Source organism: Dromiciops gliroides, chromosome 6 (assembly GCF_019393635.1).
Source record: "Dromiciops gliroides isolate mDroGli1 chromosome 6, mDroGli1.pri, whole genome shotgun sequence".
In the NCBI taxonomy this organism is placed as follows: Eukaryota; Metazoa; Chordata; class Mammalia; order Microbiotheria; family Microbiotheriidae; genus Dromiciops; species Dromiciops gliroides.
In genome coordinates, this window is record NC_057866.1 from 23154167 (window position 1) to 23277321 (window position 123155).

General features: G+C 51.7%; 4 protein-coding genes across 49 annotated transcripts; 2 read left to right on the plus strand and 2 right to left on the minus strand.

Annotated features, from left to right (window-relative positions):
* Positions 1–12676: 12676 nt before the first annotated feature.
* On the plus strand, positions 12677–38282 carry SPI1 (Spi-1 proto-oncogene). 3 transcript variants are annotated; one of them, XM_043969761.1, is made up of 5 exons: positions 12677–12900; positions 16060–16153; positions 28674–28861; positions 29565–29754; positions 36618–38282. In XM_043969761.1, exons 1-5 carry the CDS (start codon positions 12790–12792, stop codon positions 36935–36937), a joined length of 903 nt encoding a protein of 300 aa, XP_043825696.1. In that variant the 5' UTR covers positions 12677–12789; the 3' UTR covers positions 36938–38282. The 3 variants fall into 3 exon arrangements, with proteins under 3 accessions (XP_043825696.1, XP_043825698.1, XP_043825697.1); XM_043969763.1 differs by having other exon boundaries at positions 29646–29754; XM_043969762.1 differs by having other exon boundaries at positions 12680–12900; positions 29598–29754.
* Positions 38283–42460: 4178 nt separating this feature from the next.
* On the plus strand, positions 42461–67142 carry MYBPC3 (myosin binding protein C3). The gene is made up of 33 exons (XM_043971702.1): positions 42461–42485; positions 44486–44752; positions 45204–45332; positions 45423–45497; positions 46913–47061; positions 48269–48386; positions 49705–49753; positions 50484–50513; positions 50752–50808; positions 52238–52440; positions 52810–52942; positions 53176–53178; positions 53524–53648; positions 54241–54346; positions 54654–54820; positions 55717–55882; positions 56096–56202; positions 56398–56427; positions 57186–57322; positions 57539–57613; positions 58853–59012; positions 59123–59227; positions 59937–60125; positions 60832–60966; positions 61182–61349; positions 62474–62562; positions 62889–63084; positions 63455–63594; positions 64610–64769; positions 64903–65039; positions 65438–65624; positions 66922–66967; positions 67105–67142. The coding sequence occupies exons 1-32, from the start codon at positions 42461–42463 to the stop codon at positions 66930–66932; spliced, it is 3828 nt and encodes a 1275-aa protein (XP_043827637.1). The 3' UTR covers positions 66933–66967; positions 67105–67142.
* Positions 67143–68638: 1496 nt separating this feature from the next.
* On the minus strand, positions 68639–110076 carry MADD (MAP kinase activating death domain). 43 transcript variants are annotated; one of them, XM_043970823.1, is made up of 37 exons: positions 109949–110062; positions 106203–106307; positions 103940–104536; positions 103089–103392; positions 102403–102534; positions 102120–102233; positions 100767–100847; positions 99139–99317; positions 94318–94553; positions 94063–94219; positions 93715–93815; positions 93428–93621; positions 92572–92840; positions 92253–92392; positions 89770–89871; positions 88239–88298; positions 87771–87873; positions 87361–87547; positions 87111–87261; positions 86251–86457; positions 84685–84738; positions 83620–83720; positions 83376–83447; positions 82907–83065; positions 79351–79459; positions 78956–79018; positions 78626–78746; positions 77568–77673; positions 77013–77123; positions 76347–76454; positions 73981–74145; positions 73722–73794; positions 73514–73620; positions 71988–71996; positions 71741–71810; positions 69961–70007; positions 68639–69661 (listed from the first exon to the last, which is right to left on the minus strand). In XM_043970823.1, the coding sequence occupies exons 2-37, from the start codon at positions 106259–106261 to the stop codon at positions 69554–69556; spliced, it is 4956 nt and encodes a 1651-aa protein (XP_043826758.1). In that variant the 5' UTR covers positions 106262–106307; positions 109949–110062; the 3' UTR covers positions 68639–69553. The 43 variants fall into 43 exon arrangements, with proteins under 43 accessions (XP_043826758.1, XP_043826755.1, XP_043826764.1 ...); XM_043970820.1 differs by having other exon boundaries at positions 83364–83447; XM_043970829.1 differs by lacking the exon at positions 88239–88298.
* Positions 110077–110337: 261 nt separating this feature from the next.
* Positions 110338–121541, minus strand: NR1H3 (nuclear receptor subfamily 1 group H member 3). 2 transcript variants are annotated; one of them, XM_043970854.1, is made up of 11 exons: positions 121454–121541; positions 121033–121170; positions 120299–120379; positions 119134–119358; positions 117484–117750; positions 116847–117055; positions 116567–116746; positions 115777–115876; positions 112500–112613; positions 112230–112324; positions 110338–111642 (listed from the first exon to the last, which is right to left on the minus strand). In XM_043970854.1, the coding sequence occupies exons 3-11, from the start codon at positions 120339–120341 to the stop codon at positions 111496–111498; spliced, it is 1380 nt and encodes a 459-aa protein (XP_043826789.1). In that variant the 5' UTR covers positions 120342–120379; positions 121033–121170; positions 121454–121541; the 3' UTR covers positions 110338–111495. The 2 variants fall into 2 exon arrangements, with proteins under 2 accessions (XP_043826789.1, XP_043826788.1); XM_043970853.1 differs by lacking the exon at positions 121454–121541 and having other exon boundaries at positions 120299–120426; positions 121033–121332.
* Positions 121542–123155: the final 1614 nt, after the last annotated feature.

Consider the following 123155-nt stretch of genomic DNA (forward strand, 5'->3'; position numbering starts at 1 on the left):
ACCCATTTCCTGACTCGGAGGCCCAAGCCGGCCTCCTAGTATCTCCCCCTCTGAACCGTCCCCCTTCAGAGGCCTGCTCCTTCTCACACCCACCTCTTCTCCTCTCCAGTGAAGCTCCTCCTGGGACCCAGTTCAAAGCATCGGCCAAACAAAGACAAAAACAAAGTGATTCCTCCCCTCAGGGAGCTTAACGTTCCACTGGGGAGAAACAAAATGTACACAGATAATGAATCAAATTGTCAGATAAGGTAATATAGGTAAAATGCTTTGTAAACCTTAACGTGCTAGCTATTATTGTAGTTATTGGGGGTAGTTTGGTGTAATGGTTAGGGCACTGGATTTGTAGTCCTCAACACCTGAGTTCAAATCCTGCCTCAGACACAGTGGGAACCTGGCCAAGACCTTTAGTTTCTTCTTCTCTTGTAAAATGGGGCTCGCTAGAAATGTCAGCTCTACAAAATAATGGGGTTTGGGGAGGCAGAGTGGAGGGGACTAGGAGCTGAGCCTTGAGGGGAGGCGGAGGTGAAGAGGGTGAGCGTCCTGGGGAAGAGAGAGCCAGCTTGTGTGAAGGCAGGGGCAGGAGATGGGATGTCAGGAACAGAGGCAAGTCAGTCATTTGTCTGGGATGGAGAGCCGGTGAAGAGAGTCCGGAAAGAGAGGCTGGGCCAGGTTATGAAGGATTTTAAATGACCGACAAAGGAGGCTGTATTTTGTTCCAGAGACAGTAGGATTCTTGAGCAGGGCAGTGGCATGGGCAGGTCTGTGCGTAAAGAATGCGGAGAGAGTGACGGGGCAGCTGGGATCTGATGCTGAGGGCCCTGGGAAAGGACCTAGAACCCATCTCTTGGGGCATCTAGGTGGCGCAGTGGATAGAGCACCAGCTCTGGATTCAGGAAGACCTGAGTTCAAATCCGGCTTCAGACCCTTGACACTTACTAGCTGTGTGATCCTGGGCAAGTCACTTAACCCCAATTGCCTCACCAACCCTCCCCCCCCAAAACCAAAAAAACGCCTGCCCCTGCCCCATAGCCCAGTCTCTTGGCAGGGACCTGAACTTACTTCATCTTAAAGAGGAGGTAATTGGACCCAGAGAGGGAGAGTGACTTTGGTGAGATCCCGTAGGAAAGAGCAGAGCTGGGACCCAGATCCCGGGTTTTTTCTGCTATGCCCACTGCCTCTCTTCATTCCCTTTCTTTTTTCCAGCCCCCTTTGTCCTCCAGCTGCCATAACTAAGTCTCAGGACGTTTCTTCGTGCCTCCGTTTCCCACCTGTTAAAGGCAGGCTTGGCTGTCTCTGATCCAAGACCCTCTAAGTGGGGTGGGAGATCGGAACAAGTCCTGGGCCCTCCCAAAGCTCTACTGTGAAGTGTACCAGCTTTTCTTCCCTGCCTCCCCATTGTCCTGCCTGCCCATCTCGGCACCGTGAGCAGCATCCTTGTAAAACGTTTTCTGACTCCAAACTGTGACCTCTTTCCACCACCTCTTGAGCTGTCAAGTTTCCAAGGGAAGTGTTATTGCGTTGTGACAGGGACACAGCTCTAGCAGAAAGGAGGTTGGATCTGGGGGTTAGAGGACCTTTGTTCAAATCTCACTTCTATCCATGTGACCTTGACCAAAGCATCTCACCTGTAAAATTAAAGCTTAGAGGGGCAGCTAGATGGCACAGTGGATAGAGCACGGGCCCTGGATTCAGGAGTACCTGAGTTCAAATCCGGCCTCAGACACTTAACACTTACTAGCTGTGTGACCCTGGGCAAGTCACTTAACCTGTTTGCCTCACACACACACACAAAAATTAAAGCTTGGGCTGAGGTTCTAAAGTCCCTCCCAGCTCCATGTCCGATGAGTCTATGATTCAAAGTCTCATTCTAGAGGGGCAAAACTCCAACCACAGAATTTTGGGCATCAGACATAGAGGGAAGAGACCATCTCAGTACAGCTGAAGACATAGCCCCTATTCTAACTGATCAGGAGTGGAAAGAAGGGAGTGGTGCAGTAAAAATAGAGGTCCCCAAAGAGGAAAGGTCTTAGTTGTGGTGAGACCTTTGCAGAATCATTTGGAGGGGATGGATCAAGGTCACAGGGGAACTGTTCTATCCCACCCTGGGCTAGGTCTGGCCAATAGGTCTTCAAAGACTATTCCCCCCTCCCCTGGTTCCCCCTTGAGGTTTTTCCCTCTCCCTCAACTCTACCCCCACCTCCTCAGGCTGTGGCCTGACCATCAGGCCCTTGGGTGCCGGCCGGCCTCCTTGGGATAGAGCCAGAAGCTTATAAATAAGCTGCTGCAAGACCCAAGCAGGCGTCTGCTCCGCTCCGGCCCCCGCTGTCCCCCACTCCGAAAAGCACCGTTTCCCTTTTCTGGGTGACCACATGCCATGCATAGGGAATTTCCAGTACTGAGTGGAGCCTCTGATTCACTCTGGCCCCAAAGACAATTAACTCCTTCTGGGAACCAGGCTAAGCTGAGGCTCACACTCACCACTGGCCTCAACTTGTGTTGACCTCCATTCCCTTCCCATCTTCACCCCCAACTCACTCGTGCATTTATGGCCTCCCACATAGCCGGCTCCCCATCTTCTCCCCATGAGATAGCTCTCAGAACGAACCTGTCGCCATGACAGGAACCCGCCCATACCCACCCCCTTCCTGGGCGAGTAGAGAGAGATGGAAGAAAGCTAGAAGAAGTGGAGGAATCCAGGGCGGAGAGAGGCCTGGATCACACTGGAAGGGGAAAATGTTTTCTCCATTCTCCATTCTCCTCTTTGTCCCATGGAGGGCGTCTGGTTACTCTTAGGAGGGGAATTCAGCCCATTCCTCATTCCTTGTCCCGCCTCCCAGGCAGGCAGAAGGAAAAATCCCTGAGAGGACAAAGGAGGTAGAGGCCAATCGGAAGAAAGGTGGGGGTTGCTTAACGTCAGTGAGGATTTTGGAGCTGGAAGGGGGCCTTAGAGGTCATCTAGAACACCCCTGTCCTCTTAGAGACAAGGAAAGCAAGGCCCAGAGAAGAGACTTGTCCAAGGTCGCACAGACAGTGGCAGAATCAGGTTTCGAACTCAGGTTTTCTGCTTCTAAATCTATCATTCTCTCCCCTGGCTCAAGTGTCCAGGGGGCTGGAGCCCCTAGATGGAATGGAAGCTTCTTGAGAGGAGGGAGCAAGGAATTTTTCGATGTATTTCTTTGTTTTGGCATTCCTCCGTCACCTAGCACAGTGCCTGGCATATGCCTGGTGCTTAATAAATGCTCATTGCTGGATTGACTGGGCATATGGGGATAAGGTGGTTGTGATAGAGGAATCAATAGATCCCTAGAGGGGTACGTGGGGGTAAAGGGAGTGGGCTTGGAAATGTTTTGTTGTATGGGATGGTTATTTGGGTTGGGAGAAGGATGGATAAAGGCAGAAATGTAGGTGATGTAAAACTAGAGCCGATCAATAAAAGTTTACTTTAAAGAAGGATGAGATGTTGGAGGGATGAAGAGGGAGAAAAGGGGGAGTTTGGGCTTTGAGATGGGGGACGGGTGGAGGGAGGGGTGAGAGTTAAGCAACAGAGCCTCGGAACAGGTGAGAGACGCGGGGGTTGGGGGGGGCACTTCTTGGCAAGCCCAGGCCTTGCCCCTTTCCCCCTCCCCAAGGTGATGCCGGCCCAGCCGCGGTGAGCGGGAGGAAGTCACCACAGGCCTAGGGTGGGTTTGAGGTACAAGAAGCTGAGTGATGTGGCCAGGAGGTGAGCTCCCTGGCTGAAGAAGGCTGTGGTCAAGAGGAAAGAAAGCTCAGTGGAGAGGGAGGACAGAGGGAAGGCAGAAAGGGTTTGGAACACTGGACAGAGGTCAGGGATGTCGGGGAGGGGCTCAGGGGCTGGCACTCTCAAGTGCAGGCTCAGGGACGGGAATGGGGGTGACCGGAAGTGGGGAGAGATGACGTGTCCCAGGGTCTTGGAGATGGAGGCTTTGCAGGGCACGGCTTGGCCCAGGCAAGGGCCCAGGGAGCCTCTAGAAATGTCTCAACAGCTAGAGGAAGTTGCGAGAGGATCGCTCTGAAGCAGCCTATGGTCAAGTTTTCCAGCCTGAAGCACGAGTTGCTTCCACTGTCCCCTCCCTTGGCTACAGGTCCTGGGGGAGGGGAGCTCCAGTCTTGTCTCCCCTTCTTTCCCCAGACCCCTGGTGGGTCCGACGCTCCCCGAGGTGGGGGCAGGCAATGAGAGCCCTGCCTCCTGCCCTCAAGCCGGGCTGCAAGAGCACCCACCCCACGCTTCCTGTTACCGTACAGGCCCAGGATTGCATTAGAGGCTCTGCGGGCTCCCCCCACCCTCCTCCGAATAGATAGCTCAGACACCACGGAGAGGTGGGGCAGAAGGAACAACAGAGCAGATGAGGGGCCAGAGAATAGCTAAGGCCTCCAGAAGCCTAGGCCACGTCTGTCCCATGGGGTCCCCTCTCCTCCAGACGGGCCTGTGCCCAGAGCTGGGCAGCCCTCCTCAGTCCTTAGACACCCCCCTCACTTGTAATTTGCCCCTGCCAGGCAGAGGGCCAACGGGATCCTTCTGGCTAGGGGCTGGGCCCAGGACCAAGGGCTGCCTCCTACAAGAAACCTTTCCTGATTTCCCAATTCCTTAGGGCCTCATTCCCCACCTGCTACTTTCTACATCTTTTCATTGACGTCTGTGGACGGGTTGCTTTGCCCCAGTAGAATACAAGCTCCTTGGGGGCAGGGACTGTTTGGTTTCACGTTGTCCTCATATGCCCAGAACCTCACACAGTGCCTAGCATAGAAGGCAATTAGTAAATGTTTGTGGAATCGATCTGTGTGACCCAGACATAATCACTGCCCTTCTCTGGCCCTCAGTGTCTTCATCTATCCAAATGAGAAGGTTGAACTTGATGCAGGGGTTCTTACCTTTTTTGTGTCATGGACACCCACAGCAGATCGGTGACCCTATCTCAGAATAATGTTTTTTAAAGGCATAAACTAAGACACAGAAGATTATGAGGAAAACCAGTTATCCAGACACAGAAATCCATTATCCAGAAAACCAGTTATCCAAGTATGGGGTGTCCCAAAAGTCTCAGTGCCATTGGAAGCTATTAACAACTTGTATTTTAAAAAAACACGTTCAGAAACACCGTGGTTAAGATGCCCTGGCCTGCATGGTCCATCTCAAAGATTCTTCGAGTCTTGGTCTCTGCTCAGCGTGTACTCAGTCTGGGTTCCATCCATCGCCTCTGGGTAGGTGGTGAGTTTCAGCCATGTCCTGGGCTTGAGCAATGCCTGTTCAGAGAGGATGGGGAGCAGTTACTTCCTTGGGGAACCTCTGCCCCTGCTGGCTTTGGCCCTGGGAAGAGAGAGCACTTGTTCTCTTGGAGCCTGACCCTTGCCCTCCCCAGAACCCCAGAAAGGGCCAGGTCCCCACCCCCACCCCCAGTGCCTGCCCTCTGACAATATTTCCAATTTATCCTGTCTTTAGCCTCTTTGCAAATAGTGATTTGCATGTTGTCTCCCCCGTTACACTGTGATCTCCTTGAGGGCCAGAACTATGTTTTTGCTTTTGTCTGTACCCCCAGCGACCATTAGCTCAGAGTCTAGCCCATAGTAGGTGCTTTTCATGCACTTCTTTACTGATTATCAGCAGTTGACTGCCTCATGCAGCATTCCTAGCCTTTCCTTCTCTCTAGGAGGTCCATAGAACCACAGGAGTTAAGTTGGGATGGACATTCGGGGTCATCTAGACCAATTCCCTCAGCTTATAGATGAGTAAACTGAGGCCCACGTCAATAAAGTGACTTGCCTGTGTCACACAGCTTACAAGCAGCAGAGGTGGAATTGGAACCCAGATTCTCCACTCCACTGTTCCCACTGTGCCAAATGATCTTTGACTTAAGTGGCTTAATTCTGTTAGGCCCTACCTTAGGACCTAAGAAACAGGAGTTACATGGTGTTTTTTCTGAAGCCACACAGACAGCAAGTGTCAGCCCTGGCATTTGAACCTGGAATTCTAACTTCATCTAGAGTTCTTTAGTATCCATCCCAAGGAACAGCCCTCCAGCTAGGCCTTAATGGAGGCTTCTCCAATCAATTAACTCTGAAATGCTTCCAAGGCCAATGGAATAGAACCCACTGAGGCCTGAATCTGCCAGTCAGTCAACTAGCAATTAGTGAGCACCAACAATGTTACAGGCCCTTCCATCCATTAGCACTCCCTCCTTCACAGCTGCACATCTCTTCTCATTTCCTTCACTTTTCTTCTCTTTCCCATCTCAGCTCTTCTTTCTTGATTTTATTTTGTTCTCCTTCCTTCTCCCCTTCTTTTGTCACCTTAGGTTCTTTCCTTCCCCTCTCTTCTTCTGTTTCTTCCTCTTTCCCTTCTTTTTTCTTCTTTTCTCTCTTTTCTTCCTCTCCTCTTCCTCTCCCCTTCCCTTCTCTCTTCTCTTCCTTTCCATTCCTCTTTCCTTTCCCCCTCTATTCTTCCCTTAGCTCTCTTTCACACCCTCCCTCTTTTCCCTCCACTCCACATCCTTCTCTCTTTCTCCAGCTTTCTCCTCTGTCCCATCTCCCCCACCCAGTTCTTTCCATTCTACCTCTTTCCTGTCATCTCCATTTCCCCTGTTCACCGCTCTAGTTCTTGTCACCATCAAGCTGGGCTGTTGAAGTAAGCTTCTAGTAGATATCCTTTTGCTTGCTTTCTCTCCCCCTTCAGCCCATCCTTCATTTTACTGCCAAGCTAATCATGCATTCTTTCTTTCTTTCTTTCTTTCTTTCTTTCTTTCTTTCTTTCTTTCTTTTTTTTTTTTTTGGTGAGGCAATTGGGGTTAAGTGACTTGCCCAGGGTCACACAGCTAGTAAGTGTTAAGTGTCTGAGGCCGGATTTGAACTCAGGTCCTCCTGACTCCAGGGCCGGTGCTCTATCCACTGTGCCACCTAGCTGCCCCTGACTTCTTTCTTTAAAAATTTTAAAATTAAATTTTATGTTCTTTTCCTAATCTTTCATACAAATAGAGCTAGTCTTGGCGTTCCTCTGCTCAAAAGTCTTCCTTATTGCCTGCCCAGTGAAGTTCCAACTTTCATGCTCTCCATAACACGGGCCTGATTTATCGTTTCTGGCCTTAATTAACCCTGCACTAGATGACCTTGATTCTCAGTCTAGCCCAGTTCATATCTCATGCTTTGCCACCTCCACGTGTTTGCCTATGATGTTCTCTGTCCCTCTCCCTGCCTACTAAATCCCTGCCCATCCTTTAGAACACAGCTCAGAAGCAAGCTCTTCAAAAACCTTCCTCTGGGCAGCTAGGTGGCTCAGTGGATAGAGCACTGGCCCAGGAGTCAGGAAGACCTGAGTTCAAATCCGGCCTCAGACACTTAACACTTACTAGCTGTGTGACCCTGGGCAAGTCACTTAACCCCAATTGCCTCGGTAAAAAAAACCCAAAAAAACCTTCCTCAATGTCCCTCCCCACAACTGCACCCCCATGATCTCTCCCCACCCAGGGCTCACATAACCCTTGCTTGCATCTCTCATAAAATTGTAGGATCATGGACTCAGATCTGAAGCTGCCAACTCCCTCATTTTACAAATGAAGAAAATGAAGGCCCAGGAAGATCATACAGACTTTTATAAGCCCCAGAAGTGGGATTTGACCCCTGATTCCCTGACTCTGAACTCAGGGAACTTTCTGTGTCATCCCGGGGACCTTAGGAATCATCTGGTCCAACGCTCTTAATTTCCAGCTAAGGAAACATGTTCCAGTAGATGAAGCAGCTTGCCCAAGGTTACACTGAATGTGATCAGAGGGAGAGCTGGACAAGATCTTGGTCACCTGACAACTCTTCATCAAATATTTCCTGGGGGGAATCCGATGACTTCTCTGACCGTGAAAGCCCAAGAAAGGTTTTGTGTTTTCTTTGTGTGCAATATGGCGCATCATTGTTATTTTAGCACTTTGCATCTGACTAGAAGCTTCAAGGGGACAGGCATCACTCTGTCCTCTCCTCGAGCCCAGCACAATGCTTTAAAAATTTTGTTGGGACAGCTGGGTGGCACAGTAGCCAAAGCACTGGCCCTGGATTCAGGAGGACCTGAATTCAAATCCAGCCTCAGACACTTAACACTTACTAGCTATGTGAACCTGGACAAGTCACTTAACCCTCATTGACCCCCACACAAAAAAATTAAATAAAAAATAAAAATATTGTCACCTGTGGCAAAAACAGTTAGGATGCAGGTTGGTTACAGCTGAGAAGTGGGGCAGCTCTTGGGTCCAGCTGTCCCAGGGGATTAGGTCTGGCCCTTGACCCCAAGGGCACTGGAGGTGAAGACAGACCTGGGAGACAGTGCCACAGTGCTAGAACCCTGGGAGTGGCAGCTGTCCCAGCTGTATTGGGCCAGTGAGAGTACCCACTGCCATCCTCTTCCCCCCTTCCCTTTGCAGGGAAACACCATATGCCCTGTTCCCATTACTCTGACTCTAGAGATTTACCGAGCTGAATTATGCAGTAGTCCCCAGGACCCACCTCCTCAATAGCCCTGCCTCCTAGGCCTGCTCTTCTCTGTATTTTGGGAAGTCCCTAGCCTGGGGGGCTGGTTTCCAGAAGGGCCCCAGTCTTCAGAAAAGCTCCAGATAAGAGAAGGGAGAGAGGTTTCTGATCTAGGGTCAGGCTCATTGAGCTGTGGTGGGGTGCGTGGGAAGAGGAGTTCTAAGGCTCTTTTCTGATGTTCCACCTAGGCAGTCTGGCAGGGTGTCTAGGAGAGACTTGGGGTCGGGAAGGGTTTCCTGCCTCGACACTTAACAGCTATGTAACTATGGGCAAAGCATTATCACCTTGTTGAGCCTCAGTTTCCTTATCTCTAAAATGGGCCACTTGGACTAAAGGGACAAGCTCTAAATCCTTCTTTTTGGATCTCTTCTCTGTGTATGTGTCCCATCCCTCACCACCCACCCCCACTAGACGTTAGGCTCCTTGAGGCCAGGGGCTGTGCCCTTTACCTTTGAACCCCCAGCATCAAGCAGAAAAGTCTTGCCCCTGGTAGGTGCTTTAAAAACAATGACAATAGGGGGCAGCTAGATGGCCAAGTAGTAAAGCACCGGCCCTGGATTCAGGAGGACCTGAGTTCAAATCCGGCCTCAGACACTTGACACTTACTAGCTGTGTGACCCTGGGCAAGTCACTTAACCCCCATTGCCTCACCAAAAAAACAAAACAAACAAACAAACCAATGACAATAAATCACCTTTCTTTAGAACTTTAGGGTTTATAAGATACTTGATTCAGGGCAAACTAAGGAAGTATTATTGTGCCCATTTTGCAGATAAGGAAACTGAGGCTCTGAGAGATTCAATGATTGCCCATGATCAAAGATCAACAGAATTTGGGAGTTGGAAGGTGCCTCAGCAGCAATCTAGTTTGACCCGTACAAGAAATGAATAACCACTAGAACATATCTGACAAGTGGTCATTCACCCTCAGCTTGAAGATCCTCTAAGGAGGGAAAATCCCTCACCTCCCAGGGCAACCCATCTGGCTCTGGAACTGCTCTAATTGTCAAGAAGTTTTCTCCAGACGTATCACCCAACTAACAAGTGTCTAAGAGGGGATTCGAGCCCAAGTCTGTAGGCTCCAAGTCCTGTTCTCTCTCCACTGAGGTCGGCTGCCTTTCATAAATGCTGGGTGCAGTCTTGAGGTGCAAACAGGTGTTTAATAAAAGCTTCCTGATGATGAGAAAGGAGTTTTCTTTCTTTCCCCTTGTCTGACTACATAGTCCACAAGAGAAAACCACTGCTACTTCAGAGAGGCCCACACTACCCATGGAACACGCACGCACACACACACACAGAGTTCCTCCCATTCACGTACAGCTCTTACTTTGGGGGCTCCACCTCCATGACAGAGATGAACAACAGAGACCACACCAAGATGCAAGGCTCATTGCAGATTTTTAGACCTAGAAGGGACCAGCACCCTGTATGGGTGAGGAATCTGAGAACTATTGGATAGAGATTTGCCTAAGGTTATCCAGAAGGGTGGAGACAAAAGCAGGATTAGAACCCATGTCTTTTGATTCTTGGGCTCTCCTATGTCGAGCTAAATTTCCTCCCTCACTAAGTCCCTGCACTTAACCTTCTCCTCCTTTGGATAGACATTGGTCTGGGTTCTGTGGCCCTAGAAAGAATACTGACACTGGAGTCAAAGGTCCTGGGTTCAAATCTCACCTCTGACACCACATGTATGACCTTAAGGAAATCAAATTACCTGAACCTCAGTTTACTCATCTGTAAAATGAGGAAGTTGTTCTAGATGTCTTCTAAGGTCCCGCCCCTCCCCACCATGATCCTATGATCTTAAGTGTGAGCCTGACTCAGGTGCCAAGGGAGCCAGGAGGGAGACACAGCCCGTCTGCCCAAAGGCTCAAAGAGAAGGGGAGCTTAGAATGGGGTCCCTGGAGAAGGAGAACAGTGGCTGATCTATTTCCAGCACAGATGTACTGTCACTAAATGATGTGGAATACAACAGAACAGAGGATTTAGAAATGGAAAAGACCTTAGAGCAGAGAACAGAGAATATTAGAACTGGAGGGGACCTTAGAACATAGAATGTCAGAACTGGTAAGAACTTGAGAACATAGAATGTCAGAACTGGGAAGGACCTTAGAACATGGAATGTCAGAACTGGTAGGAACTTGAGAACACAGAATGTCAGAACTGGGAAGGACCTTAGAAAATGGAATATCAGAGCTGGGAAGGACCTTAGAACATGGAATGTCAGAACTGGGAAGAACCTTAGAAAACGGAATATCAGAGCTGGGAAGGACCTTAGAACACAGAATGTCAGAGCTGGGAGGGACCTTAGAACACGGAATGTCAGAGCTGGGAGGGACCTTAGAACACGGAATGTCAGAGCTGGGAGGGACCTTAGAACACGGAATGTCAGAGCTGGGAGGGACCTTAGAACACGGAATGTCTGAGCTGGGAGGGACCTTAGAACACGGAATGTCAGAGCTGAGAGAGATTTTAGAGGTCTTCTAGTCTATACCCCTTGTCTTACAGGTAAAGAAACTGAGGCCTGGAGAGGGAGAACATCTACTTGGACTTCAGCTTGGAAGAGTTTTCAAGCCAACGGGATGGGTCACAGGAAAGCTGTTTTTCTGGGCACAGTGCTCCCCTCGCACGCACTGGTTTAAAGGCTGGCATGGAGTGGAGTTGGGGGGGGAGAGGGATGCTTCTTCATGGGACTGGTCTGGAAACAGGCCTTGGGGACTTTGACAGAGAGGATAGTATGTGATGCTCAGGTCCTCCGAGCGAAGGGAAAGGAAGTTGGTGTGAACGAGCTGAGGGGGGAAGCTGGCACGGATGCCTGTGATTCACCACCCACCTGTGACCTAGACTGGGGCCCCAGTTCCACAGAGAAGCTGCTGCCGCTTCCCTTAGGAAGGACCTGGGGGCCAAGGGCAGCATGCCCTGGAGCCCTCATCAAGGTGAGGTTCCTGCTTCCTCAGCATTCTTTCAGCCTCCTGAGATGCCCTCCCTGATCCTGTCCCCTGGAACCTTAGAACCCAGAATGTCAGTCTGGAATGGGGCTTAGAACCACTGGTCTCCCCGTTCCAAGTGTTTCCCCACACCAATCCACCCTCCACTCGGGTGCCAAGGTGACCTTTCTGAAGTGTAGGTTTGACCCCATCACCTTCCTGCTTAATGACCTTCAGGATCAAATAGAAATAAACTCTTCTCTCTTTGCTACTCAACACTGATCAACATCTGAACCTTTCTGACCTGTCCAGCCTTCTCACGCTCTGTTCCCCCACATGCCCCCCAGACACCAGGCAGCCTGCTACCCTTTTGGACTGGCTTGTCTCCCCACCTCCCCCCCACCCCAAATCTGGAATACTCTGTCTCCTCCCCTCTGCTTTTTATTTCTGTGGCTTCCTTCAAAACTCACATCAAAGCCCCCCTTTCCCATGTAGCCCAGCTGCTAACACTTTGATCTCTCAGATGACCTTTCTACCTACACAGCATATAGAAGATTGGAGCTGGAAGATACCTTAGAACCCAGAATATGAGCACACAGAACATAGGATGTCAGAGCTGGAAGGGGCCTTAGAACATAGGATAGCAGAGCTTAGAAGAGAAGCTTAGAACATAGAATGTCAGGGCCAGGGAAAGTCCTTAGAATATGGAACATGGAGTACAAAAAGTGGGAGGAACTTTAGAATACAGAAACAAATGAAAACAGTGTGAGCCACATGGGAATCAGGTTGGGGTCACCTCAAGGAGACCTCCCAATGGATCTGGGGGGAGCCATGGTGAGACCAGCCATTGCCACTGCCTGCCTGGGAGGCAACTAGGCCCCACCAGGCCTTTTGGGGAAAGGGCCAGGTCTCCTAGGCCTAGGCCTCAGCCCCCACCTCCCCCTCCCTCCTTAACCCAAGGCCCCCTTTCAGGCTTCCCCCTCATCCCCCCCAGAAGGCCGCCTGCTTCCTCTGGGCTGGGGACTCTGGCCTGGTGGCCTTCCCAGGCTGGTCTCCTGCTGCCACCTGCCTCGCGGGCCAGCCAGAGACTTCCTGTAGCGCAAGAGATTTATGCAAACAGGCTGGGGTGATGTCACCCTGGGGGGGACTATCTCCCAGCTACAGGCCCTTCGATAAAATCAGGAACTTGGGCTGCTTTGCAATGTCAAGGGAGGGGGCTCACCTCGGGATCAGCCAGGCCAAGGGGCAGGACTGAGGCTCCTTCGAAAGCCTCCCTGCCCGCCCCCACTGGGTGCCCGCCTCCCACCCCCAGCCCCACCAGACCGACCCTGTGGCTCCCAATGCCCAGGGGCTCCGGAGTGGGCCCTGCCGAGGCAGGGGAGCTGACGGGCCCTGAGATCGGTTGGATGTTACAGGCGTGCAAGATGGAAGGGTTCCCCCTCGTCTCCCCTGTGAGTATGGGGGCTCCCTCCCCCTTCTCTTCCAGCCCCCTCTGGTTTCTAATCAGTGGGAAGCTGGTGTTTCCTCCCGGGGCCCTGGATGAGAAGATTGGGAAGGCAGCTTTCCCCTGGTTTTACCCTAGAAGGCTAAGGACCAGCGGAAAGCTTAGTTAGGGGCTGAGGGTTGGACGGCAGTGGGGTCTATGAGCTAAGGACCCTGACTACTTATTTCTAGCCTGGAGCTGTGTGGCCTTGGCCCCAAGACTAGAGGGGACACTCAATGGAGAGGCAGAGACTCAAGGGTGGGGCATTGAGGGCCTGGGCTGGGGGATGCATGCACATGAGTAGAATAGGAGATCCCCTCAACTTTGAACCCAAAGAAGGGAATGGAAGAGAGAGTAAGACTAAAGTCTGGGAGAGGGGCAAGAGGGGCATAGGCCGTGGTGGGGTACAAATAGAAACAGGTGGCAAGTGCCCAGAGCTTTGGGGCATGGGACGGGCCAGTTGACCCTACTGTGGGTTCTATGGGCAGGGAGGTAAAAGGGCTAGAGATAGACTGGTCCCCCAAGACACCAGGCTGAAGTGGATATGGGCTCTCAGGGAAGCACAGGAACCTGGGGTGGGGGGTGAGTGGTAGAGGGGAGGAAGGAATAGGAAGACAGACCCTCACACTGTTCCTCTGCCCTCCCTTTGGGGCAGACTGTCGAGAAGGAGCACTCTCTAAAAGGGGCCCCATCTTCCAACCACTAGGATAACGAGGGAGGTAGCGGGGGTTGAGAAAAGACATTTTGCTGGGGTCAGCCCAGCCAGTCCTAGCCTGGTTAAAGCCCTACCAGGGGTGGAGCCCACGGCCAGGTCTTGGGTGTCTAAGCTCGCCTGAGCTGAGGCCAGGGTGGAAAGGGCCAAGCCAGAGCCATCCCGCAGGCTTCTCATCCGGCCTGAGCTGGGCAGGAATCCCAGACCCTCCTGGTCCCCTGTATCTGTTGGACCCTCCTTCCCTGTTTGAGATCTGGGCTCTGAGGTCTCCTCGGTCTGAGATGCGGTGGGAGGGGAAGATGAGATTGTCTTGGTTCCCAGCCTACCCCACCCCAAACACTGCCTCCGGCCTTAGGGACTCAGGCTCTGTCTCAGTAGCGACCCTCAGAGCGTCTGTTTCCCTAAGCTGTCGATTTCAGGGAGTCAATAGTCCCGTTGCTCCCCCGTCCCTTCAGCCCTCAGTCTCCGGATGCCTCAGTCCTGACCCCCCCTAGCTTCTCGGAACTCCTCATCTTTCTCCACAACCTAGAATTTGAGGGATTCTCAGGGAACTTCCCCCAGGCTTGGGAGGGTACTGAGCGAATATCTGGGACGCCTCCTCCAGACAAAACTGTTCCTAGGGCTTGCTTCAGAGCCCAAGCCTGGGTTTTTTGTGCTTCTCACCATTACACACCCCCGTGAATGAAGGGATAGGCCTGACTGCTCTTGCGGTAGATCTACCCGGGAGTAGGAGGGTGAGAGACACAGGAAGGGAGGGAGGGCCTGTCCAGCCTTCGGAGCCCGAGCCATATCAGGGAGCTGGAAAGGACCTTTGAGGTCACCTAGTCCAACTGCCTCATTTTACAGATCAGGAAACTGAGCCTCAGGGAAGGGGGGCGCTTAGCCCTCTGTATGCTATAAATGGACAAGTCAGCCAAAGCTGTGTGTTGGGAGCCAGCCCCCAGCACAGGTTCTGAGTGAGAGGATCGACTTGTGTCTGTGCGTGAGGAGTGGGATGGGGGTGCTGGGAACGTGAGGATGAGGCATGGATGGGGGGGCTAAGAGTGGTCAAGGAGCATGGGGGTAAGGGAGGTGGGCCGTGAGAGAGGGTGGATGGTCTACCTCAAATGCTTTTTTTGGAAGTGGGTGGGAATTGAAAACAAAGGGGTACCTGAAGGCAGAGTGAACTTAACTGTGTGTGAAGGGAAAGGACAGGTGAGTGAATATGAGACCTCATGAGAACCAGTGGGAATGGAGGAGAGGAGTGAGAGCTGGGGGGAAGGGGAAAAGAGGGGGGAAGAGAGGTAGGTGCAAATATAGATAGATGGATAGATAGGCAGACAGACAGACGGATGGATGGGTGGATAGATAGAAAGCTAGGTAGACAGGCAGGCAGACAGACAGACAGGTAGACAGATAGGTAGATAGACAGACAGGCAGGCAGGAAGTTAGACAGACAGACAGACAGACAGACAAGCAGGCAGATAAATAGACAAATAGATATATAGACAGACAGACAGACAGGCAGATAGATACACAGACACACATGTAGACAGACACACAGGCAGGCAGATAGACAGATAGGTAGATAGATAGGCAGGCAGGAAGTTAGACAGACAGACAGACAAGCAGGCAGATAAATAGACAAATAGGTAGGTAGGTAGGTAGATAGACAGGCAGGCTGATAAATAGACAGATAGGCAGGCAAGCAGATAGGTAGACAGACAGGTAGGTAGATAGATGACAGACAGGCAGGCAGGCAGGTAGACAGGTAAGTAGAAGATTAATTAAGCAGTTATATGTCAAGGCATTTTACCAAGCACTAGAGACAAATGCAAGCAAGCAAGGGTGTCCCTTCCCTCAAGTAGCTGACCTTCTAATGGGAGAAGACAATAAATAAAGGGGAGCCAGGATGTGGGAACAAGGTGGGGTTGGAAGGAAGGATCATGGGACCATAGATTTAGGGCTGGAAGGGACCTTGGAGGTATCAAATTTGGCCCTTCAGTTTCCAGAGGAGGAAAGTAAGACACAGAGAAGTGTCCCAGGGCTGCACAGCCAGTAAGGGTCTGAGGTGGGATTTGAACCCAAGGAGCAGATGCTCAGTAGAAGGGACCTCTGATATGTCTGCTTCAGTTCTGGAATATCTAGGCTCCATCAGGATGTCCCTAGGGCATGAGAGCTGGTGTCCTTACCCCATACCTCTTTGGATCTCTGACTCCACTTCACCCCTAGTCCCAGGCTTGCACACCCTTCATTTTCAGCTCTGTCTTGGGAGGGACCCTCATGTCATGGTTCCCACCCTGCAGATAGCTAGGGAGAGAGAACACAAGTTGGGGAGGGGGCTATGGATTGGGTGCTGGGGATCGGGTGATGTATAGGCCAAAGTGAAAGCCCCCAGACCTTTAAGCAGGACCTCATCCCTTCCCTTCTCTACAGCCATCAGAAGACATGGTGCCCTACGACACAGATCTGTACCGCCAGACCCACGAATATTACCCCTATATCAGCAGTGATGGAGAGAGCCACAGCGGTAAGTGGTTCCCACCTCTCCCCTGCCTCAAAGGCCCTGTGGCTAGGGTGGGGTGGGGGGAGAAGGTGCATCCTGTCCTCCAATGTACAATGTCACAGAGGAGGCAAAGACACAGGATGAAGCGATCCCTCCTCTTGGGTGGTTTGTTGTCCCCGTGTAAGTAGACAGGTGCGCCTAATGCCCTCTCTTCCCTCTGCTCCTCCTTGAGTCATGCGTCCAGTGGCTTTGAAAGCTTGCTTAGAATGTCTGTTATTTGGAAGAGATTATTGGGTGGGGGGAGTTATTATTGTCATGACCATCACGGACTTCCTTGTTACCTTGATCATGATCAAAAGCAGCATCAAACCCTGGATCTAGAACTGGAAGGGATCTAGAAGACATCAAGTCCAACCCCTGTGCTTTAAAGAGTCCAATGCTGGAACCCAGAGAGTCTGATCAACTTACCTGAGTTTACACAGGGAGTGAATGGCAGAGGGAGATTCGCATTCAGGTCCTCTTACTTAAAAAACAGCAAATCTTATTGACGTATCATTATAGCATAATGTCAGAGCCAGAAGGGCCCTTAGAATCTAGAATGTTGGAGTGGAAGGGACCTTAGAACCCATAATGTCAGATGTGTCAGGGTCCTCAGGACTCTGACTGTCAGGGAATTTAGAACACCAACGGTCAGAACGGTGTAGAACCTTAGAACTGTTAAAACTAGGAAGGAATTTATATTCCAGAATGCTAGAGCTGGGGGAACCTTTAGAACAAAGATTGTCAGAACTGGGGAGGGCCTTAGAATGTATAATGTCAGAGTGGGAGGGACTTTAGAAGATAGAATGTCAGAGATGGGAGGGACCTTAGAACACAAACTATTAGAACTGGGAGACACCTTAGAACACAGAGGGTCAGAACTGGGAGGGACCTTAGAACACAGAGGGTCAGAACAGGGAGGGACCTTAGAACACAGAAGGTCAGATTAAGACCCTTAGAATATGGAATGTTAGAGCTGGGAGGGTCCTTGCACAAACTGTCAGAACTGAGTAGGATCTTAGAATCTAAAATGTCACAGTGGGAGGGACCTTAGAATACAGGATGTCAGAGTGGGAGGAACTATGGAAATGATCTGGTACATCCCTCTTGTTCTGCTGATTTCACTGGAACTCAGAGAGGGATGCGATTGGAGTTAGGCTTGCCCCTTCCATTGGGCCCTATGCTGGGGAGTGATTCCTGAGGCTTGGCCCACCGTGGGGCGGCATCGTCTCTCCTAGCTGAGGGTGGGGCATGTAAGCAGAAGGGAATAATACAAGGTAGAGAGAGCATGATGGGGTGAAGAAGAGAGCTGGGCAGACCTAAGTGGGAGGGGTCGAGCTCGGGGCGGGGACGGGCAGTGAGGGATCAGAAAAGCATCAGTGGAGGAAGTGGCACCTTCTTTGAGGAGAGACTTGAAGGAAGGATTTGGAAAGGCCCCCGTCCCCAGCAATGGAAGGAGACACAGAAAGGAGTTTCAAGCCTCTAATGGAATTAGGGTTGTACATCCCCTGTGGGGGAGGGGTTTGGACCCTGTGCCTTGTCCCACAGTCTGACAGTGTCCCCTTCTAGCTGAGGTTGGGGCTCCTGGCCAGAGGCAGTGGGGGCTAGGGGTCTAATGAGTAGAGAAGGACAAGGTTGGTCAGTCATAGGAGGCCAGGAAAGTCCCAAGATTCCAAGGGGCACGGAGGCATCCAAGATGCTCCCTCCATGGATCATTTGGGAAGAAGATAGAAAACCTGCTCCCCAGCATTCCACCAAGATCTGAAGTCTGTCAGGGAAAAGAGACCCAGGGATCCTGGTTAGGGGGTTTGGGCAGAAGAGCTAGAATCCCTAGAGCACCCCTGAATCCTCCCCATCAGGTCTCGGACAGCTGTGTGTGTTGGGGGGAGCATGAAAGTTTCTTCAGGCTGAGCTGCGCAGATGTAGGGTGAACCCCCAGACTCCCAAGGAAGCTGGATTCAGAATCAGAAGCAACAGCATTACCTTCAAATCCAGGCAGAAGCCTGACAAGGTGGGCAGCGGGCGAATGCTAGATGCCCATATGAAGTAGACGTTCTTTGGAGCCACATGCGGAAGCCACACCTAGTCAATCCGATTCCATTTTTATTAAGTACCAACCATGTTGGCATCCACCTTGGGGGTGGGGCGGTGCAGGGGGCTACATGGAGTCAGCCCCTGAGAGACCCATCTGAGAGCCCTTAGGACCCCCAGGGACCCCCGTGCCCCAGGACCAGGAAGGCTTTTGAGATCCAGGAGATGACTCCCTATGACAAGGTGCCACGAGAGCGCTGTCCTTCTGGGAGGGGCTGCCTGAGAAACCACCACTGACTCATGCCCCCTCCCCCTGACTGTGCAGTTCTGGGGAGGAGCCCAAGGGAGGCATGGCAGGATTGCAGGCTGGGGTCCATCATGAGCTTTACCTCATAAGCACCGCGGTCTGGTCCCCACTGCCTTGCACACTCCCAGTCTTCACTCCAGTAGCGTCTAAAACTCTGCAGGCTCAAGGCAATGGGGTGGTGGGCAGGTAGCAGTGGACGTTGCGGACAGCCTGACAAAGAATCACAGAGTGATGGAGAACCGTTGGCTTTGCCCCTGGAGCCATGTAGAGCCTGGTTGAGGGAGCAGAGAGAGGAAAGGAACCAGAAAACCCTGGAACACCTGGCCCAGTGCTAGGACCCAGGACGATGCCAGAGCCAGGGCTAAAATTTGGGGCTACCCCAAGAGTGCACGGGAAGAGGGTGGGTTCAGTTGGCCTGGAATTTCCCCGGCCCCACACAAAACATCTCATGGCCCTGGAGTTGCTCAAGCTCCCTGGGGTTCCTAGGGCAAGCAGGAGGCTAGAGGTGGTAGCCTTGGCCTGGACTAGACCTCCGTTCTCTCCCCATATAGCTGGGGGCGGCAGGTCCCTAAATTCAAACACTAGTCACTTCCCTGTCCTAGGATCTATTTCACTGGGACCGAGGGTCTGGCAACCCCTGGTGGCCACAGGGAGCAGTGCAGGGCAGCTTCAGTCACCTGAGAGAGCCAAGGTTTCCCGGAGGTGGGGCATGACTCAGAACCTTTGGGCTGAGTTCCTTCCTCCGTCTTGGTCCCAAGACTCAGTTTTCCCATCTACAAACTGGAAACCAGCCGGTCTATACTCCTCACAAAATGTGGGATGGTAGAGAAATGCAACCAGGCAGAGGGGAGGAGACAGGCAGAAGCACTTCTGGCCGCCTCAGGGTTGGAGTTAATATCCCACTGCTGTTGGTGAGCTGGGTCTTGCGAAGAAATCCGATCTTGCTCTGATTTGCTGAGGTTCTAGGTCTAGGAACTAGATCCAAATAGGCAGTTTCTACTAAAACCCCCCTTCTTCCCTCCCAAAAAAGTGATTAGTGTTAGGGAGAGGGTTCAAGGTTCAATACGGATGTTGGGGAGTGGGATCAGAGGAGGGGGAGGTGATTCTAGGACCATCTGCCTCTCCCCACTCGTTCAAACACACTGAAAGTGAAAAGGGGGTCCACCCACTCACCCTGCAGGCCTTACCATCAGCATGTTCCCCACCCACTCAGACACACTGGGCTCCTTTCTCTGGTGCCACTCTCCCAGTGGCTCCCAATCATGATCAGAGAAGACCTGGGACTTTCCCAATCCCCCCTCCTTCCGAGGCACCAGGAGGAGGGAATTTCCCTTCCTGGGAGCAGGGGCCCCTCCCCCTTCCTCCCGCCAGCAACCCCTGGGGTTTAGCTGCATCCACACTGACTCCCTCATCTGCCCAGTTCAGGAGAGAAGTGATCCTTCCTCTCCACTTCCTTTCTCCCCTCTGTCTTCTCCTCCCCACAAACTGGAGGGAAGCGTCTGCCCCTCCCCAGCTTCCCGCTTCTGTGACCACCCTAGGCTCTCTGCTCTAAGGAGATAAGGCTAACTGATGGACGTTCAGGAGTTTCGGGAGTGGGGTTTCTTCTGAGAGTTGGTTTGATTGATTTGGGATTTAGAGGTTTGTCTGTGTGTGATTGAATATATTGTGATTGAATCTATGATCCCACATTCAGAATAGTCATTTGCCTACTTTGTCTGCTGAAAAGGCGGCATCACCCTTGGCTGGAGACTTTTACCGTGGGTGGGGACTGGCATAGAGACAGAAAACGGTCCCCATTAAGAACTGGTGTGCTTAATGATTTTTTTGAAGGTCTGCAAAGCACTCCATTTCAAATTATCTCACCTGGCCCTTCAAAAAAAACCCCAAAACCCTGGGGCAGACACTAGCAGTAGATTATTCCCATTTTTCAATTGAGGGAAATTGAGGCTAGGAGAGGCTGGATGTCTTGTGCGAGCTCACACAGCTAGTAAGTAGTGGAGGTGCGTTTCAAGTCCAGATATCTCCTCATTTCAAGTCCGATGTTCTTTCTTCTACAGAGCGCAGAAGAAAAAACCCATCTGGTTCCCTGTGGCTAGCATGGGACTCACTGAACATTTTTTATCAATTCATTCAACTACTTTTTATTGAGGGTCCTAAGTGCTTAGTATTCTGAGCATTGCTTTGATAATGCAGAGACAGGAGCAAGTGCTGAGAAGTCTGTCTAAGACCACATGTGGCACTGAGCTCTTCAGAGTATCAGAAAATCCCCTTGATGGGGAAAAGCGGCAGGAAGCTCTGGGGAGGGGCTGGGGCAGTGGGTAGAGAAGCAGCAGGTTCAGCGTTGGTGAGGAAAGAGTTGGTGCCAGTAGGAGGAAAAGAATCCACATTAGGGTCCTGAAGACTGTCCTGGGAAGTCACCAGGGCCAAAACAAAGCCCTCCTCCCCACACCCTCGGAGACGGGGCAGGTGTGGAGACAGAGAAGGCGCAGAGAAAAGACCTTTGATCAAGGAGATTGGGGAGAGGGAAAGGAGGGGAATCGACCGTCACAGAATATAGAACGTTGGGGTTGAAAAAACCTTAAAACATAAAATGTCAGAGCTGGAAGGAATTTTAAGACAATGTTAGGGATGAGAGGGACCTTAGAACCCAGAAGGTCAGAGCTAAGGTGGACCTTAGAACATAGGAGGGGGGGGCAGCTAGGTGGCGCAGTGGATAGAGCATCGGCCCTGGATTCAGGAGGACCTGAGTTCAAATCCGCCCTCAGACCCTTGACGCTTACTAGCTGTGTGACCCTGGGCAAGTCACTTAACCCCCGTTGCCCTGCAAAAAAAAAAAAAAAAAAAAGAACATAGGAGGTCAGAGCTGTGGGGGAGGGGGCTTAGAACACAGGAGGTTAGAGCTGGGAGAGACCTTAGAACCCAGAAGGTCAGAGCTAGGGGGCCCTTAGAACCCAGAACTATTCCTCATTTTACAGATGAGAAAGGTGAGGTGATCCCACTGTCCCAGAGCTATCAGGTGGGTGAGCCAGGAGCCTTCTAACCCAACTTTACTGATCTTTCAATGACATTGCCCCTCCCACCAGGGGTCTTAGAACATGGAGTGCTGGAGCTGGGAGGGACCCTAGGGAGGGGCAGCTGCTGGGGGGAGGTCTAGGTTCATTCACTCAGGAAGCCTTTCTAAAGCCCCTACCGTGGGCCAGACACTCAGCTGGAGATGGAGACAAAGCAGCCTCTGCCCTCAAAGAGCTTATGCTCTAAGCAGCACATACAGGGGTGATTGCATAGAAATGGACACAAAGTAATTTCAGGGGAGGGCACTAGCGGCTGGGGGTGGATCAGGGCAGGCTTCCTGTGCAGGGAGGCCCTTGAGATAAGCTGGGGGGAAGCCAGGGCTTCTCTAGGCAGAGGTGAAGAGCCAGTGCATTCCAGGCCTGGAGAATGGACCATTGCGGCCCAGATGAGAAACAGCAAGAAGGTCAGTGTGGTCAGATTGTAGTGTACAGAAGAGTAACATGCATAAGCTTGGGAAAGGTAGGCAGGAGACCCATTGTGGAGGGAACTGAGAGGCTTTTCCCCAGAGGCAAGAGGGAGCCACAGAAGCTTCTAGAGAGGGGGAGTGACCCGATCAGACCTATGTTCAGGATGGGATCCTGGACAGGCTGCTTTTCACTCTGTGACCTCTCTGGGCTTTAGTCTCCTCTTCTATAAAATGAGGAGGTTGAAGTAAATGATCTGAGGTCTCTTCTAGCTCAGAAATCTGTGACCTTAGGATAGAAGAACAGACTAAGATTATTGGATCACTTCGGTCTGAAAAGACAAAAGCTGAAACCCCATAACCCAAATTTATCATGTCATGTCAACTGGAGGTGCCAGACTTAGTCACCAAATTCCAGAGCATTAGACTTAGGAAGACAGAAAGAGAAAAGTTCAGGACACCCAAAAGGAAGCGCCTGCTTCCCACAGTGGGTAGAAAACTCCCGGGACCTGTTACACCATGACAGGCTGGAGGTAGAAGGCAGGCACTTTGAAGGTCCGGACTGTTTGTTGTGTTCTTACACATAATGGGCTTTTAATAAATGCTTGTCAACAAGAAGCACTTATTAAAAGCTTACTGTAGGGGCAGCTAGGTGGCGCAGTGGATGGAGCACCAGCCCTGGAGTCAGGAGGACCTGAGTTCAAATCCAACCTCAGACACTTAACACCTACTAGCTGTGTGACCCTGGGCAAGTCACTTAACCCCAATTGCCTCACTTTAAAAAAAAAACACAAAACAAAACCCATTCTGTATACCAGTCCCTGTGCTGAGCTGGGGGGGGGGGATATAGAAAATAGAAGAAAAGACCCCAAGAGGAATAAAAGAGGTCTGAGGGCCCTTCCTGAAAATGGAGGTTCCTGAAGGGAAGGGTCACAGGGTGGAGGGATCTTTCAGCATGGGAAGGTCAATGGAGCTGGGTGGAGAAAGTGTCAGGAAATCATTTCTGAGTGATGATGTTGTGTGTGTGGGGGGGTATTATGGACCACTGGAGATGCTGAGGATGTGGGCCCAGCCTTAGAAGTTGGCTTCCAAGATTAGGGGGTAGTCCTCCCCTGAACTACCTCAGGTGTCACTGTCAAGGGAAGAATCCTGGACTGGAGGGACCACGGCACTCACCTGAGGGTGGGGGGCGGGGAACAATTCTGATGTATGGGTGCGAGATGATCCCAAGGAGGCCCTTGGGAGTTGGTCCACTTCCTCCATCAAGATCAAATTGAATTTCCCCATAGAAACAAGATATTAACAAAGGGCCATATCCTGGACCAAGGGCATAATGTTTCGTGGGTCACTAGCTTCGAACCCGAGTCCTTGTCTCTCAATCTAGTGCTCCAGTACTGCACAGAGGAAGGCTTTGGGTGAAGAGAGCAGCTGTGTGTGTATGTGGTGTGGCGGCAGAGACACTGGGCTTGGAATCAGTACACCCGCATCCAAATCTTGGTCCTGAAATTCATTAGCTATGTAGTCATCTCTCTGCCACAACTGATATATTGGGGGGGAACACACTGGTTGGGGCTCAAGCTGATGGCTACTCCTTCAGGTAGCCCCAGAGCCCTCCAGAGATGTAGTAGTCACACTCTGGACACCTGACCTCATTTGTATAAATAGGAATTAAGATAAGAAGTTTCTCTGACCTACATAAGAAATGGGATGAGCCACACAGTGTTTGAAGTGGAAGGGACCTTAGGAAAGTGCTTTGTAAAGATTCACATCTAGTAAAGTGTGAGGAATTGAGCATCTCAGACCTAACTTCTTATAGAAAAGACCACAGACACCATAATTATTTTTAAATTTTTAATTTAAATTTTTTTTTTTTGCGGGACAGTGAGGGTTAAGTGACTTGCCCAGGGTCACACAGCTAGTAAGTGTTAAATGTCTGAGGCCGGATTTGAACTCAGGTCCCCCTGACTCCAGAGCCGGTGTGCTACCTAGCCGCCCCCATAATTATTTTTTAAAAGCCAAAACCAAAACCGTTGTAACCTGTGCACAGACAAGCACAACAGAATTCCCATGTTGGCCATGTCCAGAAATGTGTGCCATTCATCATTATGATTCCTTCACCTATCTGTCCAGAGGTGGGTAGCATGTTTGATTGGCCTGTGTGCTGATCAGAGTTGCTGAATCCTTCTGAGTTCATCTTTACAATATTGTTGTTACTGTAGACTTTGTTCCCCTGGTGCTGCTCACTTCACTCTGCGTCAGTCCGCACAAGTCTTCCAGGGATTCTCTAAAACGGCCCACTGTGCCTTACAACGAAGTAACATCCCATCACATTGTTCAGCCGTCCTGCTGGTGGGCGCCCTTTAAGTTTCCAGTTCTTTGCCTCCACAAAAAGAGCTGCTATAAATATCTTTGTATGTGTGTAAGGAGTGTGTAAATCAATTGATGGGAGCAACACAGAGAGAAAGGAGGGAGGAGAAGTCTTACATCAGGCTACCTCCTATAGGAAGTCTGGCTTCTCTGACCTCAGCACATTCTGCTCATGAACCACCCTCAAGTCCAGTGAGCCAATGGATTTGGGTGATGCTGGCCAATTAGCTTGGAGCAGTGTGTAGGGACCACCTCTCTTCCCAACCCGCAGGTAGCTTCTACTCTCACAGGCAAAGGAACTTTCTCTTTTTGGCCCGAGACTCCAAGGTGGTGCGGGCACGCCTTGTTCTAGGTTTGTAGGGCTTCTGAACTTTCTGAACTCCACATGTTCTCTCTTTACTAATATCTAATATACTTTAATAAATGCTTAATGCCCCCAAACTGGTGCTAAAGCTTCTAATTTATAAGTAAGAAATATATTAGAAACACCAGCTAATTTTCCCTAAACGTGGGACAGAAATAAGGCGACCACATATAGTTTTACTGCGCCACAGTACTTAATAAATGTTAGTTGGGTCGAATTAAATTGACCAAGCAAGCAACTATGTATTGCATAGCTACTATGTGTGTGGTGCATGGCAAGAGGCAACTGGCACAGTAGATAGACAATGGGAGTCAGGAAGATCTCAGTTCAAGTCCCACCTCTGATGAAGGTAGGCTGTGTGCTTCAGGGTAACAGCCTCTCTGTGCCCCCAGAAAGCTGGGAGGCTGTTAAGTGCTCTGCAGGTGCCAATCTACATGGTTGAGGTAGTTTCCTCTCCTGGGACATCCCTCTGCCAATTAAATCACAAATCTGGTCCAAATCTTCTTCTTTTTTTAAATGTGCGGGGCTCTAGGGAGACAGAGACAAAAATGAAATGCCCCCTGCTCTCCCAGAGTTCACATTCTCATGGGGCCAACATCAGGTATGGAGATAGGTATATATTAAAAGGGGTGGGGCAGGGAACAAGCATTGATTAGGTACCTACTGTGTGCCAGACATTGGGCTGAGCGATTCCCAAATATTGTCTCATCTGACCACATAAAACAAAGGCAAGGTAATTCTGAGAGGAGGCACCCAAAGCCAGAGGCGTCAGGAAAGACCTCACGTAGGAGAGATGGCCGTCGGGAGGAGGAGTGCATACCGGGCGTGCAAAAGCATGGAGGTGGGAGATGGGCCAGTTTGGCTAGAACGTAGAATTGGAAGAAGACTAGCGATATCACAGCCACCCACAGCTCCAGGCTCTGTGACTGTGTAGAAGGGTCAGTTTGGCCCCATACCACCCCACCAGGTGTGGGAAACGGGTGCTGGAAAGTTCCTGTGGCCAAAATCTCGCCCCTTGGAGCCAGCTGGACCTGGGCCTCCCTGAAATCAGCCTGCACAGTGCCTAGAGCACAGATGTCCAGCCCATCCTCAGGCCCTTGCGCTTTGCGGCTTGGCAGGGCCTTCCAGAGCCAAGCCTCCAGGCCACAGCTGGAGGGGACCACTTACAGAGAAATGACCAAAAGGGCTCCTTTTCCTGCAGCACTTAAAGCACTTCCTCCCACTGTGGACATTTATTTTGATTTGGGGACCCTACCTTTAGGCTGAGATTAGAAAGCCTGAGCGGAGGTATCTGAGAGATGTTGGGCTCTGGTGTGGCCTGTGCTGGGCGCATGAGGCTTGGGAGCACACACCAGCTGCAGCCCTGGCTGGCGGATTAGCTTGGTCTGTGGGGGCGCAGGAAGCCCCGAGATTTGAGTGGAGAGAAGAAAAGGTAGATATAGACCTGGGAGTTAGACTCAGGGGGGCGGACAAGAAAGGGGCTGAGGAGATTAGGGGGGTTCGGTTGGACAAGGACGGACTAGATAGAGAGACAAGACTGAAGGCAGGGCGGACAAGGACGGTTCGGAAAAGGAGAGACAGGGCTGAGAAGGAATGGGGGCTGCTGACGGAGGGCAGAGAAGAGGTCAAGAGGCGGCTGGCGAGATTAGAAAGGTTGGAGCGCGGCAAACTAGAGACGGGGCTCCAAGGACGCAGGAGAAGACGAGAAGGACTAGGAGCAGGGAAAAGAGAGGCCGAAGGGCAGACTGACGGAGCAGACAGACAGAAGGTCTATGAGAGAGAACCCCAGGGGTTCAGCGGTGCCAGTAGGGAGGAGAGAAAAGTTAGAAGCAGGGGATTTACAAAGTGAAAGGGGCTTGGAGTTAGAATAAAGTGTAGCGTGCCCTGAGGCCGGAGGAGGCCAAGGCCCTTATTGTATTAAAAAGGTTACAGGCCTTATTACAAACCAGGGAAAGTGTAACGTGCCCTGAGGCCGGAGGAGGCCAAGGCCCTTATTGTATTCAAAAAGTTTGAAGCGCAGCAGGTGGGAAAGAGACGCATTGGAGAGAGACCGCAGGAAAGCAGTCAGGTTGTACATTTTATTTCCCTGTATTGTTAATTTTCAATAGTATCTCATAAATAAACTCTGCTTTGATTATTTAGTTAAGAGGCTTCTTAATATTTTGTTTATCAATTTGGGACTGGAGCAGTGTGGTGGAACTTTATAAACGGCCCAACATTAAATTAACGAAGTCAGAGAGCCAAACAGTCAAAAGTCCCCAGATTAGTCCCCAATCAAATTAGTCCCCAATCAAATTAGTCCCCCCCAAAATTAGGCTAGTCATCAAAAATATTTCCACACCATAAAAGCCTTATTTGACAAATGAGGAAACTGAGGCTCAGGGAGGGGAGGGACTTGCTGAAGTCACACAGTCAGAAAGTAGAGATTTCTCCTGACTCCATTGGCCAGTTTAATCCTCAGGTTTCTGTAAGTGTGAGTAGCTCTCAGTCAAGAGCTTTCAAATTCTCCATCTGGACCCCAGTCCGACACACATAAACACAAGTGTATTCTCACACATACACAAATATGTTCACATACATATGTGTGTCTACACAATCCACAAGTGTGTACACATCCACAAGTGTTTACGTACATGTGTGCACACACAAGTGTGTTCCCACATACACAAGCATGGTCACAGACATTCACAAATGTATTCATACCCAAGTGTGTTCATAACACATATGCAAGTGTATTCTCACACATATACCGATATATTCATGTATATACGTGTCTACACAATTCACAGTTCTGTGTACATACACAAGTATATTTACCTCCAAGTGTGTACACACAAGTATATTTGCAATACACATGTGTGTTCACACACATTCACAAGTATATTCATGCACAAGTGTGTACACACATACACAAGTTCATGCACACGTATGCAAGTATATTCTCATGCATACACAATATGTTCACATATAAACATGTGTCTACATAATTCACAAGGGTGTATATTTACACAAGTGTATTTACCTCCAATTGTATACACACAAGTATATTCACACATACAAGCAAGTTTGCACACATTCATAGGTGTATTCATACAAAAGTGTACACATACAGATGTGCACACATACACAAGTTCATGTATACACATACACAAGTATGTTCACAAACAAGTACATTCACACATACACATGTTCACATAGACAAGTGTTCACACATAAGCGTATTCACGTGCGAGTATATTCACACAAAATGTGTCCACACATACACAAGCATGTTTATACACAAGTATGCACACACAGCCACATGTATACACGCACGCACACCTTATTCAGCAAGCTCCAAATGACTCTGGACTCTTTTTGAAACCTGAGCCCACATTGTCCTCTTCTGAGGTGATTCCAAAGAATGTGCCCCTGGCACAAACACTTGCCTAGAACACCTGAACTTTCCAGGGCAGGTCCTCTGGCATGTAGAGGCCGTGTGACCTTGGGCTAGTCCCTTCGCCCCTAGGAGTCCTGTCTCCTCATCTATAAAATGGTCTGATGACATCTGCGGCAGCCGCCTCCCAGAGCTGTTGGAGGAATGGTGTGAAAGGAAAGAAGCAAAGCATTTTGTAACTCTCAAAGCACTATATAGATAAACACCTGCTGTTATTATTGGGGGTGTCTTCTTGTTGTTGGGTATGTATGTCTATTGACAGGAGATGTAGAGTGCAGCTGGAGAAGGAAGAGGAGGAGCAAAGATGGGGTGGGGCCATGGGGCCTGGGTTCAAGAATCCCAACTTTTCCACTCATGTGCCCTTGGACAAGTCACCTCCCCAACGCCTGTCTCTGTTTCTTCCTCTATAAAACGAGTGCACTGGCCCCTGAGGCTCCTTCTTGCTCTAGGTCTGAGGTCCCTTGGATGCCTCGATTTCCCCAGGGGACCCTCATGCCTCTCTCACAACCTCTCTGCTCCCCACAGACCATTACTGGGACTTCCACCCCCACCACATGCACAACGAGTTTGACGGTTTTGCTGAGAACCATTTCACGGAGCTCCAGAGCGTCCAGCCCCCCCAGCTGCAGCAGCTTTACCGTCACATGGAGCTGGAGCAGATGCACGTCTTGGACACCCCCGTGGCCACTGCCCACGGCAACCTCGGCCACCAGGTAGGAGCCTATGGCCTCTGGGTCTTTCCCTCTCCCCTCGGCCCTGCCCTGGTCTCGTCCCCTGTTGTGTCCCCCCGGTCCCCATCCCTGTCTGTCCCAGGAGAGCCCTCCCAGGAGGCCTGTGGTGAGGCTGTCTGTCTGAGGTGGCTGCCACAGGAAGCTGACGTGGACTCTTACCCAACACAGCTTCCTGCCAACGGCCAGAGTGCCAACCGACGCCCCTGCTGACCCCCTGACTGACCTCCCACACCCGGGCCTGGCACAGTGGATTCAGAGGCAGAGGTCCTGGGTTCAAAACCCACTTCTGCCCCTTGCCACCTTCTCCTTACCCATCCGCTCCTTAACCATGCCCCATGAAATCCCCAATGTCTGAACTAGCCCTTCACTCATCCCTCTTCCCCCCATTGACCCTCAATTTATCCAACACCCTCCAAACCCCACACCACCCCCAATGCAAATGCCCCTCAGCATTCTCCCCTGACCACAGTGGCCCACCAAACTCAGCGCCCCGGTGACCGCCTCTACAGGCCCCTTTAAAACTCACTCCCAATGTCGCTGACCTGATCCTCTTGTGTGCTCATGCCAAGCATCTGGTCGCACCCAACTTGTCTGCTCATGGACTCCATGCCCCACCGTGTCACTGTGTTTCTGCCTCCTCTCCTTGGCTCACTGATCTCCTCCTCCCTGGTCCCTGTGTCCCCAGGTCCCCTCACTGGCCCCTCTGCATTCCTCCCAGGTCTCGTACCTGCCCTGCATGTGCCTTCAGTACACCTCCCCTCCCCAGCCCAGCTCCGACGAGGAAGAAGGTGAGCGGCAGAGCCCCCCACTGGAAGTGTCCGATGGGGAGACTGAGGTCCTGGAGCCTGGCCCGGGAATCCTACACGGAGAGACAGGTCAGTGGTTAAGCCTGGCCCTGCCTTTGCTCTCTGGGCCCAGGCATCTCATGAGAGACGAGTTGGAACAAAACTGTTTGGTCAGGTTGGGACATGAACCCAGGGGACCCTGTGCCTCCAAGGTGCCGAGTTCAAGTTACTCAAAGTGGGGTGGGATCTGTCAGTAGCACTCAGGAGCCTAGAGATGTGAACAAGTATCTTGGGACAGAGGAAGGGGGGATGTTCTTTGGGGGACACTTGAGCACAGCTACTGCTCACAGAATGAGAGAGTATGTGTATGTGCACACTCGCGCATGTGTGTGTTTTAGCCCTTCACAACGTGACCCCTTCTTACCTTTCCAGTCACAGACTTTATTATTTAAATTGGGGGGGGCGGTTTGGAGGTAATTGAGGTTAAGTGACTTGCCCAGGATCACACAGCTAGTAAGTATCTGAGGTTGGATTTGAACTCAGGTCCTCCTGATCCTATCCACTGTACCACCTAGCTGTCCCAGCCATTGGCTTTATGAAGCAGCTTCCCTGGCTTACTGGCAGGCCCTCACACAAGATATTCCATCTCCTGCCTCATCCCTCTATAGGACTGTCAATAACTAATATTACAAATATTTTACAAAGGGTTCTTAATTATGGGACTTAGGATGGTTAACAATGTGAAGGGGAATAAAAGAAAAAAAAATGAGCTACACATTGACACAGCTAAAGGGGCAATCCCCTTTAGTAAGTAGATCTTACAAATAGTGTATGCAACAGGGAAAAGGGAAATGTCCATTTAAGTCTCTGAAAGTCTCATCTCCTACAAACGATTCATGGGACGTCATCTTGGTGCAGCTCTGTATTCCGGGTGTGATCTCAGGTGTGATTGCAGAGAAGTCTTTCCTGGGTTCTTGATGTTCTTCCTCAGCTAGAAAATCTCCTACAAAACTGATCTTCACACAACTTTAAATAACTTTGTCAAAAACCAAATCAAATAATGAAAGTCAGCTCAAAAACATACGGCTTTAGTTTTGTTTGTTTTTTGCTGAGGCAGTTGGGGTTAAGTGACTTGCCCAAGGTCACAGCTAGTAAGTGTCAAGTGTCTGAGGTCGAATTTGTTTTGTTTTATTTTTTTAGTGAGGCAATTGGGGTTAAGTGACTTGCCCAGGGTCACATGGCTAGTAAGTGTTAAGTGTCTGAGGCCAGATTTGAACTCAGGTCCTCCTGACTCCAGGGCCGGTGCTCTATCCACTGTGCCACCTAGCTTCCCCTGAGGTCGAATTTGAACTCAGGTCCTCCTGAATCCAAGGCCGGTGCTTTATCCACTGCGCCACCTAGCTGCCCTAAAAGACATGTGTTTTGTTTTGTTTTGGTTTTTTGCGGGGCAATGGGGGTTAAGTGACTTGCCCAGGGTCACACCGCTAGTAAGTGCAAGTATCTGAGGCCAGATTTGAACTCAGGTCCTCCTGAATCCAAGGCCAGTGCTTTATCCACTGTGCCACCTAGCTGCCCTAAAACATATGTTTTTTGAAATTAGATTTTATCCAGTTGTTACATAAAACTCAGATATAAATAAAAAATTAGAACCCAATTTTTTTATGCTTAGCATTATTTTAGTCCCCCATCTGGAGGATGAGATTCCCACAAGAAACTTCAGACTCCTATTTATAAGATGCAGTCCAATACAAAAACAAAATCATATAAAAGTTGTAGGATTAACTTCAATTGTAACAACCTCTAACAAAAGTGGATATCTCCTTAAGGTATTTGTAAAAGAGTCCACAAGTTATGCTGATATACCCTTCTTTAATACAGGACTGAGACAATTGTGATATTAACTAAGAAAAGGACTCACATCCTGGTTTCATCACTCTTTGTATCATTTGTCTGATTATTCCCATGCCATCAGGAGAAATTAAAGAATCTAACTTGGCTGGTAAGAGATGCCAAAGCCGTGTGGAAATTTATTGCCAAATCCAATAATGGCATCTGAGATGATTATAGAAAGTTACCATAAAAGAATAGGAAAGTCAGGGGGCAGCTAAGTGGTGCAGTGGATAAAGCACTGGCCTTGGATTCAGGAGGACCTGAATTTGAATCTGGCCTCAGACACTTTACACTTACTAGCTGTGTGACCTTGGGCAAGTCACTTAACCTTCATTACCCCACCAAAAAAAGGGGGGACAGCTAGGTGGCACAGTGGGTAGAGCACCGGACCTGGATTCAGAAGGATCTGAATTCAAATCTGGTCTCAGAAACTTGACACTTACTAGCTGTGTGACCCTGGGCAAGTCACTTAACCCCACCGACCCCCCCCACCACCAAAAAAAAAAAAGAATAGGGAAGTCAACTATATAGTAAGGGAGGATAAATTGTTCCCAAACTTCACGACAGTTCCAGGCAAGAGTTCTGCAGACAGCCAGGTGTACTGAGTCAGGCTCAAAGTCAGCTAGGTGGGATATGTTTCTACTCCCATATACTCTTCATATTGGGGGAATAAAGTCAGGAGAATCCTACTTCAGTCCTTGCCAAAGTCATTCTCCCAGCCTTTCCCATGACAATCTACCACCTGTAATTCATGCACATAAAAACCCCCTCAGGGTTGCTGGCACATTGGCTCAGTAGTTAGTATTCCTCAATGATCATACCTGGTAGTCAAACTCAGAATAATGTCAATTAATAATGTCTCATAATGTCTTAAATAATAAATTCCAATAATCAAAGCCTCATACGGATTGAACTATTGAGGTTAAGCTGATAACAAAGAATGTGAATTTGCCTCTTGACTCAGGATGTAGTTACAATATACAATAATCCCAAATAATACTACAAATACATAATTATAATCACATATCAAGTAAATGACAAATGTGAATGATTAATAACATTCTGCATTACTATGCAATTTCCAACACTATATTAGTAATTTAAATTACATTACCTTGGGAATCAATATAATCTGTCCATGATTCCCTTATTTATAAGCTAAGTCTATACAATCATCAATATATTCTTTTTTTTTTTTTTAGTGAGGCAATTGGGGTTAAGTGACTTGCCCAGGGTCACACAGCTAGTAGGTGTTAAATGTCTGAGGCTGGATTTGAACTCAGGTCCTCCTGACTCCAGGACCGGTGCTCTATCCACTGCGCCACCTAGCTGTCCCTCATCGATATATTCTTTATCCTTAGTATGTACTTCCAAAAGTTTTTCCTTTGGTGAAAGATCAGAGCACATCCTAGTACAATAGCTAAACCACAATTTTAAAAGAATAACAATCCCCATGAAAAAAAAAAACCCAATTAATTCATTCCAAATGTGGATGCAATAGCCCAAAAGAACCTTTATGCAGCATTTGAGTTGGACATTCAGAGTCAGGTTTGCTCACTAGCATTATTCCTCTGAGGGAACCTAGAACTGTTTTGGTTCCGATCCCTCTGGGAGCCTCTAAAGGCACCAAATCTCATTCATCAAAGGTCTCCCTGCCTTGTTCTACACTCCTGCAAAATATACCCTTGCCTATTAAAGTAGCAATAAACCTGTGAAGGCTGATGGTGAGTCGCAGCCGCTTGAACCAGATTTCTAGATATTTCCTGTAGGAGAGCTAAAATACTTTGGATTGTGTTCGTTTCCTCAGGGGTCGTGGTGTTGAGCACCCATTCCTTGTTTTGTACCTCTTTATTCAGCTTAAGTTTCTCCTCTGTTTTCCTCTCTATAATCTCTCCTATATTTTCTTTCTCTTTTTCTTGAGTCTCTCTTGTACTTCCTTCTCTACTTTCTCTCTCTCTCTCTCTCTCTCTCTCTCTCTCTCTCTCTCTCTCTCTCCCCTTTCATTCCCTTCATATACATATGATGCTGTTTCTTTTATCCTTTCTGTGCTCAAACATTCCATGGACACTGCCTTTCAAAATACCTCCTTATTTCTGGTAGAGATTGATTAACAAAATGACTACAAATGCAATGTGCATCTCTAGGATTTCAGGGATCTAATCCAGGGTTGCTTGGCACTCTCACATAAAATCTATTAGGTCTTTCATTAGCTTCCTGAGTTGTATCTAGAAAATTTTGCCAGTTATCGGTTTTGCTAGCACGTGATTCCATTGCTTTTAACAATGTTCTTCTTGCCTCTTGTAAGTTATTAAAATGCTCAGGGATATTAGGTCCCAGTTAGGAAGGGAGGGCACTGCCTCTAGGTGCTCAGCAGGTAATCCTGAGCAGGGAGTTCTAGCCCAGAGAAGCAGGAGGAGGGGAAGGGGGAAAGGGGATCCAATTAGGTGGGAAGCCGAAAAAGGCAAGATGATCAAATGGCTGGAAATACATGGGGTAAGGGTTGGGAAAAGGTAGAGGAAGAAGAATGCTGGTCTGAGGAGATGCTGGAGGAGCTGAAGAATTCGTAGGAAGAGGAGTTGAGGCGGATAGGGAGGGTGAAAGGCCATCTGAGAAGGCAAAGATGGGGGAGGGGGAAGGGGAAGGGAGAAGCTGGGCGCATGGTCTCCCTGGCCAATCTGCTCCACAGATCCCAGTAAACTAAATCATTGGGAGCTTTATTCCCTAGGACTAATTTTCAATCCCTCAGTGTTTGATAATTAAAAGAACCATATTTAGGCCACAAAGGTTCCCTTGATAAATTAAACTAAGTTTTATACCAGGTGTAACAGAGTTTAACTAGTTCTGGTTTAACTGGTAAAGTGCCCTGATCCCATTCTAAGGAGGATCCTTGGAGAACATACTTCTTACTGTGTTTGGCCCCCATGAGATGTAATTTAAAATCACCCTTTCTACACAATAAACCCAACAGCATCTTATCAATTCAGTCCATAAAAGGATTAGGACAAAAGCCACCAAATTTCTCAGAAGGCTTTTTTTCCTTATCTCCTGGTCTGAGCTTAGAAGGCCAAATCAGACAATTTGAGTGAGAGTCCCCAAATATTTAAACAGAAACAGACCTAAAGAAGCATATGAAAACTTAAGAGACAGGCATGTAACAAAATACCAAAGATAGGGTTAGACAGACATACAAACACGGAATTTCTTACTCAGAAGATTGATTAGAAGTTTCAGGTTTTGAGGCTCAGTGGATAGAGCACTGGCCCTGGATTCAGGAGGTTCTGAGTTCAAATCCAGCCTCAGACACTTGATACTTACTAGCTGTGTGACCCTGGGCAAGTCACTTAACCTCAATTGACTCACAAAAAAAAAGAAAGAAAGAAAGAAAGAAATTTCCGGTTTTGGAGTCCTCTGAGTGGTTTGCCAAACTGTGCTTCTTAAATTATGGCCAATAAGCTGTTCTTTCTAAAATGATTGCTACTTATATATTAATTGCCTATGGCAGTATTTATTATTAATTAATATTACGTATTAGTAAAGTCTTGACCAAGTGTCTCCCTAACTTCCTCAGAGCCTCAGGCTTTCAAGCTTACATTCTGAGCCGGGGCAAGGGGGCCAGGAAGCCAGCTCGAGAGCAAAACCAGAGAGAGAGAGCAGGAAGAGGGCAAAAAAGAAGCTCTGGCCCTGCTGTGTCCAGGGGTTTTATCTGCCTTAGGTAGAGGTGGGTCACCGTCCATTGATCTAAGCTAATTGGTTATAGCATCATTCGGTTCCATTGATTGCCATGCCTGAGGGTGGTCTAGAGAGGGTAAATTCCTGCATTTCTTCCCCTGGGTAAACTAAAGAATCCATCTGCATTTCCTTCGTTCCCCTGGGCTCGTTCCAGGGACCGAACTTTCTGGGGTGAAGGGGAGAGAACAACTAAACTAATGTCTGGGTTTCTCTTACGAATCCATTACTAATAATTATTTTCTCACAAGGGTCAGCTCAAATCCCACTTCCCACTTTCCAGATCCGTCTACTGCCATCTCCTAACAATTAGCTCCTTCCCTTAGAGACGGTCTTCCATCCACTCTCTTTTGTTGTGGGGCAGTGAGGGTTAAGTGACTTGCCCAGGGTCACACAGCTAGTAAGTGTCAAGTGTCTGAGGCCACATTTGAATTCAGATCCTCCTGAATCCAGGGCCGGTGCTTTATCCACTGTGCCACCTAGCTGCCCCCTATCCACTCTTTCTATAATTTGTATGGACACAGTTATCTGCATGTTGTCTCCCAAATTAGACTGCAAGCTTTAGAGGCAGGGACCTAATGCCCACAGACCGCTGGATGTCACTGTCCCTTTCAGTGTGGAGTCCCTTCCCATAGGGGCTGATTCCTTCCCAGGCCCTGGATTTGGACTCACTGAATTTTAGAGTCACATGACATCTCAGCCACCATGGAGCCAAGTTCACACCCTGCACAGCCCCCCACCAGGTGGGCCTCTAGCCCCCCTCCTGAGGTGACCTGTTCCACTTTGGGGCAGCTGTAATTATTCATAAGTGTTCATAATAATAATATTAATAATAATGGCTAGTAATGTTTGTGAAGCACCTTACAAATATTTATCTTAGCCCTGGGAAGTAAGCACTGTTATCATCTCCATTTCACAGACAAGGAAACTGAGGCAGACAGGGGTTAAGTGACTTGACCAGGTCCACACAGCTAGTAAGCATTCGAGGCTGGATTCGAACCCTGGACCCCATTTTCCTCTCTACAGTTTTGACCTGCTCTTCCTGTTTCTACCTTCTGAGGCTGAGCAGGGCAAATGCAATCCCTCTTCCTCATGACTACCTTTCAGATGCTTTCAGATAGCAATCATGCCTGCCTGGGTCTTCCACCATCCAAAGTGGTCCTCGTATGACATAACATTAAGGGCCCTCTCCATCCTGGTTGTCCCTAGCAATGGGCAGCCAGAAGATGCTAGCAGAAAGGCATGAGGTGGGGGAGTCCCTGTAACCTTTGCCGTGGCTGGGGCTGGGAGATGGGATATCTGAGATACGCTGAACCCCCTCTCTCTCTTCCTTCTAGGCAGCAAAAAGAAGATCCGTCTCTACCAGTTTCTTCTGGACCTTCTCCGCAACGGGGACATGAAGGACAGCATCTGGTGGGTAGACAAGGACAAAGGCACTTTCCAGTTCTCCTCCAAGCACAAGGAGGCCCTGGCCCATCGTTGGGGCATCCAGAAGGGCAACCGTAAAAAGATGACCTACCAGAAGATGGCCCGAGCCCTACGGAACTACGGCAAGACGGGCGAGGTCAAGAAGGTGAAGAAGAAACTGACCTACCAGTTCAGTGGGGAAGTGCTGGGGCGGGTGACCCTGGTCGACCGGAGGCATCAGCCCCACTGAGTGCCCGCCAGCCCGCCCACACCCCCCAAAGCCGGGCCTTGGCACAACCCCACATTCTGTGGGACAGGAGGGGTGGGCTACCCAGTGGGCACAGTGCTATCCCTGAGGGTGGCACCAGTGCCAGGGTAGGAGGCTAGGCCCCACTCCTACCTGCTGCATTAGCTTCCCTGCTGCCCGTAGCATTAACCCCATGTCTGGGCCTCATGGACAAACAGGAAGATGGTTGAAGTGGGTGACAGACTAGGAGGTGTCTGTTTCCCTGTTCTTCCCCATCATCCTAATTCCAACTCCCCCTCCCTCTTCTGAGATTTCCAGGCACCTCCTGGCTTCTTTTCCTCCCTGGCTGCCAAGGACTCTAGCCCTTACCTCTCACTAAGGACTTTCCCTTTGAGTCAACCTTGGACTCGAATGGGATGCTCATCAACAGGTTGGCCTTGCTTCATGCAACTGGCTATGTTTCTCAGGAGTTTCTTATAAATCAAGTTACTGTAAATTGGCTCCTCTCTTAAATGTCACTAATTAAAGGGATATTCCAGTGAATCTTTTTTTTTTTTTTTTTTTTGCAAAGCCAAAAATCATCTCACAAAATGAATTAGTGCATGGTAACTCATCATTCTGAGGTGACTCTGGATTTCCAATGCCAGCTAATTTATATGGAAGTCACATATTCATCAACCTCAATCTGGAAAATGGCCAAAGACAAGGAAATATGTAATAAAAGTCTTGGGGTAAGCAAAATAGGTGCACTAAAGGCCTTGCACTTTAATAGAAGAGCCCCGCTGGCCTATTCAGAGCCTACTGACTCTTACTTTACACACAATTCTAATGTACTTGGTGATCCTGTTTTCTTCCCAGCCTACACAGAAGAGAAACAGCAAATTAGAAGTAGAACAGCCTGTGACAGACAGGCACACTGACAACAGAAAAATGAAGAGGGAGGAAACAAACTATTTTTAAAAGCAAATATGAGGATTCAAAATATCCAGGGCCACTTAGTGCCAGGGGAAGCCAGCCTTACTTACCTTTATAGGTTCAATGTATTATAATCCAAGAAAATTTTCTTTCCCATGATAACCCTGAGCCATCGAGAAAAATGTCCATTATGACTTGTCTCCTTGGTTTAAGAATGAGGGGACATGGGGCAGCTAGGTGGCGCGGTGTATAGAGTACCGGCCCTGGATTCAGGAGGACCTGAGTTCAAATCCAGCCTCAGATACTTGATACTAGCTGTGTGACCCTGGGCAAGTCACTTAACCTCAATTGCCTCCCCCCTCCCCCCCAAAAAGAACGAGGTGACGTGTAAGAAAGACATTTTAGAAATATTAAAATGGTTGAAATAAAAGGATTTTGGCCACTTAAATGAGTCTGATTCAGTTCTGTGAAATATGGTAACACTGCAAAATAGCTTACTCAGCTAATTTCACATTTCCCTAATTCCAATATTTCCCATGCCTACTATGCGCCAGATGGAAGGGAAGCTCCTCTAGGGCAAAGATGATTTCCTGTTTGTCTTCCTATCCCAAGTAACCCTAGTGTGATGCGCGTAGTAGGTGCTTGACAAATATTTGTTGATTAACCGATTTCCAGACACTTCACAAGGCACAGAGTATAAAAAGACAAAAATAAAAAAAACACAAAAAAACCCCAAACCGACCAAAAACAAAACCCTGCAAAACTCCATCCCAAATAGTCCCTGTCCTCCAAGCGTTTACATTCTACTGAAATGATTCTCTGCCGATGGATGGTGGATGTAAAGCAGGGTCCATCATCGACCTACATCCACAGAGCATTCAGATGAGGGTAGAATTTGCCCGGTCTTTCCTTTCTCCCCCGCACTGGGCCCAATGGTCTGCAGGAGTGACCAGATGTGCTTATGATGTATGATTTATGATGGGAAAGGGCCACCTGCCTCCCACCATTAGAAGCCCTGCTTTGAGTGAAGACTGGAGGCTCCTTTGAAGATGCATGAGATTGCTCAGAAGGACAGGTGGGAAAAGCAGCTTTTTATACCCCACTCTTGATGAGCTACTATCACATGAGCAGCTCATCTATTTGGAAAGAGTGATGGGGTGGTACAGGAGGTGAAAGACTGCAGTTGTTTGTCCTTTATTCTCTCTCACTCTTTTTGGAGGGGGGGGGGGGTCGGGGCAATGAGGGTTAAGTGACTTGCCCAGGGTCACACAGCTAGTGTCAAGTGTTTGAAGCCTGATTTGAACTCAGGTCCTTTTGAATTCAGGGCCGGTGCTTTATTCACTGAGCCACTTAGATGCCCCTTGTCCTTCATTCTCAAAGAGGACCATGACAGCAGGAAGCTGATGTCATGACTTGCACTGAATTGGATTTACTGAGGGAGGGCTGTGCAAAGTCACCAGCCTCATTCTCTCCTCAAGAGCCATCTGGGTCCAGTGGCAAGATATACATCAGGACAACTGGAGATGGCCCTGGATGTCGAGGCAATTGGGGTTAAGTGACCTGCCCAAGGTCACATAGTTAGGAAGTATTTGAGGTAGGATTTGAACTCAGGTCCTCCCAACTACAGGCCCAGTGCCCTATCCACCGTGCCACCTAGTTGCCCCTTAACAACAATGACAATGACAACAACAACAACAACAATAATTATCATTAATAGAATGCTTTGGGGCAGCTAGATGGCACAGTGGATAGAGCACTGGCCCTGGAATCAGGAGGACCTGAGTTCAAATCTGGCCTCAGATTCTTGACACTTACTAGCTGTGTGACCCTGGGCAAGTCACTTAACCCCAATTGCCTCACTTAAAAAAAAAAAAAAGATTTCCTTTAAAAAAAAATAGAATGCTTTAAGGTTTGCAAAGTACTTTATACTACCCAATTTCATCCTCACAACCACCCTGGGAGGTAGGTGCTATCATTATTATCCCCATTTTGTAGATGAGGAAACTGAGTTGATAGAAGTTAAGTGACTTACCCAGGTCACAGAGCTAGGCAGTGTTTGAGGCAGGATTTGAACGAAGGACTCCCTGACTCTATCCACTGAGCTCTCTCTAAGTGGGATGACTCTCCGATCTTTATTTCCTGGCCTGTCTCTCCCACACTCCAAACCTTCATTTCCAACTGTCCCAATGGGCACCTCACCTGGAGGGTTCAAAACTAAAATTATCATCTTCCCCCTAAACCTTCCTTTCCTCCTTGCTCTGGCCCGTGGTACCCCTCCCCCCATGTCCCCCATGCTCAGAAGCTTAGAGTCGTCTTTGAAACCTCCTTCCCTGTCAAGGTTCACGTGGCAAGTTGGTGGTAAACGTGAAAACAAAGAATAGGGTCTGGTCTCCAGGCTCAGCCTCTTCAGTGGATTTTATGGTTTGTTTTTTTTCTGGAATGTCCATGATGTGGCACCACTTCACCTTCCTAACCACGCTCCCAGACAGAGACAGAGGAGATGGAAGGTGATGTCAGAGGGAAGGTGCTAGAGTAGAGGATCCTGGGAAAGACCTTCTGCTGAAAGTAGGGTTTCAACGGAGTTAGTTAAGGAAGCCGAGAGGTCCAAGTGAGGACAGAGGGCATTCTAGGCGTGGTGTGGAGGCATGGAGTCAAAAGTGGGTTCATCCCTTCTTTTTAAAAAAATTTTTTTTGTTCAGTATTTTATTATTTTCCAGTTACATATAACGATAGTTTTCAACATTTGTTTTCATAGGATTTTCAGTTCCAAAATTTTCTCCTACCCTCCCTTCCCTCCCTCCTCCCCAGGACAGAAAGCAATCTAATATAGGTTATATATGTGCAAGCATATTAAACATATTTCTGCATTAGTCATATTGTGACAGAAGATCTTTCTCAGTATTAAGGCAGCTGAAAGGAATATACTTAGAGGGAACAGCTGTGAATTGAAGATGAAGGGATGATATCTGTAAAGCATTTATTTTTTTTTGTGGAGCTGGCAGGGTGGGGTGGCTTATGTCTGGGGACGAATGTGGGCTCAGGGCCTCCTGGGTCCAGGGCTGGTGCTTTGTCCACTGTGTCACCTAGCTGACCCATGATGACATCTTCAAAATAAAGTTAAGGGGTAAGAGGAATGCACTGGAAGAAAGGGAAAGGGAAAGGAGGATTGGGGGAAAGTAGCTCACATAAAAGATATAAGAAAAAGCTTATAGAGTAGAGGGGAAGGTAGGGAAGGAGCAGGGGAGTGAGTGAGCCTAACTCTCATCAGAATTGACCCAACCCTTCTAAGCTCACTCAAGCCTCGATGGACACCACCTCCCTGGGCTCCTTCTCCCCTCTGACTGGAGGGTGGAGCCCACAAGTCCTCTGGACTGGACTCAGCTCGCTCCACATTGCATCCACTGCACTGCCTGGTCTCAGCTCCATGGACCCAGATGCCCTGGGCCAGAGACCCCCTGGTGTCCCCTTCCCTCTTCCTGCTTCCTTTTGTGTGACTGCAAGGCCCCTGAGGGCAAGAACCACATCCAGCTTAGCCCAAGCCTGGCACGTGGGTGCTTAAACAACGGTCGATGATTGAATTGGATTGTATGAACCAATCCCTGCTTGCTTGCACTCTCCCTGGAGGAGGCAACAATAATATGATAATAGGATAATAATATATCTCACATTTCTGTCACAGTAACCCCACGAGGTGAGTTGTAAAATGCTTGTTAAGCTCATTTTCTAATTAAGGGAGCAGCAGTTCAGAGCTGACTTGTGGGCCCTTGGGTCAGGAAGCTGATAGTAGAACAGGCATCCTGTGTAGATGGAAGAGCAGGCAGGAAACCTCAGGGTCATCTCTTCCAATCTCCTCATGATCAAACAGCCCAGAGTGCTTATATTCATCAGAGGCAGGATTTGAACCCAGGTCCTTTGACTCCAGAGGTTAGTGTTTTCCCACTGGGAAGGGCCAGGGCACTTTCCTGCCATATGCAGCTGCCTTCACACCCTGGGCCTGTGACCCCCACCCCAGGGTTGTACCAGGGGTCCTCGGACTCTATAGTATGACCCTGATCTTAATGTCGAGGGCTGTGGGACCTCTGGGGGAGTCCCCCAGACTGGATCAGACAGACAGACAGATGGACAAGATGGAGGGCATGTATGGGGTGGGGCAATTGACACCAACCAGTTCAACAGAACCTCTCTGGGGGCTCAGCTAGGCCTAGGACTCATTAGGCTGGTGCTAGGGAAGGGGGAGATGCTCTGAGCTGGAGCAGGAGGGGGGACACTGACCGCAGAGAGGAGGCTCCCTCCCCTGAGGCCACTTGCCCTTTAGCTGGGCTTTGGCCACATTCCTTGACTGTCCCTGTCTCTATCTCCCCCCTACAGGGAGGGGGCTCTCTCTGCTCCCTGGAATTTGTCTATATTTAGTCCTTACCAGAGCCCACAGCTGATAAAGAGCCCTTGGCGATAAGGCTGGGGGAGGATGGGGAGTCGGGGCGGGGGGGGGGGGGGGGGGGGGGGGGGTTTTATAGGGCCAGAGGCACTGGTGATCTCACTCCCACTGTCTGCTCCCTGCTCCTTCGGTCGTTGTCGCTGGTGAGTGCCCAACTCCCAGGAGACCTCCTCAGGATGCCTGAGCTGGGGAAAAAAGCAGGTATAGATACCTGGGCATGGGAGGCTGAGCAGGGATGGGGCAGGAGGGAGCAGTGAATGTGGGGACGGGGTCAAAGGGGCTGGTCTGGGAGAGCAGTATTAGAATCTGCTGCCCTTGAGAAGGGACGGGGAATGGGCCTGGGGCCTCTCCCCCTTCTTCCATGCTGGCTGGCCCAAGGAGTGAGGAGTGAGGCCAGGGATGTGGCTGGATGCTGCCCAGCTTGGGGTGGTTCAAGTACTGGCTTTGGCCTGTGAGACTTTGGGCAAGTCAATTCCTTTCTCTAAGCCTCAATTTCCTCACCTGTTGAATCAGGGGAAGCTGACTTAGATGGTCTCCAAGGACCCCTTTAGCTCTATGACCATCACCCTAGGATCCAATGGATCCAGGCTCTGTCAGTTACTACCTGCGTGACCTTGGACGAGTCACTTAACTTCGGTGGGCCTCAGTTTTCTCATCTGTATAATAAGAAATTGGATTTGAAGGTCTTCATCGTCCTTTCCATTTGTAATGGTATATGACCTTCCTGGAGAGCACAGCCCCCAAGACAGGAAGGGGCTTTGCTCTGCCAAGTCTGGCCTCTTCCCCACTATAAAAAGACTCCCCAGTGCTATAGGTGGCTCTTGGAGTAGTGGATGGGGCCTGCGGACACCTGTTGGGGGGGGAGTATACCGTACTACCTGAGAGCCCTAACTGTGGGGCTCCCCTGGTCCCTAATCTCCTACCTCCAGGATGTGGAAGGGATCATTGGATTCTGTTACCAATCCAGGCTCATTTTCCTCTCAGTTTCCCCACTCCTTAAAGTCTCTCCTCTCCAAGGCCAACCAAATGCAGGTACCCGCCTCCTGGCACCTGTCTTTAACCACTTCCCCTCCCCAGCCCCCAAAGCCTTGTCACAGCTGTGCATTATCAGTCTGAGGCCCAGGGAGATAAATTTAGCCAAATTCCAGGCAGGGTCAGAATTCTCCTCATTTCCTCCTCCCCTCTTTCCTTCCCCCTTCCCCCAGCCTGGAGCCCAAGAAACAAAGAGACTGACTGATACTGGCATGATGAACAATAGGACTGTATTAAGATAATGGGCAGCAAGGTGGCCTAGTGGATAGAGCACTGGACTTGGAGTCAGGGAGACCTGAGTTCAAATGTGACCTCGGACATTTTCTAGCTATGTGACCCTGGGCAAGTCACTTAACTCTATTTGCCTGAGTTCCCCATCTGTAAAATGAGTTGGAGAGGGATGTGGCAAATCACTAGGTGTGTGACCCTGGGAAAGTCACTTAACCCTGTTTGCTTCAGTTTCCTCCTCTGTTAAATGAGCCTGAGAAGGAAACAGCAAACCCCTCCAGTATCTTGGCCAAGAAAACCCAAAATGGGGTCACAAAGAGTTGGATGAGACTAAAACGGCTGAATTATAACAAATTAGGAAGATAGGATGGCCCTCATTTCACAGATGAGGCACGTTGTACAGATGGGAAGTGCCAGAAGTAAACTTGGCTCTTCTGCCTCCACAGTCAGTTCTGTCCAGCTGCCTTGGGGAGGCACTGTGGCTATGACTCAGGAGGTGCCCACCATGGAATTCCTGGTGGGGGGGTGGAGGAAGGGAGGGGGGATAATCGCTAGGGTGCCTGAGAGGAGGCATCACTCAGAGGGATTCTGGGCCATGCTTGCCCTCAGAGCCTTGGAGGAAGGAGACTCTTAGGGCAGGTGGGGGCTGGAAAAGGAGCAGTCCAGCAATCCCTCCAGGGTGGGCTTCTATGGTCGGGGTGGGGGGAAGTCACTCTAGAATGGGAGAATCGCGGGACCCTCCCCGTCTGAATCTAACCCCTTCTCTCCTGGAGGGCTGAGAAGTGAGGGAAGTTCTATCTCTGCTGGAATCTGGCTAGATGCATCCTTCTCTGGGCCTCATACTGATAATGAGCCAGCAGAGGAAGGGTGGACAAGGTTGGAATTGCCCGAGGGGACTGGGCGTTTGTTGGAGGGGTATAAAGCTGAATGGCGAACCTCAGTTTCAGCATTTAGCAAGAAGCCCAAAACCACCGAGGCAGCAGTGGGCAGCTCTGCGGTATTCGAAGCTGAGACCGAGCGGGCGGGCCTCAAACTGCGCTGGCAGAGGGCTGGCGGTGACATAGCGGCCAGCGACAAGTATGTGCTGACATCCGAAGGCAACCGGCACACTCTGACGGTGCGGGATGTGGGCCTCGATGACCAGGGGCCGTATGCCGTCATCGCCGGCACTTCCAAGGTCAAGTTTGAGCTGAAGGTCAAAGCAGCAGGTGTGTGGCCTTCCTTTCCCTCCCTCCATGCCTCAGGGGTAAAGGTGGGCCTCCCCCCTCCACTTGGGCACCGGCCCCTCCTGAGTCACCAGCCTGGACCAAGGGGCCAAGGTGACCCCGGAGGCTTCCTGGAGCCCAGCCTGGGGCAACCTCTACAAACGCCCCTGGGAAAGAGATTTAACCTCTCCTGCCTGAGCCACTGTTTCTGATGCTGTTACACGTTGGTAGAGTTTTCTCATCCTGACGCATCATATGCTGGGAGGAGACTCATCTTTAGTTGAAATAGGGGAGTCAAGAAGGGGAGACAGGAGGACTTAAATGAGTCTGAAGGGCTCGTGAAATAGCCAAGTAGAAGTCGCCCCTGACTTCTGGGAATATGGGGCGGGATCACAGAGTAGCAGATGTTAAAATGAGCACCTCCCCAACTAAATATCTCCTCATTCGCACCCAGAAAAGCCAGATCTGGCTCCCGCCCCCAAGGAAGCCCCTGCCCCCCAGGAAGGACCTCTGCCCTGTGAGCCTGCTGCCCCGGGTGAGGCTCCCACCACGGGGTCCGAAGGAAGCCCTCCAAAGAGTGAAGGTGAGAAAGGACCTGGGACCGGGGCTGGGGTGGGAAGAGGCTTTTAAAGCTGAAAGCAAAGAGCGGCCAACTTGCTGGGGTCTCTTCTAGCCACCTCTGATGCTGCTTCCAGTGACCCCATTGGCCTCTTTGTGACCCGGCCCCAGGATGGCGAGGTGACTGTGGGTGAGTGCTTGACTCATTTACTTCCACTGACTTCTTAGTTAAATAACACACGGTCAGAACTCGAACCAGAAATTCTAGCATCAGAGACAGGTTTGGGTGCAGTGGGGCTGAGGGGCCAGGGGAAAGGTGGGCTGGCTCTGAGAAGACCGCCCCTAGGGAGGCAGAAGTCGTGAGAGGTGGGGAGGCAAAGGAACTGAGGTGTGGGGGCTAGGGTGGAGATGACGGTGAGACCAGTACTGAGGGAGAGTGACCCCAATAAATGAAAGCAACAAGGAGCTCGGCAGCATGGAGAAGGGGCTTCTGGGTAATGGTGGCAAGAGGGAGCAAGGAGAAAGACCACTCCTCCTCCAGCATGTCAGGGGGTGCAGCAGGAGCAGCTGGCCATGGAGAGGGGTGAAGAGGTTCAGCACCCTCAGGGGAAGGCTGACTTTCAGTGAGGGCCAGAAGGCTGGACAAGATCTCCAACGAAAGGATGGCGTGATACTCTAAATAGTGCTGGGCTTGGAGACAGGAAGACCCTGGTTCGAATCCTGAATCAGATTCTTACTTGTGTAATCCTGAGACAGTCAATTAACCTCTCTGAGTCTCAGTTTCCCTATCTGTAAAACAGACGTAACAACTGTTCCCACCTCCCAGGGATGTTGTGAGGAGCAAATGAGAGGTTAAGTGACTTGCTCAGAATCACACAGCCAGGAAAGAAGTAAAAATAATACCAATCAATCAATCAATCAATCTATTGAGTGTTTATCTGTTCCAGACACCGGGGCTATGAATACAAAGAATGAAACAACCCCTCCTGGTGCTGAGCTCTCACCCTCATGGGGGAGAGAGAACATTTTAACAATACATACAGTCCATATATGAAGTTAATAACTGCCTGGATGTTTATGCAACAGAGTTAGATACAAGGTGGTTTGGGAGGGAGAGCACTAGCAATTGGCTGGGGGGACCAAGACGGGATTCGTGTAGAAAATCATGCCCAGGGGCAGTGAGGTGATGCACTGGAAAAGCTTTGGATACAGGTCTGGCGATGGATTCTGTGCCTCTTGTCTGAAGGTCAGCCCGGCTAAGTCCAGAGGCTCTTCATCAGATTGGCTGCTCATGCAGAACTGACCCAGGGAAGTCTGTGATGGGAGCGCCCACAGCTCCTTCCCACGTTGGCATCAGCACCTTAGAATGCTTTAGAGTTTGCAAAGCGCCCTCCTCAAAATGATCCCCTGAGGAGCAATACAAGCATCATTTCCCCCTATTTTATATTTGGGGAAACCAAGGCACAAAGAAGTGACTTGTCTGTAGTCACTGCGAAGGGTCAGGGTTGGGATTCAGATCCAGTGTCCTCACCATTCCTCCATGAGGAAGATCGGGGATGAGAGCAGCTGGGGCCATCCCTCACCTGGCCCCTTCCTCCTTCCCAGGGGAGAGCATTACTTTCTCAGCCCAGGTGGCCGGGGCCAGCCTCCTGAAGCCCCCGGTGGTCAAGTGGTTCAAGGGGAAGTGGATGGACCTCAGCGGCAAAGTGGGGAAGAATTTACAGCTTCATGACAGCTATGACCGAGCCAGCAAGGTTGGGAGATGGCAGGGAGACCTTGGGCAGGGATGCCAAGTGGGCGGGACACTGACCATGAGGCACAGCATCCTGGAACAGTGGGTGGAGTGGCTAGAGAGCCATACTCAGGGTTAGGAAAATCTGGGGTCCAACCTCCCCTCTGATACATACTGGCTCCATACCTCCCCCATTCCCCTAGGCAAGCTCTCTATGATTCTAAATCACAGGGAAGGTACCAACCTCCATTGGTAGAGGAAGCTTCCTCATTCCGCAGTTCCCCTAGACCCATGAAACCATAGATCTAGCCCTATTCCTTTTTCTTTGGAAGCAATCAGGTGAAGTGACTTGCCCAGGGTCACACAGCTAGTAAGTGTCTGAGGTGACATTTTAACTCAGGTCCTTCTGACTCCAGGTCAGGTGTTCATCTAGCTTCCCCCCTCCCCGCCCTCCGCAATCCCCCCCCCCCATCCGACGGTCCTATTCCTAATGATCTAATGGAAGGAGACCTGAGTCCAAATTCTGTCTCTGCTATTCCTTGTGCGTTCTAAATGGATTGTGCTCTGATCCATGAGCCTGCGAATCCTCCCCTTTCCTCCCTCATTTGACAGACAAGGAAGTACAGCCCCAGAGAAGGGAACAGACTTGTCCAGGGTCACCCAGCTAGGTAGCAGTAGAGAGGGATTAGAACCCAGATCCCATGTCTCCTACAACTCCAGACGGCCGCAGGAAGGCATCTGATGGAGGCAGGATGGGGCGTGGAGTGGGCATAGGTAGCTGAGGGAGCAGTGGGGCTTAGGGTCAGGGGACATGACTAAAGTGGGCTCCCCCTTCATCAGCCTAGAGCCGTGGCTCCTCCTCTCTGTCCCAATCCCCCCTGGGGGGGATGCCCCAGAACCACCTCCCACCCCCCCTTCCCTGACCTCACAGAGACCCTCCTCACCTCGGTCCTCTCGGGGAGCTGTCCTACCACCCCTCACATGGTGGAAGAGATTGGAGAGTCTGGTCTTCAGGACCCTGGAAGAGGGAGAGGGGCTTCTTAATCTAGATTCTGGGTGGGAGTTCTTGCATCCTGGGACCGTTGTGAGGACAGGGCTGGGCACGGAAGGGGAGGCGCTCGAGCTTCTATGGGACCCCTCTATGCCCAAGCCTCCTTTGGGAGCTGTGAGGAACCCAAGTATCCCCTGGTTTCCCTCCAACTCCTCACCCACCGCTGTTCACCCTACAGGTCTATCTCTTCGAGCTACACATCTCTGAGGTCCAGGCAGCCTACGCCGGTGGGTACCGCTGTGAAGTTTCCACCAAGGATAAATTCGACAGCTGCAACTTCAATCTCACAGTCCACGGTGAGTATACAGGCAGTGCGGGGTAGTGGATAGTGCCCAAGACTTGGGGCGGGGGGGGGGTCAGAAGACCAGAGTTCAAGTACATACGCATGTGCTGTGTGACCCTCACCAAGTCAATTAGCCTCTCCGAGCCTGCTTTCTATTTGAAAAATGGGGGATGATATGACTTACTTCATAAGGTCGTTGGGAGAGTCAGGGGAGACAATTATGTTAAGAACGATTCAGCTGTGAACTGGTGTTATTATTACTACCAGGGCAAGGGAATGACCAGCTAATGCACTGGTGCACATAGTAGGCACTTAATAAATGCTTGTTAGCTTGAGTCCTGCCTACTCTGGTTTATCCACTGTGGGCACCTCCCCAACTAAATACTCACCTACTCTGGTTGCCCAGTCTGTCCAGCAGGGCTTCTCCCTTCCTTATCTCCTTAGAATATACCTGGGATATTTTCAGGTTTGACTTGGTCAGTCACACTGACCATATGCCCTCATAGCTAGGCACAGAGAGGGATGATAAGAAAAATGGGAGGCACAGCTCTGCCCCATTCACATACACGGGTACACCCTCCAGACCCATCGCTCCTGAAACTCAGCTCAGGTGCCTTCCCTTCCATGAAACCATCCCAGATCCCCCAGTTGTGGTCTATTCTCTCCCCGACCTGGGAAAAGGGCAGAAAATTAGGGGATGGACTAATGGACTGGTGAGGCAGTGTGGGGCATTGGCAAGAGCCCTGAATTTGGAGTCAGGAGCCCTGTGTTCTAATCCTGACTTATTAGCTACTCCCAGTGTCATCTCTCAAAAGTCCTGAGATCACAGAATTTAGTCTGAAGATCTTTAGAGATTGTTGAGTCCAACTCCCTCTTGTACAGACGAGGAAACCGAGGCCCATCGAGGTTAAGACACTAGCTTTGGGGGCAGCTAGGTGGTGCAGTGGATAGAACACCTGCCCTGGAGTCAGGAGGACCTGAGTTCAAATCTGATCTCAGGCACTTGACACTTACTAGCTGTGTGACCCTGGGCAAGTCACTTAACCCTCATTACCCTGACCAAAAAAAAAAAAAAAAGACACTAGCTTTGTCCTTGGCCAAGTCCCTCAGTTTCCTCATCTGTCCTTCCAATCCTGAGGTTCCATATTTAATTGATTCCTAAAGTCCTCTCTGACTTGAAATCCAATGAAATTTCCCCAGGGATGGGGAGGGGGGAGGAAGGGGAAGAGAGATCTCCCAGAGTCAGAGTCTCCACCCCAGCACCCCCTTCCTTGCCTCTTCCTCACACTGCCTGTTTTCTCTCTTCCTTCTCCCCTGCCTCTCCCCCAAAGAGGCCATCGGTCCTGCAGACCTTGACATTCGCTCAGCGTTCCGTCGCCCGTGAGTGAATACTGTTCTGTCCCCGGTGCCCCCTGCCCCCTGCCCCCTGCCCCCTGCCCCTAGCTGCACCCCAGGTGTCCCCAGCCAAGCCTGACTCCTGCCCCCCGGGAACCTCTCAGCCAATCTGAGGCTGAGGCTGGGGTTGGGTGGGCAGGAATGAAACCAACAGTTCTCTTCACCAAGGGGTCCTGGTGGGGGGGAGGGGAGGTATGTGGCACCCTCAATGAGGGAGGGATGGGGAGAAGGCTCTCTAAGTACCATCTCCCCCAGCTAGGGTGGGGAACTCAGGGTGGACCCCTGGGCTGGGGGGAGGGGCAAGGAAGGCAGTGGAAAGAGCCAAGTTCCTTTACCATTCTGGGCCTCAGTGTCCTCACCTATAAAATGAGGGGTTGCATTGGGCGTTTTCTAAAGTCCCTTCTAGGGGCAGCTAGGTGACACAGTGGATAAAGCACCGGCCCTGGATTCAGGAGGACCTGAGTTCAAATCCAGTCTCAGACACTTGACACTTACTAGCTGTGTGACCCTGGGCAAGTCACTTAACCCTCATTGCCCTGCCCCTTCCCCCCCAAAAAAGACCTTAAGATGCTAACTAGTCAGTTTTCTTACTAGCTGTGTGACCCTGGCCAAGTCACTTAAGCCTCATTGCCCCGCAAAAAAAAAAAAAAATTTAATTAAAAAATAAAGTCCCTTCTAGGTCCAAACTTCTGATCCTAATGTCTGGTCCTTGCAGGAGCCTGCCTGGGGGTGCTCGCCGGACCAGGTAACCCTGACCCAGCCCTTGTGCCCAGACCAGGAGCCCAGGGAAGGGGTGGGAGTGATGGAGCCCCAGCTGGAGTCCCCATGAGCCCCTCCTCTAAGGCACCGAAGGGAAGGGGTCCTGGGTGGGGGGGGGGTCGTCTCCCGCTCCGTTTCTGTAACTTTCCAGCCCCATCTCGGCCTGTCCTGCTCACACAGTCCCCTCACTCCTGGCTGGGGTCTGGTGGGGCTTCTCTCTGCAGTGGAGACGGTCACGACGATGGGGGGAGCCTGGATTTTTCCTCCTTGCTGAAAAAGAGGTGAGTCGGTATCAGGGGGATTATGGAAAGTTGGGCCTGATATGGGAGGACCTTATTCAGCCGCCCCCACCAGTCCCCCGCATTTCCCAGCTTTGTGAGCCCAGGAGGAGCCTCCCTGCCTTGCCCATCCATCCATCCATTCATCCATCCATCCATCCCACAGGCACCACCAGCCTCTGGCCAGGTGTGCAGGGAGGCGGGGCTTGGTGAACCTTAAAGCTGCAGGAACTGGGGTCTCCACCATAGCCTGAAAGTGCCCCCGCCCCCACACAGAGCAGGGATCAGCACTTCCGTGTCTATGGAGGGACCTCTAGGTGCCCAACACTGTGCTGGGAGACAGTTCCACACCCCTAGTGTTAGGCTATTTCCTCTTTCTCACCTGATACTCAGCCTGCCTGGGGTGGAGCTGGGGGCCTGATGAGGGCCTAGGGGTGTGGGAGAGGGGGTCTCCAAGCTATAGGACCTGACCCACTTTCTCTTTTTCTCCTCCATTTCTTCTCTCCACCCTCCCCTTTGCTGCCGCTGCTGCTCCTGCTATTGTCATCTCCACCACCCAGAGAGTGAGGAAAACATTGAGGGAGGAAGGTTTGGGTGAACAGGAAGGGAAGGGGTGTCCTTGGGGAGCATTCTCACTGGGGGACTTGGTTTATTCCTGGAAGCCACCCTGTCCCTTTTACCGAAAGGCACCATGTCCTAGGGACTCAGAGAGCCTTCAAGTGAGGAAGACACACACACTGGCTGTGTGACCCTGGGCAAGTCACTTAAGCCCTCGGTGCCCTTAGCCATTCCCTAAGATTCTAAGGGGCAGATCTGCATTGGCAGAGGGAATTGCCTGGTCCTTTAAAAACACCCATGAAATGGCTCCCCTTTCACTTGGGTTGGGGGTGTTAAGGAGGTAAGGAAGCCAGTTGGGGTGGGGGTGGGAGGACATGAATGATAGTAACACATCCCACTTCCCTCTCTCTCCCGCTTCTTCCTCCCCATGCCTGGAGTACAGTAGCTTCATTCGGACCAGGTGAGTGCCCTTGACCCTGACTTATTCAGATGCATCCCTTGTGTCCCACTGAGCGGCTAGACCCCAAACCAAGGCCAACATGTTTCCCCACCCCACCATGAAACCAAAGCTCTTTCTGCACAGCCCCCAGCCAGCCTGATGGCTGGAGATGCAGCCGGGGCATTTACAAAACTGAATCCTGGGGGGGATGCCCCGGAACCACCCCCACCCCCCCCTTCCCTGACCTCACAGAGACCCTCCCCACCTCGGTCCTCTCGGGGAGCTGTCCTACCACCCCTCACACGGTGGAAGAGATTGGAGAGTCTGGTCTTCAGGACCCTGGGAGAGGGGGAGGGGCTTCTTAATCTAGATTCTGGGTGGGAGTTCTTGCATCCTGGGACCGTCGTGAGGACAGGGCTGGGCACGGAAGGGGAGGCGCTCGAGCCTCTATGGGACCCCTCTGGTTGGCACCAGGGACCCGAAGCTGGAGGCCCCAGCCGAGGAGGACGTCTGGGAGATCCTCAGGACGGCCCCTCCCTCGGAGTATGAACGCATCGCCTTCCAGCATGGCGTCACGGACCTGCGTGGCATGCTCAAACGCCTCAAGGGCATGAAGAAGGAGGAGAAGAAGAGCGCGGGTGGGTCTTCCCACTCCTGCCCCCCAACCTGGCGCCCTGCCAAGTGCTCACCCTCTACCTAGCTCAGCTCTCCTGATGGGGAAAGGGGCTAAGTCTTCTAAGTGACACTTGAAGGTTTTCAAAAGGTCTCTCACAACAATCCTTGTGAGGGCAGGTCTTAATTCCCCCATTTTACAGATGAGGATACTGAGGTTCACGGTCAGTAAGTGGCAGAGCCAGGGCTCTCTCTCCCATGCTCCCCTCCCTACCTCTCCAGGAAGGAGGTGGGTTGGCATCTGCCTCATTCCCCACCCGTTCTGAACACACTGATTCAGGGTGGGAGGGCAGGTTCCCCAGGAGAAGCTAAGCCGTCTCTCTGTCCCCCAAAAGCCTTTCTGAAGAAGCTGGACCCCGCCTACCAGGTTAACAAAGGGCAGAAGATCCGGCTGGTGGTTGAATTGGCCGACCCTGACGCTGAGGTCAAATGGCTGAAGAACGGGCAGGAAATTCAAATGAGCGGCAGGTGCGTCTGGTGGCAGGGATGGTGATGGGTACTGGAGGGGCACTGGGAAACTGGGAGATGGGGCATCCAGGGACACCGAGCTGGGGGAGACACGGAGGGCTGGCTGAGAGGCAGCGAGCTTTCTGACCAGAGGGTGAGGATGCCCCTTGACTCTCTGTCTCTCTTTCTCTGTCAATCTCTGTCTCTTCTCCCCCTGTCCATTCTGCAACTGGCCTTCTCTCTCTGACCTTTAGCAAGTAAGTTCTTGGGTCAGGTTGGCTGGAGGGAGGCACAAGGAGGAGCCTGCTATGATGGTGTTTCAGGGTGGGCGGGGGCTCTTGAGGAGATGCTGAGCAGAGGGGAACAGGGGGCAAGCTAGTTAACATCATCTAGAAAATGAGGCTGCAACTACCTGGCCTCTAAGGTCCCTTTCAGACTAGAACTAGGATCCCACATGCTAGAAATGGCGGCAGAGAGCGAGTACTTCCTCAGTATCTGTCTATCCCCCTCCCCCAGTTCTTGCTCCTCCCTCCCCAATGACCTGGGCTGGTCCAGCTCCCAGGATCCCGTCTAGTCAGGGTCTGTCTGCCCCCTCCCGTCAGGTACATCTTTGAGTCTTCTGGCAACAAGCGCATGCTAACCATCAGCCAGTGTTCCCTGGCAGATGATGCTGCCTACCAGTGCGTGGTGAATGGGGACAAGTGCAGCACTGAGCTCTTTGTGAAAGGTGAGTGGGCCGGGGAGGCCCCCTCTGCCCTGTGAGGCTGTCTGGCCTAAGCCCCAGCAGAAGAGGATTCTCCTCACCCATGGTCACTCCCCCATCCCTTGACTACCTCCAGGGAGGGGGAAGCCAGCGCCTCCTCGTCCCACTGAGGGTTAGGAAGCTCCCCCTCAGATCCCCTCCCCTTCACTGCTCCTAGCTCGGGGGCCAAGCACCCAGTTCTATTCCACTTTGATGTCCTCCCACTGCCCCCCACACACCCTCAGCCTTCTCTCGCACAGGCCAAACACCCTTAGCTCCTGTAGCTGATCGTCACAGGGCATGGCCTTCGGTACCTTCCCTGCTTCTTCTCTGCCTCAGTGTCTTCACATGTAAAATAAAGAGGATGGATCCATCAATTGCTAAGGTCCATTCTGGTCACTCTCCTCTGAAGGCTCACTAGCTCGTTAATGTTCTTCCCAAACGGTGGTGCCCCAGGCAGGACTAGTCCGTTCTGTGGAACGAGCTGGTGCCAAACCAGGTGGGGATTCGGTCGTGGGAGTTGGGGAGGCATTGAGCCTGAGCAGGCCCCAGGGAAAGAACAGCTGTGCTTTGGCAGAGCCCCCGGTGCTGATCACCCGGGCCCTGGAGGACCAGATGGTGACAGTTGGGCAGCGAGTAGAATTCGAGTGTGAAGTGTCCGAGGAGGGAGCCCCCGTCAAATGGTAAGCACGGCCCTGGGACAGTTACCAGAGGAAGGAGGAAAAAGGCTGGAACCCAGGAGAGGATGGGAGATGTCAGCAGTGACCAACTGGGCCCTGCTTTCTAAGAGCAAGGGGGGCCGGTGCTCTCCTGGGGCTGGGGTTGGCATCATGACTGTGCCCAGCCTTTGGTCCAAAGCTTCTCTTCTCAGTGGGTAGCCCCCCACGCCCCGTAGCATCAGGCCCCAGAAGTCGCCACTGCAGCCCATTCAATCCCTCTGGTCCCCCTTGCCACCACCACCATGATAGCAGTCTATTTCACCTGGGCCAGGCTGAAAGATGGAGTGGAACTGACCCGAGAGGAGACCTTCAAATATCGTTTTAAGAAGGATGGACGGAAGCACCACCTGATCATCAACGAGGCAACCCTGGAGGACAGTGGTCACTATGCCATCCGCACCAGCGGCGGCCAGGCTTTGGCGGAGCTCATTGTGCAGGGTGAGGCTGGGACGGCGCTGAGAGGTGCCAAGGGCAGCTGTAGGGGGTCAGACCTGCTGAGGGGTGGAGCATGACTAACCTGGAGGACCCCCTGAGCCATCAAGTCCAACCCCTTCATTTTACAGACAAGTAAACTGGGGTCCAGCAAGTGAATGGCCCTGCCTGCACAGGCTCACCCAGGTGTCTGAGGCACCCCTCAGTTCCAGCCTCCCATCCATGTCCCTGCTACTCTGCCCTCACTGATCCCCCCTGAGTACCGCATATTCTAGGGTCCTGGAATGGAGGGCTCAGATGCCACCTCCTATAGGAAGTGCGCCCTGATTTCCACTCTCTGCCCCTCCCTCCCTCCCTCCCTTCCTCCCTCACATTTTATGAGAGTGTTGTCCAAGCCTCTTGTCTCTCACTACCTCGCATCTTCCCTTGGACGACTGTAGGCCCTGTGAAGGCAGGACTGGGTTTGATTTTCTTCTTTTCGTCCCGAGTGGCTGCCACAATGCCCCATGAGAGCAGCCACCTCAGTCTTTGTGGGATTGAATTAACCTGAATCAGAAGGGAGCTTAGAGGTCATTTTATGAAGGAGGAAACTGAGACCCAGGGAGGGGCAGGAACTTGTCCACTACAATAGCTAGCTTCTACATAGCACTTCAAGGTTTGCAAAAGGCTTATCCCCACTTTACAGATGAGAAAACTGAGTCTGAGAGGGGTTAAATGACTTACCCAAAGTCACACACCTCTGAAATGTCTGAGACAGAGTTTGGGCCATTCTTTCCCATATATATATATATATATATATATATATATATATATATGTATGTATGTATACACCCACGCATACACACACACACACAGAGGTGTTCACACCTGCATTCACACCAGCCATCCTCTCCACTCCCCAGAAAAGACACTGGAGGTGTATCAGAACATCGCAGACCTGACAGTTGGGGCTCGGGACCAAGCTGTGTTCAAGTGTGAGGTGTCAGATGAGAATGTGAAGGGAGTCTGGCTCAAGAACGGGAGGGAGCTGGTGCCCGACAGCCGCATAAAGGTGTCCCACATTGGCCGGTGAGTGGATGGTGGGAGGAAGGGTCTGGGGCCACAGCCCCTGAGCACTCTGGGCCCCAGCCTGCATCCTGCTCCCCACTTCCCTTGCTCTTGGGATGATGGGGGAGAAGAGGTAGCAGAGATCTGTTATTTATAGAGAGATGTGGTGAGAGGTTTTAATGCTCAGCTTCCTGGCTCCCTGGGCCCCCCCTGAGCTGAGACCTCCACCCCCAGGGTCCACAAGCTGACCATCGATGACGTCACCCCTGCTGATGAAGCTGACTACACTTTTGTGCCTGAGGGCTTTGCCTGTAACCTCTCAGCTAAGCTCCACTTCATGGGTGAGCCTGGCACTGCTGGTGCTGGGTGGTGGGGGCATGCACATGTGGCCTCTCTGGGGTGGCGCATGGGACAACCCCTACCTTGAGTGGCAGAGCCAGTACTACCTAAAGCTTGGGTGGAGGGGAAACTTCTCTGCTCCTTCCTTGAAATCATCTTCCTCACTCAGCTCTACTCCCTCCTTTCTTCCCTTTCAGAGGTCAAAATCGACTTTGTTCCCAGGCAAGGTGAGAGTCATACGTCCCCTTCGACCCTAGACATTCTTCACCTGTGCCACCACCCCTTCCCTCTCTTACCGCCATCCTATAAAACTCCCAAGGAGCCAGAATCATAGTAGCGAGTTGGGAATTCAGAACAGTCCAAAATCCTGGACATAGCCTTGGGGAGTTAATGTGCTCCCTGCTGATCCCCTCTGTGTGCCTTCCTTGTGCTAGGCATTAGAGGGGAAATAAACAGGGTTTTTACCCCATGGTGAATTCATAGAAGAGAGGGGGAGACAGACACTAGTCTGAGCCACAATTGGATCTCCTAGCCCCATCATGAGCACCAGATCAGATTTGTCAGAGGTGTGGGTTAGCATGTGATCTCTGCACGTACACTTCATGAAGTGAAGTCAGATCTCAGGAGAAGAGCACAGACTCACTTGTTTGGTGATAAAAAGTCATGTGTGGTTTCTCAGGTTCTCCAGGTTGAACAAGACGGTCCCATTCTTCCCATTCAAATGGTCCATCATTCTTTTTTTTTTGTTTGTTTGGTTTTTGTTTTTTGTTTTTAATTTTTGCAGGGCAATGGGGGTTAAGTGACTTGCCCAGGGTCACACAGCTAGTTAAGTGTCAAGTGTCTGAGGCTGGATTTGAACTCAGGTACTCCTGAATCCAAAGCCAATGCTTTATCCACTGCGCCACCTAGCTGCCCCCTCCATCATTCTTTTTGATGCTCCTAACCATGTCTGACTTATGTCCTGGGTTCTGGGTCTCCTCCTCAGAACCTCCCAAGATCCACTTGGACTGCCCTGGACGCACACCGGACACAATCGTGGTCGTAGCTGGGAACAAGCTGCGACTGGATGTGCCCATCTCTGGGGATCCGGCACCGACTGTCATCTGGCAGAAGGCCGCCCAGGTGCCTCCCCCCACGCCCCACCACAACACACACGTACACACACGCAAACTGGGTACTTCTTGGCAAGGGGAAGGAAACCAGTGGGGAGGGAGGGGCAGCCAGGAGATCACGGGAGGTGCTAGCTATGGGACCCAGCTGAGGGGACAAGGGCTTCCTCTTCAAGCTGAGCTCAGCTCCCCCTTCTTCTCACCCTCATTCTGTGGCTCTGCCTTTCAGGGAAGCAAGGGCCTGGGTGAGACCCCAGATGCCTCCAGCAATGCCGCTGACAATGAGTGGGTGTTTGAGAAGAAGGTAAGACAGACTTGGGGCCACTGTGAGGAAAACCTCCCCAACCATTCATTTCCTGAGCATCCCCTCAAGCCCTGGGGGCTTGGTCAAGATTCTGTTCTCCTGTCTGACTGCTCACAAGTGTTCTTTTGCGTTCAAGTGTGTCTGCTTTCAACACTGGGGAGCTGTGGGGGTGGGCATGGAGATAACTGCTTCTGCTTCTTTAGATCTGTAACAATGCCTGATGGTTTATATAGTCAGTGTTGACTGTAAAGCCCCTTCTCACCTATTGGAGTGAATGAGTGAACGAATGAAAGAATGAATGAGTGAATGAGTAAGTGAAGGGATAAATGAGTGAATGAATGAATGCACGTGAGTGAATGAGTGAGTGAGTGAGCGAGCAAATGAATGAGTGTGAGTGAACTGGGAGAGTGAGTGAATGAATGAATGAGTGAGCGAGTGAGCAAATGAGTGATTGAATAAAGTGAGTGAATGATCAAGTGAGTGAATAAATGAGTGAGTTGATGAATGAGTGAGTGAATGAATGGGAAAAAAGCATTTAAGTGTTTACTATGCTATGCACCAAGCACTGTGCTAAGTCCCATAATCTCCTCCCAGGCAGAGAGACCAGAGGTTCAATGATCTCCCCAAGATTAGTCCATACGGGGCTAGTAACAGAGCTTTGGACTAGAACCTGAATCTTCTTGCTGGATCCCAGAATTCAGTGAATTCAGGAGTTGCCAAGGGCCCTGAGACCTTTGATTCACCACTTTTCAAAAACAGTTTTACAGAGCTGTTTACCATTGCCTCACCCTGTAGTTCAAGCATCATCATGGCCATTTTACAGATAAAGACACTGAGGCCAGGAGAGAAGTAGTTTGTACAAGGTCACAGAGTTAGCAAGTGCCAGGGCCAGGCTTCTTCTGCTTTCAAGTCCACTGGTGTCTCCATCATGCCACATTGCATCTCCAATCTAATGTTCTTTCGCTCTCCCCTCACAGTGCCTAGCATGGGGCCTGGGATTAATAGGTGCCCACTTGATGGTGTTAATTGGTTCTCAAGCCTGGAGTCTCTGTGTGTGTGTGGCAGGGGGGTCCTCATGCCCAGCCCTGGATGTAAAGAACCCAAGGAGAGAACCAGAAACTGGGACCTCCTGTGGTCACTTGTGCCCTTGACTTTGCTGGGGAGACCTTGGTGCCCAGGCCAAGGGATCCCCAGAACAGTAACCTCCTTCTTCTGTTTGGTACCCACTCCCTCTCTCAGCTGCTGTGTGAGACTGAGGGTCGAGTGCGTGTGGAGACCCACAAGGACCGTAGCATCTTCACGGTGGAGGGGGCTGAGAAGGAGGATGAAGGTGTCTACATTGTGACAGTGAAGAACCCCGTGGGGGAAGACCAGGTCAACATCACCGTCAAGGTCATCGGTGAGGCAGGCAGTGGGCACCAGGTGCTGGGCATCAGGCTCCCCTGGAGGGATCCAGGCCCGGGGGCTTGGGGATGAAAAGACAATCAAACATCTGCTTTTCCTTCTCAGATGTCCCTGACCCACCTGCGGCCCCTAAGATTAGCAACATTGGGGAAGACTCCTGCACTGTGCATTGGCAGCCTCCAGCCTATGATGGTGGACAGCCTATCCTGGGTGAGAGAAATACTGATTGATTGATCAGTTGCAGGCCTTGGGCCAGCCTGGGGCTCATTCAAAGTCCAGGTTGCTCTCCTGACATTGCCTTTAGGACTTGGAAAAAGTCCTAAGTTTGGGGGGTATGGGGATCTGGGTTCAAATCCTGGCTCAGCTACTTATTTATGGGACCTCAGGCAAATCTCTTCCCTCAGTGGGCTTCAGGTCTATATCTATAAAGTTTCGATTAGAAGGTATCCAAGATCCCTTACAATTCTATGGCCCCAACCTATTGGTTGTCCCAGGTCAGCCTGGCCCATGGGTCCTGAGGTCAGAAGTCCATGTCTTCAGATGGAAGGGAAGGAGTAGCTTGGATTCTCCCCTGCAAGTCCCTTCACCTATTCTCTCTCACACTTCATTCATTCAACAAATATTAAGCACCTACTATGTGTCAGGTACAGTGCTAGGCAATATAAAGACAAAAATAAAGCCATTCCTGCCCACAAGAAGTTTACCTTCTACTGGGCAGAAACATAGGTAAGTAAAAATGAAGCGATTTTGGAAGTGGGGAACCCCAGCAGGTGGAGTGGTGCCACTAGATCCCGGGTAGGTGGAGATGGTCAAATTGAGCCTTCCTTAGAGTTTGGGTGGGGGAGCACCCCTACTTTGTCCTCCGTAACTCTCCCCTTCATGTCCCACTTCTCCTCCTCCTCCCTCCCTCCCTCCCCAGGTTATATCTTAGAGCGGAAGAAAAAGAAGAGTTACCGATGGATGCGGTTGAACTTCGACCTCCTCCGGGAGCTGAGCCATGAGGCCAGGCGCATGATCGAGGGGGTGGTGTATGAGATGCGCATCTACGCGGTGAATGCTATCGGCATGTCTCGGCCCAGCCCCGCCTCCCAGCCCTTCATGCCTGTAGGTGAGCCTGGTGTCGCCTGGAATGAGCTGAGGTCCCCTGGGGCCTCCCCACAATCCCCCGTGTGCATGGCCCAACCTCTCACCAGCTGTGTCAAAGCCACTCCCGGTGTCTGCACATCAGTCACAACCGAGCTTGAAGAGGGCCTTGTCGATCCCCATAGACACATGATCAATTATCGCTGTGGTCTGATAGATGGCCCCGGGGGCACCTGGATGTGCCAACTCCTGGTGAGGGTGAGGGCTCTCCTCAGGCAGACTCCACCTGGTGCCCAGGTCACTGCCCCCCCCTACCCCTGCCACCTTCCAGGCCTCTGCCTGAGCTGGATCTCAGAGGGCCTAATGCTTGGGCTGCCCCATGTAGAGTCTGTCCCGGAAGTTTGATTGGGACTCTCTGTGAAGGCGGAAGCAGTGGGGATGACATACAGATACAGATTGGGCCACATTGCCCACCTCAGCGCTAGGAAGCCCCAGGGGGGGGATTGGTGACCCTAGGAGGGAGGGGGTCTTCAGGCACTTGTGGGGATGTTCTGAGGGGGTTTCTGCCCAGCTAGGAAGAGGGATTAGGGTACTGACTTTCATCACCTTTGCTGGTGCCTGACCTGTAGCAGCCGCTTAACAATGGGCCCTGGGGCCCCTTCTGACTCTGAGACTCTGAGCATGTGTTAGAGGTAAGTGCACTCTCTGACCTCTGGCTTCTCACCCCCCAGGCCCTCCCAGCGAGCCCACCCACCTGGGTGTGGAGGACATCTCTGACACCACAGTCTCCCTCAAGTGGCGTCCCCCAGAGCGGGTCGGGGCCGGGGGGCTGGACGGCTACAGCGTGGAATACTGCAGAGAGGGATGTAAGTCGCTCTCCTCTCCCTCCCATTGCAGCGCCCAGCAAGCATCGTGCCTGCGGGTACCAGCCTAGGAGTGCCACATCCTTGCAGGCAGGCATGGTCCTGATGGGTCGGCTCAGCCTCATTTTCTCCCCTGGTCTCTGGAAGGGAAGTCTGGAGCTGATGCTGAAGTGCCCATGCCAGTTGTCATGCTGACTTGGGGCTCTCCTTCCCTGCAGCCTCAGAGTGGGTAAGCGCCTTGCAGAGTCTGACGGAGCGCACATCACTGCTGGTGAAGGAGCTTCCCACGGGGGCCAGGCTGCTCTTCCGAGTACGGGCACACAACCTGGCTGGGCCTGGTGCCCCTGCCACCACCAAGGAGCCCATCACTGTGCAGGAGATCTTGGGTGAGTGCCAGTGGGTGCTTCCTTCTCTAGAGCAGCAAAGGCTTTATCCCATCTAGCCCCTGTGAAACTCCCATTACCCACAGAATAGCAAAGGCTTCGGTGACCATGGGGTCCCCCCAGACCCTTAGATCCCCACCGGATGGAGGAGATGGCCTGGGAATGGAGAGACTGAGCCCAAAGGCCTCCCGGAGGACAGCATGGAGTAGGGGGAAAGCCCCAGCTTTGGAGACAGAGCAGTGGGATTGCTCATGTGAACTTGGAAGGACCTTCCGTTTCCTCAAGTATGAAATGAGAGGGTCAGACCAGGTAGCCGCTAATGTCCCTCCCGGTTCTGAAGCCCATGCTCGGAGGGAGGGTCTGGCTTGGACTACTTCTAGGTCTCTGGGCTGCCCAAGCCTTATAAAGGAAGGGCCTGGGGGTAGCTGAGAAAAGAAAAGACTGGTGGTGCAGAGAAGAGCCCCTTTTAAGTACTGGAAAAACCACTGTTCCCTTGGGGGCCTTGTGGAGTGAGGCTGGGCAAGTTCTGCTTTTGTGTGGGGGACAGGGTCTCTTAATCACAGTCTTTCAGGGCCCCGTGTAAAACACACTCAGGGGTATCTAGGTGGCGCAGTGGATAAAGCACCAGCCCTGGATTCAGCAGGACCTGAGTTCAAATTCGGCCTCAGACACTTGACACTAACTAGCTGTGTGACCCTGGGCAAGTCACTTAACCCCCATTGCCCTGCAAAAAAAAAAAAAAACCACCAAAAAACAAACAAACAAACAAACACATTCAGCCTTTGCTTCAAGGCCCGGGTTGGAGTGGCATGGCAGTACACTGCAACCTCTCCATCCACTTTGTATGGCACCTGACCTTAGAGTGCTCTTCCTTACATTAAACCCAGACCCACCACTTGTACCCACTGCTCCTTCCTTGTTCTGCCCTCCAAGGTCACACAGAGCTGATCCCTCTTCCACACAACAAACCTCTGGGCATTTGAAGATGGGCATCATGCCCCCCCAGTCCACCCCGACAATGTATTGGCTTCTTCAGGCACGAAGGGCTAGGGGCTTGAGGCCCTGGGCCTCCCTAGGGCCGAGGCCAAGGTCACACTCTCTGATGCATGGCCTCTCTACCTCTACAGAGCGGCCCCGGCTGCGGCTGCCTCGGCACCTGCGCCAGACCGTGCAGAGAAAAGTGGGAGAAGCTGTGAATGTCCTCATCCCTTTCCAGGTCTGCGGCCCACCTCTCCTCACTTGGGGGCCGTCCACCCACATCTCCCTCTCCACCCCAAAGAGCTTGAGTCCTGGCCCATTGTCTGACACTCGTCCTGCAGGCCCAGGGGCTGGACCATTTCCTTTGGAGCCTGGGCAGCAGTTGCCCAGGTGGCCTTGTGGGCTGGGCCAAGAACTCCAGCTGATGGGTTTTGGCAGAGGAGGGAGGGTTGTTGGGCAGCCAGTACCCCCCGCCAAGGCAGCCCCTGCCCCCCTCACATACACTTGGGTCAGCTGGTGGCCCAGAGGGCTGAGCTGAGCACTTAGCTACCCACTGACCCACAGGGAAAGCCTCGGCCCCAAGTGACTTGGAGCAAGGAGGGGCAACCACTGGCTGGGAATGATGTGAGCATCCGCAACAGCCCAACGGACACCATCCTGTTCATCCGAGCAGCCCGCAGGGACCACTCAGGCACCTACCAGGTGGCCGTGCAGATTGAGAACATGGAAGACAAAGCCAATTTGGTCCTGCAGATCGTCGGTGTGTGGGTCTGGGGGCTCTCAGCCCCAGGCTTGTCTTTTCTCTGGGAATTCAGGGGCCACATGCCCTGTGCCTCAGTGGCTCCCAAAGACTCTTAGCTGGTAGGGCCCTCCAATACCAACCCGAGCCCTCACTCCACCCCAAGCCTCCTGTCTAAAAGAAGGCTGGGATCTTGTAGCTCTCCACTCCATGGAGCTATCCCAGAAGAACTGGGACCCACCAGGGGTCAGGAGGGGCCCGGGTACCCTGGATGACCCAGGGACTATGTGAAAACAGGCAGCCGTCTTCCAAGCCATTAGCCAGCCTGGAGAGACAAGAGGGAAGGTTAGATAATCGGGCCCTGGGCTGACCCAGTCCCTGCTCTCCACAGACAAACCAAGCCCCCCCCAGGAAGTGCGAGTCACGGAAACCTGGGGCTTCAACGTGGCCCTGGAGTGGAAACCCCCCCAGGATGATGGCAACACAGAACTCTGGGGCTACACAGTGCAGAAGGCTGACAAGAAGACCATGGTAAGACGGGGGGCCGTGATGCCTTCTCCTATAAGCTTGCCCCTGGAGAACTGGGGGGTGTGTGTGATGGAATGTGGGTAAGGAGCAAGGGGAGGACACCGGCCGCTGGGTGGGACAGACACACCTCCTGATGCCAGGCCGTGGCTGCCCCCTGCTCTGACAAGACAAGAAGCACAGGGCCCCCCAGCTCTCATCTTGCTGGCCTACTTTGTCCCTTAACTAACGCTCTAGCTCCCACCTCTACCTGGGCCTTTGCTTAAGCTGCACCCTGCCACCCCCCACTCCCCACACACACCCTCCTCCCCTCTACTGCTTGGAATTCCTATCTTCAGTGAACTTACTCTTCCGCAGGAGGCCTTTCCTGATGTGTGTGCACATGTGTGGTGTGTGCGTGTCCATGTGTGTGTGGTGTGTGCATGTCTCTGTGCGCATGTGCATGTGTGTGGCGTGTGCGTGCATGTGGCATGTTCATGTCCGTGTGTGCGTGTGCGCGTGTGCATGTGGCATGTTCATGTCCGTGTGTGTGTGTGCGTGTGTGCGTGTGCGCATGTGCATGTGCGTGTGTGTGTGTATGTGTGTGTGTGTGGTGTGCGCATGCACTCTTCTCCGTCCCCCACCCAACACAAACAAAACGTTTCTATCTGCTCCTTGGTATTCATTGTTCTGGCAGCGAGACCTAAGCTGGCTTCATTTTCACCTTGGGATCACCAGAACCCGGCACAGTGCTTGGCACACAGGGAATCCTCACTCCAGGCTTATATAATGATGTTTCACCTCGCTGCTACTACAGTTAGGCCCCCTCATTACACAGGTTGAGGTGTTGGTCAGCAGAGGTCAAGGGCCAGGGACTAGGGCAAGCTGGGGGACAGCACTGCTGACCCTGGGATCTTTCCTGCCCATCCAGTAAAGCATAAACTACTTGAGGCCAGGGACTACTGCACTTTTGTCTTTGTGCTTGGCACATAGTAGGTACTTAATAAACTTGTATTGGATCAACGCTCTCTCCCCGGCTCAGGAATGGTTCACGGTCCTGGAGCATTACCGTCAGACTCACTGTGTGGTCTCTGAGCTCATCATGGGCAATAGCTACTACTTCCGGGTCTTTAGCCACAACATGGTGGGTGCCAGTGAGAAAGCCGCCACAACGAAGGAGCCAGTCTTAATCCCCAAAATAGGTAGAGTTACTCCTTGGCGAGGTGGGGGTGTGGGGGGCCAGGGGCCACGTCTCAGCAAGGGGAGAAGACTACAGGCCATGGAAGGGCCCGACTTGGGGAGGCCCCTCATCATATACCCCTCTGCTGCCGGCAGGCCTCACATACCAGCCCCCCACGTATAAAGACCTCGACTTTTCCGAGGCCCCGAGCTTCACCCAGCCCTTGGTGAACCGTTCTGTGATCGCGGGCTACAACGCAGTCCTCTGTTGTGCTGTCCGAGGAAGCCCTAAGGTACACAGCTACATCCCACCCAGAGAGCTGAATCCATTGCCACCAGAGGTGGGTCGAAGGGCTTTTGTACGGTCCTGGTTGATGACTCCAAAAGTCTTTAGGAAGAAGTTAAGTGGAATGGGGGTCCGCCCAGACCTCTCAGGAGGCTACAGGAAGACCCTGCTCTCATGTAAAATGTTAGAATAAGTTGTCAGCTTGGGCCAGGACCATATTTACCACAGGGTTATGGCTCCCCTAGGTATCATCTACGGGACCTAGGGCTTGGCACAAGTTCTTAGGGTCTAGCTGCTGATCCCAGTGCCTTTCAATGATTCTGGGGGGAGTTTAGGGGCCAATTTCCCCAGAGTTTCTGGCAGACTTGGTCATCTCATTGCCCTCCCCCTTGTCTTGGCTCACAGCCCAAGATCTCCTGGTTCAAGAATGGCCTGAACCTGGGTGAAGATGCTCGTTTCCGGATGTTCAGCAAGCAGGGGGTGCTGACCCTGGAAATCCGAAAACCCTGCCCCTTTGATGGAGGTGCTTATGTCTGTCGGGCCATCAATGCCCAGGGGGAAGCACAATGTGAGTGCCGGCTGGAGGTGCGAGGTGAGGACACTGCCTGGGCAATGGGGATCAGAGAAATAAGGGAGGTGGTAGGGGATACGGGAATCAGGAACTCCTTGAAGGCCAAGAAGCTGCTCTTAGAAAGGCATCAGTCGGGCATTTCACTGCATTCTGAGTCCTCACAGGACAATTGATTTAGAGTTTTGGGTGACCTTAGAATTAGTCTAACATTTTATAGATGAGGAAACTGTGGTTCAGAGTCGTGGTGTCTTCAGATGAACACATCAAGTAAGTTGGCAGCCAAGATGTGCAGTAGCTGGAGCACCGGACTTGGAGTCAGGAAGACCCGAGTATAAACCGTGCCTCAGGCGCTTAGTAACTGTGTGGCCCTGGGCAAGTCACTTCACCTGAGCCCCGTTTTTCCCCAGCTACAAAATGGGGATAAAGGCATATCTTTCATAATTGTTGTGAGGACCTAATGAGATCGTATAGGTAAAGTGCATAGCCGATGTTAAAGCGCCCTATAAACATCCGCTAAAATATTATTATTACAGTATTATCCGGTGATTTTCCCACTGCCCATGCAATCTTCCTCCTCCTTGAAGCCTGCCTTTGATTCACTCTCTAAAGAATGAGGATTTAATAAGCTCATCATTGATAGCTCCATCCAAGCCACTGATGAAAAGGAGAGATGGGCCGTGTTTGGAATCACACCTTACCTGTGCCCTCAGGGCCTCAGTCTCCCTATCTGGAAAACCCCTCAGGGTTGGACTGGATGGTTCTTAAGGTCTTTTGTGGCTTGAAGTCTATGATCCTAAGAGTATTCACTGGCAAAATTAGCCTGCGTCAGAGGCGCCACCGCCAAGGAAGTGTCTTCTGACTGTTCTGGGCAGACAGATCGGTTCCCCTGCATGCTTCTTAGCTAAGTGAAGGTAGAGACAAGCATGGAGAGGAAACCTACCGGCTTTCTAAGGGAGGCAGAGAAAGTGTTTTTAAAGGCTTTTCTAGAAAGGCTAGACTCTGTGGGAGGGAAAGTGAAGAAAGAGGGAGGGAGAGAGACAGACAGACAGACACGGGGAGAGGGAAAGGGAGGGAGAGAGAGGGAGAGAGGGAGAGAGAGAGGGAGAGAAAGAGAGAGAGAGAGAGAGAGAGAGAGAGAGAGAGAGAGAGAGAGAGAGAGAGAGAGAGAGAGAGAGAGAGAGAGAGAGAGAGAGAGAGAGAGAGAGAGAGAGAGAGAGAGAGAGAGAGAGAGAGAGAGAGAGAGGAGAGAGAGAGGCGTGAACTCAGTGTCTGGTGAATGAGTTAAGTCTGGAGCTCTGTCCTGCTTTCTCTCCTGCAGTGCCTCAGTAACCAAGCTGGAGACCCCAGAGAGCCAGTGAGAGCCGGTAAGCACCAGGCAAATACAGAAAACCATGGGACCCTCAGCCAAGGCCCCTCTGCTAAAGCTGTTTTTAGGGGACAGAAGCTTGGAGGGAGGCAGGGGATAGGCACAGACCGCTCACAGCTGTGCCCTCTGTCACAGGTGCCACCAGGACCCTGGCCCTGACCTTGGAGGAAACCAGTCTTTCTGCTGTGGTGTTTGTGTGTGTGTGTGTGTGTGTGTGCGCGTGTGCTGGGGGTGGGTGGGAGGGAAAGACAACAGGGCATCTTAATGGAGTCGGGCCCTCCTGCCTCAGGCAGCTGGGGGGTGGGGGAGGGGAGGTTCTCTGCCTGAACCCTGAGGACGATGAGATGACATGATGGGCTGAGGCTGGTGTGAACAATGCCACCAGGCAGCTTTCTACTTCCTGCCTGTCTCCCGGAGCTCTCCAGCCAAGGAGTTTTGCCAACTCAGTGGCTTTAAAAAGTGGCCCATGTAAAGAAGACAGGCTTGTTAGAAGCTTCACCTTAGGGCATTTCACAAATAAATGACCTGTGCAGCCCATCAGCCTGGTTTTTGTTACTGCCCAGCCTGGCCACGGGGCGGGGAACCACAGGGGAATCTGGCCTCCAAATGAGGCACAGGTATGTAGCACTTGGCCAAGGTGATCCATGTAGGTGCCAGTCTGGGTGAAGGCCCAAGCCAAGGCCTAGACTGGATGGTGGGCTCTTTGGGAGACCTAGTGGCCTGGCAGGGCAGTGGCCAGCTTGGGATCTGATCCCTCCACCTTCATCTTGCTGCGGCTCACATCAAGGAGTACTTTGGTTGGTAACTTTCCCCCCAACCCTGCTCAGCTGCTCTTGAGTCAGGAAGACCCTAAATTCCCCCACAACAATTGTTTCTCAGTCACTCACCACTACTACCTCCCAGGTAAGGCAGGGGAAGACCAGGCTAAGAGACTCCCAAGGGGTTTAGGCAGACACTTTCATTATCCCCAGCAGAACTTTGACAGCAGGATGTCACCCCGTATCTATGAGAGCCAGAGGACGCTATCCCCTGAGACCTGGACGTTATTTGGAAATATAACCCATAATGGGTCTGCTCCTGCCTAGCAAGTGGAGTACAACAGAAAGATGACTGGTCCGACCAGCTGGACCAAACGAGTTCTAATCCCAACTCTGTGGGACAACAGGTGACTGGGACCGAGTCTCCTTACCACCGAGTCCTGGATTTCCTACACGAGACGAAGGGGAGTGAACTGGACAGTCTGGAAAGGTCCCTTCGGGACCTGAGCCCAAAGCCCAGTCAGATGCCTCCCTCATCTACACAGATGGGCCACGAGGTCCCTCTGGTGGCCAACACGACTCCCAACAGAACTACACATCCCTGTCATCTTTACACGGGGAGGGAAGGATGGTTCAGGGCCGCACCCCAGCCCCACACAGCACCTAGTCCAAGACCAGGGAGTGCAGGGCCCTAACCCCAGAGATGCGAAACCCCCCCATAAGAGGCCCCAGACTCCCCAAGTAGGAGAACGCCGGAGCAGAGACGGAGGCTGCTTTATCCTGGGGACAGCCCTGGGTCTAGTCTTCAGGCTGCGTCCTGGGGCCCAGAACCAGCCGCAAAAGGGATGGGGAAAACGGCAGGATGGGGAGGGATGTGCTGGAAAGGAGGGGGCTTGATTCTGACCCAGGTGTCTGGGGAGTCAAGGGGAGAGAAGGACGTTTATTTCACATTCACATACACGGCTGTACATCATCTATAAATAACGCAGATCAGACATATTTACACCCATCTCTTGCCTGCCCCAACAGCCCAGGTAGGCAGCATCTGCAGACAAATATTTACACTGAACTCGGCCCTCCTCAGCCCCCTCTGGTTCCATCCGGGCAGAATAGCCACGGGTATCTGGGCCCAAGGTGACCCCACCACTCTCAAGTCCCTCATGCCAATGAATGCTCCAGGAGGTTAATGGAGGTGGGGGCAGCTGGGGTGGGGCCGCCGGCTTGAGAAAGACAGTGGGGGAGGGGGCATGATTGATTACCCCTCCAGCCACCAGCCCCTCCTGAGTCCCCACCTTCACCTACCCCCTGGTGGGCAGGGGAGGGCTTCAGGGCATCCTTATTCTCCAATGAAGGGAGCTATCCCAGAAGACCAGGTGTACACTCAGAGGGTCTTCGGGGGCAGACCCCTGCTAGGCAGGGGCAGGAATTTTCCCTGCAGGGTTAAAGTGCCAAGGACACAGAAAGGGAAACACAGAACACACTTCACAAGGACACAAGAGCAGTACACGCATGTGGCCACTCCCCAGTTTCTGGAAGCCAACAGACCACAGAGAGACCTACAGACTGTAGCCCTAGGGAGCAGGCCTGGGGGGCCTGGGGTGGAGTAGGGGGTCATAGCAGGGAAGGAGGAGGTCAGCTTGGCCCCGCTAGAGAGAGACACACAGACACACACTCGAACACACACGGCTGGAGCCCACGCTGAGCGGGGACGGGGCTTAGAGTGAACACAACTATCCAGTGTCAGCGACAACATCAACGTGCACTCCAGGGGAAGCGAGAGCTGAGGAGATGGCCCTGGGCAGGGGCCGCTGCCAAATTCTCCTCCATCAGCTAGAGACTGGCCGGGGGGGTTTGCTTCTGCCCTCAGCCTCCTTGCTCCGAGCAGCAGCCACATAAGAGAAGAGACACAACACGGAGTAGCAGATCTCGTGGGCCTGAAGGGAGGAGAGAGCCGAATGCATCACCACCGCCGGCAGAGACCACAGTCACACACGTGCAGCACCTGTGAGCAGGGACTCCTGCCCGGGCAGCAGGCACAGTGCGAGAGGGGGTGGTCTACGCATCCCTCAGGATGGAGGGCTTGTTTCTGGCTCTCTTGGGTCCTTGGCACCACAAGTGAATTCTCCTTCCAGCTTGGTCATGCTTCCTGCTTCTACCCTGGGCTCAGCAGGGGCCCACCCCCCCTCCTGTCTGAAGGACCCCAGCAGCCTGGCGGAGAGGGGCGGGCACTCACCATTGGCGTCTTGTACTTGTGGCTCACCACTTCTTTAGTTTCAGGAACTAAAACCGGGCGGGCAAGAGACAAAACAGAGAGTTCAAAACGGAGAGCCCCAGCTCAGGGGCAGCAGGCCCCCCGGCAGCAACGCTGGGGGCCAGCGTTCCCTCCCCTCATAGTGACTGCGCAGAGACCAGGGAGATGGGCAGTCATGGGCTCCTGCCCAGACCTCGGGGCTCCCAGCCGGGCCTCGGGGCTCCTGCCCAGGCCTCGGGGCATTGCGGCTGCTGGGGTGGTGGGGCAGCCACGGAGCCAAAGCCTGGGAGGTGAGCGTCCCCTCCTGCCTGAGCAGCTTTTGGCTTTCGGCTGTCCCTCAGTGTGCCCAGAGCCTAGCCAGGTGAAGAGGGCACCAGGGTGGCTGCTGCTTCTCCCCCACGTCTGAGCCAGAGGTCCTGGGCTGCCCAGCACAATCCCTCCTTCCCCCATCTCCCAGAGATCCCTGCACAAGAGCCCCCAGGGCTGGAAGAAGAGGAAGAATCGAGGTGATGCTAAACCCACCAGGCTTGTAACGGTTTCATCCCTGAGCCATGGGAGTGAGCCAGGCCTGCCCGTGTGAGGGAGAGCGTCAGAGGGCTCTGGAGCAGACACACCGAGCAGAAGGGACAGGCGAGCACAGCACCCGGGGAGTGGGGAGGGAGGGGAGCGACAGGCAAAATACACACATGACCACAGCCCAGAACGCAAGGCCGAGAATGGTCCCTGCTCCCGCCATGCAAGGGCCCCAGGGAGCCAGGCTGACCGTGGCCCCTCGGCCCAGGAGCGGAGGAGCATCCTCTGGGGCCAAGGGAGGGAGCGGAGAAGTTACAGCTGACCACGCCTAATCCTGACGCAGGGAGAGGGGCTGCACCCCGGGGAACAGAGCCACCCCAAGTCCTTCTCCCAAACTGGAAGGCTCCCCAGCGGGGAGTGTGGCAGAGAGAGGGGGAGGAAACTCACAGAACCAAGGAGCCAGCACAGGGGTGGAGTGAGGTTGGGGAGATAGAAGGTGGGGAGAGAAAGGGAGAGAAGAAAGAGTCAGCAGTGTGCTGCAGGGAGCCCCCTGCCCTCTGCAGGGCCTGAGGCAAGGGGCCGGGGCCAGCACAGCCGAGATCACTTTACCTGCTGGAGAACGAAGGTTTTCATAGCAGCGATGAAGGGGCACAAGAGTGAAGCACAAACACAGCAGGAACTCAAAGCCCCGGGGGCCGGCCCCCTCACTAGTCCTGCCTTAACCGCCTGCCCTCGATCCCAGCTCAGTGCCCCTGCCCTTCTCCTGGCTCCAGCCGACTGGCCTCTCCCGGCTCCCTGAGCGGCCCTACCTCCCGTTTCCTCGGGGCCTCAGCCTACGTTCCATCTCCCGGTGGCCCTCTCGGTGACTCTAGCGTGCAGAGATCTCCCAGCCTGCAGGCTGAGAAGGAGGGGCGGGCAGAGCCGCAGGCTGGGAGGGCTCCGGGAGGGCCGGGCGGCACGACTGGGGGCACCCAATGCCCGGCCCAGGTTTGGGACCGCAGGTAGGCCGGACGGGGGAGGATGGGAGCGGCTCCCTGGGCGGCTTCTAGGTCCTTCTAGACCTCATGCTCTAGACCTTGTCTCTGGCCTCTCCGTTCTCTTCCCTGCCCTGCGTCTGGCCTGCTCTCTCTGGGCTCCGTCCTGCCCCCACAATCCCCTGGCACCTGCCCCGCCAGCCCCTCCTCCAGCGCTCAGAGGTTTGAGTTACTGCCATGTGAGTCCAGACCTAAGAGCAAAAGAGTGTAATTACCAAATTCCTCCAGGACAAAGACGCCTCGAACTGTATTGCACTTTTTAATGTGATTCAGCTCTATGAAAACCTGCAACAGAGGGAGGGAGGGAGGAGGGAGGAGGGGTGGCGTCAGGCCCCTGGGCTCCGCTGGCCCCAAGAGCCCGGCCTCCCGGCTGCAGCCCCACCCACACAGAGGGAGGAGGAGAGGAGGATCCACACACAACTCAAAAGGCTAAGAAGCGAAGACAGCAGAAAGGGCGTGTACCTTCCGCTCCTGGCCGGAGGAGAAAGCATGGGAGAGAAATGAAGGCGTTAGTTTTATTGGTCACCCCGACCCTACGGCCCCTCTGCCAGCCTGGGCATTCCACCCAGGCCCCTGCCTCGGGCAGGCCTCCGAACCCAAGGGCCTCCCACTTGGCCCACCATGCATCCTCCTCCGGCGCAGAGGGCTGGCACGGGTGGGAGACTCCCTCAGACTGAAGTGGGCGGGAAAGGGCCTGGGGAGAGGGAGGGGAAGCTGCCCCCTTGGGAATGGGACCCACTGACTTATAGCAAGAGGTTATTTCTGAGGGCCGCGGCCTCCAGTTTCAACTGTCTGGTCTACGGTGGAAGAGGAAATGAGGCCGCATGGACAGGCGTCAGGGCTCCGCAACCCTTCTCTCTGGGACAAAGCATGGTGGACAAAACTCTTAGGCATGAGCCTGGCAGACAGCTAGTCAGGGCATTAAAAGATCTATGGGGCCTCAAGAGGATGAGCAGGTGGCAATGAACAGGACAGGGCAGCCACCTCTGCCAGCTAAGGTTCAGCAGGCTGCAAGAGGAAGGGGGGGCACTGGTGCCAGAAGCCCCTTGCCCAGAGGGCACGGGAACCCTCATGGAGGTGGGAAACTTCTCAGGTCAGGGCCCTAGACAGACACCCTCCCCCAATTCCCCAATGAAAAGGCACTTGGGGCTGCCAGGCTGGTGGGCGGCTGTTTCCAGTGACCCCAACACTGAAATCAGTAGCGGTGAAACGCCGGAGCAGAGAGAAGGTGCCAGTCCAACGGCAGGTTCCCCTTCCCTGGCATCCCCTGCCTGCTCGGGGGCGGCGGTGGAGGCCAAGACCCAGCTATGGCTCAGAACCCCAGGGAGAGGAGTGAGCGCAGCAAGGGAAGGGAGGGAAGACACCTGGCTGAAGAGACAGCTGAAAGGGGGCCCAGGAGGAGCCGCTGGCTGCAGAATGGAATGAGCTTAAGGAAAAGGAACACTGTGTGAAAAAAGACCGCGAGGAAGAAGTCATGGGTCCTACAATGGAAGCACACGGGGGAGAGGCGGAGGGCGGGCGGCTGGGTCCGGATGGCCTGTGGAGTCAGGGACGGTTAGGGGACAAGGAGCCGGGGAAGGAGGGGATCTGCAGGATTGGAGGAGGCCAAGCTGGCCGCTAAAGAGGACAGACACGAGCTCCACACACGCAGGAGGGTGCCGGGGCCACACTCACAGAACGCACCGACACCAAGCAAAAGAAAAGCCGGGAGCCGACAGAGCCGGGGGAGCAGGCGAAGAGGGAGACGCTCCCCCTCACACTGCCCTCGGGAGCCCAGCCCGGACCTCACTCATCCTGCCCAGCCTGCCCTCTGCTCCCTCCGGCCACCCACGGTCGGGAAGGGCCACTGCCCACTGGCCCGGCCCGCGCTGGCGCCAGCTGCACCCCCCCCCTTCTCTTTCTCTCGCTCTCTTCCCTGGTGGGGCCCTGGGGGCCCTGCCCCTGCCCCTGCACACAAGTAGGGCCTCCTGCTGCTCCTGCCAACCTACCTGGCTATGCATGAACTTAAGGTTGATCCCCTCCAGCGTAACCTGAAGCAAGCCACCCTCGCCCGTCCTCATGTCTTGCACTGGGAACTCACCACCCAGCTCTGGACCTGTATTGAGGAAGGAGGCTGTCAGGCCCTGGGAGCTGCCTGTGGGAATTCTGACCCCCCAGAAAGGCCCTGCCCAGGAGAGGCGCCGCCCGGGCTCTCACCTGGCTTGGCGCTGTGCTGTCGGGCCGCAGCACGCTCCATGCTGTCCTTCACACAGTAGTACAGCTCCCGACACTGCAGCACAGGAGAGGGGAGTCAGGTCAGCCTCTGGCCCCTGGGGGGTCTCAGCACCAGGGCCACCGAGGTTCTGGCCCCAGCCCTGAGCCCTGGGCCCTGCTCTGGCCCCCACCCACACCCAGCTCCCGCTAGCCAGAGCTCCCCAGTATCCCAGCAAGGGCTCAGAGGACGCGGGGCCGGCACCTTCTTGGTGTAGAACTTGTTGAGCTGCGTCTCAGGCCCGCTCCTTCTCCACAGGCACAGCACCTTGGTCTTGGGGCAGTAGGTCATGTTGATGAGCTTCTCGTACCACCAGCGCTCGGACACCGCGCCCGTGCTGCTGCGTAAGACGATACAGTCGTCACACACCTGCAGGGGTGACACGGCAGCTCAGCAGCTTGTCTCCCGACACCGTCCCAACAGCCCCGAGGCCCAGCCTGCAGCTCACACACCCTCTCTACTGGGAGACAGAGACACGAGCCCACGCAAAGACACCCTCCTCAGAGGCCCGTGGGAAGAAAAGCGTCCCGGAGATGGGCCTTTTCAAACCAGGGAGCCTTTATCAAAAATCCACAGCACAGGGGGCAGCTAGGTGGCGCAGTAGATAAAGCACCGGCCCTGGATTCAGGAGGACCTGAGTTCAAATCCAGCCTCAGACACTTGACACTAGCTGTGTGACCCTGGGCAAGTCACTTAACCCCAATTGCCTCACCAAAAAAAAAAAAAAAAATCCACAGCACCCAGGCCCAGGAACTCTGTGAGACACAAACAAGATGAGGCAAGCTTTGTCCTTCCACTGCTGAGTGAATGTCCTCACAGATCAGAGTTTACCTGTCAGTGGGGCAGGTCGACCCAAGGAGAAGGCCAGTCGGTGAGATTCCTCATCTCAGCTCTGACCAATGTCACAAGGCACCTTGACTAGCTTGTGTCGTTGATTCTGTCATTTTTATCGATGGGTGTCTTGTTCTTACATCATGGTCACTTCTAAATAAATCTCATTCCCTCCCAAGTGAGCCTTCCCTGGTATCATTCCATTTAACAAATACTTCATTCCTATGACCACTGCATTTATCTTTGAAAAGGTCAATGTATTTTAGAGAAAATATCTCATTTCTGTAAGTGACTTCCAAGTACTCTGTGCATGGAAGGGCAGAAGAAATACCAACAGGGCTAAACCAAGGACCCCCTAGGCCTTGAAAAAAGAGTTTATTGTGGCTTCCAAGAACCCTGTGGAGATACATGATCATAGAAGAGAGAAGGCCAGAGCAGCTCAATGGGAACTGGAAGCTCCTCAATTCTAGTCCGGCTGGGCTGCAGTTTTGGGGTTTGTTTGTTTTTTGTATTTTTGGTGAGGCAATTGGGGTCAAGTGACTTGCCCAGGGTCACACAGCTAGTAAGCCTTAGGTGTTTGAGGCCAGATTTGAACCTAGGTCCTCCTGACCCCAGGGGCGGTGCTCTATCCACTGCTCCACCTAGCTGCCCCTTGGGCTGCAGTTTTAAGCCAAACACCATGGAAATGGAAAGAACTACACTGTCCCACACTCTCCATAATCACTTACAGAGCAATGATCCACAGGGACAGAGAGGAGGCAGAGAGATGCTCAGGGGACCAGGGCGGGGCTCGGTTGCTTAAAAGAGGCCAGTACAATGGTGTCTCTAGAGCTCAAGGCATGGGAGAGGCACCTGCTGCTGCCCACCATAGCTGGTGAGCTTTGGGTCACCTTCCAAGAAGCCTTGAGAACCTGTGGCCTCAGCGTGGTCAGTGTCAGATAGGCCAGGGGCACAGCTGGATGTGAAAGCCTGTCCTGTCCTGGGGCAAGCCCACTTCTGGGGGGCTGGGATTGCCTCGTCTCCAGAGGATGGCTGGGAACTCTTGGCAAGGAGGAAGGTGGCAAGCTACCTGGCCGGAACCAAGGGAACGAGGCTCCTAGCAACTGAGTCACGGGGGAAGTGCCTCTAATAGTAACGTATAACTTATATCAAATTGCTTGCTGGCCTCGAGAGCGGGGAGGGAAGGAAGGGTGAGAAAAATTTGGACTCAAAAATAGCTTTACATGCAATTGAGAAAAATTCAAAATTAAAAAAATTAAATTAAATTTTTTTTAAAAAGGAAGTGACTCCAAGCCCACACCTAGTGTGGATGGGCATTCCCCCTTGGCCAGCCAGCCAAGGACTGATGCAGAAGGTGTAATCCATCCATGAGACTGCCAACCCCTTCTCTAACCCATCAGCCCATAGCTCACATTTCTTTTCTCGGGCAGGCCTTCTCTATTTGGCCTTTTCTAACAATCATGAAAAGCGAGCCCAAAGGAGCCAAACAGCACAATCTGCAGGGGCAGGAATCACCAAGAAGAGAGACATGGTTTAAAATGCTAAAGAAACCAGCCCATGGTAAGAAATCGCTAGTCCCCTTATCCTGCCACTCAGTCCAATAGCCGAGCGATTTCGGAAGAGCGCACTCCCACTCTGGGTCTAGACTCCTACAATCCTATGAGAACACGCACAAACGTTTTCTGGCTTCTTGGCTGGAGGATCTCTATCGATTCTCCATGTTTCTGGCCGACACTCACCTCCATGAAGAAGATATCCCCACTGGTGTCTGTCCCCGCGTGCACCACAAATGTTTGTTTCTTGATGTGACGGCTGCCACTTGGCTGGAGAGACACGTCCCGCCCATTCTAGTGGAGGAGACACCTTTGAGGAACTGTCCTTGATCCCAGTCCAAGAGGCTGCAGGCCCTTGGTCAGTACTGGAGCTAAAAATGGGCCCCTATTCAGCATGATCTCACTGCTGGCTCCCGTCTCACCTCCTTGAAGGAGCATCTCAAAGACAAGAGTTTGTCCCATGGGGCAAGACTTCTTGTCTTGGGCTGTGCCCTTGCACTAAGGCATTCTGGCCAGTGCTCCAAATCAGAAATCAGAACTAATAAATGAATGCCTCTGGAACCCAACAGGGTTGCCTGGGTCTCCCCAGTGGAACAAACCAAGAGCAGGCGACCTTAACCTGGAGTCCATGAGCTTTGTTTTTATATTCTGACACCTGTGTTATAATGTGGTCGGTTTCCTTTGTACCCCGGGTTCTGTGCATTGGCAGCACTGTTCCCGGAGGAAGCCCCTCGGCTCACCAGACTGCCCAAGGGGCCCGGCTCTGCAGGGTGCCCCCCCCCCACCGTGGTCATTAGGGCCTGCGCTCTCTGCCTTCTCACATGCAGGAGGGCTAACGCAGCATGTACTCACCAGGCTGGCTAGCTGATCTAGCACCTCGTTTATCTGCTGGCCATACACAAGCCCAATATGTGACTTCCCCATCAGTCGCCTCACCTTCTTCCGGATGTCATTTTTGTTTACCTAGGATGCCAGAAGAGGACCTTGTTGGGAGAGGCCAGTCCCCAACCAAAGGTTCAGTTCTCTGCAGAAAGCAGTGGCGGCAGAGGCCACCTTGAATAGCAGCATGGTGCTTTTTGCCAGTGTAAGAAGAAGGGAGACACCTCTGGGAAGGCCACGGCACTGAGTCACAACACTTTCAGAGAAGCGAGTGTTCCTTAGGGCCCTGGCATTTTCTGGGCTCGGTCACACCTGGCTGAGACTGAAGTCTTTCACCCGCTCCAGGGCTGCCCACTGCCTCATGGCAAGCCTCTGCACTTAACTTCGGACTTTGACGGCCTTAGGAAGGGCAGCAGTTAGATAGTCCGACTCAGGGGGCAGAGTCTACAGTGGCCCAGAACAGGCCTGGCCTTTCCAGGAGCAGGAGTCACAAGGCTCAGGTGGACCAGATTCCATGGCTTTCATTACCTTCATCAGAAGCATATAAGAGATGAGGTTGTTCAAGAGTGTGGCCAGCAATCGATCTTCATCATCCTCCAGACGCTTCCGGTCATGTTCTCCCAGGGACAGGTACCTGCCCAAGGAAGAAAAGACAAGTCAGCTTGGTAGTACCCAGGGAGGAAGCAGAAAGGTGAGTTCATGTGCTCCAAATTGTGCTTCTCCATGCATACTCTTTGACCTAGCAATATGCATCCAAAGAGAGATAACAAAGAAAAAGGACCTATAGGTAGAAAAAATATTTATAGCAGCCCTTTTCTGATGGGAAAGAACGCGAAATTAAGGGGATGCCCAGCAACTGAGGAACAGCTGAATAAACTGTGGTATGTCATTATGATGGAATATTACTATGCTAGAAGAAATGATGAGCAGGATGCTCTCAGGAAAACCTGGAAAGGCTTACATGAGCTGATGCAAAGTGAAACGTGTACTGTGTACAAAGTAACAGCAATATTGTAAAAGGATCAGCTGTGAATGACTTGGCTATTCTCAGCAATACAATGATCTAAGACAACTCTGAAGGACTTATGATGAAAAATGCTATCCATCCTCAGAGAAAGAACTGTTGGTATCTGAATACAAATTTCAGCATAACTTTTTTTTACTTTCTTTATTTTTCTGAAGGGTTTTTTGTCTGTTTTCTTTCACAAGCTGACTAATATGGAAATGTTTTGCATAACACATGTATAACCTATATTGAATTGCTTGCCTTCTCAAAGGGAGGGAGGAAGGGAGAGAATTTGGAATTCAAAGTTTCTTTCTTTTTTTGTGTGAGGTAATTGGGGTTAAGTGACTTGCCCAGGGTCACACAGCTAGTAAGTGTCAAGTATCTGAGGCCGGATTTGAACTCAGGTCCTCCTGAATCCAGGGCCAGTGCTCTATCCACTGCTCCACTTCGCTGCTCCGGAATTCAAAGTTTCTTAAATGATTGTTAAAATTGTTTTTACATGTAATTGGGGAAAAATAAAATACTAAATTAAAACTGCACAAACAGCAAACAAAGACAAGAACAAACTGTGTTTCTGTACCTGTCGATCATTTCCTGGGGTCCCTGATCCATGCCCATTCCTTCTCTCTCCAACATCACGGCATCAAGGAAGGCATCTTCCCAGAACTGCATCTGGTCCCACAGGGTAGAACGCTCCTTACCTGAATACAGAGAAACTGCTCAGAAGATCACACGAGCCATTTGAACGCCACAAGAAGAAGCGTTCTCCACAGGGAAGGGAGCCGCCTCAGACCCCAGGGAAGAGAGCAGCATAAAAGGCCTCTGCCCCCAATCTACAGCATGGCTGCTACCTGCCCCAGACCCTCCCAGGGAGGTGGAAAAGACACAGTACACAAGCAAAGGTGGTTACTCATAGAGAAGGTCTCCATAGCTGCATCCTCTAACTGGTCCCACATGGATCCTTTGTCCCTTCCTACCAAGTTATTAGCAGGAAGGGGCATGGCAGCAAAGGAGGGAATGGAGGAAAAGAAAGAGAAACAGGACGTTGGTGAACACCAAAGGCTAGCACATTTATTCAGGATCACTCATGGCTTATTCCTTCCTGCCCCAGCAAGCTGTTTGCCTTCAATTATAGGATCACCGTGTATCACCATAGACCAGCTGAGACCTGGGCGACTGTACCAGCTCCCTGCAACTGATCGGTCTGGATGACCTCAGTGCCAAGAAAACAGATCCCTCCTCACCCTTGGCCCTAACTAGCCTGTCTGAGGCTGGTCTTCCCAGGGTAGGTCTAGCCCCACTCACCTAGGAGTCCCTCATAGAGGTAGACACGCTGGCTCACGTCTTCAAAAGGACGAACCGGGCTGCCCACTGCTTTCTCCTTTGCACTTGGCTTCAGACTGTGGGTTTTGCCCTGCAAGGAGGAGACAGGAGATCAGCTGCCACTGGTGTGGGTACCCACAGCCCACTCAGACCAGCAGTGCCCCAGCAACAGCCTCTTCTCTGCTCTCTCGGGTCTCACCAAACCAGTCTGCTAGCTAGCTTCTACTACTGCCATTTACATTATTACCTAAAGTTTTGATCTGTCTTTTCCTTGTTATTACTTTTTACTGGACTCAAGGAAAAGCCTGATAGGTTTTCTATTGCATTAACAAGAGCTTTACTATATTCATTCTCACAGTAGTCTTTATTGATTAGGTGAAGGGTAGGGAAGGAAACTGAAGCAGGCAGAGAAAAAGCAATTTGCCTAAAGTAATTGTGCAAACCGATGACAACGCTACTCCTTAAAACCCTGTCTCTTGGTTCACAGCCTTGTGGTCTATTGCCAAACAATGGCGACTCAAATATAATTGATCTCAAGTGAAGACCAATGATTCAGAGTCAAAAGGTTTGGGCAATTGTTCTCAGCAAGCCAACTTCAAAATAACTGGTGTCTACCTGCCCCACAGCTGGGAAGAATTTCATGCCAAGTGCAATGACAGAAATAGGCAGAAATCCTTCAGGACTCATGAGCACGCAGTCAAGTGGATTCTTGTTAGACTGTAGGGTGTACCATGTCTTACCATACCATCCTACCTAAATTCTGACCTCTTCACATGGAAGTTATGGGAGGACACAAAAAGCTCATTAAAACCAGCCCCATGCGATATGGGGAAGGGCAAGGCCCACCCATTTGCATAACCCTGTTGGTTTCCAGGTCTGCTCCCCACTAAGCTACAGAGTAAGGACCTCTTCTTTTATTAACAGAACATGCAGGAGGCCCTGCAGGTGGGAACGATTGCCAGTATTAATAATTGATTCCATTTTAATGTCATGTTCTAGCCTCCCCACAGACCAAAAGTCACCACAGCCCGAGGCTCTCCTAGGCATCCCCCTCTTTCCATCTCTGACTGACAAAATGGCAAATGTGCTGGAGCGCTGAATTCAACATCATGGAAAAGGCTGCCCGGCCTAGACACGGACTAGAAGAAACCTTGACTGGGTGCCTTCTGGTGTGACCTCCAGCAAGCCCCCTTTGCCTCCCAGGGCATTACATGACAGCCTGACCTGCAGGAAGAGAGCAGCCCCAAGGACCCACCTCAGCGAGCTGACAGAAGTAACACATGAGCCTCAGATTCCATTCTGGAAGCTGCTTATCTACCGACCGCCAGGATGCCCCACCTCCTTTAGCCCGGATTTCTGTGCCTGGCGCTCAGTCTTTCTCTCCAACCTAACGCTCTGAAAGAGCTCTTTCCCAGTCCCCCACACTGTTAGGACCTTCCCTCTGAGATCACCTCTCATCCACTCTGTATTTCTCTTGTATGTGCAGAGTTGCATGTTATCTCCTCCTTTAGTATGCATGCTCCTTGAGGGGCAGCTCCTGAAGGTGCAGTGGATAAAGCACTGGCCCTGGAGTCAGGAGAACCTGAGTTCAAATCTCACCTCAGACACTTACTAGCTTTATGACCCTGGGCAAGTCACTTGCCTTAAAACATCCAGGGCCATCGCCAGTCATCCTGATCTATATCTTGCCACTGGACCCAGATGGCTCTGGAAGAGAGAGCAAGGTTGGTGGCCTTGCACAGCCCTCCCTCACTTCAATCCAGTTCTGTGCAAGTCATGACATCATGCCTCTTTGAGAATGGAGGACAAACAACAACATGCTCCGTGGGAGCAGGGACCATACTTTTGCCTTTTTCTACACCCCTGGGGTTCAGACTGGCACACAGTAGGTGCCTGATAAGCATGTTTTAGTAGAGTGATAATAAGTACCTCCACTTCTGGTCCTCTCCCTTTCTTCTAAACCTTTTGCCTTCTGGTTCTGACATCATTTAATTGAAACTGTTCCTTCCAAAGTTAATAACAATCTCTTAAATGCCCAAACTAGTAGCTCTTCTTGAACCTCACCCTTCCTGGCCTCTCCATAGCATCGGACACGTCCACCCCCTTCTCCTCCTGAACACTCTCCTCTGCCCTTTCTGACCAATCTTTTTCAGTCTCTTTGGCTGGATTCCCTTCAGCGCCATGAGCACTAACTGTGGGTGTTCCCCAAGGCCTGTCCTAGGCTCTTCTCTACAGATGAGACCCAGATCTGGTTATCCAGTGCTAGCTTCTCTTCCAAGTTCCAGGCATACATCACCAATTTACCTGTTGGACATTTCAAGCTGAATGTCTTGAAATCATCTCAAGATAAACATGTCTAAAATAGATCCCCTCCCCCAAACACCTCCCCTCACCTGACCTTCCCTATGACTGCAGAGGGCACACCAGCCTTCCAGGCATCCAGGCTCAAAACTTGGTGTCACCTCTGACTTCTCTCTTTCACTCACCCCATGGACCCAATCGGGTTCCAAATCTTTTAGTTTCAGCGTCTAAGCCACCTCTCTCACACACACGCACAAAACTACCAGCCTCATTCAGACCCTCATGCTCTGGACTCTGCTCCAATCTATCCTCCACACACCTGCCACAGGTATTGTCTTAAAGCATAGGTCTCACCATGTGAGCCCCCTTTTAAGTAAACCCCAATGACTCTCATGACCTCCTGGGTCAAAAAGATCTTGTTTGTCATTTCAAACCCCCCCACCTTGCCAGCCTTTTGACATCCTATTGCCCTCTGCGGCAGAGAGTGGTCTGGCCCAGTGCGGTGCCTTTGCCATGGCTGACTCCTAATACCCAGAAGGCTTTCCTTCCATTTTTCAGGACCTCTGGCCTCCTTTAAGACTCGGCTCAAGCATCACCTTGCCCAGGAGGCTCTCACTGCCTGAGTCATCGGTGCCACCTCCTCTTTCATCCAACTCTTCACTTCTCTTGCAAGTTTGGATTTCTATACCATCTCCTGCATTAGAATGTGAGTCCTTGTATCTCCAGAGCTCGGCATAGCGCGTGGGGCACAGGGAGTGAATAAAGGCTCATTGGTTCATTGGGACATTCTACAACAGCACAGACCAATGCAGTTCTGCCCGTGTTGTTGCTGACTGGTCCCAAATGATCTTATGTCACTGCCCTGCTAGTAATAAGGGAGCTAGGCGTCCATTGGGGCATCCATACATAAGGATCCCTGTGGGACACATAATGACTTAGCTTTAAAATATGGTGTTATCTATATTTTATTGTATTTTTATATATTCTGATCAATATTTTCCAATCATATTTTAATCTAGCTCAGGCCACACTCAGCAGAGTCGTTAGCCACATGTTTGAAACTTCTGCTCTAAAAAGCCCAGATAACAGAATCATATGGTTCTGTGAGGGGGGAGGGAAGCCTGAAGGAAATTCTCATTCAAATGAACTCTTAATTATACACCAAGGATATCCAGAGACCTATCTCCTCCTTCTGGACAAGAGAAACGGCCTTCCCTGGGAGGACAACAAAGCTTACAAAGATGGCGCCTGAGGCAGAATTGGTCTCAATTTCGCTGTCAGACACAGTGGCACGAAGTCCTGCCAGGTGGGCGCTGCCATCGCCACCTGGTCCATCACCTGCATTGCTGCTCAGGTCGCTGTCTGCTCCCAGGGTCTCTCCAGAGCTGTTACTCACCTAGAGGGGAAACAAGCAGTAAGGGATGATCCCCAAGGCCAAGAAATCCTCTGACAAGGAGCCAAGAACTTCTAAGTTGCTGGGACTCTATGGAGTCACCCGGAAGGGTCAAGGGCTCCCGAGGAGTACTTTGTCATGGGTGGGGGTCTCAAGGTCTGGTGCCAAGACAGACAGATCCTCTGCGTGAACAGGCAGGACCAGAGGAGGAACCCTGCTGGACTGAAACTAGGGAGTCTCTAAAGGAAAGCAGCTCTCCTCCACTCCCTACGCCCCCGATGCCAGTGTGGTGTTCCCCTACCACAGTGCTAACTTCAGAATCCTGGCTTGTGCTTCGGATCATAACTGCTGGGCCTACACTAACGCTGGATTCCAGGTCACTTCTCTGAAATTAGAGAGAGAAAGACAAGTCTCAGCAAGTTACTGTTCTACCCAGTCTCCTTCAGAATTACTCGTTTCCCCTTTCCCCACCTCCGTGCCCTCCCTCCCAGGAGAGATCACAAAAAAAGAGCTGAGTTGGCAAGCTGAATCCGGCCCCCAACAGGGTCGTCACCAACCTGAGAACCAGACATCAGGCTCACTCCACTGTCTGCGCTGATCTGGGACTTCTTCTCATCTGTCTCACCAAGGTCAAAGACAGGTTTAATTCCCTCAGGCCCTGAGGTAAGGGGGAAGATATTTGGTTACCCAGGATGCATGGAAGATGGGAACAGGGACAGGATGGTGAGGGGACAGAAATAACAGAACAGATTGGCTTCAGAACCGCTCAGCCAGTCCCAATCACCTTTCCAAGGACAACTTTCCTCAGTGTCCCATTGGATTAACAGGCCCCCACATTCCTTAAAAATCAATCCAAGCTGGCTCCAAAGGGCTCTGCGACCCTCTTCTTGCCCTCAGCCAACCCTTGGTAAACCAGCCCCAAACACGAAAAGACCCACAAATGTCTAAACCACACACCACTGCACTCACAGCTTGAACTCCACTGGTGCCTGAGAGCAAACTGATGGGTCACACAGTGGCTCCCAAGTGAATGTCTGAAAGGGCTTGAGAAGGCAATGCCCAATGAGACAAAGAGACAGCAGTTGTTTCACTGGTCATTGCTCAGCCTCCTCAAAGTCTCCAGATCTAAGAGAAAGGCCTCCCACTTTCCTCTTCCCACCCCGCCCCGGCCCCCAACAATGGGATGGCAGAAGGACAGAATGACAGAAAGCAAGAAAGCACCCCTAGGCAAGGCACCAGGGAGGGAGGTGCAGCTACAGACTCAACACAGGAGGGGCAGCGCCCATCTCTGCCAACTGTGCCCAGAGGCCTTCTCATAGGCGAAGGAGACGTTATCCAACAAGGGACTCTGAGACCAGCAGGCGTTCTCCCCGCCAACTCTGACGGCGCAGAGAACCAGGTTCCCAGGGTTTACTCAATAGGAACTCTAGCTATGAGGGGGAGAAGGGGTCTCCAGGCCTCACACCTGCAATCCGCATACCACCTACCTGCTCACACTCATTCCAAATATCCCCCAGAGCAAATTTGGATAGGGTTGACGCAGTAAGCCTGCTCCAGCTGGGCCTGGGGAGTTGGCAGGTATGGGGGACTTTGGGGCAAGGAGGGGGGCGTTTGTTCCTTACTCTGTTTGTCCAAAGCTTTTTGTTTTTTCACTTCCTGGTGCTTGTTCCACAACTCTACCCCAGATGCAATGCAAGCAGGAGAGAAAGACAGAGAGAGTCAGAGGCTGGTCAGACGGGCGGAATGGAAACCCACCCCACCCCAGGAGATCCAGGCCAGGGCGCAGCCCTCCAAATCGAGAGTCCCAACGCCTCACCACACACACGCAAGAAGAACAGAGGGCACCAGGCTTCTGGTCCTACCTCCTTGGCTTGGACCCTGTCCTTGTCTTAGGCAAAAAGGACACAAACTTGCCTTTTTAGGCAAGATATTAAAAGACTCACACTGGAGGAAACTGCCACTTCAGGCAACAAACAAGCAATGAACGGTTTTCAAGAGCTCGAATGCAGATGTGATTGACGTGCTGATGGCTTAGGGATGTATGGAGACCTTTCTGTTTAGCCCGTGACCAGTCCCCTGGCTGCTGGCAAAAGAGCTCTTCCCACTCCCTCCAGAAGCTTCAGAGGAAGGCCTTGTTCCTAGTGGGCTGAACACTCCAGATTGTCTGGAAGTCAGCTGGAAGCTAAGCTCCCCCTCCCTTCTGGCAAAACCACGAGAGAGTTCCAGAACAGAGCCAGAGAAGAGAGTGCTGAGCTCACGGTTCAGGTCCTTCTTCCTCTCAGGAAACATGGGCTGAGAAGGGCCTCTCCCCGGACTGGCTGGGCTTAGCTCCCCCGGGCAAGGCCATGCACAGACCGGATCTGAATTTTATCCGCGACCCCATTATAGTGAAAAAGCAGCAGCTCTTGGTGGTCGTGACAAGGAGTTGACAGCACGAAGTGTGTTGTTCAGGGACCTAGGGCCAAGGGAAGAGCGAGCCAGGGCCTCAGCAGCTCAAGGTCAGGTGGTGGTCAACATGGTTTGTGGGTAGTACACACGGAGCTCCCCACGCTATTGCTGAAGGTTCACTTCCCTTCTCCAGTGGGGACTGGAGACATGGTGGAGCATCAAGCTCTTAGCCAAGGTCAAGGCAGAGAGATTTACAGAAAAACTGGTTCAGATTGCTACACTTCTGAGGCAGAGAGCCCAAAGACAAAGAGGAGGAGGAGGGTCAGACCCTGTGGGAGTCAGCACTGAGTGTCCTGAGCTGGATAAGTAGGACGGGGACCGAAACGAGCTACGGAGGCCCATACAACCTTTTTAACTTTGGGCACATCACATTGACCAACTCCCTTGTGGCTTTCCAGGGCCCACATGGCCTCTTTACTGTACAGAAAAAAAAACCAAAAACCTCCAGATGCCAGTGAGTAAAGGAAGTCAGAAGTGCTGTGTGGAATCCAAAATGGAGCCTCATTAGCCACCTCTGCCTACTGCCTAGGTAGAGTCAAGGTGCAACAAGGGACAGAAGAAGGTATGAGGGTGTATGAGGGTGTGTGAGGAAGGGACAGGGAGTCGTTACTAGGTGAGCCTTCCTCTCCGAGAAGCAAAGTATGGGAAAGACAAGGACAGGATTCTGGATGGAGCGCGGGCACAGAAGGAAGATTTGGAAACTAGCGCCTGTCCATCGCACCAAGCACAGCAATACCCACCAATAGAAGCCACAAAATTCTCTTCCTTTAGACTTCTGGTGTCCAGCTCCTTGGGGCCCTTTCCTGTGGCACTTGGTGCCCGTGGTCCCAACTGGGGAACCCTCAGCTGGGCCATGGTCTTTGGGTCTCCCCGCCCAGTCAGGCCTGGATCCTTGCCAACTGGTGTGTTCACACTATCTGTAGGACTTCTCTTCCGTTTATCTGGCTCTGAGGAAAAGAATATCAAGGTGAGTGGGCCAGAGAAGTGGGAAGAATAGGCAGGACAAAGGACAATGGGGATGGAGGCAGACAGGAGGAGGATAAAATAGAACAGGCAGACTCATGAGAACAAGAAACTTGTGGCTGTGAATTGTCTACTCCTATGAAAATAATGTAGGCAGCAGGGTGGAGTAGCTAGAGAGCTGGCCCTGGGGCCAAGAAGATCTGGGTTCAAGTCCTGATTCTGACCATCCTGGCTGAGTGACCTTCATCAAGTCACTTAACTTCCCAAGTGCCCCAGATACCTAAGACACCAAGGCTTCAAGCTGTAGAGAAGGTACCAACCTACAACACACTAGTGCAGGGAATTTCTCCATATAGGAGTTCCCTGGCTCAATGCAATCCCACAGGCCCAATCTCCATACCCAGTCAGTCCCTGAGCATTTATCGAGCACCTACTATGTACCAGACCCTGCCCGTGAGGAGCTCACAGTCTAACGGGGAGAGCACATTCGGGCAGCAACGTACAAACAAGCTACAGAAAGAATGAGAGAGCCCCTAAGGACTGAGTTGACAAGGGAACTGTGTCAGACAAGAGTGAAACCCGCTCAAGAGGGTGTCGAGCCAGGGATGGCCAAATGTCCAACAGCCGCCGGCCTTACCTTTGCTGTAGTAGTGGGTCTGGGCAATCTCCAGGAGCCCAAAGGTGCTGGCCATGCCGCCGAGGCCAGCGTTAGCATAGGACTGCTCCAGGCTCAGCACCATACATTTCAGAAGGTCTAGCATCCCCTTGTAGACCTTGCGGCTTATCTCCTAAGACAACAAGGGCAGGGCTGGAACCTGCCGCTCCCTTGGGCCTCAGGCCCCCCAGGCCCCGCCACCACTGCCCACCGTAACAGCTGGCTCACTGACCACATCAGGGATCGTCTCCTGGGGGGCGCCTTCCTCGGCCGGCGCCAGGCGGGTCAGCTTGCTGAGAACGAAGCCACGGAGCTGCTCGCTCTCCAGAAGCCGCCTCACCTTCTTCACGCTAAGCCAGCCCACTCCTTGGCCGTCCAGCACGCTGTGCACAACCTCCTTCAGGAACTGCTGGTTCTCGCTGTGGGGCCCCACGTCACCTCTAGAGGCGCAGCCCCTGGCCACACCCCCCCAAAGCCCCGCTCAACCTTCTCCCTAACTCACCAACCACACTGAGTGAAGAGTCTGAGCAATACGGACCCACCCCCATGGGGCACTGCGGGCTCCTTGTCCCTCCCCCTCCCCCCCTCACGGATGCCTTCCAAGCTGGGCTCTCCTGACTTGGCCCCCCAACCACTCAGTACCTGGAATTGCTGGCCCGCCCCTGGGGTGACGGAGACTCTCTTTTCACGGTGGGACTATGCTTGATGACGGATGACTTCTGATCCACCAAGGCTCGCCGGCCTCCTACAGCCAGGGAAGTCGAAGCGGGACGAGTCACTGTCACGGGGCAGCAGCTGGTGCCACACAGCCCTGAGCAGCCCTGGCCCACACCCACACCTAACGAGGGTTGGGCAGCAGCAGCCCCAAGGCATCACATAGGCAGAAACCAGCCAAGGGGACATGGAGGAGGTGGGAATGGAGACAAGGCCGCTCCACATGCACGTCCCCAGCCCCAGGAGCACGCTGTGGGCAAGCAAGAGGCATCATGGGGAGAGGATGAGGCGGGCTGCTCATGTGATGCTGCTCGTCCCACGAGGGAGGTGGCCCCCAGGCAGGCACAGAAGATGCTCGGAAAAGAAGGTCATGCACAGCTTGCAGGCAAGACCCACCTTCACCGCTCCCGGGGCCGGCTTCAGTAACAATCTCCATTAGAGTATTTAGCCCAAATACTGGGACATAAAAACACAATTAGTAGGTGCACCACAATACTCCAACCCCTATACCCCTCAATGGAGCTGTCGCCAGAGACACGCCAAGCACTCTGGGCTAGGCCCTGGGCCCCTGCTTCCGGCAGCTGCCATGTTTGGTAGCCTCACCTGCAGGGACCCAGAACTAGTTGAGCAAGGGCTCAAAGCCAGCACTGGTAGGAAAAATAGCACAGGGAGCCTGGCAGCTCCAGTCATCATATAGCCACATGCTGGAAGGAAGAGAGGTTGCCAACCGGCATGAAATACCCAGCCCAGGGCCCCCTGCCAAATGATCCTTATCCTGAACAGACCCTCTAGCAGGAGAGAAGGGGTGGGGAATAAGCAAAGCCGATGAGAGGTGGAGCACGCTCATGCAGCAAGAAGATCATTAATTGCTGTTTCCTTCAAATGTGTGAAATGACAGGCCAGGAACGTGAAGAGCCCCGGATGCCCACGCTGTCATGGCATCTCCTGGGGCCCCAAAATACCAGCTACCTGCACACACCATTTTTTCCCATTTCCCTTTTGTTTTCTCCCCACAACAAGAAACACAGTTCAGTTAAGGGACATGTCAAATCCCTTCTCAGTCTGGCCTAATAATACTCTGGGCCAACGACCAAGGGAAACACTGATCATATTGAATCCTAAAGACCCGCTCCAGCTTCATTAGGCACCACTGCAACTTACCAAACATCAGCACTACAAGCAGACCCGACCAGCTACCAGGTTGGCAAGAAGCCAAACCAATAGGGTTCTTGTCTTTATCAGCAGCCCTGGGCTCTACTCTAGCACCCTCCCAAGCAAACAACTGGCCAAGCTCCCAGTCAGATAATGATAATGATAACAACACCAACACTAGCATTTACAGAGCACTTGAAGGTTTGCAAAGCACTTTAGAGATACGTTATATCATCTGATCCTCACAACGACCTTGTGAGGCAGGTTTTATTCTTATCATTTTATAGATAAGTAAACTGAAGCTGACAGAGGGTAAATGACTTGCCCAAGGTCAAAGAGCTAATAACGTCTGAGCCAGGATCAAACTCAGGTCTTCCTGACTCCAAGTCCAGCGCCCTCTTCTACTATGTCACTGTTGCTTACGGAGTGTCAGGCACTGTGCTAAGTGCTGGGGATAGGAGGCTAGTGTTGCCTACAGCAACGGGAACACGCCGGTGATGGAGTTAGCACTGTAGGGAGCAGAAGTCCTATATTCCTACGATGCCTCAATCCTAAGTAAGATGGCCATTCCTCACCTTGAGGTTAAGAGCAACATCCCCCTGACAACCATCAATACGCTATAGTCCATGATGAGCAGAGAAAGATGCAAGAAGGTACGTGTAGGGACAATGGCCAGACAAGATGGACCAGGATACACAGAACTCCGTCCAGCACCCAGACCCCCAGCATCATTCCTAAAGCACCCTAATTTATTAGTCCCATTAACTCCAATTACCTTTGAGACTAGGGAAGGGTGTTGTCTTCTCTCTGGCCCCTTTGGTGGGCAGTGCAAGGTTTGAGAGACTGAAGCTGGTGCTATGGTTCCGGTACAGGCTACCTACAAGGAAGAGGGTCAGAGCAAAGGGGTCATCAGAACAAAGATCACGGCGTTACGCTGTCCAGGCTCATAACGTTTTGTTTGTTTGTTTTTTGCAGGGCAATGAGGATTAAGTGACTTGCCCAGGATCACACAGCTAGGTAAGTGTCAAGTGTCTGAGGCTGGATTTGAACTCAGGTCCTCCTGAATCCAGGGCCAGTGCTCTACCCACTGCGCCACCTAGCTGCCCCCGGCTCATAACGTTTTAAACCCCACTCTTCCTCATCCCATGATTGACATTTTTTGAATCACCCCCACTTCCTTCCTTTTTCAAATACAGTCCAGCCTCCATGGTCCAGTTAGTCTTACTCATCACCGTCTGTTGTTGCTGTTGCTGTTGTTCAGTTGTTTCAGTCATGTCTGACTCTTCATGACCCCATTTAGGGTTTTCTTGGCAAAGATACTGGAGGGGTTTGCCATTTCCTTCTCCAGCTCATTTTACAGATGGGGAAACTGAGGCAAACAGGGTGAAGTGACTCACCCAGGGTCACACAGCTGGTGTCTGATGTCACATTTGAGCTCAGGTCTTCTTGACTCCAAGCCCAGCATGCTATCCACTGTACCACTTATTGTCTGCCCCAGTATTTTTTATCTGTTCTAAACAAGGTCAAGCACAAGGGCAGGCAACATGAAAGCTCTATTTGGGTCACCCTTTCTAGTACTGTTTACAAACACAATAGACGTTGTCTTCAGCTTTACCTAAAACTACCAACGAAATCTCCCCTGCCACTGGGCTATATGAAAGGCCATTAAAATGGCAATGGTTCTGGATGAAGGCTCGTCCCAGTGTCTGACTGGCCTCATGACAGCACTCACTGCTTGTATTTACTTTCTAAATCTATGATCAGCTCTGAAGTGACATCACTCCCACATGCATAACTGTCTCTTCTCCAAACGCCTAACAAGGGCTCATACAGCGTCCAAAGTCATTAAAGACTTTCTCACCAGGCAAACAAAGGGTTGGACGGTTTTTGATTGATAAGTAGCCCAAGAAGATAAACAAACAGTTCTCAAAATAAAAACCACCCACTATGACCCACCATATGGAAAGATGGGGTAAGGAAATCAGCAGTTCTATAGAGCCTGCTCCAAGTCACTAATAATAAGAAAAATGAAAATCAAAGCAACTCTAAGTTTTCAGTTTACATCCAGCAAACTGGCAAAGATGGTAGAGGAGAAAGAGAATGTTGGTGGGGCTTCAGGAAGGCAGGCACACTAATACACTATCGGTAGAGCTATGAATTGCTCTAATCATCCTGGAAGGTAATTTGGAATTACGCTTCTAAAATAACTAAAATATCCACACCCTTTTGATCCATACATCCTAGGAATATATCCCAAGGAAGTCAAAGACAGAAAGATCCCATGCACTTTTTGTAGTCACAAAGAACTTGAAACAAAATAGATGCCATTAAGTAGCAAATGGCTACACAAATGGAGATAGATAAATGTGATACGCTATTACAGCACTGTAAGAAGTGGCAGAGAAGAAGAATCAGGGAGGCACAGGGTCATTCATGTGAATTTATGTATGGGTAAGTAAACAGAACCAGAAAAGCGATATACACAAATAATTGAACAGATTGGTTCAGAGAAAAGCTGAGAAGATGCTCCTCCTTCCCTTCGTTACAGAAGTGGGGACTATGGGTACAGAATGCTGCATACCCTGTCATACATGGTAGATGGGCTGATTAGTTTTACTGAACTGCTTTGATCCCTTCATTTTTTCATCTTTCTTACAAAGAACTGGTTTGCTGAGTAGAGAATGAGGATGCTGAGGAAAGAGGAATATATGTGGAAATGCAGGCGATGAAAAAACAGAAGACATAAAATGAAATATTCAAAGGAAAAAGGAACTGGGTTTAACTCCTAATGCAACGTGGTTGAAGCACCTTCACCCAGCAAAAGACACTGAAGAATATGGTTGTGGAGACATCTCCTTTGAATAGCTGCCTTGGGTAAACATGCAGCTGTCCTGTTTCCAGTAAACTCCAGAGGGACGAATGAACAAATAAATGAAGGAAGGAAAAAGAATTTATTAAAGGTTGCCATACGCCAAACATATGAGCACAGTCTTCTCTGCCTTCCACTGACTCCACTCACCTCCCCCCATCCCCTAGAACAGTGTGAGTCTGCTAATGATCTATGACAAAAATCTCCATGTGGCCCTAGAGTGTCACCCAAACGCCACAGAAGAGGTTCTATGTGACTTTTGCCTCAATTATGGCCCAAGCATGAATGCCAGGAATGGGACAGATGAGGAATTCAATCGACATCCATTAAGTAACTCTCTATAAGACACATCCAATTAGAAAAAGTCCCACAGAGCTTGTGGCACTTACTGGCAAAGGACATGATGCCCCCGAAGCCTTCGCTGCTGTTGTTGGAGATGGTGGAGTTGGGAGAGCTTGCCCGAGAGTCTGACTCTGCATCTGAATCGCTTGCCAGCTTTAGGCTATTGGGCCGAAGGAGCTGCTGGGCCCTTAGAAATGCACAGTGACACTCGTCAGCTCCAGGCCAAGGTGCCTCACCCAGCCCCCCTCCCACTGAGCCCCCACCCCAATGACGGGATCGGCAGAACTGTGAAAACTTTCGGCTGCTCATCTTCCCTCCCCGGATGGCTCTGGAGAGGAGGCCCTTGGGTAAGCCCCAAACTCTTACCTACTACCACTGAGGTTTTGGTTAAATCTTGGGGTATAGCTCTCTCCCTGCTCGTCATCGTCTTCATCATCCTCAGTGGGAAATCCGTACTGAGGTTCGAAGTATGGGTTGTCGTAGTCGCGCTTGCGCCCCGGCCCCTCTGAGGGGCCTCCGCTCTCGGCCTCGCGCTTATCCAGGCTGAATTTGCCAAGACCAGGGGGCAGAGTGCGGAGAGGATTGGAGAATCCTGTCGCTGTCTTGTCACCCACCTCTGTAGAATCAGCAGATTCCTGGGGGCCATGGCATACAAACTCTGGTCAATGGAGTCTGATGAAGCCTCCTGGCATTCCCACCTCATCAGGAGTCAAGCCAGGCCCAACTAGGTTCCTAACCTCAGGGTTTTGATAGGAAAAACTCAGGGTAAAAGGTCTCTATGACATCCCCACCCTAGACTCATTTCTTCCCCAAAGACCTATGGAAATGGGGATTTAGTCACAGACTTAATTGGGGGGGGGGGCAATGAGGGTTAAGTGACTTGCCCAAGGTCACACAGATAGTAATTGTCAAGTGTCTGAGGCCGGATTTGAACTCAGGTCCTCCTGAATCCAGGGCTAGTGCTCTATCTACTGTGTCACCTAGCTGCCCCGTAGTCACAGACTTAAAAGCAGCCTGCTGCCATCTCCCTAAAAGGACAATTGCTTCTGGCAGTAGCAGGCTTTAGGTTGTAGCACACACTTGGACAGGGAGAAGAGGGATGAGTAAGACCCAGCCCAATCGCGTACAGAGGAAGGAACTAGGGAATGTCATTTTCGTCCAAGAAGGGGCCCAAACCCTAGACCGCAGTTGCCGTTGCTCTTCCCTCCCAACCCCTACGCACAGTGTTGGCTCCGTGAATGATGGTGCTGGGACTGCTGCTGGCCGTGGTGCTGGAGCTGGAGCGAGGCTGGGGGTGGTCCTGGGAATTCTCACTGTCCGGACCAGGCTCGTCCAAATCCCCCTGGCTTCCCTGCAGCTCATCAAATGCTACCTCACTGGCGTCACCCAGAGCTGCATGTGTTAGTGGATCCACATCTACAAAGATCCCAGGGGTGAGAGGGCACGCACCCTCCCATCGATAGCCCACGCTCTGCCCAGGGCCAGCCCACTTCCCCATAAGGCACTTACTGGGTGTATCACCGTTGATGTCACATTTCATCATTTCACTAACAAAGTCACCAAGGGATGAATAGGAAGAGCTTGAGTCGTAATCCACACTGTCACTGCCACTGCCAAGTTAAGAGGGAGAAGCCCAGGAGAAAGGTGTTATGGGGGAAGTCGGGAGGGGTAGAGAAAAGACTGGCTAACAGCCCAGGATGGAGGCAAGAAAGGAGGACGACCTCCCAGCCCAGGGCCAGGCCACTGACACCAAGAGGAGGGAGGAGGGAAATGACCAGAATCCAGCCCGGGATCCTAAGAACCATCCTGGACCGCTGGGTAAAGGGCAGAAGTCAGCTGCCTAAGGCCATCGCTCACCTGTCGTCAGTGGGGTCAGAGTCAGAGTCCTGCTCAGGCGGTACGCTCAGTGCCTCGGCCAGCTGGGAGTTACTGTCATAGACTCGGTAATAGATCGGCTGGAGCTGGTGTGCGTACCACTTCGGCTTGTCGCCGATCGAGGCTGGATCAAACATGTCTGCCCAGAAAGGAGACACGTTACCAGCAGACGGGACAAGGCGGGGCACAAGTAAGGGGAGGGGAAGGGAGCATGGATGACAGGGCAGCTGGACTCACTGTTGTGGATTCTCTGGAAAGCATAGTTGGTGGGGTTGAGGATCCATTCGCCAAAGTACTCCACAGCTTGGGTCCTGGCCAATTTCTCAGCAAAAGGGGTCTGTCGGGGGCGTGAGGCTAGGAAAGAGCCAGCTTGGAAGGCTACCACGGGCCGGGGGAAGAGGCGCAGAGTTCGTGTGTGCATCTGGAAACCTTGAAGCACATTGGGGGAATTGAAGAATCTCACCATAGCCACCCTGAGGAGAAAGACAGCAGCGGGTGATTTAGCCCATGCAGTGTCTTCCAGAGGAATAACCCTCAGACGACAAGGCGGAGGACAATCCCCTAACGCTACCATTGAGCTGCTTCCAGTGGGGAAGGGAGACAAGCCACAACCTATGCTCTTCGACCCCACCCGAAAATACTCAGCTTTATGCTATCCTTTAAAAAAACACCTTGTGACCCCATTAACCTCTCAAGCTATTCTCCTCTATCTCATTCCTTCACCGCTAACAGGAGTTATGTACTCACAGCCTGCACTTCCACCCCAGCTACTCATTCTTCAGTCCCTTGAAATCTAGCCTCCACTTTCACTGTTCTACAAACATGTTGTCTTAAAGGTTCCCAATCACTTCTAGATTGCTAGCTCCAATGGCCTTTTCTTAGTCTTCATCCTCCTTGTATTTCTGTGGCTCTCAACCTTCCTTTTCAGATAGTCCCTCCTCCCATGGCTCCACTCATCTTCCCCCTACCTGTCTGTCTTCTCCTCGGTTGCCTTTGTTGGTTAATTGTCTACCTCCTATTTCATAAACAGGGGTGTTCCCCAAGGGTTGGCTCTGGGCCCTTTTCTCTACACTTTCTCCCTTGGGTTCCACATTCCACATTCACCGGTTTAATTAATACCACCACACAGATGTCTCCCAAACATATACATATGTGTATACATACATATATCTACACAGAGAGAGAGAGCTAATTTCCCCTCTTAAATTTAATCTAACATCCTCATCTGTCTTCTGCACATTACTGAGATATATGCACCAGTACCATAAATCCAACTCAATTTAACATATAAAAATGGGACTTTTCTTTCTTCCTACACCTACTCTCCTCTAAACATTCCTATTTTTGTTGATGAATGTTGACAGCCTTCAAGTCACTGTTTTGAAATCTCAGAATCTTCTTTGGATCCAGGGATGAAAAAGAAGGGAGAATCAATCAGCAACAAATTCCTGTTGATTCTATCTAAAAATCTAGCATCTGTCTCTTTTCCCTTCAGACTAGGCCAGGACTCTGGTTCAGGCTCAGGTCTTCATCCCCTTTTGCCTGGAATACTATAAAAGCCTCTTACTGGTCTCCTTGTTTCCATTCTTGATATTCTCTTTATTCACCTTTCAGTTAGATACTCAATTAAATCTCTGATGTCACCATTACAGGCGTTCTTTCCACCAATGCATATCGCAGCCCATCTACACATGCTCATTGTGGGTTACTCTTGTCCGTGTCCTTTCATGAGTGTGTTACAAAGGGTCCACTCATGTGCTGGGGCCTTCCTTGAGTTCTCTTCCTATCCCAAGGATTCAATGAAACCCAAAGCCTATGCACTACCTCTTGCACTCACCAGGTGGCCAGTCCATCATCTTTTTTTTGCCCACACAATTCTTTGGATGCACCCTTTCCTTCCTTTCACCTTTGTAATTACTTGTTCATAATGTATTACAGCCTTTTCTTACCTACCATGTTCCTCTCTAGTGTCACCTGGACAATATTTTTCATTCTTTAGAAACTATAGCATTTCATGACTCATGGCCATACAACATTAGAAAAAATTTTCTCCCCCTGCCCCCCAAAAAAGAATAAAGGCTCAGGGGACAGCTAGATGGTGCAGTGAATAAAGTACCGGCCCTGGATTCAGGAGGACCTGAGTTCAAATGTGGCCTCAGACACTTGACACTTATTAGCTGTGTGACCCTGGGCAAATTGTTTAACCCTCATTGCCTCCCCCCCAAAAAAAAAGAATAAAAGAAAAAATTTTCTTTCTTAGTCGTTCATTTGTGTTCAACAATTTGTGACCCCATGGGCTACAGCACATCAGGCCCCTCTCTCTATTTTTTTTTTTTTTTGCAGGACAATGAGGGTTAAGTGACTTGCCCAGGGTCACACAGCTAGTAAGAGTCAAGTGTCTGAGGCTGGATTTGAACTCAGGTTCTCCTGAATCCAGGGCCGGTGCTTTATCCACTGTGCCACCTAGCTGCCCCCTAAAGGTGATTTTTTTATGCCCTTAGTTTCTCCTGGATAAGACCTTAGACCAAACTCCCTTGAGCAGCTTCCAGCACTTAATGCAATCAGAACAATGATGCCCCAAATAGGTGCATCTGGAAGACTCCGCCATCAATAAGGAAGTCCTCTTTACCTTGAAGCCTAGGCCAGATTCGTCTCTGGTGAGCATGTGTCCAATATTAATGATCAAAGGGAAGTCAAACCAGGTTCTCTATTATATCTGTCAAGGAATCTTGTATAATTTTGACACACATATAGGAAATATCTTGTTGGAGAAGAGCCTTTAAAAAGGTGGAATTTTACTTTACCAAATAAAATGCCTTCTTATAGTCAAATACTAAACACAGCTGGACTATATCTGTCCTGCACCTGTGTGATGGGAAAGATCTATCATGGCAGTCACTGGTGAAAGCTGCCTATTCCCTTCTCATGACCTCATCAAAGATGCCCTCGATATGCATGCAAATTACTCTTGTGAAAACGTTATAGATGGGAAAAGTAGGTACATGAGGCAATCATTACTATGTTCACTCATTTTTCTTTTGAGAGATGTTGATTGTGTTGTTGTTCTAGTTATTTTCTAATTGTGTCTGACTCTTCATGACCCTTTTGGGGGGGTTTTCTTGGCAAAGATCCTGGAGTGGTTTGCCATTTTCTTCTCCAGCTCATTTTCCAAATGAAGAAATTGAGGCAAACAGGGTGAAGTGATTTGCCCAAGGTCACATAGCTAGTTAAGTATCTGAGTCCAGATTTGAACTCTGTTCTTCCTGACTCCAGGATTGTGCTCTCTCTACTTTGCCAGCTAGTTTTGCCCCCACCCCAATTAGTATCTTGAAAAAAGTACTGGGGTGGGGCAGTTAGGTGGCACAGTGGATAAAGCACCGGCCCTGGAGTCAGGAGGACCTGAGTTCAAATCTGGCCTCAGACACTTGACACTTACTAGCTGTGTGACCTTGGGCAAGTCACTTAACCCAAAATGCCTCACCAAAAAACAAACAAGCAAACAAAAAAAGTACTGGGGCAGCTAGGTGGCACAGTGGATAAAGTACTGGCCCTGGATTCAGGAGGACCTGAGTTCAAATCTGACCTCAGACACTTGATACTTACTAGCTGTGTGACCCTGGGCAAGTCACTTAATCCTCATTGTCCCTTGCTCCCCCCCACCAAAAAAAAAGAAAGGAAAAAAAAAGAAACAAGTACTCATGGTGTATAGGTATGACGCTTCTGTGTAATCTACAAGTCTTTGGTTTCTCTTGTTCCTTACTCCTAAATATGCATGCAAGTACACATGCACGCACATGCACACACACACATATACGTGTGTGCATATATGCACACATAGGTTGTAGGTGCATGCCTATACACACATGTATACATGCACAAACGTGTAGGCATGCATGCTGTCCTCCCCTATAAGTTTCCATTATTTTCATGGTAAATTCTTTGCAGTGACTTGCCATGATCAGTAAACAAATATCCCTAAAATGATGTCCCATATTGCTTTTAAACTCATGACAAAACCAAGTTGCCCAATTCCTTTACTGTCCTCTCCAAGGAAAGCCTGTGTGTCAGTCTTCCATGGGACTGAAATTCCCTTTTATCTCCTTTACAAGGAGACTACCCCTCAGGCTTAAATGAGTCCCTTCCTCTCCTTTAGTCATGGTCACAGAGTGGCAGAAAAGGGGACAGATGGTGCTAAAAGTCATAGCTTTGAGACAATCTATAATCCTTCATTTAGCTGCTGGTACTGTAAATGTAAGAGCCTTGTCCATTGCCCAGTGAGAGGATATTCTATGAGAAGAAGTGAGTTGTGTCAGTGTCAGCATTCTCCCTGTAAATGAAAACAACTTCCCCCAAAGTCATCCTAAGACCCAGGTTTAACCCTGTCCCTCTTCTGATCAAAAACCTTCCTGGGTGAGATTCTTCAGTCTGGCCTTTAAGTGCCCTCCCAATCCGGCTTGTGTCACTCCCTTTTACCCAACTGGAACCCACCAGCTTCTGCCCCATCCCAACACCAAGACCATGCTCACCCCCACTTGCCTGGAATGCACCTCGGCCGCCCCTTTAAGAATCATCGCTCAAGGCTCAGCCCAGGTGCTAGCTCCTCAAACACACCTCCTTCAACTAATTCCCCGGCGGCCAGCCTCTTCTCCCTCCTCAAGCAGTCCTGAGCACTGGTCTGATCGAATCTGCCCTGGGCCCCCCTGGTCCCTCCCTGGCATCACGCTGATCCCAGGCTGGGCTGTGTCTGCCTTCTTTGCAGCAGGAATGGCGTCACATTTTACTTTTGTGTCCCCGGCACAACATCGGGTACACAGTAGGCCTTTCATAAGTGCCTGGGCAGATCAAAAGGTCTCTGAGTGTAATGAGCTTTCTGCTCCTCCAAACTATTTCCTTTTTTACTGTTTCCTCTTATCTTAGCAATCAGAACTGTAGAGTGGGTAAAAAAAAAGGCATTATGATCATCCCAACAGCAGAGAAGCATCGAGGCTCTAAGTCTGTCCCGAGCACAAAGGAGGCCTCTCCAAGAAGGCCTCGCCATCCCGGCATGCTCAACCTCACCTGGTAGCCACATCCACAGAATCCACGTCGTTGCCATAGATGAGGGGATTGAACTCAGTGGAAGGTGTGGACTGCAAATCACTGGACGGCCTTCCCAAGAGCAGCGGGATCTCCTGACCCTCATGGAACTTCTCCAGGTTGAGGATAGGCTGGGTGTTCAGACTCATGCTGGCCAGTGCCTGTGGAGTAGGAAGAGAACAGAATCCTGGGAAATCAGCAATTGTCTCCTGGGAAAGGGCCTCCGCCTTCTACTCCAGCCTGGGCTGGTGGAGAGGAACTGTCCTCACGAATCACAGGTCATTTGTGACTCAACTATTCCAAAGATCTCTGTCCTTGAAAAATGAATTGAGGGGCAGCTCCATGGCACAGTAGATAAAGCACTGGCCCTGGATTCAAGAGGACCTGAGTTCAAATCCAACATCAGACGCTTGACACTTATTAGCTGTGTGACCTTGGGCAAATCACTTAACCCTCATTGCCTGCCTCCCCCCCCCCAAAAAAAGAATTGAAATGCCTGAGCATGCAGAAGATAATCCCAGTCACACAGACATCTCCTAAGAGTACAGGGATTCTTTTTTTTTTTTTTTTTGGTGAGGCAATTGGGGTTAAGTGACTTGCCCAGGGTCACACAGCTAGTAAGTATTAAGTGTCTGAGGCCGGATTTGGACTCAGGTCCTCCTGACTCCAGGGCTGGTGCTCTCTCCACTGCTCCACCTAACTGCCCCGAGTACTGGGATTCTTAATCAAGTCATCTGTCATCACCAAAGCTAATATCTCACAGACTCAAGACCAATGAGACCTTAGTCCTGGCTCCCATCTGCACTGCAACATATTTATTTTCCTATCCCTCTTTCTCCATTTCTCCCTTGCGATATCTGCTAAAAAGTCACCAGTGGTGAGGAAATATCAGGAGAAAACCACTGGAGAATGACTTGTGCTCACCCTCACCGGCCCCTACAGCAAACGGCCTATCATATAACGTCACCAGCAGGGAATCAGGGGAAAGCGATGGAGGATACGGGTGACCCATTTAAAACGACACTGCTATCACGGAGAGCTACCACCGAATGCCTCAGGTAACACAAGGAAGGGGAGGGGAGTTATGAAGTGCTGAGTGAGAAGCACGGCCTCCCGGGGATGGCCCCTGGGAACAAGCACAACAAAGCCCAAGACAGGGAATTCACACATGTTACCTTCAAGTACTGCATGCAGCGTGTGGGAGGAGGAAGAACAGAAACCAATGAAAAATGGATGGAATGGATCAAGCCAGGAAAGGAATTTCTGAAGAAAAGAGACTACAGAGACCTGGGTTTGAAGAGGAAATATAAGAAACGAGCCCATGAGGAGTCTATGAGAGAAGGCATTTTACACATTACTGAGTCCGCCATAGTTCCAAGGCCATGCAAACAGCAGAGAAACAAGGACAAACAACTGCTCGTGTGGTGCAAGGAGCATGTGGGACCAGGGCAGGGTTTGTACCGCACTGGAAGGACACCAGGGATTCGAGATGACCCCGGCTTCCTTCCATAAGGTTTGAGGTTGTTTCCTGGAGATCTCCCCCCCCCCCCACACACCAGCAGGCCCTCATTGCAGCAGCCTGAGCTGCCCCTTTCCCTTCCTCCACTCACCTGCTTCAAGTGCTTTTTCAGTTCTAAGGATTCAGGCTCGGGCAGGATGGGCAACACCTCTGCATTGGTTGGTGCGATCACCTACAGCAAGCAAAGCACAGTTTTAGGATGTGTTAGAAGCACCTCACCAAAAGAGGCTGACATCTGAGGCCAAAACACCTGGGTTCAAATCCTCACGCTGACAGTGACTAGCTATGTGACCATGGGAAAGCCACTTCACCTCTGAGTCTCAATTTCCCCATCTGGAAAATGGGAGAATAACACCTACTTCACCAGGCTGACAAAGCTCAAAGGAGATAATAGATGTGAGCCAAAATGCTTTGTAAAACACTACGTAAGTGTTACCTGGTACCACTTCTTCTCTTCACCTGTTGAATTCCTTCTACCCATTCTTTAAAGGCTAACTCAAAGACTATGTCTTCCACGAAGTCTTCCCTGATGCCCACGTTCGGTAATGACATTTTCCCTCTTTGTTCTCCACCTCCACAGAGTGCTTATATACTTCTCCACATCAGCTATCTGTACATGTGGCCAGACTATAAGATTGATGGGGTAGATTATGTTTTATCTAAACTTTGTTATCCCCCTTACTGCCAAGAACAATGTCATACTGCTAAGTCCTGATTAATGCACATAATCAATCCCCCTTAGCTGGCACATTATTCAAATTTGTACAGCACATTTTCATTGGGCTGGAACCAATTCCCACAGTTTATATACCTGTAACTTTGAGTAGTGAGAATTCAAATACATGCAACCACTTTGGGAAATTCATTATTCACGACAATAAGAACCTAGCTATAAACAAAACAGATCCTGAATAAATGTTTTTTGTTCTAAACTGTACACAGGCCTGGATGCCTAAACTGAGGCCATGAGCTACAGAGAATCCACTGAGGCTACAGAAAATCGACGGAGAAGCTTCTTCCCAGTCTGTATCAAAAGGCAACACAGATGTCTGTTGGTTCCAGCCTCAGAGGCAAACCATGGGACAATTGCCTGATGTTAGAAAGGCCTCTTCACCTCTCTGGGCCCACTTCCTCGCCTATATAATTAGGAGGTTGGACTTCTAGCTTTAAATCCTATGATCTAGCACTATATTTGGACTGCCGGCTCTCAAAGGATGTGAAGAAAGCATCTAACTCCAGGGGAAAATTGGGTGACTGCATCCTTTAGGGCAAAGCGAAGGGTCTTCCATCTGCACTACTCTCCTGCTAACTAATAAAGGAGGAGCGATACTTTTCTTCCTCGTTCAGCTATAGCAGTGACCCCGAAGACCAGCTCGGGCATGGGCTGAAAACAAGTATAGCTCCACCCTGGACAACCCCCCCCTGCCCCAGACAGGCATCTCACCCGGTTGCTGTCCAGATCCACCAGCCATACATCATCTGGCATCTTGAAGTCCAGTTTGTAGAGGAAGAAGCTGGCAGGGACCCCGATGATATAAGGAGTAGGGGCCAAAAGCAGCTGCAGATGGAGCACAGAGAATGAGGCACAGAGAGCACACTCCAACCCAGCTGATCGCATGCACCAAGACAGAATTTTGTCACAGAAGGTGACACGGCCTCTCCCTTAGAACCAGGTGTAAAGACGGGCCGATAGAGGTGAGAGAGCCAAAAGTCACAACGAGACTCACCTGCTCTGCAGATGCCATGCAAGTAGGAAGCAATGGAATGACAGGAAACATGTACTCTAGGGGGTAGATCATTGCCACAAATGCCATCACCGACATGGAGAGCGCGTTGTAGTCTCGGGACTGTAGCACCACCTGACACAAAGCCGTCCAAGAATGACCCACGGCTCAGCAGAAGATCAAGGAGGCGTCTGCACCAACCCCCAAATCCTATTTCTCCTTCACTGTGTCCGAATCGCCCTCCCAACTGCCAGAAAGTTCTCCTGACTCTTCCCCTGTGACCTCAGCAGCCTTGTTCCTATTCCTCCAATCCTAGAGCTCCTCCTTAAAAGAGGTTTCATGGTCTTTCTCCCTAGAGGATTAGGCTGGGGGCAGCTAGGTGGGGCAGTGGATAGAGCACCGGCCCTGGAGTCAGGAGGACCTGAGTTCAAATCTGGCCGCACACACTTGACACTTACTAGCTGTGTGACCCTGGGCAAGTCACTTAACCCTCACTGACCTGCAAGAAAGAAAGGAAGGAAGGAAGGAAGGATGGATGGATGGATTAGGCCAATGGAGTCTATGGCAAAGCACCTGAGTAATAAGTTCTCAGGGCTATCTTTGGAAATGCCAGCCAGGGTCCTTAGTCTGTCTGTCTGTGTGACTGTCCCTCTCCAAGCCCCTGTCCCCCAGGGGAGTGGCCCTCTTACCTTGTGCTCCAGCAAGATGCAAGACAACACCTGTAAACAGGCATCTACACCCAGAAGTTCCAAGGGCAGATGCAATGGGAAATCCACCAGAGAGAATCGAGATGGGTCAGGGAGGGCAAAGGTCAGAGCAGGCTGTAGCTCCTGGGGTAGAACTTCAATGTCCACTCGCTTCTGGCCAGATATGGGCACGGGGGAGCGCAACAATCGATAGATCCAGGCCTCGATCTCACGAAGGTCGTGCAGAAGGGCACTGGACTTCTCTTCTACCAGGAGGGAACCCGTGAAGATGCGCCACATGGTGTCCCTGAGACATAACCAGGAAGAAAACACACCTGACCCTTAGGGCTCCTGGAGAGCAGGGACTGTCTTTTGCCTTCCTTTGTATCCCAGTGCTTAGCTCAGCACATAGTAGGTGCTTAATAAATGGTGCCTGACTGACTATTCCGCTGCAGCCCAGAGCACCCAAAGGATGTAACTAGAATGGCAGAACGGGTAAGAGCGGCCTCACATTGGCCTCAGTCATGATCTGATCTCCACAGGAAGAAGCAGGTTAAGAAGGAGTGAGGACTCAGATGGAGGTAGGGTCTGCTCTACTGCCCACCACAGATATAAAAGGCATTCTCTTTTCCAAACAGGAATGCTGTGGAGAGCCCAACTCTCTACAGCCCTTCTGCCTAGCAAGGAGCCCCATTCAGAGGGGCTAGATTTGCCTAGAATTGCTTCTAACCCAACTCAAACAGATCAAGGGGGATTTAGAGGGTGCCAGTCCCTCACACCCCTTGGTCATCAGCTAGAGTAAAGCCCCAACCACATGCTCTCTGCCTCCCTTGGGAATAGAGGCACCCCTGTACCTCTGTACCCCTCGGGGGATGGCCAGCTTCTTGCCGAGGAGTCGCTCGCTGCAGCAGTCCACCAAACGCTTGAGGGTGTACAGACACTCACGGAAGGTTGTGAAGAAAGGGTAATGGCTGAGCACACACAGGGATGTCAGGGTGCTGTTGCGGGAGCGGCTGCCCCCCTTAGCCCGGCGCTTGCCCCGGGGAGATTGGTTCCCATCAGGGGTTGAGTCAGCACTGGGGGGCTGCAAGGCAGGACCACTCTCTGACTTCTCTGCGCTTGCCTCCTCTGGAGCAGAAGTGGTCTTAATGCCTTCCTTTGTGCGGTGCCCTGCACCCCCATCTGCCTTCTCCTTGGGCATCCGCTTCTGGAAGGAGCGGTAGAAGTTGACACAGATGCCATAGCGAGTAACCCCAGTGTCCTTGTCAGTGAGGGTAAAGACAAAGGAGGTGTCGTCTCGCAGGCTCATGCGCCTCTGCCGCACGCTCAGACATCCCTCAGGCTGGCAGAAAAACACCACATCTGGAGGCAGGGGGAATTCGGGGTAGTCCTCCAAGGGGTAGCGCCGGAGCAACTCTGGGGTCTGGGCCACACTATCGCTGCTTGGTTGCCTGAGGAACATAAAACCAGCCCAATTACCCTTCAAGAACACAGGGCCTGGTGTTAGGCATAGAGTCATGAAAACCTGGGTTTAAATCCCACTTTTGGGGGCAGTTAGGTGGCACAGTGGATAAAGCACCAGCCCTGGATTCAGGAGTATCTGAGTTCAAATCTGGCTTCAGACACTTGACACTTACTAGCTGTGTGACCCTGGGTAAATCACTTAACCCTCACTGCCCTGTCCAAAAAAAAATATCCCACCTTTGGTGCTTTCTAGAATGGGGACATCACTGAACTTCTTTCAGTTTCCTCATCTGTCAAATGGTGATTGTAATACTTAGAACACCTATCTCACAGGATTGTTATAAGGATCACATGAAGTCCCATCTGTAAAGCACTCTGCAAGCCTTAAAGAACTGTAGAAATGCCAGCTACTAGTCCTGCTGTTATTCATCAATAAGTTAGCTTCATGCTTCTCTTTTAGACCCACAGATGTAGAAATCTTGGGTGCTGCATAGCCCCAGATAAGGGCTTGGCTGAGTGGAGTCTCTAGTGTTAGGGGATCCACATTTATCAGGCCCTAACCCTCCCAGAGATACTGAACCCAACGGGAAAGGTAGGAAGTTAACACAGTTGTGCCTGAGCTCATAGTGCAAGACTGCCTTACTTGCTCATGAATTACAAAAAGATCATTCTGAGATATGGACAGAGCACAAACGAGCATTTTCCTCTTGCAGAATAAGGAAATAGAAATATGAAAAGACAGAGACACTTGCCCTGAACCATGAAGCTACTGGGACAGGGCTGCTTCACCTTTTTTGTGTCGTGACCTCTCTGGAGGTCCGGGGAAGCCTATGGACCATTTCTTAGAATAATATTTTTAGGGGCAGTTAGGTGGCACAATGAATACAGCACCAGCCCTGGATTCAGCAGGACCTGAGTTCAAATCCAGCCTCAGACACTTGATACTTACTAGCTGTATGACCCTGGGCAAGTCACTTAACCCCAATTGCCTCACCAAAAAAAAAAAGGAAAAATCTTCTTCTTCTTTTTTTTGTGGGGCAGTAAGGGTTAAGTGACTTGCCCAGGGTCATACAGCTAGTAAGTATCAAGTGTCTGAGGCTGGATTTGAACTCAGGTCCTCCTGAATCCAGGGCCAGTGCTTTATGCCCCAAGAAGAATATTTTTAAATGTGTACAATGATATATATAGGATTACAAGGGAAACCAATTATACTGAAACATAATTATCAAAATATTATAAAAACAAATTCCCAAGTTCTTATCCTCAGGATCAGAACCCCTGTACTAGGATCTGTTTCTATATACCGATACAATACTCTTACTCCTAGCCCTATTAGAACTTTCCTTATCAGCCTCAGTTTCCCCACCAGGGTGAAATAGCATAAAACTAAGATGCAGCTCAACATGAGCAGGGCTTGAAGAAGATATCAGGCCTTCAAGCTTGCCCAGAGGGAATGGGCATAGGCGGTGTATTGATTCCATTGGCTGAACTATACTTTGTTCTTGTCTGGATTCGGGTATGAGGGGAGAATGGGGGAAAGGTCATGGGGAAGTGACAGCAACGTAAAAAACATACCACTTCGCTAGAATGTATTTAAGGAGGAAGGCATGGGGAGAAGTTCGCAGTCAAGAAAACAAATCCCTCCAACGTTACCTGGCCCCAATGATCACTAGGTAGTCCAGTAACCGAGGGCAAATCTTCTTTTGCACCATGATTCCAAATCACCTGCTCATCTCAGAGAAACTTCAGGGCACCCGCCTGGGAATCAGAGAGAATTCTGGAAATGGCTGATGATGGCAATCTAAAGGAAGAAGGGTACTGAGAAGCTCCACTTTCATACTCAGGTGATTAACCCTCCCCTGACTCGATCGTCCTTAGATAGGGACATCAGAGAACGTGTCATCTCATCATGTCCTCTAACTCAGCAGAATCAGGGATGGAGAAAAGAACGCTCTCTCAGCCTGGGACTCTATTTTGGCTTGTGAGCTGAGAATGAGTCAAACATAATGCAGAAGGACAAATTATACTCCCCCCCCCCAAGCTAGTTTATTTTTGGCCCCACCTGGGGGGGGGGCGGGGAGATAGTGATCTGTTTCCAAGCAGGTCCGGTCTGATCCTGTCTTCCTGATTAAGAGAAATGAGGTCACTTTCAGGGCAGCCCTTGGATTTTAGGTCTGTTTCAATGGGTTTCTGAATCAAACTAGACCTTCAAGCCTGCCTAATCATTGACCCCCCTAGGACTAGATCAAAACCAAACCGCTTTCTACTTTCAGCATTATTCTGAATTCAGCTTGATTCAGACTATTATAAAGACTGTATACCTAATTGGGTGGGCTAGCAGCGGTAGCTGTTGTATATAGCATAAGTAGTGTTACAGCCTAGGAGCTGTAGGCCTGCTCCAGGGCCAAGGAGCCGCAGCTAAGAGTTCTGCCCTTGGTGCTGAATTTTCTCCTGTGAACCCAGTATTGAAGAAACAAACAGCAGACGGCAAGAGAGATCATGGAATCTTCCCCCTCTTCTGTGTTTTATAAACGTTAGGAAATGAAAGCAGGAATACTGAGCAATCTACTATCCCCTGGAAGTGGGGAGGGGAAGGGAGGCTCAGTGAAAAGTTATGAAAGGCTTAGTATTAAGTGAGAGTAATGCCAACCGACTCCTTCGTCTCTCTCCACCACCCCTCCCAGGGCTGGTTTACTATGAGCCAGAGCTCTGCATGTGCCCACACTAAATACACAGGGCCCTACTCACTACCCACCTGGGTGAGAGCCCCATTTCTCTCTCTCTCTCTCTCTCTCTCTCTCACACACACACACACACACACACACACAGACTGACAGACACATAAACTTTACTATATGTTTAGGGCCTTGTTGGTACAGTCAACCCCCAGTTCTCCCCTACAAAATGACATGCACGCCTTGGGCTGTCCTCCTCAAGTCCCCAAGCCATGGCTTCTTCTGGAATTCCTCTAACCCCCAATAAACACCGGATGGTAGGACCTACAGGTAATAGGATTCAGTTCTGTCTCCATAGCAACTCTAGCTCCCAGTCCTATTTATAGTGCAGCCAAAGCCCCTCCCCGCCTTGGTGACCAAATGGCATGAGCTGTGTTAGAATGGCCCAGGGCCCGTGATAATACATCCTGCCTGCACCCAGGGGCTTCTCTCCTCTCCTTATGACAGCACTCACAGCTGACCTTTTCTTTGACCCACCTGCCTTCAGCATCCACATGCCCCCAGCCCGGATCTTGTCATCAATTCCATCCACTGCATAATCCAAACCAAGACCTCTGACTGCTCCCTATGCCTCCCAGGGGCCATCAGCTCTCCAGCTATGGATTCAGTCAGCCCCTTTGTCCCCTGGCCTCCTGTGCAGGCCCCACTGTACTGCAGAAGGTGGAAGAACACTACAGAACTGAACTCAGATCACCAAGCCCAACTGGGGAGGGGCACAAAGGAAGGAAAGAAACAGGCTGGGAGAGGTGGGAAACATAAAACCACTTCTTTAAAAAATTATAAAAGCCAGAAAATGCCTCAGGAGAAAGATGAGGATAAAGCGATTGCTGTTGAGCAGGATAGAATCGCAGTCTGTTTCCATGGGGTCTCACCCACCAAACCAGCCCTTGGGGTAATCTCAGAGATCTCCCTTGTAGCTTCTTCTACCAATCCGCCGGGTGATAGGCCTGTTGTAGTGGATCACCCGCCTTTCTCAAGGGAGCCATTTCATAATAGTTAGATCCTTATCATGGCTACCCTTTAATCTCCAGAGATTACTAAGAAGAGCAATAACAACAAATCTATTTTTTTCTATTTGTGGCCTAAACTAAGAGCTGACCAATATGGGAGCCTTGGGGCCAGCTCCAACCTCACAATTCAAACTCTACTAGCAGTCACTAGTTTTAGTGAAAATGGGTAAGAGAGACAGGGAGCTCTTTTGCTAGAAGCACTGCCAGAAGCCCTAAGAGTCCAAATGCCTGAGTAATGCCTCTAACCCACATAATTTCTTTGTCACAAACTTCACACTCAGGGTCTTCCCCTGCGCCAACCACAACTCCTAATCTCAAAAGCCCCTGGTTCCTGCTTCCATCCCCTTCAGAAGGATCAGAGGCTCTAGGGACACTCACGACACCAGGGCTCCTGCATCACCAAGCAAGCCAGCTTAGATACACCTTGGGAGTCAAGAAGCCCTTAAATTAGTTCTGTCATCAGGGGACACGCTGCCTTGCAGGGTTGTATCTCACATTAAAAACCACAGGGGCTAGCGGGAGAGATGACATGTCTGCTGACGTGAGCAGGACAGGAGGCTTTCCTCCCCCATGCAGTGACCTTGCAATCGCATCAGCCCAGCCTGGTCCAGCGTGTGTAGGGAAGAGCTGGGGAGAGGGGGGAGCTTCAAGAGGAGGGGACACGAGGGAAAGGAAGTGGGCAAGGGAGGCGGGCAGGGAAAGGGGACAAAAATCAAGAGATGCACGGGGAACATTGGTCACGGGGAGAGAGCGGTTCTCTCCAGAAAACACCGAGTTACACCCAGAGATAAGACCCCCCCAGGCAGAAGCTGTCTCAGCCGAGCAGGCTGGACAGATCTGCCCACTCCCACGCCTGCGGGACAGTTCTCCTCCTCCCCTCTGCCCAGGAGCTGCGGCAAAGGCAGAGCAGAGCCTGGAGCCCAGAGACCCTCACCCTTCTCTGCTCTCAGGGGTCCGATTCCCTTTGCTTCAGACAATTGCTTCTCCAATGTTCCTTCGGCCCCCTCCGTCCTCACTCACAACCCCCCCTCCCCTCCATCCTCCCTGAGCCAACCAGCCAAGGGAGGGCCTCCATCCCCCACCCCACCCCAGCCATGTCATGGTCCTGACCCCCGACTGCTTGAGAGCCCCCAGCCCATCAGAGCCCCCAGCGCTCAAGGCTCATTCAGAAGCCCTGACCTGCATCACAATCAATCAATCAATCATTTAGCAGGCACCTAAGTAAGTGCCAGGCACTGGGCTAAGCTCCCTCTGGGTCCCCGCCACCTTGAAGTCCCCAGCCCTTCCAAGGAGTCAGTCCCTTGTGCCCAGACCCTGACAAGGCCCCACCCCCATTCTCGAACCTTCCCCGAAAGCCCCCAACTCCCGTCCTGATAGTCCATCCCTCTCCACCTGCTCCGACATCCTGACGGCCCCCATCCCCCTCGGCCTCTCCATGCCCGCAGAGCCCCCGCCCCAGTACCCCTCCCCCCCCAGATTCCACGCTCGAATCCTTCCTGACCGCCCCCATCCCCAGGGGGCCTCTCCATCCCCTCCAGAGCCCCCACCCGAGACCCCTCTTCCTGCTTAGAGCCCCCATCGTTCCTGACAGCCCCCACCCCCATCTTCCCCCCATCCCCTTCGGAAGCTCCGCCCGCCGCGGGCCCCCTCGAACCTCCAGTCTTGTCCCTCCCCGCCTTCCCGGGCTCGGGCTCCGGGATCAGGGATCCGGGCTGGGGGTCGCTGCGAGGCCGCGGCGAGTCTTCTCACCTGGGCCGGGGGGGCGGGGCTGCGCGCGCGGGGCGGGGCCGGGGGCGCGCGGGCCGAGGCCGGGCCGGGGGCGCGCGAAGGCCTGCAGCGCAGACTCCCTGCGCTCCGCGCCTCGCTCCAGTTCCGCATCTATACTGGAGGGAGGTGGGGGGTGTACCATTGCGGGAGGGCAGGAGGGGCCGGGCGGGGCGGACCGTACCACTAGCACCGAAGCGAAGGTGGGGGGCGGCTATTGGATCACCTCCCCGGGGCACACACCACCGGGCCGACTGGGGAGGGGAGGACTCATCGGTGTAGATTTTTACTGTGCAAATCGCTTTTAATTATAAATGCTTTCATCGTCTATTTGGGGGACGAAGCGTCAATATACCTGGAAGCTGCTTCTGAGAACAAATGAGTGGCTGCGCTGGCCGGCGTTCCGAGACGCTGTCCCCACCTTCCCCCCCCCCCACCCCCGTCACGGTTTGGGAAATGCCCAGGTGCTGCGGCTCCAGAAAAGGGGTGTGTGGGAGGTGGAACATACTACTCCTGCTGCAGGAGGAGGGGAGGGAACCGCCGAAAGCCGGCACCTCCAGAGCAGGGCGCACACCGAGGTAGGGAGGGCCAAGGACCGTCCCGCGGTGCATGACGGGACGTGAAGTCCGGCTGGGGTGAAGGGGAACCCCCGGCGGGGTGGGCGTGGCGGTGACTCTTGGCTAGGGAGAAAGGACTCCTAGGAGTTCTACGTCCGCGGGTTCGAATCCCTAAGCCTCCTAGCCTCAGTTTCCTCGTCTGTAGAATGAGGGTCTTGACCTGGATCGCCTCTAAAGGTCTGTTCTAGCTCAAAGGTTACGATCTTTTGATTTTTTTTTTAATCCTATGAGCGTTCTTCAGGACCCTGCTAGAGAGAGGCACAGATCTACTGCTCTCCAACTATCATCTGGGATGGAAGGGGAGAAGGCGCCAGCGCAGAGATTTTGTCCTTGGTTTGACACCCCCCCCCCGAATTTCCTCTTCCAAGGGTCTCCCTTCTTTAGAAATTCAGACTATTTCGTCTCCATTTTACATTCTTGTGTGGATCATTCTGGTCAAAAGATGCCCCGGTGGTCAGGCTGTGAAATGGTGCACATCGTGGCAAGGCTCCTTTCTCAGCCAGGCACAGGAGGATAACATGGACTGTCTTATGGGACCGGTGGATGAGAGGAAGGCAGGAAGCAGTGGGAACGGGCTGTGGAGAGCCCTGTGCAAAACAGGCGTCCCAGGCTGCCCATTTCCCCTAACAGCCAGAGTACTCCCAACCCTTCAACTTTCTTTTAATGCCCCATTTAGGATCTCCACCCCAGCCCAGCCGAAAGAGACGTCCTCCCCTCCTCGTTCTGCAGCCCTCCCCCACGCTAGACCACCACCCCGAAGCAGCCCTGGCCGAGGCCCATCCTGCACCCCATCGATGGGATGCTAGGAAATGGAAGAGGGTCATTCGTGTACATCCCAGATCTCCGAGAGCAGGGGCGGGAGCTTTTTATCCTGCAAGCGGAGGGCAAACACTTGTTCCGAGTGGACACTGCTCAGCGTGCGCAGGCTCACCAGCTTCATCAGCATCCGTGGAAACATCAGGGGGTCCTAGAGGCAGACGGAAGAAGCAAGAAGTGAGACCTCAGTTTCTCCCCATATTGATGAGCCTGCTGGGTAAAGGGAAGTTGTGGGGGAGGTAGGAAACAGCTGGAAATCATGTGGCCGGAGAGAGCCGCTTCAAAGGAAGATGGGAAGGATTGAGGGAAGAACCACCTTCACCCTCATCAGTGACAGCTGAGGTCTAGTGCTTTCTGCAGGTTCGAAGAGTGCTTTACAAACACATTTCCCCTATTGGAATGTAAACTTCTTGAGGGCAGGGACTGTTTGGCTGACTTGCCGTATCCCCTAGCACTAATCCATTCATTTATCTGGCTGTCATTTCATTTGATTCTCAAGAAAACCCTGTGAGGCATTTGCTATTATTATCCCCATTTTACAGATAGGAAAACCAAGTCTTAGAGCAGTTAAGTGAAGTGACTTGCCCAGGGTCAAACAGCTAGTGGATGTCAGAGATAAGACTTGAAGCATTCCTCCTCTTTCCAAGTTCCACACTCTTTCTATTATACCGTGCTGGCTTTCTACACCATGAACTCGGGACACAGCAGGAGGGAAGCAATGCCCCGAGAGAGACTTACATTTGGGTGGTGGATGGAGACGTAGGCATGCAGGGCCTCCACATACGTGTGCTGCAGCCTCTCCACCTGAAGCTGGTCCTGGACGTTAGGTCTGTCTGTGGGGCACCAGCAGAGAGAAGGAGGCTCAGCTCCCAGACCTCAAGTTACCCCCCAGGAGAGGGGGGAACTCCCTCATCCTCCTCGCCAGGCACACCTGCAGGGTCAGTCCTCAGCCCCCAGGGTCCTCCAGGACCCAGCCCCCAGCCCCCATCCAGTGGCCCTGAGACACACCTGCAGAAAAGATGCTAATGGCGATGAGCAGAGCAAACTCGGCATCGTTGAGCTGCAGCTCATTCATGGCACGGGAGAATTCAAAGATGGGGTTGATGAACTCCACCTGCAGCCCTGGGGAGCAAGGCCACACACAGGGTTAATGCAGACCTGGCAGGGCAGCCCACTTAGGACCCCCTAATACAACGCCAGGACTCCCGGGCCAGGATCCTGGATTGAGAGCTGAATCCCAGATCAGCTTGTCTAACCTCCTCCTGATGATACAGATGGGAAATCTGAGGCCCAAGGAGGGTAGTCACAGATTCAGAGATGGAAAGGACCTCCAGGGTCATCTAATCCAACTCATTTTAGATATATTGCAGGGCAATGAGGGTTAAGTGACTTGCCCAGGGTCACACAGCTAGTTAAGTGTCAAGTGTCTGAGGCTGGCTTTGAACTCAGATCTTCCTGAATCCAAGGCCAGTGCTCCATCCACTGTGCCACCTAGCTGCCCCTAATCCAACTCATTTTACAGGTAAGAAAACTGAGGAACAGCTAGGTGGCACCATAGTGCATAGCCTCCCTCCTACCCCCCCAAGCCTGGGTGAGTTCAAATTCATCTTCACTCACTAGCTGTGTGACCCTGGGCAAGTCACTTAACCCCAATTGCCTCACCAAAAAAAAAAAAAAGAAAGAAAGAAAGAACTGGAGAAGGAAATGGCAAATCACCAGCTGTGTGATCCTGAGCAAGTCACTTCACCCTGTTTGCCTCGTTTTCCTCCTCTGTAAAATGAGCTAGAGAAGGAAATAGCAAACCACTCCGGTATCCTTGCCAAGAACACCCCAAATGGGGTCAGGAAGCATCAGACACACCTGAGAACAACCGACTGAAATAAATGGTTGTGGATTGGCTCTAAATCTTGCGCTCACAGGAAAGGAAAGGACCTCAGATGCCATCTACAGTTGAGGAAACAGAGACAGGGGCTCTCCAGCCCAAGGTTTGCCCAAGGTCCCGAAGGTGTTAATTGCCGAAGGAAGGACCCTGACACAGGCCCCCTGACTCTAGAACCAGCCTCTCAGAGATGTTGACATTTATTGCAAATTACGGGGTGGGGGCCTGCCGGGCTTTCAGCATCCCCATCACCCACTGTCAGACGTCTAAGAGGTCTGTTCCTCAGCTAACCAGCCAGAATTCCCTACTGGGCGGCCACACTTGATCAAATTTGTCTTAGAAACCATCTGCTTTTCTCTTAGCCATTCCAGGCTTGCAGATTAGTCACTTCCTGTACTTTCACCCTGATTTTTATCAAGTTTCTGTCAATAAGGAGCTGGAGAAATCCACTAAGTGACAGGCATGGTCTGGAGACAGAAGGCAGAACTGCCTTCCCCTTGGGGCACAGCCCCAGACCACACTCTTACGGTGATAGCGCTGGGAAGAGGTTAAATGCATCAGGCCCATTTTGCAGACACAGAGACCGAGGCAGAGGAAAAGCAGAAGAGGTGCCCTCTAAGGCCTCATTCATCTCCCAGTCTTGGATTCTGTGATGTCCCGAGACATCACACACACAGAGCGTTTGTGAACCCAGGGCTCTCTTTCTACAACCTGCACATTATGACCTCCTTGGGTTAGGGTCTCATAAGAATGAAGCAGCTGGGAGCGAGCCGAGCACTGGATAGAGTATCAGGAGGGACCTATGTTCAAATCCCAACTCTTCCAATTACCACCTAGGTGGCCTCGTGAAAAGTGTGTTGGGCTGGGAATCAGGGAGACCTGAGTTCAAATTTTGCCGCTCACTGGCTGGGTTACTCTGGGCATTGAGCCTCACTTTCTTCACCTTTAAAATGGGAACAAAACAATCCTTGCTCTCCCTGCCTCACAGGGTTGTTGTAAGAAAAGCATTTTGTAAACCTTGAACATGTTGGATATTATGACGAATGTCATGATAACATAATGAGAGGCAGCATAGTGTAATGAGAAGCAGGCTGGCCTGGTATCACAGGACTTGGGTTCAAGTACTTCCTCTGTGACACACAGGCTGTGTGATGACCCTGGACAAGCCACTTAACTACTCTCTAAGATATAGAATAAAGCCAATTGATTTACTAGAGGGAGTTTTCCACACTGATGAAATCGCCAAAAATGATGATAATGATGGAATATTAGAAAAATCTTTTTCCCACAGAGCTCTGGGTCACATCTGTTTCAGCCGTATTGGAGACTGTCAATATGAGCTAATTATTGGAGAAATTCTTTCAGACTGGGAGGAACTCCCACTCATTAGCCCTAAGATGGTCCTCGTCCTCTAAACCAGTTAGTTTCCTGACCCCAAGATAGGGAGTTGTTGAGAATGACATGGGAAAAATCAGCCAGAGAAAGGAGATTAAAAAAAAAAATTTATGGGGCAGCTAGGTGGCACAGTGGATAGAGCACCGGCCCTGGAGTCAGGAGTACCTGAGTTCAAATCTGGCCTCAGACACATAACACTTACTAGCTGTGTGACCCTGGGCAAGTCACTTAACCCCAATTGCCTCACTAAATTTTTTTTTTTTAATTTTAAAGGTCAGGGTGGATTCCCTTCTCCTTTGCAGAGGTGGGGGTCTTGGGGTGTGGAGCATTGCATACACTGTCAGAAATGGTTGATATGTTGGTAAATTATGCTGAATTGCTTTTGGTTTTCACATTCTTTTGTAATCCTTTGTTATAAGGGATGGCTTGAAGGGTAAAGCTGAGGGGAAGGATACATTTGGAAGTGATGACATAAAACCAAAAAATATCAATATAATTTGGGGGGGGGAGAGGCAAAGAATGGTTAAATGATTTGCCCAGGGTCACACAACTAGTAAAGGTCTGAGGCTGGATTTGAACTCGGGTCCTCCTGACTCCAGGACCAGTGCTCTATCCACCACACCACCTAGCTGACCCAGTTATTGTTAACAACATTTATTAGAAAGAATTGGGCTGAATGGCAGGAAGGGCCTAACAGAGATGAAGGAGAAGGGAGAAAAGGCCTCAGCCATCGTTTCTGTCCCGGACTCAGAGGCCTGAACCAAGTCCAGACCAGCCGAGCATCTCTTGGCTGGGACAGTGGTCTCCATTCTTTCCCCCTCCCTTCTCCTTTGCCCTGCCCTGTATCACAGGATCAAAGATGGGGCAGGGCGGCGACCTTAGGGGACATTTAGTCTTTTTATAAAAGCGGAAGCAGAGCCCGGGGTATCGCACAGGTGCTCGTGGCCGTAATGGGACTTGAACCCCATGGCTTTGACCAAACCCAAGATGCCCCAGTCCAGTGGTCCTTACCTGCCTTGGCAAAGTCATCGCGGTTGTAGCTGAAATCCTTGAGGAAGGTGATGCTCTCGCTGCCAGGGTTGTACCTCCGGGACGTCTCAAGGAGCATCACCTGTGGGGGTTGGGCAGGTCACTCCGGCTCTGGGAGGCCTCGCCAGGGTGTCCTGATTCCTGGCCTTGCTGCAGACGTCCGTGTCCCTCCTTCCCGTGTGTCCCCCATTTCTAGACAGGCCTCCCTCCTCACTTCTGCCTCTCGGCTGCCTTCCAGAACCCCCCCCCATCCCACCTGCTGCAGGAGGCCTGCCCCCGTCCTGCCCTCTCCCCACCTGCTAATGCCCTTTCCCTGTATGCCCTTGTAGGGATGAAATTGTTTGCTTGTCGTCTCCTCCATTAGAATGGGAGCTTTGGGGGGGGGGGGGGACTAGGTGGCTCAGTGGATAGAGCACCAGCCCTGGATTCAGAAGGACCTGAGTTCAAATCCAGCCTCAAACACTTGACACTAGGTGTGTGACCTTGGGCAAGTCACTTAACTCTCATTGCCCCACCAAAAAAAAAGAAAGAAAGAAAGAAAGAAAGAAAGAAAGAAAGAAAGAAAGAAAGAAAGAAAGAAAGAAAGAAAGAAAGAAAGAAAGAAAGAAAGAAAGAAAGAAAGAAAGAGAGCTCTTGGAAGGAAGGGACGGTATCTTGGCCCTTCTCCATATCCTGAGCAGAACGCCTGGCCCATAGCACCGCCTGCGGACCATCTCCACCCCCGGTGGACCAGCCTCCCCAGAGAGTCCCGTCCCCAGACATCTGGCGCCACCTCAATGGTCGACGTCTTCAACAGGGCGATCTGGTCCTCTCTGCTGAGCTGCAGGAAGCCCGGCAGCTGCTTGGCAAAGTCGACGATCTCCTGCACTGAGACGATGGCCAGTTCTGTGAAATGGGCGAACCGCTGCTGCCGGGCCTCTCGGCTCTGTGGGTCTGGGGCCAGAGGCCAGGGCTGTGCGGGGGCAGGGAAGAAGGGAAGGCGCTTTGAGCCGGGGCAGGAGGTCATCGGTCCCCCCCCTCGGCCCCCTCCCTCCCCGCCGTGCCAGGGGTACCGTGACCCGGAGACGGTCAGAGAAGGAGCGCTGGTTACACTGCTGCTGGGCCGCCACCAGTTTCTCGATCATGCCCCGCTGCTCCGGGCTGAGCTGAGGCAGGGCCAGGGGTGGCGATGGGGCCTGCTGGGTCAGTGCGGATGCCTGGCCTTGCTCTTCCTCCTGACGCTTTAGTTTCTTCAGGCGGATCTGCTCCTCTGACAGGACACCTAGGGGCATGGGCCAGAGGTGAAGGAACAAGGCTGGGAGAGGGGAGGGCATGGGAGCAAGCTCTAGGGGAGGCTGGGGAGTGGGGAGGGGGCATGGGGTAAAGAGGGGCAGGGCCTCTGGCAGGATTGAATGCCCACTTTGGTGAGCCCAGGGGTCCCCCTTGTTTTCCATGATGTGCCAGCCAGTCCAAACCAAATGAATAAATCTTTATTAAATGCCCATTACATGCCAAGTACTGGGCATAAAACGTAACAATGAAAGACACTTCCTGCCTCAAGGAGTGAGGATAGCCAAGCCTCTACAAGGAGGCTTTCAGAAGGACTGAGAGGTGGGCATCAGGAAAGCCTTTAAAGGAAGCCAGAGACCCACCAGGCCCACCTGCCCCCAGCCCTCCCGGGGTCCCTGGGCACAGCGGAGTCCTCCTTACACTGCTCCCGCATGCCTGCCTGGCGGCACTTCCGCAGACGGCACTCTTGGCACTTCCTGCGCATGTAGGTGTCCATGGGGCAGTGGCCCCCACTGTGACAAGTGTATCGGGCACCCTTGATCACACTCCGGCGGAAGAAGCCCTTGCACCCCTCGCAGCTCAAGACATTGTAGTGGAAGCCAGAAGCCTTGTCCCCACACACGCTGCACACCTCGTTCCCCAACATCTTAGGAGCCGGCCCCTTTTTCCTCTTCAGTGGCCTCCGATCTGTAGGAGCGGAGAATTTTGGTTACAGTTTTTGGTCCAGACCTGGAATTTCATCCATGCAGGGACCTCTCACTCCAACCCCCTCAGAGCACCTGCATTTGATTGATGGATGGAGTATAGTCGTAGAGAAATGTCTGGGGCACAAAGGGGGTGAGTCAATTATTCGCATTTATTAGGCACCTACTGTGTGCTTTGTATATTCTGGGGGAGAAGGCTAAGGATTGATCTCACTGGTACCCAGAGCCTGATAGTCTCTCCAATCTATCCAATGCCCAGCTACCAAATTGATATTCCTCATTTGCAGGTCTTGATCATGTCCCTCTCCTGTTCTAGAAACTCCCAAATGCCTCTAGAGTAAAACTGAAAAGGCAGAAACTCTTTTTGGTTTTGTCCTTGTATTCTTGGAGAATGTGCCTGACACACAACTTTAATAAATGCTTGTTTAATGGTGGTGGTGGGGGCGGGGGATGAAGCACAAACACCTGAGCTTGGCATTGAAAACCCCTTACAGTGGTGGCTACTTTCACCCACTCACTGTCCCTTCTAGCCAAATGGCCTGTTTGGTTTTCTCCCAAATCAACATTCCCTCTCCCAACGCTCATTCACTGTGTCTTTGAACAGACTGCTCTTCATGTCTCTCTACTCACTTCCACCTCCTGCTGGACAGGTAGTAGGCACTACACAAACCCTTGCTAATTGAGTGTAACCCTTGACTCTTTTCAAGGCTCAGTTCAATGCCCCCCCCCATCACCATGTATATGTTTTATGCATATCCTGTATGTATTTATCTGTGAACATGCGGTAACATCCCAGTGAACTCTAAGTTCTTTGAGCATGGGAACTGTCTCATTTTTTATTTGGACTTAGAAAAGGGCCAGACACAAAGGAAGGGAATGGCAGGTGCTTATGGATATAAAGCATCTGATCATAGAATTTAAAGCTGGTGAATACCCTCATTTTACCAGTGGAGCCCAGAGAGGAAATGACTGGTCCAAGGTCACTTGACTAGGTGTAGGATCTGAACCCAAGTCCTTGGACTCCAAATTTAGGCTCACAGTTCTTCAGTACTGGTAGTCCCCTCACCAGTCCTGCTGTCTTGGACATATGTATCTACCAATCCTACCCCCATCCCAAACTACCTGCCCCTGATGCCCTTTTTTTTTTTTTTAGTGAGGCAATTGGGGTTAAGTGACTTGCCCAGGGTCACACAGCTAGTTAAGTATTAAGTGTCTGAGACTGGATTTGAACTCAGGTACTCTTGACTCCAGGGCCAGTGCTCTATCCACTACACCACCTAGCTGCCCCCCCCATGCCCTTTCGGGCACCAACATGAGGAGTTGGTTAGGACCCCCCACAGGCCCCCCCAATCCAAGGACCCCTCACCTGTGGACTCCGGATGAATCTCTGAGCAGGGGAATGAGACAGATGCCAGCCCTGCATCCTGTCCCAATTCTGAGCTTCCCCCACTGGGATGGGAAGCCCTGGCTTCCTCCACAAGGATGTAGTTGCTACCAGCCTTTCCCATGCCATCCACCACATCTTGAGTCTCAGTCTTCCATAACTGCTTGGCATCCTGGGCTTCTGCCTTCCACAGTTCCACAACTGAATCTGAAGATACAATGAGCCAGCGCCAACTTGGCCCCAGTGCCCTGGGAAATGCCCATCTTGTTTCCACCCTTAGAGGGCAGCAGAGCATCAGTTTGGGGAGTCAGGACAGCAGAGACAAGTCCCTCCCTTCTGGTTCAGGTGCCTCAATTTCCTAATCTGTTAAATGGGCACATTCCCCTTTGCCCCTGCAGAGCTTGGCACAAGTCTGTCTCAGGGAGCAGCTATGACTCCTCAGGGACTTGACCAGCTCTTCCTGGAAGCAGCCGGGAGGCGTGCTGGAAAGCAACTTGGGTTGGATTTGGAGTGTCCGAGCACCTCGCTTTCCTGAGCCTCAGAGTGTTCTTCAGTAAAATAAGAGGCAGGGTGAAAATGCTAGGAAAGTGATGAGAAGATGCACCCAGAGGTGGGGACGATGGGTGCGGAATGTCACCTAGACAGATGATACATCGGCTAGTTTGGCTGAGCTGCCCCCCCCATTCTTTGTTCAATGGGACAGTTCAATACAATTTTGGGGGGGAAGGTTCAATACAATTTTTAAATTTTTTTTCAAATGAGGGAATTAGACTAGGTAACCTCTGTGGTGGTTCTAAACCTATGCTCAGATGAATTTTGTTGTCAAGAGATGAAGAACAGTTACTGGCAACACCACTGGCCAGGACAAGGCTGGTCTAGGCATCAAGGGACCAGAAATCTAAGGAAGAATATCCTTTTCTTTCCCCCTCTCCCCCAAGACTGTGAGGTCCTGGAAATCAAAGATTATTTTTGTCTTTCTTTGTAACCCCAGCACTTAGCACAATGGCTTTCACATCATAGATGCTTAATAAATACTTGACTGACTTTCTGAGAGAAGACGGGGTCAGGAGGGAAGTGAAGATTTATTTCTGGGGGAAGGGATAGGTCTACCACGGGAGTTCTCCCTAGGAGAATGAACCAAGCTTACCAGGAGTGATATCAGGCACAGGTGGCCCCAGCCATGAGGACATCTCCTCTTGAGGTCCTGGACATGCCCAAAGGAACTGTCCTGGAGTAGGGACACAGGGTTAGGGTGCCCCCATCCCCTTCCTGAAACTGAGAGGCGTCAGACCTCTAGGAACTGCTCCCATTCTGAGATTCGGGGCTGGTTGGGAGTTAAGGGGCATTTCGGCGGGTATCAGCCCATTCCCCACACCCCAAACACACACCTAACTAGTCTCTCCAATGCCCCACCTGGAAGCCAGAGTTGGACCTTCAGGCTAGGTAATGGGAGACCGTGGGCTCTGAGTGCTGCCAGAGCTGAATGAGGGCAAGGGATGGAACTCTCTGCCAATGGGGCAGGTCACGGTCTTAACCCCTCAAGAATCAGCCTCCGACGAGCAGCCTGCTGCTGCCACCTCCTGGCACCCCCCAATCGGACCCCGGACTTTTTGCTTAGGAGTGTTCCCCAAACCCCTGTGCAGTCATTTCTGCCCCCGCTGGCCGCTTCCCTCTGGGAGGAATCTCCCTGGGATCTCAACGGAGCGGGCCAGCCGGCCCAGAGCTTCCCCTGCCCACGGAGACTCCTCTTCACTAGGCGACCCCCTTCCCAAGCCAGACACATGCCTGGCACCAGCCTCTCCCGGTCTCCCATTCCCCGCTTGGGGTCCCAGGCTAGTTCTAAGGGACGCCGTCCCCCTGCCCCCCGGCCCTATGACCCACCAGATCTCAGGCCCGGTGCCCTTGCTGGACAATGCCTCTGGAGCCCCCTTGCTGGGAAGGCAGGTCGGTGCAGTCCCTCGGACCAGAGGAGAGCGAGCGAGAGAGCGAGCGGGCGGGCGCGGCGGCCGGGAGCTGGAGCTGGGCAGTGGAAAGGGAGCCAGAGCCCCCCAGGGAAGTGAATGTGGGGGAAAGGCTGCGGGCGGGGAGGGGCTCAGAGGGCGTCTGCCTGGAACAGCCCTCGCCGCTGCCAGGCCGGGCTCTGCCCGCCGGCCGGGATCCGGCCTCCCGGGGGCAGCCTCCCCACCCCCCCTGACTCCTCCCCAGCCCTCCCCCCGCCCAGCCCTCCCCCCCATCCCCCATTCCCCCCGCGGGCCCAATGCCACTTCCCTGCAGCCCAGAGCTGCTCCCCGCCTGTCCTCACCCCCTGGCCAGGGGTGCCCCCTCTGCCCTGCGCTGCCCTCCCGGCCCCCCCAGCCCAATCCCGGCAGCCTCAGAGCCGGCCCCGCTGTCCCCACCCCCGGAGACACCGCTCCGGACACAACTCGCCGAGCAAAGGTCCCGGCGCTGCTCGCGGCTGCGGCCCCGGGATTGCGACACTCACGAGCTGGCGAGAGCCCACACGCACGCACCCTCCCCTTTGGGCCGGGGCCAAGGCGCTGTCCGCTCCAGCCCGGACGCCCCGGAGGTGCAGGGAAGGCGCAGCCCCGCACTACCTGGCTAGAAGGGAGTGGACCCGGAGAGCCGCCCTGCGCACAGGTGGGAAGCGAGAGCAAACTTTGGAGCCGGACGGTGATCCCACCCCCAGAGCGTCCCAGCGCCCCAGGACCCCTAGAGCGGAGCAAACCCAATCGCCTTGGAGCTCGAAGGGACCTCAGAATCACAGTCGAGTGCTACCGCTTGATTTTTTTTACAGCTGGTGACTTTCCCAAGGTCACACGGGTACAAAAGTACGTTTCCAACCCAGGACCTGGAACTCTCAAGACAACTCACTTTGAGTTGCGCAGCGTAATGATCCCTAGTGAAAAACTGTAGATTCGGAAGCTTAGGTTCGGATACCGACCAGCTTATGGATCCTGGAACGAGTGTCAGCCTCTTAGAGCATCAGTTTCCTTGTCTGCGAAATGCAGCTAACATAACAGGGCTGTTGTAAGGGAATCGTTGTATGAACCGCTATAGAACTTGTCTTCACAAGACAAGCTCTTGGAGTTAAAAAGACCTAGGTTCAAATCCCGCCTTTAGCATTTACTAGCTGCGTTTAAGTACTGAAACGCCGAACCTCAGCTTCTTCAGCTATAAACATCGGAGAAAAAATGATGATGAATACCTCGAAGGGTAGTTGTGAGCCCCAGTGAGCTAAAGAGTGAAGAAAGCCCTCAGGTCCTCGTAATGGCTACCTTACGGCAGCCTGCTGTAGTTAATGCAGAACTCAGTCGTAAAGACGTGAGTTCGATTTCTGACCAAGACGCTTGTTCCGACGTCTGTGACACTTGGCAATGACAACAATAACTACCACTTATACAGACCTACTGTGTGTCAGGCACAGTGCTGAGTACTTTACAAATATTATCTCACTGGATCCTCACAACAATCCTGGATGAGTCGCTTAACTTCTCAAACTCAGCTTCCACATCTGTAAAATGGGATAATAACCCTCCTGGGGGGCCTTGTGAGGATCAAAGGGGATAATGTGATTTTCTCTTTGCAAGTCTTAAAGCAGCTTGTCCCCGGGGCTAAAGGATAGGGACACAAAAGAAAGAAGGAACCCCAGTTTCTGCCCTCAGGATGCTCACACTCTAAAAGGGGGAAGACAACTTCCCTAACTCTAACTCCCCCCCCCCCCCCCGCGCCCCCCCCCAGGAGCTATAGGAATCTGTTCTGGCCTCCGGGCAGGAAGCAGATCAATTGTGTTTTGCATTTAAAGCCCTCCACTGTCAAGTTCCAGCCCGCCTTTCTTTTCTCCTCTCCTTCCTACCCCCACCTCCCTTCCTGGGAATAAGGGAACTCCATCTGCCAAGCAGATCGGTTACTTCTGTGCCCTTTTCAAGTTCAGAGCGCTACCTGGAGCCCAGAGAGGTTAGGTGATTTACCCAAGGTCACACAACCCAAGCAGCGGAGTCTCCAAG

What these genes read in the sequence shown, in the direction of transcription:
- SPI1 (XM_043969761.1), top strand. Translation starts at nt 12,790, where the DNA reads ATGCCCAGGGGCTCCGGAGTGGGCCCTGCCGAGGCAGGGGAGCTGACG. An exon ending in ACGGCAACCTCGGCCACCAG is followed by an intron (nt 28,862 to 29,564) that starts GTAGGAGCCTAT and finishes CTGTGTCCCCAG; the next exon opens with GTCCCCTCACTGGCCCCTCT. An exon ending in AATCCTACACGGAGAGACAG is followed by an intron (nt 29,755 to 36,617) that starts GTCAGTGGTTAA and finishes TCTTCCTTCTAG; the next exon opens with GCAGCAAAAAGAAGATCCGT.
- NR1H3 (XM_043970854.1), bottom strand. Translation starts at nt 120,341, where the DNA reads ATGTCCTCATGGCTGGGGCCACCTGTGCCTGATATCACTCCTG. An exon ending in CTGACCGTCTCCGGGTCACG is followed by an intron (nt 116,747 to 116,846) that starts GTACCCCTGGCA and finishes GCCCCCGCACAG; the next exon opens with CCCTGGCCTCTGGCCCCAGA. An exon ending in TCTCCATCCACCACCCAAAT is followed by an intron (nt 111,643 to 112,229) that starts GTAAGTCTCTCT and finishes GTCTGCCTCTAG; the next exon opens with GACCCCCTGATGTTTCCACG.
- MADD (XM_043970807.1), bottom strand. Translation starts at nt 106,261, where the DNA reads ATGGTGCAAAAGAAGATTTGCCCTCGGTTACTGGACTACCTAGTGATC. An exon ending in TTTCCAGAGAATCCACAACA is followed by an intron (nt 94,220 to 94,317) that starts GTGAGTCCAGCT and finishes CTTTCTGGGCAG; the next exon opens with ACATGTTTGATCCAGCCTCG. An exon ending in TATGGAGACCTTCTCTATGA is followed by an intron (nt 78,747 to 78,955) that starts GTAACCACCTTT and finishes CTCTGTATTCAG; the next exon opens with GTAAGGAGCGTTCTACCCTG.
- MYBPC3 (XM_043971702.1), top strand. Translation starts at nt 42,461, where the DNA reads ATGCCTGAGCTGGGGAAAAAAGCAG. An exon ending in TCTGGCAGAAGGCCGCCCAG is followed by an intron (nt 57,323 to 57,538) that starts GTGCCTCCCCCC and finishes TCTGCCTTTCAG; the next exon opens with GGAAGCAAGGGCCTGGGTGA. An exon ending in AGGCTGACAAGAAGACCATG is followed by an intron (nt 63,595 to 64,609) that starts GTAAGACGGGGG and finishes TCCCCGGCTCAG; the next exon opens with GAATGGTTCACGGTCCTGGA.